Below are 144,179 nucleotides of genomic sequence, written 5' to 3'. Positions count from 1 at the left end.
TCCAGCTCCCAGGCTCTTGCTCTTTCCACTAGGCCACACTGCTTCTCCATCCTGCTCATTTTCCATCCATTTCTCAACGTTATTGCTTATCCTAAATTTGCCATGAAGTAGTTTTTCATGACTCAATAAATATGACAATGAAGGAATGACTGCTCCTTTCTTGGCCTTTTGCTAATGAGTCACCTACAGGTAACCAACTCCTTAATGAGCCCCTAATTTCATGCTGGAAATTGAGGTGGTGTTAGAAGGCAGTGACAGTGGCAGACTCAGTGAGGGATGGAGAGTTGAGCCACAAGTATGCTTTTAGTGGTGATACTCGCTTGCAGTGACTTTAATAATAAAACATATTATTATAAGAGCTTTGATTGGATTTTGCTCTCCACTTAAGGAAATCCACCAGTCCTCTTGTATCTCATCTGAAGCCACTGACATGAAAATAAATCAAATATATTGGTTCAGCAACCCCAAAAAATATGGATAACTAATTCTCCTCAGTGCAGCATGTTATTTGCAACAAAGCGGCATTTTCAATTCAGCTTCCTTTCTGCCCCGATTAGAAAAATTGTTATGAAAACCTTAAATACGTCTCAGGGGTGAATGTCGATTCTGGTCTGAATCTGCTTTCACTTCCACATCCCACCAAGGAACTGCTTGCTGCCACTTTACTGAGCATAATTTATTAAACATATTTGCCCATAGGGATAGATGACAATGAGTGGTGTCAACTTGGAAGGTTCTGGGTTCTAATCCCCGTTCCAACAGACCTGCCTTGTGTAAACTGCTTCCCCACTCAGTTAGTACTAATTAATTTCCAGTTCCTCTCTTTCAAATACAGATTGAATTACTGACCTGTCTCAAAAGATATTGTCAATCTCAAAATGTGTTTATCAGCTTAATTACAATATGTATTAAGGGATAACTGAGTGCTTAGCATCGGGGTAAAATACAAGATAATCAGATGGGACACATTTCCTGACCCACACAGGGTTCAGAATCTAAGAGGAAGAATGAGATTAAGTGTTTCATCACCATTTTACAGACGAGGAAACTGAAGCACAGAGAAATTGTGACTCGGCCAAGATCACAAAGCAGGCTTGGGGCAGATCTGAGACTAGAACCTGGTTAACAGAGTTTATATTTTACATGATTATGAACTAAGCAATTGAGGATAATAAGGGAAATAAAAATTAGAGACAACACCTACTTCAAAAGAATTCACAATCTAGAAAGGTCAACACAGAGGCAATGAGCAGATCAGCATTGTAAATTAGGGAATAACAAAAACAAAACATTGTTTTGGCCTTCTATAGACAGTAAGAATGCATGCTGATTACCTGATGTGGTTTTCCCAAATAAACAAAGAGAATCTCATTTGAAACTGAATAATCAATCTGAATTATTCATTTTACTTTATAATTCTATGAGATAGGCCATAACTCATTCAACTGGAAATCGGTGCTCTGACTTCATACTCTGTAGACAAAATCAATCAATAGTATGTAGTGAGCGCTTACTGCTAGCAAAGCACTGGTACTAAGCACTTGGGAGGATAAAATAGAGTTAATAGATGTGGTACCGCCCTCAAGGACCTTACAGACTAGCGAACAGATGCTGATGTTCATTCAACCTCACTACCCCTCTCTCACATCACACTCCTCCAGCATGAAGGATGACCAAGCCCACTGTTGGGTAGGGACTGTCTCTATACGTTGCCAATTTGTACTTCCCAAGTGCTTAGTACAGTGCTCTGCACATAGTAAGCTCTCAATAAATACGATTGATGATGATGATGATGACCACTCAGGGAAAAAAAAAAAATACAAGAAACACTGGTGGAGGTGTCGGAGCTGACCTGTTCATCTGACCTCTTCACCATTGTCCTACTTAATTATCTTGTATCTACCCCTGTGCTCCGAACAGTTCTTGGCACATAGTAAGCACTTAATGAATACCACAATTTTCTTTTATTTTTATTATTATTACCAATCCAGTCCCCCAAATACACCCAGCAGCAGCAGCCTAGAATTCAGTCTTACTTCACCCAGTGGAGCAGGGACAGAGAGGTAGCTTAGAGAGTCCAGGATCAGAGGTGGCTTTTGGAGGGAACTGAGTTCATGAAGGCGAAGCCTTTTCCATGAATTACAACCACTTAAAATGCCCATACAGCCAGTAAGCAATTCATTCAATCATATTTATTGAGCGCTTACTGTGTGCAGAGAACTGTACTAAGCACTTGGGAAGTACAAATCGGCAATCAATCGTATTTATTGAGCACTTACTGTGTGCAGAGCACTGTACTAAGCGCTTGGGAAGTACAAGTTGGCAACATATAGAGACGGTCCCTACCCAACAACGGGCTCACAATCTAGAAGGGGGAGACAGACAACAAAACAAATGAGCAGAAGGCAGCCCGTGCCTGCCTAGAATTGAGGCATTACAATCAGTGTAGGAAAATATGCACTTTAGAACGTTTTCCTGTGGTTTTGGCATATTCACAAATACACATGTTCGCTTTTCTTCTTTCTTTTTCTCCCTCTCTCTTTCCCCTTTCCTTCCCCCTTCTCTCTCTCTCTCTCCTTCCCTCACAACCACCACCAAATCTCGAGTATATGCACTAAGAGGAAACATCATGCCGAAATGCTGGTGGCGTATTAATTGAGCGCTTACTGGGAATGGAGCACTGTACTAAACGCTTGGGAGAGTAGGCCTCATGACACTACTAAATACCACTAATCCCCTATAGCCTCAACCACAGAAAGGCCTCCTACATTCTTCTAGCAAAGCAGTTGGGAGGAGGAGGGAGGGGCAGCTTGGTCCAGCGAACTTGCAGTAGATCAAGTCCGAGCCAAGTTTTGAACCTTTCGGGGATTTGTGTTCATTTATTCTTCGTCACATGCTACTTTCAAAAAAAAAAAAATTCACACAAAGGTTTCGGTGGCCTAAGATCAAATTGCCGAGGGCTTGGAAAACACTCAGATGAGTTATGAATAAACATATGGACTGAAGCTGCCTTCATAGCACACTCTCTAGGGAGAAAATGTTTGAGAAAGATACATTTTGATTTGTTGCACTTTTTTTCCCCCCCAGACTCCTGGGTATTTTCGAGGTAGTTTGAGGTATCCCTTCAATTTGTTTTTAAAAAATACTACATGCTACACGGAACTTGGTATAAGATGCTCTTAGAAGGCAAGACCACTGGAGAATAAATGCATTTTGTTACAGAATAGGCAGAGCACCAGGCTGAAGTGATGAAACATTCTTGTAGCATTTGATTTCCCTCCTTCTATCAGCTGCTGTGGCATTGTTTTTTTCTCCTCCTCTAGTGCTTATTTGTTGCTATACACTATATTCACCCCACCTTCAGCTCCGTGGCACTTATGTATATAGTAAGTACTTAAATACCACAGTTATTATTATTACTACATAAACTTATACTCTACCATGTCCTTTATCTAATTTATTTTAAGGTTTGCCTCCCCCTGTAATCAATTGATGACATTTATTGTGCACTTACTGCTTAATAGTGCAGAGCACTGCCCTAAGCTCATGGGAAAGTAACGACAGAGTTCTCTCTCCGCAAGGAATTTACAGTCTACAGAAGGAGCGTACAGTCTTTCCACTGTAAACTCTCGTGGCCAGGGATCACATCTACCAACTCTGCTGTATTGTGCTTTCCCAAGCATTTAGTACAGTGCCCTGTGCACAGTAAGTGTTCAGTAAATACCATTGATGGATTGACAGTACACTGCTGTGCACAAGGTAAGTATGTAATACTATTACTAGTACTAATACTACTGTCAGGTCAGGTTCCTAAACTTCTTTCAGATATGTAACAGGGTGGCCGAGACCTCCTTCTCTCTGATCAGTACCAGTGTCTCCCATAAACTAGGGTTAACGTCAGGCCTGAGAAACAGCATGGCACAGGCCTGGGAGTCGAAAGGATGTGGGTTCGAATTCCAGCTCCGCCACTTGTCTGCAGTTTGACCTTGGGCAAATCACTTCACTTCTCTGGGCCTGTTACCTCATCTGTAAAATGGGGGTTAAGATTGTGAGCCCCATGTGGGACAGGGACTGTGTCCGACCTGATTAACTTGCATCTGCCCCAGTGCTTAGAACATAGTAAGCATTTAGCAAGTACCATAATTCGTATTATTTCACAGGTGCTGAGGAGGGGTAGAAATAAACTCCCGATACACTTGCCATTTCCAGCTTCAGCTGGGTTTCCGGTTAGACCCCACACACTCAACTGTGCTTCTTTCTCTTTCAGGCTCCTGGGCAGTTGTGACCTTCCTCATCACAGCTGCCCAACGCAAAGCCTAAACACAGTCCTCCTCACCTCAGGGAGATGGCAGAAACTCATGTCTCAGAAAAATCACATCTTCCTCAAGAGGCCTTCCCTGACTAAGCCAGTTTAGGGGATTTGCTGGGAAAGGCTCCGATTCTTGACTTCTCCAGAAATCTGGATGGAGAAACTAAATTGGAGAAGAGACTAGAAATGGTAACCTTCTTTTCTGTGAGTCTTTAAAAAATAGGATCAATTGTCACTTGTCTGGAATAGTTTAAGAGGTGAGCTGGGGTTGTGGGAAGGCTAGACTATTCCTATGACTTCGATTCCATTGTTCTTAAATTACTTGCCATCATTAGAAACTCTAGGGCAAAAGCCATTGAATTTGTAGCCCTCCTCCTCATGGGTGCTTTCAATCCTAGGATTTTGTGGCAAGAGATTATATATGTCATTTGGGAATCAGTCACCCAGCCCCTGGTGATTAATGGATCTGGAGAAAGGCATCCTTATCCAGAGCATGCATCACAGGGTGGAAGCACCGCTTTTTACAACTCCACTGAGAGACTGGAAATTTGGACTCTGCCTTAGTTTAATCATTTCCCTTCCTGGTCCTCACAAAAGACAAACAGTGAGTAAGGATCAGGTCTTTGGAACTGTTTTGCCAGGCTGCAGGAAGAATGATCTCAAACCATTGCTCTTTTACGTTAGGATGAAGGGAAACAGAAAACATACTGGAATTTTTTAAGACGTCTTTCCTTCTGAAGTTGGAAAATGACTTGGTTCTTGGAAAGTCAGTTAGTGCTATTTTCTTGGAAATTTAGGTGGAGAGACAGAAGAATTATATTCACTCACAGGCTTCAAAGAAGAAAAGTGCATACCAGCAAAACCCAATTTAAACGTCAAGAGTGTCAGCACTGGACTGAAACTCTGACCTGAAGTCTATTTTGGAGGTGCACATAGATTAAAGGTAGGTCTCCTGCTCCTCTGATTTTGAGTCCATGGTGACCATATGCTAGGGTTGAAATTAGGGTTAGGGATGGGGTAGGGCTAGAGCTATAGTTAGGGTTTGGTTAGACTTGGATTTCAGGCTGGGGCTAAAGTTTAGGGTTATGTTAAAGTTAGCAGTGAGTTAGGGCTAGGACTAGGGTTGAGGGTATGGTTTGCATTTTGAAAATCAGTGGCTGATATTTTATATTCATAGACCCAAGAATTTCCATTTTGTTCCATTGAACACTGGAGCCTATTTCTCACCAAACTCCCCACAAACATACAACATAGTACAGTGCTCTGCACACAGTAAGCACTCAATAAATGCGATTGATTGATTGATACGACATGGCCAGTTATTACATGCAGATTTGTGAGCTGCTATTGGCCATAAGATTTTTTTAATGGTATTTAAGCACTTAGAATGTGCCAGGCACTGTTCTAAGCGCTGGGGTAGATACAAGCAAATCAGGTTGGGCACAGTCCCTGTCCCACATGGGGTTCACAGTCTTAATCTCCATGTTACAGACGAGGTAACCGAGGCACAGGGAAGTGAAATGACTGGCCCAAGGTCACATAGCAGATAAGTGGTAGGGCCAGAATTAGAACCCAGGTCCTTCTGACTCCCTTCTGCTAATCCCTCTGCTTGGGTATGAATCAGATGGGTGGATTGGATCCTCACCATTTTACCTTGAGAGTGCATCAAGACCAATGCTGATCCAAAATGGGGTGGCTCTACTAGAGGCAGCACTTCAGGGCTGAACTTTGCCCTATCAAATTTGCTTTCTACCTACCGTCTAGCGTTGTTTCACTTTGCTCTGCTTTGGGCTGTTTTGTTTTTTTATAGAAGTTCCATTTTTCGAAGGTGCCTTCAAAGATACACAACAGCTGCTATGCATTGAAGTGGTTTCTGTGTGGGTGTTGCAAAATTTGTCAGACATTTTATTAATCTCTAATCACATTTGATGAGATTTTGATTCATTCTTTCTTGCTGTTTCCAATTCAAATGAACAATCAGAGTTGCTCTTATTCTATCTTTGATAGAATCTTAAATTTAATTAATCCAGAGAGTGTGGTCTCACAGGGTTCACTTCTTAAATATTGTAACAGTTGCACAAAAAAAATCATCTGTATTTCCCAGAGAATGAAAGTGATTGCATTAGGGTCACAATAAACCGTGATAATCTAAAGACTTCCATGAACTTTCTAACTTTTCACTGAAGAAATGTTTCAACTCAAAGTATTATCTGACTTCAGAATAGTCACTTCTATAATATCAAAACAGCTACTTCTTGAGTTTATTATGAGTCTTTGATCAGCTTCACAACATCATTTCTTTCATGTATTTTGATCAGATTATCAATTGCTGCAAGAAAAATAGGGTTTTTCTTAGAAGTCGCAAACAAAGCCCTTCTAAAATCCCACTTCTCTAACAAAGTTTCCCAGATAAATTTCCCAGCACCGAGCCTTATCCCTTCAGCCAACCTTAGGACATATGAACTTATTTACATTCTCCTTAGCGCTAATGTCTATATGTGTACTCAGCTATTTATTTTGACCACTCTGTTCTCCCTCCTACCTAGACAGTGAGCAACACTTGGGAGACAGACCGTGTCAGACCTCATCATGCTTAGTACAGTGCTTGGCACGTAGTGAGAGCTAAACAACTGCAATTACTATTATTGTTGTTATTACTATCATTATTATTAAGAATACTTGGATGTTTGTTTCCCCCACACCCAGAGTGTAAGCTCCTTGTGGGAAGGGAAAGCGTCCCTTCATTATTCTATACTAATGAAGAGTCTAGTACAGTTTACTACACCAAAGGGGCACTCAATGAAGTTACAACTACCACCACCACTACTACTGCTACCACTGACTAGGCTACCATACTCTGCAGTCGCAAAGGACTTCCCTCCTACTACATTGTACTCTCCCAAGTGCTTAGTACAGTAACCTGCCTGCTGTAAGTGCTCAATAAATACCACTGATGATGATGCTTAGATTGTAAGCCCCTTGTGGGATAGGGACTGTGTCCAACCTGATTATTTTGTATCTACCTCAGCACTTAGTACAGAGCATGGCTCATAGTAAGCGTTTAACAAGTACCATTAAAAAAATAATAATAATAGGATCGTGATGTGTCCAGTTCAGAACTACCCAGTGCTAATCTCCAGAGGGGCATAGGCCTGGATTCCTCAAGAACGGGATTATATTATTCTAGTGAGAAGCAGCATGGCCTAATATAAATAGCAAGGCCTGGGACTCAGAGGACCTGGGTTCTAATCCCTGCTCTGTCGCTTACCTGCTGTGTGACCTTGGGCAAATCATTTCACTTCTCTCTGCCTCAGTTCCCTTATATGCAAAATGGGGATTCATTACTTGTTCTCCCTCCTACTTAGACTGTGAATCCCATGTGAGTCTGATTATCTTGTATCTACACCAATCCTTAGTATGGTATTTGTTAAGCACTTATTGCTAAGGCACTGTATTGAGCGCTGGGGTGGATACAAGCAAATTAGGTTGGACACAGTCCCTGCCCCACATAGGGCTCACAGTCTTAATCCCCATTTTACAGATGAGGTAACCAAGGCACAGAGAAGTGAAGTGACTTGCTCAAGGCCACACAGAGGACAAGTGGCGGAGTCAGGTTTAGAACCCATGACCTTCTGACTCCCAGCCCATGCTCTATCCACTACGCCGTGCTGCTTCCCAATACATAGTAAATACATAGTAGGCACTTAATGTTATTATTAGTATTAGTTATTAATTACACTCGTTCCTAACTGCCTGCTTCTGAAATTGCCTGCCATTCCAGAACCGGAAATCCCATGGGACAGTGAGTCTCTCAGATGGCTTGGAAAAAAGTGTTTGCTTCCAGAAGTTCAAATCCACCAGCCATTTGTTGCCAGTGGCCCAATGTTCTCAAATTTGGGAACCACAGACTAAGAGGCACCTTATTAATTAGCACTAAAGCCTTTCATCATCTTGAATGTTTGCCAAGCCCCTCTCAAACCCATCATTATTCCTGGCTAAATAAGTTCCCTGTTCTATAACATGCTGCTTCTTTGTGCTGTTTTTACAGCCCAGAATGGAGTTGGCTGGTTTCGTTGCGCTTCTAATTTGTGAAAACATCCTTCATTTGCTGACTACTCTCTGTTTCCACCTTTCTCCCACCCCCTGAACATCTGTGCCTGGGTTTCTTCCTTCCCCTGATGAATTTATTCTGCAATTTTCGATGTTGAATTTCCTGGATCTGCTTGTTCTATTTCGCTGCCTTTCCCCATCAATCCAATACTGCACCTCCCTACTTAATAGCACTGGCTTTCCTTCGCAGGCTGCATCTTCTCTGCCGGACCACTATCAATCGATCAGTCGTATTTATTGAACACTATGTGCAGAGCACTGTACTGAGTGCTTGGGAGAGTACGATGCCACAGAATTAATGGACATGTTCCCTGCTAATGAAGTTAAATTTAACAGGCTTCAGAACAACCTCAGCCTCCTGGATGCATCTTTTTTATGGTCTTTGTAAAGTGCTTATTGTGTGTTAAGCACTGTTCTAAGCAGTGGGGAGATACAAGTTAAACATGAGGCTCACAGTCTAAATAGGAGAGAGAACAAATATCAAATCCCCCATTTTAAGTGGTAGCACCAGGACTAGAATCCAGGTCTCCTAGCTTCCCACCCCATGCTCTTAGTATGTACTTAACTTCATAAGTAATTGGCGCTTAGGACAGTACACTGCACACTGTGAGCACTTAATACCATTACTACAGTGCTTTTGCCCAAAGCACTTAATAAATGCTATCACTCCTAACCACAAAACCTTCCAGATTAGAACATAACCTTTAGTTTGCATTCAATCATGCAATAAAATATTCCAATAGCACCAATGCAAGTTGTCCCTCTGTCATAAATGCATTCTGGCTGTCTCAAATCAAAGCTTTCTTTTAAATGTGTTTCCTCACTATGTTCGCAAAAGTCTCTGTTCAGCTCTAACCTGCATATCAAGGGAATTTTTCTAGGGTAGGAGGGAAATTTGCTGTCAAATAGTGTCTGAACTGAGTACTCAAATGTATTCGTCACCTGGCTTTCAAACACACCCACTGATTCTTATAATGCTCTCTTAGTAATTATATTAAATATATAATGTATTATTATTATTAAATGTATTGTTATGTATTAACAAATAATAATATTTGTTAAGCGCTTACTAAGTGCCAGGCCCCATACTAAGTGCTATAGTGGAAACAAGCAAGTCAAGTTGGACCCAGCCCCTGTCCCACATGGGGCTCACAGTCTTAATCCCCTTTTTACAGCTGAGGTAACAGATCCAGAGAAGTTAAGCGACTTGCCAAGGTCACACAGCAGATGAGGGGGCGGAGACAGAATTAGAACCCAGGTCCTTCTGATTTACAGGCCCACGCTCTACCCACTAGGCCAGGCTGCTTTTGACCATTGCTACTTAACTTCATCTTGTGTACTGTGGAGGAACAACAGCATGGTCAAGTGGATAGAGCCCGGACACTGGGAGTTGGAAAACCTGGGTTTTCACCCTGGCTCGGTGTTACTTGCCTGCTGGGTAACTTTGGGCAAGCCACTTAACTTCTCTGGGCCTCAGTTTCCTCATTTGTAAAATGGGGTTTAAATGTCTGGTCTCCCTCCGATTTAGACTGTGTGGGACAGGGACTGCCTTTAGTCTGATTATTTTGTATCTACCCTAGTCTTTAGGGCACACAGTGCTTGACACATAGTAAGCGCTTTAAAAAAAATCATGTAGTATTATCATTAGTAATAATAGCAGGAGGCCTTTTGGTCTCCCTGCCTTCAGTAAAGGCTGGGAACCTACCAGTTTAATCCAGCTGTTTCCCCCTCAGAGCACTTTGTCAGGTTTTCCACCCTTTCCTCAGGAAACTGATTTTCCCCAACAGAAGAACCCTTCCTTGTCATCTTGCAATTCTTGTTTTGCTATTTATTCTATCCTCCCTAATTAACCTCCCAGCTTAATTTGTTTTTTTTCTTTAAGGTTCCCCTAGCTTTCTTCCTCTTCGCCAGATTGTTTATGCGGATCCCCAAGCTGCTTGCTGATTGCTTCCCATTTCTCTCCAAACACCTTACTCAGCTGCTCTTTTTCATTTCAAACATCACCAAGATGGATTTCAACCGTAGTCTTTCTCTCCCCTGCCGTTTCTTAATGGGAACCTGTCAGTTCCAAAACTCAGAAGATCTGAGCTTGTTTTGGTTTTGCAAATTGTCAGTTATCACCGTTAACACTGCTGAATCAAAAACCGGAAAGTGCTGTTAAAATCCTTTTGTTTGCTTCTTCATAGAGAAATGAATCTGCACTTCAGCAAAATATACCTGGCCGTGGATTTTGTAAAGAACAAAAAACAGCAGAGGACTTGGTGGAGCTCAAACATTTATCCAATTAACCTCTCCCCATCTTCAAAGCCCTATTAAAATATCTCCTCCAAGAAGTCTTCCCAGATTTACCTCTCATTTCTCCACCCTATTTGCCTTCCCTTATGCATCACCAAGGCCCTTGAATGCTCACCCCCACAAACTCCCCACAGCAGTTATGTACTTGTTATATCCTGCTTCTTCCTTTCATTCATTCATTCAATTGTATTTATTGAGCGCTTACTGTGTGGTGAGTACTGTACTAAGCGCTTCTATCTGAAATGTCTTTTAAATGTCCATCTCTCCATAACCCCCTACCCATCCCTTCAAGGCCCTGCTGAGAGCTCACCTCCTCCAGGAGGCCTTCCCAGACTGAGCCCCTTCCTTCCTCTCCCCCTCGTCCCCCTCTCCATCCCCCCATCTTACCTCCTTTCCTTCCCCACAGCACCCATATATATGTATATATGTTTGTACATATTTATTACTCTATTTATTTATTTTACTTGTACATATCTATTCTATTTATTTTGTTAGTATGTTTGGTTTTGTTCTCTGTCTCCCCCTTTTAGACTGTGAGCCCACTGTTGGGTAGGGACTGTCTTTATATGTTGCCAATTTGTACTTCCCAAGCACTTAGTACAGTGCTGTACACAAAGTAAGCGCTCAATACGATTGATGATGATGATGAGAGCAGAAATCATGTCTACCAACTATTTTGGATTTCTTCATATTAAGTTCTAAGCTCCTTGTGGGCAGGGAATGTGTCTGTTTATTGTTGTACCATACTCTCCCAAGTGCTTAGTACAGTGTTCTGCACACAGTAAACACTCAATACGATTGAACGAATGAATGAACCCTCTAGACTGTAACCTTGCTGTGGGCTCGGAATATGTCTATCAACTCTATTGTACTGTATATTCCCATGCATTTAGTACAGTGCTCCGAACCCAGTAAAAGCTCAGTTAATACCAGTGATGATGATGATGATATCATCCTCTCGCAAGAGCTTAGTGCACAGATCTTCCCTCTGATGTAGGGCTGCTAATGACTAGGCAAATGTTACCCCAGAGAGGAGATGATTACATAATTGTATTTGTAACTGTTTCTTGGCTCCCTACAAGTGCACCCAGCTGATTCTCTCTTACAAAAGCGAAGTCTGATGACTCCCACAAGCGCAGTCAACTTTCCATGATGCAGTTGGCATGTCTATTCCAAGCTCTCACCAGCTGCAAGTCCGCTCTTACTTTCTCCTTTCCCCATGGATGGGCTTCATCATAGAGACCCTCCTGGATGCAGGGAACTGGGAGAAGCAGTGTGGCCCAGTGGATGAAGCACGGGCCTGGGAATCGGAAGACCTAGGTTCTAACCTTGGCTCCACCACTTACCCACTGTGTGACCCTGGGCAAGTCACTTCACTTCTCTGTGCCCCAGCTCTGCATGACATCATTACATTACCCGGCATGCTTGGCCTAATGCGTGTGGTGTAACCTGATGACATCATGTGGAGCATGAGGGGGGTCAGGAATTTATTTATTGAGCACCTACTGTGTGCAGAGCGCTGTACTGAGCACTTGAGAGAGTACGGTATAACAGAGTTGGAAGATACATTTCCTGCCCACAGAGGTAGCAAAACTAAGACTTCCAATGGCACCATTTCTCTCCACATTTAAAAGAAACACCAGAACATTGGGTTCCACTAAATGTCCTCTTCTCTGGATGCTTCATAGCTCACACTTCTCCCCCCTCCCAGCTGAAGTCCTAGCTCTTTTTCAATCAATCATATTTATTGAGCACTTACTGTGTGCAGAGCACTGTACTAAGCACTTTTTCTGCCTTTCCTGCTTCTGACTCACTGCACACACCCATCCCTCTGTTTAGCACTCCCTGAGGACAGGGATAATGTTCACCAACTCCACTGTACACTCCCAGGTGCTTAGCACAGCGTTCTGCATGGAGTAGGATTCAGTAAATACTACCAATTGACTCAGTTTACAAACAAGGCTCCTTCCACTATTTTTTGGTTACCAAATCTGGTTGTCCATCAAGGTGCTTTTGAAGTCCTGCTGAAGATGACGCCACCTTGATTCAAAATTAATTTCCTCCCATTAGAAAATGAGAGTTTCAACTCATTCTTATTACTTAAAGAAACAAAAAGCAAAACACTTCCTTACTCCTGAGATGTATGTGATTTATGAGGTCAAGGGCTCCGAGGTCTTCAGAGGATCCCTGGCAATTTGACAAGAAAAAAAATCTGTTTCATCCCAGGAAATTTTCACCCATCCATTCCAAGCTATTATCACTTCCAGGTCATTTTTCCACCTCGCCTCTCAAACTATGCCTTATCAGATTCCCCTATTCAAGAGTGATATTTTTATTGAAACATGAAGCTGAAAACACTTTTAAACTATAATTGGAGTCATGACAGGTTTCCTATGTGATATCGAATAACTGAATCCCAGCTAATTAGGCTAGTGGCAACCCACATACCTCCACACAGAGAGGTCCGTGTTGACTCTTGGTGAAATTGAGGATGGCTAATTGTTAGAGAATCTACACTTGATAGCAATAATAAGCCTTAGCGTGCATATCTTCCCATCTCCTTTCCCTCTAGGGAGGGACTCAAGGTTTCTGAAGTGGTATTTTGACTGGCAATGATGCTTTTATAGTTTTCCAAATTAGAAAATGCCACATTGTAGAAATGGAGACAATGATTTTGCTCCAACTTAGCTCAGAAGAAGCATTAACCAACAACCCCCTTCTTCATCTCATTTCTCACAGTTTGCGACACCCCAAGACCTCAAAGCATTAGATGGGTAAAATCTTCAGAAGAACAAAATAACAGTTGCTTATTTTTCAGGAAAACCTGTGGCAATGAGTAATATAGGGCTGAAAGGTGAAGGTTTGTGTATGGTCTAATTAGCACCACTGATTCTGTTGATAAGAGCTGAATTATAAACAAAGAAAAATAAGATGGGAGAGTTCAGAGCTCTTCAGAAACACTTGCCATAGTCCTCTAGTAAACACAGTCTTGGGGTCGAATTAGCTCCACTCTACCATTCTTTTTCCAACCCAGCCTGGACTTCAGTAAAAGCATCTTCCTGTTAAAGCTGCTTTATTACATTTTCTCTTCAGAGCACAGGTTCCTTTCTTTCCTTTTTTAAAAATTTCATTATTCCTGGGGAGGAAAAAGGGTTAACATGGTTTAAACTCCCTTGGTGGCTCAGCCTTCATTTTAGATCAAGGTCTCCCTTCTTTGCATATATGTGTCTATTATGCGTCGGTTCTAGAATCATGAGAAATTCATACTTTCTAAGAAAAATGTATCCATATCCAGGCAGCCTGTTTCAGCACATATAGGCTGGACATCATTCAGACATAAAATATACACATTTTGGCTTCAAGTATTTCGATTTTCTGGACTGAGAACATTTTTTGGCTTTTTCAGCCTGATATATCCACATCATTGAGACCTATGTGTATATTCTGGGGGCCTAAACTACCCGATTCATTTACTCACGCTGACTCAGATGAAATGGCTTGTCATTGCACTAGAATCATCCATCCATATTAAATAATAATAATAATGATTGAGGTATTTGTTAAGCACTTACTATGTGCCAGGCACTGTACTAGGCACTGGGATCAATAAAGGCAAATCATGTTGGATACAGTCTCTGTCCTATATGGGGCTCGCAGTCTTAAAACCCATTTTACAGAGGAAGGAACTGAGGCACAGAGAAGGGAAGTGACTTGCCCAGGGTCACACAGCAGACAAGTGGTGGGGCCGGGGTTAGAACTCAGGTCCTTCAGACTCCCAGGCCGATGCTCTATCCACTAGGCCATGTTGCTTCTCTTCATAATCCTAGGAACAGTTCCTTAGAATCAGGGAGCTGAGACACAGTGAGAGATGGTTTTGAGATTCCAGTGGGGAAAAGACCAGCCTGGCAAGCAGCAAACAAATCATTCGGTCAATGGTATTTATTGAGCAGCAATCGGGAGGAGAGGGGTTGCTCTTCTTGAGCAAAAGCTCTGGGCAGATCAGGATATCAGTAGGAAGCTTCAAAGAGTTCCACAAGTCCAAAAGGCAGCATGCATTAACACAACAAGAAATCCTTAAATGGTTTCCACTTAAAAGAAAATGGAGCCCCATACTGCCGTGGACCAGGAGAAACAGCATGGGCTATTATTATTATTATTATCAGTGGAAATAGCCCGGGCCTGGGAATCATGAGGACCTGGGTTCTAATCCCAGCTCTGCCATTTTTCTGCTGTGTGACCTTGGGCAAGTCACTTGGGCCTGGAATGCCCTCCCTCTGCCCATCCGCCAAGCTAGCTCTCTTCCTCCCTTCAAGGCCCTACTGAGAGCTCACCTCCTCCAGGAGGCCTTCCCAGACTGAGCCCCTTCCTTCCTCTCCCCCTCATTCCCCTCTCCATCCCCCGCATCTTACCTCCTTCCCTACAGCACCTATATATGTATATATGTTTGTACATATTTGTTACTCTATTTATTTATTTAATTTACTTGTACATATCTATTCTATTTATTTTATTTTGTTAGTATGTTTGGTTTTGTTCTCTGTCTCCCCCTTTTAGACTGTGAGCCCACTGTTGGGTAGGGAATGTCTCTATATGTTGCCAACTTGTACTTCCCAAGCGCTTAGTACAGTGCTCTGCACACAGTAAGCGCTCAATAAATACGATTGATGACTGATGATGATTGATGACTTAACTTCTCTTTTTCCTTCATCTTTAAAATGGGGATAAAGACTGTAAGCCCCAGGTGGGACAGGGACTGTGTCCATCTCTATCTTGCCTCTTCCCCAGGACTTAGTGCAGCGCCTGGCACATAGTAAATGCTTAACAATTACCATAATTATTATTACCACTGTGACTTCCAAATGCGAACGGCAACTTCGGGTCCCCAGGAATTATAGTGTGAACCAAATAAGTCTATCTCTGCTAATGATCTCCACTTCAACTAATTCTGAAGCATCATATTGGTACAGAAATACCTGCACAAGGGAATTTCCCTTCCAGAAAAAACTCCAGATGAGCTGTATCATCATCATCAGTCGTATTTATTGAGCGCTTACTATGTGCAGAGCACTGTACTAAGCGCTTGGGAAGTACAAATTGGCAACATATAGAGACAGTCCCTACCCAACAGTGGGCTCACAGTCTAAAAGCTGTATCTACTTAATTCCCCCTAGGCGCCTGACAGCATTTCGTTACTATTAAGAAAGATTATAGAGGCCTTTGCTTTGTCCATTTTGTGCATATTTAAAAGTAGCCAGAGATGACAGCCTGATCTTGGTAGTCCTGGGGAGAAGAGCACCTGACACCGTGTCGAGCGGGTGAACACCTCGGCAAACAGTGGGTGCGTATTAATCCTTTGCTCCCTATCCCGTCAGTTAATTGGGTTTTCCATAACGGGTTTCTCCTGCCTTTCCAAGGGAGTCAGTGAGATTAACTCCCTGTAAAACACAGGATGTAATTTCCATGTAATCCTTTCTCCCTCCTTCAGAACCAAGGTAGGGTAATCCTCTCTTCGTGTCAAATGTCCAACCTCCCCCAAGACTGACAGAGCCAGTGGAAGCAGCTCACCTGACAAGGCGGGGAAAAAAGGCTCTTGTTCTAACAAGCCTTCAGAGGTATTAGGAAAGGTTTCAGAGAGGGAGTGTGGCCTAATGAAAAGAACAGAGGCCTGGAAGGGTTTGAATCCCAGCTATGTCACTTGCCTGCTCTGTGATCTTGGGCAAGTCACTCAATTTCTCTGTGCCTCAGTTTCCTCAGCTGTAAAATGGGGATTAAATACCCATTTACCCCACCTAAAGCCCCCATGTGGGACAGGAACTGTGCCCAACCTGACACATAATAGCCTAACCCAGCACATAATTGCATACTTGGCATTTAGTAAGCATAATAATAATGATAATAATAATAATGGCATTTATTAAGCGCTTACTATGTGCAAAGCACTGTTGTAAGCGCAGGGGAGGCTACAAGGTGATCAGGTTGTCCCTCGGGGGGGCTCACAGTCTTAATCCCCATTTTACAGATGAGGTAACAGGCACAGAGAAGTTAAATGACTCGCCCAAAGTCACATAGCTGACAATTGGCGAAGCCGGGGTTTGAACCCATGACCTCTGACTCCAAAGCCCATGCTCTTTCCACTGAACCATGCTGCTTCTCCTACCACAATTAACACCTACCACAATTATTATTATTATTATTCTTATGTCTCATTGCAAACTGGATCAACATTGGCACATGTGGCTTCAAGCAAGCACACAGGATTGAGTTCATGTCCTCATCCTTTTCCTGCCATTTGCACATCCCTGGAGCACAAACGCCAAATTTATGACTCAAGCAGAGCTCCACAACTGACTCACCCCGTTGGGGGATTTGTGTTCTTTTGCAGGGAAATTGTTGATTTGAATTTCCATTTTTCAAATGCTCTTCCCTCTCCATCACCCTTATTGTTAATCACCACCCCAGCTGACTGACTACCTTCAGGATTGGATCAGAATTGCTCAGAAGCTGTAATTAGTTTGAGCAGCCACCCATACACCCCCTGCATACCTACAAATGGAAAATAAACTTTTAAACAAAACTCAATTGTTTCCCTTCATTTCCCTTAAAGGATTAACTCCTCTTTTTAGCCAATATGTAAATGAAACGCGATCCTATTAGGTGGGTTGGTGTGCCTGAAATAGAACTGATTATCAAGGCTGGCAAGTCATCATGATGATCATTATTATTATTCTTTTGGTACTTGTTCAGCACTTACTATGTGCCAGGCACTGTTCTAAGCGCCGGGGTAAATATGAGTTAATCAGGTTAGACACAGTCCCTGTCCCACATGGGGCTCACAGTCTTATTCCCCATTTTACAGATGAGGTAACAGAGGTCCAGAGAAGGTAAGTGACTTGTCCAAGGTCACCCAGTAGACAGGTGGCAAGGCTGGGATTAGAACCCAGGTCTTTCTTACTCCCAGGCTCTATCCACACCACCATGCTGCTTGGATCCCACCCCACAAGCAAAGTAGATTGTGAAATGCACCCAGTTCTCCTACCACAACTAGGGTGACGTTCCTGCAAAACCTCGCATTAAGGAAAATTCACGCTGTTGTACAAGCTCTTCCAAAATATGTATATGTTTGTACGTATTTATTACTCTATTTAATTTGTACATATTTATTCTATTTATTTTATTGTGTTAATATGTTTTGTTTTGTTCTCTGTCTGTCCCTTCTAGACTGTGAGCCCACTGTTGGGTAGGAACCGTCTCTATATGTTGCCAACTTGTACTTCCCAAATGCTCAGTCCAGTGCTCTGCACACAGTAAGCGCTCAATAAATATGCCAATGAACAAGACACATGTCAGTGGAAGGATATTCCCCCACTCCTCAACCCTGATCTCGGCAAAATCCATAGGTCATGACTGGGCACTCAGTACAAACCACCAATTGGTTGATTGACCAATCGATCAATGGGCCTCTGATATTTGTGGCTCTTCCTACTACTCCTCCTTCACCACCTCCTCTTTTTTTCTTTGGTATTCATTAAGTGCACACTATGTGTCAAACACTATTCTAAGCACTGGTGTTGACCAATCAATGGGCCTCTGATATTTGTGGCTCTTCCTGTTCCTCCTCCTCCACCACCTCCTCTTTTTTCCTTTGGTATTTATTAAGTGCACGCTATGTGTCAAATACTGCACTGGTGTAGGTACAAGTTGGATTGGAGACAGTCCCTGGCACACATTAGGGCTCACAGCCTGTGACAGTCGGAGAGAGAATGGGTATCCCCATTTTACGGTTGAGGAAGCCAAGGCACAGAGAAGTTAAGTGACTTGCCCAAGGTCACACAGCAAGAGTCAAGATTAGAACCAGAGTCCTTCTGACACCCAGGCCTGTGCTCTCTCCACTAGACCACACGGCCTCTCCCCATATTAGAAACTTATCCATTAACATCTGACTACTCAACAAACCAGAACTGAGTGCTATTTTAAAGTGTTTCATGCTAGACAAATGTCCATAATGCTTGAAGTTGCCATGCAAGCATATTTTCTACCTATATTTGAAACAGCCAGTTACACTTCCCTACACATCCAAGTACTAGGAACCTAAATAAGGAAATGATAGCCATTAAGAGATGTCAGAGTATATCACAACAGATTCATCACTTCAATTTCTGGCCCAATGAAATAAGTCTTTTAACAAAGAAATTCCGACCTTACAAAGACCCCATCAGTGTAAGAAGGCTTTATATTTCCTCCACTGGCCCACATGATTATCTGACTCCACAAAGTCAAACAAACAGAGAAGGAGGGGGGAGGGCCAGGGCAAGTTTGGGGGACAGACTGTCTAGCACAGGGGTTAGTGCCAAACAAAATGAAGCCTAGGTGTGCAAGGAGTCAATCATACCTTTTAAACACACTTTAACATAATAATAATAATTACTGTATTTGTTAAGCCCTTACTATATGCCATGCACTGTACTAAGCACTGGAGTGGATGCAAGCAAATCGGGTTGGATACAGTCCCTGTTCCATGTGGAGCTCACAGCCTCACTCCCCATTTTACAGATGGGGTAACTGAGGCCCAGAGAAGTGAAGTTACTTGCCCAAGGTCACACAGCAGACAAGTGGCAGAGCCAGGATTAGAACCTACTGACTCCCATGCTCCTTCTCATTACTTCATTAGCTTTCGTTAGCACGGATGATCGTTACTAGTTTTAGTGCGTATATAGTGCCCTGTTGGCAACTCATAATATGGGTTTTTATTGAGCACTTACTGTGTGCAGAGCACTATACTAAGCGCTTGGGAGAATACAGTACAACAGAATTAGCAGACACATTCCCTGCCCATACTGAGCTTACTGTCTTTTCTAATAAAGAACTGAATGGTACAGTGAAGCGAACAAAGATCTGGGTAGACAGTAGACAAAACTGTATCATCATCAATAGTATTTATTGAGCGCTATGTGCAGAGCACTGTACTAAGCGCTTGGGAAGTACAAATTGGCAACATATAGAGACAGTCCCCACCCAACAGTGGGCTCACAGTCTAAAAGGGGGAGACAGAGAACAAAACCAAACATACTAACAAATAAAATAAATAGTATCAGGCAATGTACAGGACACGGGACCTGACGAAGCCTTCTTTTCCTTTTCTTCAACACCCTTCTGCGTCACCCCTGACTTTCTTCATCCCCTCTCCCAGCCCCACGGCACTTCTGTCCATATCTGTTTTTTATTTATTTATATTCATGTCTGTCTCCCCCTCTAGACTGTCAGCTCGCTGTGGGCAGGGAATGTGTCTGTTATATTGTTGTACTATGCTCTCCCCAGTGCTTAGTACAGTGCTCTGCACTCAGTTAAGTGCTCAAGAAATACAACTGACCGACTGATTGATTACTACCAACTAGCAGGCCAAGATCAACAACAGACTCGTAGGGCGGAGGAGAAGTGTTCGTCTCAGGCCTCATCTGGGCCAAGAACGAGGCCTGACTGTTCTTTAAAAGGGTTCTAAGGAAGACCAGATGCTGGATTGAAATCCTTAGAGAGGCAGTATTGCTCAGTGGAAAGAGCATGGTCCTGGGAGTTTTGATCCCCTGGTTCCAGTCCAAGTTCCGACACTGACCCACTCTTGGACCTTGGACAAATCACCTAGCTGCATTGTGTCTCAGTTTCCTCATCTCTACAATGGAGATAAAATAACAATAATGATAACCATTGTGGTACTATGTGCCAACCACTTTTCTAAGCACTGGGATCCTCAAAAATCTCCAGTGGCTACCAATCAATCTGCGCATCAGGCCGAAACTCCTCACCCTGGGCTTCAAGGCTGTCCATCCCCTCGCCCCCTCCTACCTCACCTCCCTTCTCTCCTTCTCCAGCCCAGCCCGCACCCTCCGCTTCTCCGCCGCTAATCTCCTCACCGTACCTCGTTCTCGCCTGTCCCGCCATCGACCCCTGGCCCACATCATCCCCCGGGCCTGGAATGCCCTCCCTCCGCCCATCCACCAGGCTAACTCTCTTCCTCCCTTCAAGGCCCTGCTGAGAGCTCACCTCCTCCAGGAGGCCTTCCCAGACTGAGCCCCTTCCTTCCTCTCCCCCTCGTCCCCCCTCCATCCCCCCATCTTACCTCCTTCCCTTCCCCACAGCACCTGTATATATGTATATATGTTTGTACATATTTATTACTCTAATTATTTATTTTACTTGTACATATCTACCCTATTTATTTTATTTTGTTAGTATGTTTGGTTTTGTTCTCTGTCTCCCCCTTTTAGACTGAGCGCCCGTTGTTGGGTAGGGACTGTATATGTTGCCAATTTGTACTTCCCAAGTGCTTAGTACAATGCTCTGCACATAGCAAGCGCTCAATAAATACAATTGATGATGATGATAGGTAGAAGATAATTGGGTTGGACACAATTCTTGTCCCACATGGGGCTCGGAGGCTTAATCCCCATTTTCCAGATAAGAGAAGTGAAGCACAGAGAAGTGAAGTGCTCAAGGTCCCGTGCCAGACACATAGCATGGCTCAGAGAAGCAGCATGGCTCGATGGAAAGAGCCCGGGCTTTGGAGTCAGAGGTCATGGGTTCAAATCCCAGCTCGGCCAACTGTCAGCTGTGTGACTCTGGGCAAGTCACTTCACTTCTCTGGGCCTCAGTGACCTCATCTGTAAAATGGGGATGAAGACTGTGAGCCCCCCGTGGGACAACCTGATCACCTTGTAACCTCCCCAGTGCTTAGAACAGTGCTTTGCACATAGTAAGCACTTAATTAATGCCATTATTATTATTATTATTATAGCAGAGGGGGATTAGAACTCACGTCCTCTGACTCCCAAGGCCATACTCTTTCCACTAGGCCACGTACCAGTTCTCCCTTCCTCAGCTCAGTATGTGAGGCCCGTATGGAACAAAGAACAAAGAATGGAACAAAGAATTATTACCTTATTCTATTTATTCTATTTATTTATTTTGTTAGCATGTTTGGTTTTGTTCTCCGTCTCCCCCTTTTAGACTGTGAGCCCACTGTTGGGTAGGGACTGTCTCTATATGTTGCCAACTTGTACTTCCCAAGCACTTAGTACAGTGCTCTGCACACAGTAAGTGCTCAATAAATACGATTGATTGATTAATTATTAAACACCTGTGTGCAGAGCACTGTACTAAGCCCTTGGGAAAGTACAATGCAACAGTAAAGAGTGACAATCCCTGCCCACAGCGAGCTCACAGTCTTCTCTGTGCCTGTTACCTTATCTGTATAATGAGGATGAAGACTGTGAGTCCCCCGTGAGACAACCTGTTCACCTTGTAACCTCCCCAGCGCTTAGAACAGTGCTTGGCACATAGTAAGTGCTTAATAAATGCCATCATTATTATTATTATTGTTATTATTATTATTACTGTATATATCGAGCTCGCTATTTTGTAAACCTTCTTGCAGGCCCCTCTGGGGGTCCCTGGGGGACTCATGCGTTAGTCGCTAGTAGCACAGTGCACCTTGGTGAAGAAAATAGGATTTAACCCCAGGAACTATGCAAATGCCTCCCGCAACATCCAAATGGAATTTCTCCAAATGTAGGCTCACAGCAAGTAGACAACAACAACAAAAAACCCAGCTTACACTGTCAGTATAAGAAGGTATTAAGCGCAGCGGAAACTTTGTAACTGCAGAACAAATTATTCAATAAACTTTTTCTGATCTTCAATTTACCGAAGGTTTGAGTCTCATAGTACTTTCGGCGGCTGCCTTTGTTTTGTACATTTCTCAACTCCAACTTTCTTTTAAGCTTCATTATTTTTAATGTCCTGTGCTCCAAAGCATGCAACTTCAATTTGCACAAAAATATAAATTTTTTTTTTTTTTAAAACCAAGGTTGGTTTGTGAATCTATTAACGCTCACTCATTCAGGGCTTATTTCTAACTTTCTCTTGTCTTCTATAAATGGAAAAGGCGCTTAAGCATGCCCAAGATCAATTTTCCATATTTGCATAATTTTAAAAGTTACCCGTGTAAACGAGAACAAGAGAGTCAACTTTAGCAGTTTGAATCATCCACTTGGTAGGCAAAAAAACTCTGGAAGAAGTCTGGCCCAAAGTGGATAAAGAAAAGGAAATAATACTTCATGAGCTAATTGGTGTGCGTGGACCAAGCAGTGAGTGCGTTGGCAAGTGGATCGGTCAATCAATTGATGGTGTTTATTGAGCGTTTACTATGTACAGAGCATTAGACTAAGCACCCCCTAGATAAGAAAGTCCATTGTGGGCAGGGAAAGTGTCTACTATACTGTTACATTGTAGTCTCATTCATTCATTGATTCAATCGCATTTATTGAGTGCCTACTGTGTGCAGATCACTGTATTAAACACTTGGGAGAGGACAATACAATAATAATAATAATGGCATTTGTTAAGCGCTTGCTAATAAACAGACACATCCCCTGCCCGCAACTAGTTTACAGTCTAGAGGAGCAGCGTGGCTTAGTGGAAAGAGCACGGGCTTGGAAGTCAAAGGACGTAGGTTCTAATCCCAGCTCTGCCACTTGTCTGCTGTGTGACCTTGGGCAAGCCACTTAACTTCTCTGTGCCTCAGTTACCTCATCTGTAAAATGGGGATTAAGACTGTGAGCCCCACATGGGACAACCTGATTACCCTGTCCTTACTCCATTGCTTAGAACAGTGCTCGGCATATAGTAAGTGCTTAACGAATACCCTAATTATTATTATTAGAGGGGAAGACTGACATTAATATAAATATATAAATGAATTACAGATATGTACAGATAATCATGAGGGCCAGTGTTCTCCCAAGTGCTTATTACAGTACTCTGCACACAGTCAGCGCTTAATAAATCTGACTAATGACTGAGCAGGGAGAGCACAGTATATTAGAGTTGGTAGACATGATCCCTGCCTTTGAGGAGCATATAGTCAGCACTTAAATATCATCTTTGATCATCACAGACTTTAATATAGATACATAAATAAATTACAGATATATATTAAATTACAGACGTAGAGATTCACAGCTAAAGTGGGAATTTAACAGGTTTTGGAAAAGGGTCCTGAATCCATTTTGCCCTCTTTCAATCAAGTATGCATTTCCTCATTTTACTGCAGATTGTATGTGATTAAAAACCCGGTCCCAGATGTCGCTGTGCGAGCTGTAATATTTCTACATTGTAACTTGAGGTATATTAAGAAATTCTGTCACATTCATACAGATTACTAAAAGTATTCCTGGAGCTGGAAAAAAAAGCAACAAAACACAAGCAGTAACTAGATTGGGAATTGTATCGAAAGACTCGAGTGACTAAAAAGTTCGTTGATTTTAGGCTGAGCCAAGCAGCCTCCAGCAAAAGAAGAGGAAGAAAATTGAAAATGTTAAATGGCTCCTTCTGATGTTTGTTTTTTGGGGTTTTTTTTTTTTAAGAAAAATTAATTGAAGTCTCAGTTTTTGTTTGAGATTTGGAGGAGGTAGGGCTGTACCTTATACTAAGGTAATTATTTGTCTCAGATACTTGTCACTTTTGAATATTCATCCTTTCTTGAATAACAGCCTGATTACGATAGCAAAATCCTGCAAAATTTTTTCAACGCTTCGACTTAATAATTACATTCAATGTGCACGTGGGAGCGACCTCTCAGCTGCTACCATTTAATTCTGTCTCTTTTGCTGTTTGCTGGAGCCACAGGTCACTAGGCATGATTAATGCTCTTTTCCCTGTAATTTTCCCTCCTGCTCAGTCAGAGCTGAAACTCTCAGCTTGACCTGTGAGACCGCGACACACAGTTCTTCCAAAACAGCCAATTCAACCCTGCTAAATTCTCTCTCTCTCACACACTGAGCAATGCTTTGAAGAAAAGTTTTCCAGAAGACGGTACTTCCAAACCAAAGAAATAGCAGTATCATTCTCCAGGTGACCAGGTTCTTAGTTTGCAACTAATTTTTGTCTATCTCCTTTTTATATCACAAGCTCCGTGAAGGCAGGAAACACAAGTTTTGCTTGTGTTGGTACTCTTGCCAGCGCTTACTTCATTCATTCAGTTGAACTTATTGAGCTCTTACTGTGTGCAAAGCACTGTACTAAGAAGTTGGGAGACTGTTTTAAACTGTTTTAGACTGTGAGCCCACTGTTGGGTAGGGACTGTCTCTATATGTTGCCAATTTGTACTTCCCAAGCACTTAGTACAGTGCTCTGCACATAGTAAGCGCTCAATAAATACGATTGATGATGATGATGAGAGTACAATAGCAATATTCGAAGTCTCACCCTCAGTGAGCACTCACTAAATACCGCTGACCAACTGAAGATTATTGTTAAATTTAAAAGCAGAAAACCAAATCAAGAAGGCCACTCCATTCTTTGAGAGAATGTCAAAGAGAGTGTGGCGATAGCGTGGATTTAGACCAAATTAAATATCTACAGAGGTGTAGTGCTGTCCAACTTTCTATAGAGCTGTGATATCTGGGCTCAAACAGACATCACATCTGGCTCCTTGAGCATTTATTCATTCAATCGTATTTACTGAGCGCTGCTGTGTGCAGAGCACTGTACCAAGCTCTTGGGAGAGTAGACTAGAACAATAAGCAGACACATTCCCTGCCCATGGGAGAGCTCCATTTACGGCCACACAACAGCAAATGGCAAGGCCAGATTCCAAACACTGAAGTTCTGGAACATAATCAGGCTCGTGGCATCGAAGCTACGTTCATTTTAACCCCGCTTCACTGGGAGGGATGTGGAAGGAGAATGAGCAACAGCAGGATACCCAAACAGCTACTGAATGAGCGTTAAAATTGGGAAAATGAAAGCCAAGAGGGAATGTTTTAAGGACAAGGTAAAACAATGTTGCGTCCCAGCTGACCCCTCGGAGTCCACTGCTGAGGACACCCTGTTTTCAAAGAAGTGGCTTTCTTTGAGCCAAGTTGCACAAGTCGCGAGACACGAGGAGGAAAAGCAGCCTGGCTTAGGGGAAAGAGCCCGGGCTTGGGAGTCGGAGGTCGTGGGTTCTAATTCTGGCTCTGCCCCTTGTCGGCTGTGTGAATTTGGGCAAGTCACAACTTCTTTGTGCCTCAGTTACCTCATCTGTAAAATGGGGATTAAGACTGTGAGCCCCACGTGGGATAACCTGATTACCTGGTATCTACCCCAGCATTAGAACAGTGCTTGCCACATAGTAAGGGCTTAACAAATACCATCTTTTTCAGCACTTAGAACAGTGCTTGGCACAGAGTAAGCACTTAATAAATGCCATCATTATTATTATTATTACAATTAAAAAGAGAACACAGCATCAGTAGCTGCAACTATAAAACACGCGACCACAAGGGACAGCTCTTTGTATGCAAAAATCCTGGGACTGTGGATCCTGCATTGTTTTTTTCTCACACACACACACACACACACACACACACACTCATAAGTGAACTTTTTTTTAAAGTGTAATGTGATCAATCAATCATATTTATTGAGTGCTTACTGTGTGCAGAGCACTGTACTAAGCGCTTGGGAAGTACAAGTTGGCAACATATAGAGACAGTCCCTACCCAACAGTGGGCTCGCACTTACTATATGCCAGGCACTGTACTAAGTGCTGGGGGAAATAAGAGACAGTTAGGTTGGACACAGTCCCTGTCCCACAGTGGGACTCAGAGTCTTAATCCCCACTTTACAAATGAGGTAACAGACATAGAAAAGTAAAGTGACTTGCCCAAGGTCACACAGCAGACAACTGGCAGAACCAGAATTAGAATCCAGATCCTTCTAACTTCCGGGTCCATGCTCTATCCGCTACACCACACTGCTTCACTGTCAGTGGTATCTAATACAAAGGACAACAATATATAACAGCATATTTAAAGTACCAGTTAAGAATCATCTTATTTTATTTTTTACATCTTCATTTTGCACTTCAGGAAAATGACCTGAAAACCACCTATAATGACTCAGGGATGCTTTGAGGGAAAATAAAGATCACAGACCAATCTTCGTTAAGGGGAAAGTTTACATTCGATGACTGAAAACCCCTATAATAATAATAATGGCATTTATTAAGCACTTACTATGTGCAAAGCACTGTTCTAAGCGCTGGGGAGGTCACAAGGTGATCAGGTTGTCCCACAGGGGGCTCACAGTCTTAATCCCCATTTTACAGATGAGGTACTGAGGCCCAGAGAAGTTAAGTGACTTGCCCAAAGTCACACAGCTGACAATTGGCGGAGCCGGGGTTTGAACCCATGACCTCTGACTCCAAAGCCCAGGCTCTATCCACTGAGCCACACTGCTTCCCATGATTGGGATGCTCCAAAGCAGCCCTCAAGGCGACCTCACTCAGGCTTTGCAAGAGAAGATGAGAGACAGGTAGGTAAATTCATTGCAATTCAGAGTTCTTAAATCTTAAATCTTAAATATATATGTATATATGTTTGTACATATTTATTACTCTATTTATTTGTTTTACTTGTACATATCTATTCTATTTATTTTATTTTGTTAGTATGTTTGGTTTTGTCTCCCCCATTTAGACTGTGAGCCCACTGTTGGGTAGGGACTGTATATGTTGCCAATTTGTACTTCCCAAGCGCTTAGTACAGTGCTCTGCACATGGTAAGCGCTCAATAAATACAATTGATTGATTGATTAAATCCAACACACTCTCACTGTTTAAAGTTGGAGGTTTTACTCCAGTTTGTCAGCCCACACAACCTATTCATGTTCTAGCTCAAAGGTTCCTGCAGTTTGAAATGGCTTAGCTGGCCACCAACCTTCCTCCCCAGAGTTATGGGCTCATACCACCAGTGCTGTCTAGTGGAAAGAGCACAGCCCTGGGAGTCGGAGAACCTGAGTTCTAATCCCGGTTCCACCACTTGCCTGCTGGGTGACTTTGGTCAAGTCATTTTACTTCCCCGTGCCTGTTTCCTCATCTGTAAAATGAGGATTCAATACCTGTTCTTTCTTCTACATGGAACAGAGACTGTGTCTGACCTCATCTAGTACAGTGCTTTGTACCCAGGAAACACTTAAATAATTAATAGTTATTAAGGCTGAATGGCCTCTCCCACTTAACAACCTGATCACCTTGTAACCTCCCCAGTGCTTAGAATGGTGCTTGGCACATAGTAAGCACTTAACAAATGCCATTAGTATTATTATTATTATTCTCTGTGTCTCAGTTACCTCATCTATAAAATGGGGATTAAGACGGTGAGCCCCCCCGTGCGACAACCTGATTCCCTTGTAACCTCCCCAGCGCTTAGAACAGTACTTGGCACATAGTAAGCACTTAAACACCATTATTATTATTATTCTCTGTGTCTCAGTTACCTCATCTATAAAATGGGGATTAAGACGGTGAGCCCCCCGTGCGACAACCTGATCACCTTGTAACCTCCCCAGCGCTTAGAACAGTGCTTGGCACATAGTAAGCGCTTAATAAATGCCATCATTATTATTTAAGACTTCCCGATCAATCAGTCTAGTGAAAAGAGCTCTGCCACTGCCCTGCTCAGTTACCTTGGGCAAGCCACTAACCTCTCCGTGCCTCAGCTTCCTCATCTGTATAATGGGACTGTCAGCTGAAAAACTAAGGTAATGAGGAAAAATAAAAAGTGCTGCACAAAAACAAGGTATTATTCTTCCTGTGTCTGCCTTCTATTGAGAGTTTCCATTTTCCCCCTTAGGGAATTCCTCTCCCCAATTTAATAAGCCTATTTCATGCTAAAGGTAAGATTCAGTTCTAACTTCCAAGAAAAATCTCTCTGCCCTTAGGGACGCATAGGCATCTTGTTCCGAGATGATTCCCTTGTTGTTTAACTTCGTGAGGGAGGGGACATCCATAGACCTCTCCAGAGACAGGAGTGGAAGGTAAAGGATAATAAGGGCCACCTCAAAAATATCTCGCTGAGACCATCATCAGCAAACCTCTGGCTACAGTTCATCCCTCAAAGGGAACCTCATTCTTCAGTTTTTAATAAATACCATTCCAAGGGCAGAGTTTCATAATTAAATACAATTACCAGCTTAGAAGAGTACGCATCAGAGTAACCAGAAAAAAAAAAAACACCAAAAGTTACCGTTCAGTTTGGCAAGACTATATTTTTTTTTCTATCCTGATTTCCTTTTATTGCTGTTTTGCTTGTAGTCTATTTAGCATACCTCCGGGGAATATTTCAAGGATGCCATGTTAATGAGAAAATGTTTCTGAGATTGCTTCTTTTTTTCCAGGGCACAGGAGAGTAAAAAAAATGAACTCATACACTGTTAGGCACCAAAGATAAAATTAGGCAGGAAATGCAAAAATTCCAAGCCCCATCATTTGCAGAGAGAAATAACCATGGAATGGTAGTAAAGAAAGATCTGACTGTGGAGGGTACTTGCCTCGGGAACTTAATCTGGCACAGTGATACAACTGGTATATAAATTCAACAACAATGGGTCATCGTGAAAAGCAGCACGGCCTGGTGGAAAGAGCACAGGCCTCGGAGTCAGAAGACATGGGTTCTGATCCAGCTCTGCCAATTGCTTGCCGGTTGACCTTGGGCAAATCACTTCCCTATTCTGTGACTCAGTTTCCTCAGCTATAAAATGGGGATTCAATATCTGTTCTCCCTCATACTTAGACTGTGATCCCCACGTGGGACAGGGACTGGGTCCAACCTGATTGACTTGTATCTACCCCAGCATTTAGAACACTGCTTGACACATAGTAAGCACATAAATATCATGATAATAATAATAAGAATAATGTTCCTTTCTTTCAAAGAGAGTTTAGAGACCCAGACTTCCGGGGAAGGGAGAACCCTAAGCACAAACATAAAAGAAGGAAACATATTTTCAGCCAGTGGCAGGCGAGCCTGTGGAATTTCTTCCCCCAGGAAGTTGTGCAGTGTGAAAGCATCAACAGGCGTGCAAGATACAAGGATAAATTTAGGGGTGAGCAGACTGCAGTGGGTTACTGGGGAAAAGGTTAGTGGTGTTAGACACACTTCACTAAATATTAAGACCAATATCAAGATGGCCAACCATCGGAATATTGGGATGAACGAATCATTAGCATTTCGCATGGCTTGTCTTTTTTTCTAAATGATGTTAAGCACATACTGTGTGCCAGGCACTGTATTAATTTTCTCATTTTCCACTAGAACATGCTGCTTCTCTGTGTCTTCGAGACCATCAGTGAACTGTCGAATGACAAGATATTTCAGCTAAAAAAAGCCAATTCCCAATCTGTACAAAGAGTGAAGATTTGTAAGGGTGGAAATTATTTTTAAGACCTGACAGTACCTCAGCAGATATCAGACAATATTCAGCTTTATTTTTCTCCTGGTTTCTCCCACACCTCCAGTCTCTGGGAGTTCAGAATGAAATGAACCGAGAAGCGGCAACTTAGTACGGTGCCTGGCATATAGTAAGCACTTACATGCCATTTTTTTTTAAATCCATAAAACTCATTGTGGCTGTGTACTAAGCACCTGGATGAGTTTGATAGAGGTTGAAGATATGATTCCTGCCCACAAAGAGCTTCCAGTCTATTGGTCTTAAGCCTCACAAAACAAAGTGGGTGGGACTCAAAGCTACAGACACAGCTCTCATGGTTTTCAGGGGCCAATGGCGTTTTCTTCCAGACCATTGAGGGGTCCAGAGAAGTGAATCCAAGAGCGTCTTTTTTATTGGTGTCTCCTCCTGCCCAGCTGAGCACACACTGAACGTGATTTCTATTGCGATTTGGGGTTACACTGCAAGGTGTCTTGGGGAGTACCTCTGCCCAATTGCACCAACCCATTAAATGGGCTTGATGGGAATGTGCCCTCCAAATGGCTTTAAGGAGGAATTCCCCAGAAACTAAAAGGGGTGACAGTTGAGCACCAGGCTCTGTAGTAGTAGGAGGAGGAGGATTGATAAAAGTATGTAAGAGCAGTGGTATTTATCTAGCAGCAGTGTTGGTCAGTAGTGACCGTGGGCTTGGGAGGCAGAGCACCTGGGGGGGTTCTAACCGTGGGTCTTCCAGTTGCCAGTTGTATGACTTTGGGCAAGTCACTTTACTTCTTTGTGCCTCCATTTCCTCATCTGGAAAATGGGGATTCAATACCTGTTCTCCTTCCTACTTAGATTGGGAGCCCTAGGTGGAACAAGGACAGTGCCAGATCTGTCTATCATTTATCTACCCCGGTGCTTAGTACAATGTTTGGCTCACGGTAAGTGCTCAAATACTTATTATCATCATCATTATCATTTTTAGCCCACTGGGGGCCCTGGACTGTATTAAATGCTAGGGAAACTAAAACAGAAGCAGAAGACTCATTGCCTTCCCACAAAGAGCCTTCATTCTAGTGGGGAAGACATATAGTACTGTGCTCTGCACACAGTAAGCACTCAATAAATACAATTGATGATGATAAAATAGTAAAAATACAGTATCAAAATATAAATGTCACAATATATACTTGAATGTACAAGGGCTGAGGATGAATGTGATTCAAGGTGTTGGGATTCTGCCCAGCTCTGAGAATGCAAGGCTTTTACCCTTGCTCCTGCCCTTAGCTTCTCTGTAATAACTAGCCTGGAAAGGATGTGACTTTTTCTTGCAGTAAACCTACAAGTTGGAAACAATCGCTCTGCCTTCTCTGCAAGCTGCTGAGGAGTCTTTGGCCCTAAATTCCCACCAGTCCTGAAACACACATTGTTCAGCCTGACAAAAGCAACATTGAACTGGACAGTTAAAAGCATTACCCGCAGTTTCCTCTCACCGCTTACAGCCTGTACAGTTTCACTGTTGCTCAAGCTGTTCACCTGACAGATGATTAAATTCATCTGGATATTCCCTGGTTATTCCCTGAACACCTCTAAGTTCAACTTTTCAGGTTCCTAGAGCCAGCCTGTCACAGAGAAAAAATTTCAGAGACCCAGCTTTGAGTGATAAAGATAATTCTGGTGTTCATTAACCACTTACTATGAGCCAACTGCTGCATTAGAAGACTAGGTCATCAGATGAAACAGTCTCCCTGGTAGGATAATGATGGTATTTATTAAGCACTTACTATGTGCAAAGCACTGTTCTAAGCACTGGGGTGGTTACAAGGTGATCAAGTTGTCCCACAGGGGGCTCACAGTCTTCATCCCCATTTTACAGATGAGGTAACTGAGGCACAGAGAAGTTAAGTGACTTGCCCAAAGTCACACAGCTGACAATTGGCGGAGCCGGAATTTGAACCCATGACCTCTGACTCCAAAGCCCGTGGTCTTTCCACTGAGCCATGCTGAGGCAGGAATCTCATTCCCATTTTATAGGTGAGGGAACGGAGTCACAGAGAGGGTAAGTGACCTTCCAAGATCACACAGGATGTCCTTGAGAGAGATGGGATTAGAACCCAGGTCTCCTCATGTCCAGTTACACACACTGCTTCCCATCCCAACTGCTGTTAAGTCTGTGGGATTTAATCAACCTGGATAATGAATCAACAGTATTTACTGAGTGGATATTTAAGTGTACCAATCGCTTGGGTGAGTACAATAGTGTTAGTAGACATAATCTAAGGAACTTGCCATCTAGTTCAACTATTTCACCTGTGAAATGTAGGGATCTGTCTTGGGTTCTCTAAAGGAACAGTGTAAACACCAAATGGTGAAGGCTGGATATAATCAATGGTATTTATGAAGCTCTTACTATATGCAGAGCACTGTACTAAGCACTTAGGAGAGTACAACAGAGTTAGCAGGCACATTTCCTGCCCCCATCAAGCTTACAGCTAGAGCGGGGGCATACCTTAGTATATCATTTATAATTTAAAGATATTTACATAAGTGCTGTGGGGTGGAGAGTGGGGCGAATATCAAATGCTCAGAGGTCACAGATCCGAGAGCACAGATGACACAGAAGAGAGAGAGAATGGGGGAAAAGAGGGTTTAAATCAGGGAAGGCCTTTTGGAGGAGGTGTGACATTCATGATGCTTTGGAGGTGGGGAGAGTGGAGGTCTAGCATATATGGAGGGGGAGGGAGTTCCAGGTTAGGGGGAGGACTTGGGAAAGGGATCAGAGGTGAGATAGACAAGAATGGGGTGTCGTGAGCGAGTTAGATGAACTTCATTACTGGTCCAGAGGGTGAGGACGAGCTAAGGAGGGAGGTGGCCTTGCTTTCATTAAATGCAGAGTAATTGTTTCAATTCCTCGCACCTGTATAAATCACACTACCTTGTGAGATAACATCCTTTAGAGCAAATGGTTGGATATTATTTCCCTGGCAGCGGCAATCAGGCATTTTGATGAAACGGCTTCCTTGAAAGAAAACAGCAAAATAATGACGGGAAAGAACCTGGCTCTAAAGACAATGAAGCTTAAGAAGACAAAGTCGAGATTAAAACCACGCTCGTGCTGCAGAAACAGGCCCAGTTCATTGGAACGATGGATGGCTGTTGCCCCCGGAGCCAGGAGCAGCTGCTTTGCCTCTAATGGGCCACGTTCGGACCTCTGGAGTGGGGAACCTAGCGGGAAGCGTCTCTGAGAACCAGCCTTTGAGGTTGGGGAGATGAATGGGAAGCAGCAGTCAGACTTCTTCCAAGAACTAAGGGTTCCACTCGGCAGAGGAGATTTGGCTTCCAATTCCCGCCCATCTGTCTGTTTCTCCTCGCCTCTGTGTAGCCGGGAAACCCCACCTGTGGAATTTGATTCCGACTGCTGTGCCCCACAGCTCTCCCTGTCAAAATCATTCATTCGACTGTATTTATTGAACGCTTACTGTGTGCAGAGCACTGTACTAAGCACTTGGGAGAGTACCACAGAACGATAAATAGACACATTCCCGGCCCACAACCAGCTTACAGCCTAAAGTCTTCCTGAAAATCCTCTAGTTAGTCTCCCGAGAATTCCAGACAACCTAATTCATTCATTCATTCATTCAATGGTATTTATTGAGTGCTTACTGTGTGCAGAGCACTGTACTAAGCACTTGGGAAGTACAAGTTGGCAACATATAGAGACGGGTCCCTACCCAACAGCGGGCTCACAGTCTAGGAGGGGGAGACAGACAAGAAAACAAAACATATTAACAAAATAAAATAAATAGAATAGTAAATATTCATTCATTCAATCGTATTTATTGAGCGCTTACTGTGTGCAGAGCACTGTACTAAGCCCTTGGGAAGTACAAGTTGGCAACATATAGAGATGGTCCCTACCCAACAGCGGGCTCAGTCTAGAAGGGGGAGACAGTCAAGAAAACAAAATATATTAACAAAATAAAATAAATAGAATAGTAAATATTCATTCATTCATTCAACTGTATTTCTTGAGCGCTAAGCGCTTAGTAATCGCACTACCCCAACTGTCAGCCTTTCATTTCTGTTCTCAGCCCTTCCGAACATAGGTCTATTTATTATGTCCAATTATTTATTCGATTATTTCATTATGACATTTGTGCTACTGTTATTTCCTTGTTCTTTCTCCTGCTTCCCCCTACACCAATCAAGTGCATATAGCTGAGAACCTTGACTATATCCCAGTACTTTTAGCATTTAGAAGGCCCTTAATAGATGCTCTAATTATCGCTGATTGCCTACTTTGTACAGAGCAGTGTACTAGGCACTTGGGAGTGAAGAGTGGCGGGCAAAGACACAATATCTGCCCACCCAGAAGTTATAAACTACCGAGTTGACACTCTAGTTGCTGAGAGACCTCCACAAGGGCCTGTGGTAATCAATCAAAGGTATTTATTGAGGGCTTACAGTATGCAGAGCACTGTACTAAGCACTTGGGAGAGTACATTACAATAGATTTGAGAGACACCGATCCCTTCCTAGAAGGAGCTAACCATTTCAGGGGTCTCTGCTGGGGAGCTGGAATGTCAAGTGGTTGTTCCACCCAGCCCAAACCCAGGGTCAGATTCCTCCCTACTTGTCCTATCTCCGAGTTCTGCTCACACTCACTGAAAGCACAAGGGTTATAAACTGCAGCTGCAGTTAAATTTCAGACAATCAAATTTCTGCATAATTGACTACATAATAGGAAAATTCCTAGTTGTATTTGTTTTCTTCAAAAAGCAGTTGAACTAAGTGAATTGCAAGTAGCAGCTTCGCCTGTGGCTTCATGATATGGGCAAATATGGAACAAATTTGAGGAGAATTCGATCCTCATCAGTGGGGAATGTGCTGCACTCATATTTTATTTTTTCATCCTCAGTGAGCTGACAGACATGATGAGAGTAGTGATGGATCTTGTTAATTGTGATTCTCAGAAAATTAAAATATTTCAAGCCTGATTTTTCTCTCTCTCATCCTTTACATCCAAGCCATCCTACTAAGCTTCAGCAGAACCAATGGAAAGTCTAGAAACTCATCTGAATCTAATCAGAAACCTCAGAGAAAAAACACTGGACCATTTGCGTAGCTGGATCCGGAGGCCTTGAGACAGTTCTATTTTACAGGTTTAATCAATATATCTAGCGAAAAGACTTAAGAGTTATTATTCTTGTTGGACTGGATGCTTAGTACAGTTCTCTGCACTCGGCAAATGCTCAATAAGTAGCAACTGACTGACAGCTGCTGCCCAGGAGTGCTTATTCTTTCCAGGGCTGGCTTCAGTCTGGAAGTATGTGAGGCAATTGCCTCAAGGCTATTTTAATGACTATATTTCACCCTAACGATAGCATCATTTGAGTGTCATCCAACACCTAATTCAGTGGCATAGTAACTCAGAATGTTAACTTTGGCCACGAAGACCTAGGGTGGATTCCTCACCCTGGGCTTCAAGGCTGTCCATCACCTTGCCCCCTCCTACCCCACCTCCCTTCTCTCCTTCTACAGCCCAGCCCGCACCCTCCGCTCCTCCGCCGCTAATCTCCTCACCGTACCTCGTTCTCGCCTGTCCCACCATCGACCCCCGGCCCATGTCATCCCCCTGGCCTGGAATGCCCTCCCTCTGCCCATCCGCCAAGCTAGCTCTCTTCCTCCCTTCAAGGCCCTACTGAGAGCTCACCTCCTCCAGGAGGCCTTCCCACACTGAGCCCCTTCCTTCCTCTCCCCCTCGTCCCCCTCTCCATCCCCCCATCTTACCTCCTTCCCTTCCCCACAGCACCTGTATATATGTATATATCTTTGTACATATTTATTACTCTATTTATTTATTTATTTATTTTACTTGTACATGTCTATTCTATTTATTTTATTTTGTTAGTATGTTTGGTTTTGTTCTCTGTCTCCCCCTTTTAGAATGTGAGCCCACTGTTGGGTAAGGACTGTCTCTATATGTTGCCAATTTGTACTTCCCAAGCGCTTAGTACAGTGCTCTGCACACAGTAAGTGCTCAATAAATACAATTGATGATGATGATGATGACTCTGATGGCACTCAAAAAGGCCAGACATGAAGGCCCACGGAGCAACATGTGTCTACCACCTGACCCGTTGCGTAATGCCAAGGTATGTGTCACTTGGCACTTGAACATGAAGTTCTGTTGAATTTCACATGCTTCTCCTCCATGGAGAGCCCCCTGGCCTCCCCCTCATTCCAGAACTGTTATGTCCTCCTCCTTCTAGGTCCCTTAGAACACAGGTGCTGCTTCAGAGCAGATGACTGACACAAGACACCAGACACAAAAACACCCAGTACCTTGTCTGAGCCAGTCACGGGACAAAGCGGCTGAAAAGTGGACTGTCCAATATAAAACCGGACAACTGGCCACCCTACTAATACCACGAGTACAGTACGGGGTCCTGAGTCATCCACACCAGCTTCTTGGAATGCGTGTTTTGCAACTCTTGCTGAATATAACAGGTAGTTCTTCCCACAACTCCCGTTTCCCCCAAGTAAGACGTATCCACAGGACCATCCCATTTCCCCTTCCTCAGAGGAGTTTCCGACTTCCCCCTTTCTCATTCTGTGAAACCATCTTTCCACCAATCGGGGAACACCCATGCCCTAAATCATGACTTTCAATCATGTTTTCAATCTAATCCTTCAGAAGCCTCTGTGCTGCCCCTACTCCCATCAGCCTCCAAATAGCCCATCCAGGGCAGGAAATCAACAATATGGAGGGCCACCATAGAACTTGAAAGCTTCTGACCATCATGCACTTTCTGGGAACAAAATATGATAGTTTTTGCCCTAGTGAAAAGCCAAAAGGATGCTAGAAGACACGAACAATTTACCTTTTACTGACTAAGGAATCTCTCTTAAATAGTCACCTACTGATAATTAAGGTCTCCATTTCAGAGCAGTGAATTAACCAATCTTTGACACCAGACTTTGTTAAATAAATAAATAAATCTCAGTACGAAAACCTCATTATGAATTCTAGTCTTCATCCAAGGGACAAGATTAGATTTGCATCAGTTCTTCTTCAAAGAACCCTGAAGTTCAGGAGAGCTTTTGAGGAGTGTCACTGAGGCAATGGGGGGGGTGTTTCGCAGTTCATTAGGCCTAAAGGATCAGTAAAAGATAAGGATTTCTTCATTGGAATATCAAAATGCAACACACCGTTTTGTGAGTGATTCTGTTGCCTCTACCCTAATGCACTCAAACTCTGCAGCTGCTGCTCTGTTTCATTTCCTAAGACTGAAGTTTTACCGGCTGTTTTCCAGCAGCAAATTTAATCACAGGGAAATTATGAATTGGCAATCTGAAGAGTGGCTACTTGAAGCCCTGTAAAATTAGACCCTGCTGATACCCCAGCAATGACAGGCAATTCACTATCTTGTATCTACCCCAATGCTTAGAACAGTGCCTGGCATATAGTAAGCACACAAAAAATACCACAGTTATCATTATTATTATTATCGTCATTATTACAGGCTGCTGTTTGTGATTGCCTTTCCCCAGTGCTCACAATTTTGGACACATTATTGGTGATCCCTGAAGAACTATCATTCTACCTCAGTTTCTGAGGGACCATGAAGTCCGGGGCTCAAAGTGGGATGACGGCGGAGGGTTCATGAAGATGGAGCTTCCAAAGGAGTGTCAAGTGGTCCGAAGGTGGGGAAGGAGGAGGGGAGAGAAGGCAAGACAGAAGGTCAGAAAGTCAGGGAGAGAGAAAGTCACACTATGAGATGGAGAAATGGAAGAAGAGAGAGCAAGATGAGCAGAGGCAAAGCAATCTTGAGGGAGACAAGGGCGATGACACGAAAAGGCAGAAAGACATGGAGGATGACGTGACAGACACACACATATTCCAATCCCAACCCACTGCTGACCTGCTGGGTGACTGTGGGCAAGTCATTTAACCTCTCTGTACCTCAGTTTCCTCCTCTTTAATGGGGAGAGGATGTTTGCTCTCCCCACCTCATAATAATAGTAATAATTTGGCATTTGTTAAATATTTACTATGTGCCAAGCATTGTAATAATAATAATAATGATGATGATGGTATTTGTTAAGCACTTACTATGTTCCAAGCACTGTCTGCACTAAAGTCTTCCTTTGGAGTGGGATTGTACCCAATTTGATTATTACAAACAGAGATAGTCAACTAGATGTTATTGGCGGCATGGGAAGTCATTGGCAGCCACAGCAGCTGCCTGGGCTCTACATTTACTTGCTTCCAAATACTCTACACCTGGCCCCCCTAATAATAACAATAATAATAATAATACTTGTTAAGCACTTACTATGTGCCAAGCACTGTTCTAAGCACTGGGGTAGATACAAGTTTGGACATCATCCCTGTCCCACATGAGGGTCACAGTCTAAGAAGCAGGATGTAGGATTGACTCATTTTACAGATGAGGTAAATGAGGCACAGAGAAGTTAAGTGACTTGCCCAAGCTCACACAGCAGACGAATGGCAGAGCCAGGATTAGAACCCACATCCTCTGACTCTCGAGCTCGTATCTTGCCACTAGGCCATGCTCTCATGAAAACTAAGTTGCTCCTGGCCTTTCAAACATGTACCAAAGCATAAAGAGGATGGAAGTTCACTGGAGTTCTATAGAAAATATTATTTTTAATAACTGGAGTAACTGGGGTGAGGGCAGGAGAGAGAGATTCCATTCAGAATGAAGGATGGTTAATGTTACAGTTGATAAACTTGGCTCTTGGTCATCACTTTCACCTGAAGGTAATCAATTGGTCAAGGCCTCAACGTCTTAAAAAGTGCTCTCTTTGGGAAAATACCAACCATCTTCATTTAACAAAAAAGAAAATTGGGACACCTGTTAAATTCCCCTAAACAGGGTGAAGTAGAGATATGCCTACCCTTTGAGTTGACCCACTTAGACAACTCAAAATCAATATGCCACCGGATTACCCTCCTGGACTGTCATTATCAGCAATCCATTTAACACTCCTTCACATCCACCACTACCATTTTTGAGATGATGATGATAGGCATTTACTATGGGTCAAGCACTTTTCTAAGCACTGGGGGAAGATACAAGCTAATCAGGTTGGGCACAGTCCATGTCCCACATGTGACTCACAGCATTAATCCCCATTTTACAGATGAGGTAACTGAGGCCCAGAGAAGTGAAGCGTCTTGCCCAAGGTCACACACGTGACAAGTGGTGGAGCCAGGATTAAAAACCAGGTCCTTCTGACTCCTGGGCCCCTGCTCTATCCACTAGGCCAAACAAAAGACTCCAGGGGTAGAGGAGTGATATTGTGGATCAGAAAACAAAAGAGTCTGCCCAGCGAACTGAGAATCTTTTTATGTAGATTAGTTAATCACCACTTTTCAAGAAACCGGCCACCCACTTGAGGAAGATTAATGATGTGGGAGCCTCAAAAGATGAACTGTAGCAGAGATCTGGTTCTTTTTTCATTACCACCTCTCCTGCTTCCACCATTTGCTCCACTTGAAAGAGACATCAACGTTGGATTATTTACTCATCAGCCCATGATCAACCCTAATTGGCCTGCTCTTGCATTTTGCTCCTCTTATATTTAAGCAGGATTGAGACCCACAGTCCTTAGCCCCGTAAGCAAAATTTGTAGCTGAAGTTTCTCAGACGAATCAGCCAGTAGTAATTACTGAGCGTGAACAACGTACAGAATGCTTGTACTAAGCACTTGGGAGAGTGCAGAAGATGACACAATCCCAGCGATAAAAGCAATGGGAAATATTGATTTTATGATCGAAGAACTTATTCAGCTTCTTTCCCTTCCATTTCCCATTGGTACCCAGACCAACAGTACAGATGACAAACTAAACAGACAGAGACCATGTAAAGCAGCATGGCCAACTAGATGAAGTCAGAAGGACCTGGGTTCTGATCCTGGCTCGTCCACTTGTCTGCTGTGTGACCCTGGACAAGTCTCTTCTCTGTGCCTCCGTTATCTCATCTGTAAAATGGGGATTAAGAACATGAGCCCCATGTAGTACAGGGACTGGGTCCAACCTGACTAGCTTGTATCTACCGCAGTGCTTAGAATAGTGCCAGGCACCCAGTAAGCACTTAGCAAGTACCATTAAAAAAAAGAATAAAATAAAATAAACAGACTCATCAATTGCTCAAGATCATCAAATGCTCATTTGTGCTCCCAGCTATTAAAGTCAAACAAGTGGGATTTTCAGACACTGAAAGGGCTCTTCTTCTTTGTATCATATTTACTGAGTGCTCTGTACTAAGCGCTACGGAGGGTACAATGCAATGACAGACACATTTTCTGCCTACAATAAGCTCTCAGTTGGGAAATTTTCTTGTTGAAACAATCTGATTTTAATTAAGCTTTTTAAGTCAGACCACCGCCTCTCAAGGTGGGCAAATGCTTGGTAACTGGGCAGAGATTCTAAGAGGACGGTATCTAGGGGCTCCATCTTCCCTCTGAAAAAGGCCCCCCAAAGAAGTTAACTTCCTCTACAGACTACTGAGCCTTTGGAGGGCTTAAGTAAAACATATAACTTTACAAACCTAAAAAAATTGATATTATACTTTTTAAAATAACGAAATCAACTTGGGAAATGAGCCAGTTAGGCACAAAAATAACATGTTCTCTATAAAAAAACGAGCAAACCAGAAAAAGTGGATGTAAAAGGGGATTTGTTGCACAAAAATCATAGATCTGAAACTTCATCTTCCTCCATGCCAAGCTCTTTGGATAGTTTTCCTTCCTTATGTTTCCTTATATCACTAGGAAGACTGTTCTCTGGGATAGTCCAACCCTGCCCTTGGCCTTAGGCTCAGACAAAATCCTAGAGGCTTAAGGGAAGTAGCCTCCAGGATGACTCCATGCTTGAGTTTTTTCTACTTTGCTTTACAAGCTGCTATTAAGGCATTTCTTCTCCATTTTAAGTCTCTCTATTAGAAGTTCATAACCATTAACTACCCCTAGTGAACCACCTTCCAATCCCCATTCTCAATGATCCTCTGTCACCCACTAAGGCTCTTAGACTTGTTCTATAAATTAACTTGGAGCCGAATGTAGACACCCAAATTATCACATAGCTCTTGGGCAGTCTTATAAAACTAAGTACCAGGCTGTAAGTGGAAATAATAACGATAATAAGTCAATATTTAGTAGTATTGCATTATCTCTCATCCTTTACAGACATCTCTTTTGTGAATCCATGCATTACCTTTCCTTCTTCAAGAAGGCAATTTGCCCATAAAATCTGACTTTCTCAGTACTAATAAACTGCTCCTCCCAAAAGGATACTCCAGTGGGTCATTCAACCAGTAAATACTGAGCTAGTTAAAATAAATAACAGCTACTGGACAATTTTACAAATTTGCTAACCCAGTTTCATGTCTCACTATTATTTTGATTGGGGAACCAGTGGTGAATCTGGATTTATAAACAAATAGATTTAAATTACCTGGCTATCTCTAGAATCCTTCTACCATGTATCTTTCACCTCTATTGTAAATGCTGTTTTTCTGGTATTTATTGAGAGATGAACACCTTACAAATACTGTTCTAAAGACTGGCCCCTAATCCCATCCCTTCTATCAGCTGAAAAGCTCTTGCTAGTCAACATTTTACCAGGTCCTCAGTGTCTGAGTGGATTTTTTTTCTATCTTTCTGCCATTGCTTTGGGACAGTATATATTTTGTCCCAAAGTTATATCAGCCCAAGGATTGTCTCAGATTGGGTATCCACTCAGCCTCTATTGAAAACCTCAACTTTCTTCTATATGCTACTCTTTTTGGGAAATGTGGTTTGTTTTTGAACATTTTAATTTCATTTTTTAATGTGCTTGTGCCTTGGGGGGCTTAAGTAAAGGGTGTAATTTTACAAACCTAAAAAAAAGCAATATTATACATTTTAACATAACAAAATCAACTTGGGAAATAAGCCAGTTAGGCACAAAATGATGTGTTCACTAGAAAAACAAGAAAACTGGAAAAGATGGCCGTTAAAAGGGAGGTGTTGCACAAGATCATGGATTCGAAATTTTGTCTTACATGCCAAGCTCTTTGGATAGTTTTCCTTCCTTATGTTTCTCTACAGCCCCAGGAAGATGCCAGTTTTGTTAGAAAGTCAATATTTGAGCCAGATCTCAGACTTTGTTCAAGTCATTTAACTTCTCTGTGCCACGATTTCCTCATCTGTATAATGGAAACACAATAAAATACCTGTTCCTCCTCTTTCTAGATTGTGAGTCTTGTGTAAGACAGGGACTGTATCCAATCTGATTATCTTTTAACTTTCCCAGCACTTAGCACAGGGCTTAATGTGAGGTAACCACTTAATAATTTGTTCTATTATTATTATTATAGTTATTATGGATAAGTCACAGCTCCAAAATGTTTAATGGAGGGTTTTCTTTAATTGCACTTTTTTTTACTTAAAGATCAAAATAGATCCACTATATGGGTTGATTATAATACAGGTCACGCTATAATATTAAATAGGCACCTTTGAAGTTTTATTCACATCCCAAAACACATCCACGTTAAATTCAAGAGTGAAAGGGTAAGGGAACAAATCGAGATAAGCACTCACTATATCAGATACTCCATGGAAAAATTTATGTTTTTAAGTCTAGGAAGCAAAAATGAATTTAAATAAAAACAAGGAATTCTGTTACAAAATTGGAAAGGTTTGTTACTCATTGCCTCCCACCCAGAACAAAAAAAATTTTGTGTTAAAGTAATTCATGCTTAAACGGTTGTCAGATTTTTAAACTACTCTAAGAGAGCAATTGAAATCCAGGTGGAAAATTAATTTGAGCCCTGTATGAAATAAAATGTCATCTCTCTCAAAATACCAGATTTATGATGGAAATGGAAAGTTACAATTAACTACTGTGCCGCTATTGGGAAGACTAACATGAGTCATATTAATCCTGTTCAGTGATACGGACTATTTTCAAATTTGTCTCTTGGACACATTCCCATGGCTATAGTTTCTGTCTAATACATATTCTGCCTGTGATACCACGAATAAGAAAATTAGTAAATTTAAATATGAGAAGGGATTCTACTTCTCTGCCTGAGCAGTATCCAGGTTTTTTGTTATGTTTTATTTTGCTTTTAAATGGTATTTGTTAAACGCTTACTATGTGTCTGTTCTAAGCACTAGGGTAGATACAAGTTAATCATATTGGACACAATCCCTGTGCAACATAGGGCTCACTGCCTTAATCCCCATTTTACAGAGGAGGTAACTGATGCCCAGAAAAGTTAGGTGACTTGCCCAAGCTCACACAGCAAACAAGTGATAGCGTCAGGATTAGAACACAGCTCCTTCTGACTGGTAGGCCTTTATGCTCTATCCACTAAGTCACACTGCTTGGTTTCCAGGATTGTTGCCGATGCCCGGCAATAAGACTGTACTGTCCCCTAGCCTGTAAGACCCTTGAGAGCAGGACTTATAACTACTAACTAAACTCAGTGCTTAGAACAGTGCTTGACACATAGTTAAGCACTTACTAGGTGTCACGCATTGTACTCAGCAGTGGGGTAGATACAAGGTGTACTCAGCACTGGGTTGGACAAGGTTGGACACAGTCCATGACCCACGTGGCATCCACAGCCTTGATCCCCATTTTACAGATGAGGGAACTGAGACAGAGAAGTGAAGTGACTTCACCAAGTTCATACAGCAGACAAGGGATGAAGCCGGGATTAGAACCCAGGTCCTCTGTCTCCCAGTCCTGAGCTCTTTCCACTAGGCCAAACTGCTTTCCACTATACTGCTTCTTGCCCAATTCTCTTCAGTGTGAAAAATTTCAGTATGAAAGTCTCCCCCTCCTACCTTACCTCCCTGAGGTAAGGTACCTTCAAGGCCCTACTGAGAGCTCACCTCCTCCAGGAGGCCTTCCCAGACTGAGCCCCTTCCTTCTTCTCCCCCTCGTCCCCCTCTCCATCCCCCCATCTTACCTCCTTCCCTTCCCCACAGCACCTGTATATATGTATATATGTTTGTACATATTTATTACTCTATTTATTTATTTATTTTACTTGTACATAGATATTCTATTTATTTTATTTTGTTAGTATGTTTGGTTTTGTTCTCTGTCTCCCCCTTTTAGACTGTGAGCCCACTGTTGGGTAGAGACTGTCTCTGTATGTTGCCAATTTGTACTTCCCAAGCGCTTAGTACAGTGCTCTGCACATAGTAAGCACTCAATAAATACAATCGATGATGATGATGATTTCCTACTACAATCCAGCCTGCACACTTGCCTTCTGTCCTTTCACTCAATGTGCTCCGATTGCCCATTTCCTCCCTCTGGACTGGAACTCCCACCCCCTGTATATCCACACACCATCCCTCTCCCCACTTTCAAAGCCTTATTTAAAAAGCACATCACCTCCAAAGGCCTTCCAATTATTTAATTTGTATTTATTGAGCACTTTCTATGTGCAAAGCACTCTACTAAGCGCTTGGGTGAATACAACAACTGACATTCCCTGCCCAACTCCATCCTGATTTCCCCCATTCTCTCTCTTTTCTGGGTCCAATAAGCACTTGGAACTATATCCTTCAAGAACTTGATATTCACTCCACCTCATTCCCAAAGCATTTAGATACATATTTGTAATTTATTTTAATGTCTGTCTCCCTGAAGACTGTGAGCTGCTTTGCAGTGAGGGAATGAATATATCAACTCTGTTATATTGTGTTCTCCCAAACACTACAGTGCTCTGCATATAGTAAGCACTCAATAAATGACAGATGAACTGATTGACTCTAGCACATGACAGAGAATTTTTATAGTGAGGACCTAGTGACCAATGTGAATTTACGCATAATCCTCCACTATGAAACTAATCATTCATATTTAAGAAAGTTTTCTGCCTCAGAAGTAAATTAAACACCCGTCAGCTCAAGAGCCATCTAGAATAACTATGGGGCAATTCTAAATGAGGATGTTTCGAAAGACTCTAAGATGGACCCATTACAAGTTTTTTTTCTGTTTAAATCAATCGTTATCACTGAAAATACGACTGCCTTCTCTACTTGATTACAAATGTAAAGGCGAGGAGAATATTATGGATTTCACATTGCAAATCTGATATCCATCTGAACGGAAATGAATTACAGTGAAAGGGAATTAATGCTCAGAGCTGCTGAAGTCCTCTCACAAACCCCATGGAGGAGAATTGGATCTGAAGGCCAGAGAGCACTGAAGTAGCCAGTCTCTCCCTATTCATTCCTGCAGTCGCTCAGTACCTGCCTTGGATCCTCATTTCCTCTATTACTAAGAAAAACTGCTCTGAGCCTTCACTTTAAAGGAAAGGGGAAACTCTGGGAGCAGTTTGTGTCCTTCCATCCCAATACAATTCAAGAAATAAAAATGACCGACTCACTGAATTAACATGATGCCCAGCTCTGTGGCTACTTTCTCTGGCGTTCACTTTTCTTCTCCATACCTTGGGACTCCTCACTCTTCCTCACCGAGCGAATGAGAAATAAACACACCGGCAGAAAGCTAAGATTGTTCTCGAAGAATCAAAAGCCCCACAATGCACGTGGTGGAAGTTCAGGAAAAGGTCAGATTCTGAATTAACATGAGATTAAGGAAAACTGATCCAGGTGATTCAAATGGCCCTCAGGGACTCCGGATTTAAAGGAACCCTAAAGCCCACCAGAAGAATGCCTCAGGTTTACAAAATGTCTCTGACTTCTCCACCACCTTAATCTCCGGATTTTTTTGACCCAGACTCAGCTCTAACCTGAGCACACTAAATATGACCACTGTATATAACGAATATCACAAGAATGCCTAAAAATCTCACCATTGGTAGTACCAGCTTAGAAACCAGAGGGTAGTTAAGCGGTATATATTACATAAAATAGGACTGTATATTATATATTATATATACTGATTTAAGGAAGCTGATCTAACTGTTCTAAACACTAGGGTAGATACAAGTTAATCATATTGGACACAATCCCTGTCCAACATAGGGCTCACTGTCTTAATCCCCATTTTACAGAAGAGGTAACTGATGCCCAGAAAAGTTAGGTGACTTGCCCAAGCTCACACAGCAAACAAGTGATAGCGTCAGGATTAGAACCCAGCTCCTTCTGACTGGTAGGCCTTATGCCTATACAATATAAGTTGCATATTGCTTAACATTGGCAGTAGATAACACCCCAAGACCCAGACATAAATCAGATGAATCATTAGAGCACACTATATCTCGTTTGCAACCCCAGTGCTTAAAAACAGTGCCTGGCACATAGTAGGTGCTTAACAAATTTTATCATTATTATTAGAGTCACCTGGATCTCTCTGCTTTACCTCAGCTGTTTTTTTAATCAATCAATCATGTTTATTCAGCACTTACTATGTGCAGAGAGTACTGTACTAAGCCCTTGGGAGAGGACTATAGAATTAGCAGATACATTCCCTGCCCATAATGAGCTTTTTAATGGTATATGTTAAGTACTTACTATGTGCCATGCACTGTACTAAGCACTGGGGTAAAATCAAGCTAATCAGCTCAGACACAGTCCATGTCCCATATGGGACTCACAGTATTTATCCCCATTTTATGGAAGAAGTAACTGAGGCCCAGAAAAGTTAAGTGATTTGTCCAAGGTCATACAGCAGACAAGTGGCAGAGGCCAAATTGGAACCCAGGTCCTCTGATTTTCTCAGGCCCATACTTTAACCACTAGGCCACATTGCTGCTGAGACTGTGGGTCATCATCATCATCATCATCAATCGTATTTATTGAGCGCTTACTATGTGTAGAGCACTGTACTAAGCGCTTGGGAAGTACAAATTGGCAACATATAGAGACAGTCCCTACCCAACAGTGGGCTCACAGTCTAAAAGGGGGAGACAGAGAACAAAACCAAACATACTAACAAAATAAAATGAATAGAATAGATATGTACAAGTAAAATAAATAAATAGAGTAATAAATCTGTACAAACATATATACATATATACAGGTGCTGTGGGGAAGGGAAGGAGGTAAGATGGGGGGGATGGAGAGGGGGACGAGGGGGAGAGGAAGGAAAGGGCTCAGATCGAGACGGCCCCTACCCAACAACGGGCTCACAGTTCATGTGGGTCATGGACTGTTGAACCCAATTAGCTTATATCTAGCCCAGCGCTTAGTACATTGCCTAGCACATAGTAAGTGCTTAATAAATACTGTATTAAAAAAACTAAATACTTTTACTAAAATTATTTAACGGATTAACTTCACCCTAGAAGGGTTTACTGGCTGAAATGAAACCATTTTACAGATAGATTGGGTGCAAGGAACCCAAAATTCAGAAATCCTACCAAAACACAAAGCAAATGATTTCTGCATTTCTGTTTTTAAACATTACTTCTCCTTAAGGTGCATGTTGTCTGTCTAAATGGGCAGATGTGACCTTTGCAAGTGCATGACTTAAGTTCATGACTCAAAAATGTCATCCCTGTTTCTCATTTGCTTGTTTTTATTAATCGCCTTCTCTCATGCGCTCCTTAACCGATGGAGACGTATCCGAAGTCCTTCTAACTGATCTCTATTATTCCTCATCATACCCCATGCTCTGATTCTCAGGTTCCCCTCTGGCATTAAATATTTAGGTGTCACATTTAAGCCACCCCCTCACTGACACTGCAGGAGCAACTATCCTTTACTTGTGTAATCAATTATCCTGGAATAAGACCAGTGCTTCAGATGCCTCCTTGGAGAAACCTTAATTATGATTAATATCTTTTCATGACTCTGCAGCCATAGAGCCATGATTCCCTACTCAACCATGCTTGTGAAATTCATAAATCAATCTATTTTTTTCCCTTGAGGTGTTGGGAGACCTTTCCTAGGGTGACTTGATTTCTTTAGCGTAACAAGACAACGGACATTTCACGATCAAGTTTCTACATGATCAGCAAACTAGACAGCTAAGGCTTTCAAAGAAGCAGTGTGGCCCAGTGGAAAGAGCCCAGGCTTGGGAGTCAGAGGTCCTGGGTTCTAATCCTGGCTCCACCACTTGTCAGCTGTGTGACTTTGGGCAAGTCATTTAACTTCTGTGGGCCTCAGTGATCTCATCTGTAAAATGGGGATTTAAGACCGTGAGCCCCACGTGGGACAACCTGATAATCTTGTACCTACCCCAGTACTTAGAACAATGCTTGCCACATAGTAAGCGCTTAACAAATACCATCATTATTATTACTATCTCAAAGCCCTGGAATCTTGGGTCTTTTTTTAAGCAATCATAAGCAGCATGACATTTTTTAATTACTCTGAACATTTTTTTTTAATTGTCCCCGGAAAATACTGCAGGGTTGTAGTGATTTCTTGGACTTGAAAATGATGCCATTGTTGGGGATTGTTTTGGCCAGTTGCGTTCATCTATGTGAGCTTGGGTCTGCCATTTGTCTGCTATGTGACCTTGGGCAAGTCACTTCACTTCTCTGGGCTTCAGTTCCCTCATCTGTAAAATGGAGATTAAGACTGTGAATCCCATATGGGACAGGGACTGTGTCCAACCAGATTAGTTTTTTTTATATAACATTTATTAAGCGCTTACTATGTACAAAGCACTGTTCTATTAGTTGCATCTACCCCAGCACTTAGAACAGCTCCTGGCACTTAGTAAGCATGTAACAAATATTATTATTATTATTATTAGGAGCTCAGTTATGGGTCCCTCCCACTGGCACACTCAGCAATCAACTAATAGTCATAGTTATGGTATTTGTTAAGAGTTTACAACGTGCTAAACCTCTAGACTGTAAGCTTGTTATGGGCAGGGAACGTGTCTGCTAACTCTGGTGTATTGTACCCTCCCAAGCACTTAGTACAGTGCTCTGCACCTAGTAAGCACTCAATCAATACCACTGATTGATATAGAAGCAGCATGGCTCAGTGGAAAGAGCACGGGCTTTGGAGTCAGAGGTCATGGGTTTGAATCCCAGCTCCACCACATGTCTGCTGGGCAAGTCACTTAACTTCTCTGAGCCTCAGTTACCTCATCTGTAAAATGGGGATTAAGACTGTGAGCCCCACATGGGACAACCTGATCACTTTGTATCCCCCCCAGCGCTTAGAACAGCGCTTTGCACATAGTAAGCGCTTAACAAATGCCAACATTATTATTATTATTATTACAAGATGATCAGGTTGAGCACAGACCCTGTTCTGCGTGGAGCTCACAGTCTAATTGGAAGGGAGAACAGGTATTTAATCCCATTTTACAGATGAGGAACCTGAGGCATAGAGAAGTTAAGTGACTTTCATTCATCCATTCAATTGCATTTATTAAGTGCTTACTGTGTGTAGAGCCCTATACTAAGCGCTTGGGAGAATACAATATAACGGCAAACAGCCACATTCCCTCCCCACAACGAGTTTACAGTCTAGAGGGGGAGATAGACATTAATGACTTGACCAAGGTCACACAACAGACAGCCGGCGGAGCCCGGATGAGGACTCAGGTCCTCTGACTCCCAAGCCTGTGCTCTTTCCACTAGGCCACCCTGCTTCTCTTCCTCTTTTTTCTTCACTCTGTCTCTCTTCCCTTGCCTTTTGAACTTGTTCCTCTGAAGGTCCCAAGCCTGTCCCAATTTGAGCCCCTACATCAGGTGACTGAAGTGGGAAGGAAGTATAATATCGGCCTCCTTGGGCACCCTCACCCCTTCCCTTTAGAATTAACTGCCTCTCCCAAGTCTAATCCACCTCCCTGCCTGTTCAAGGCTCCAGCCAAAACCATAATCCCTGGGTCCCTATCACAGGTCCCGGGATGGTGGAAAGAGCTGGTGAAAAGCCAGCAGCCTGGTGTTTCTTGAACTACCCACAAGGCCGATTTATGATCAACTAACACCCTGTGACCATTTCAGGGTCCCTGTTGGTTTCCAGAGGGTTTTAGTCCCAGCACCTGGGTTAGGATTTAAAGATGAGGAAGGCACAGAAAGTTTATTAGAGTTGTCTGTGGGTCTGTGTCGATTAGAGTCGACTGTGGGTCTGAGAAGGCCCGGGGTCCTTAATTCTATAGACGGGACTAATCTCTGTGTGCTCACAGTCCCGTCACCCGAGTCACTCTGTACATTCTCGGTCTCCCCCGAAGGGACTCTTCTGCGTCGGACAGTCGCTTTGGGGGAAGAGAGGAGGGAGATTGCTTGAGAGGAGGGAGATTGACTGAGCCCCTTCCTTCCTCTCCCCCTCGTCCCCCTCTCCATCCCCCCATCTTACCTCCGTCCCTTCCCCACAGCACTTGTATATATGTATATATGGTTGTACATATTTATTACTCTATTTATTTATTTATCTTACTTGTACATTTCTATCCTATTTATTTTATTTTGTTGGTATGTTTGGTTCTGTTCTCTGTCTCCCCCTTTTAGACTGTGAGCCCACTGTTGGGTAGGGACTGTCTCTATGTGTTGCCAATTTGTACTTCCCAAGCGCTTAGTACAGTGCTCTGCACATAGTAAGCGCTCAATAAATACGATTGATTGATTGATTGATTGTCCCAGGCGGCTCAGTATATTAGTGGCCGAATCACGAGCAAGGACTCAATGTTCTTTTGGAGACCGTGATCCCCATAATAACCGTGGTATTTCCTAAGCGCTTACTATGTGCCAAGCACTGTTCTAAGCACTGGGGAAGATTCAAGTTAAGCAAGTTGTTTATATTTTGCTGGGTGGGTTAGCATGAGCTAAGGGATCAAAATGAATGTGGAGAGTCAAAATAAGGGACAGTAGCATCACTGTTAGAACATGAGATCAGTTTCCTTGAATCAGTATATATAATATACAGTCCTATTTTATGTAATATATACCGCTTAGCTGCCCTCTGGTTTCTAAGCTGGTACTACCAATGGTGAGATTTTTAGGCATTCTTGTGATATTCGTTAAGTACTCTGTGCCCAGCACTGTAATAAGTGCTGGTTGGCCTAGTGGAAAGAGCATGTGCCTGGGAATCAGAAGATCTACTCTATTTATTTATTTATTTATTTTACTTGTACATATCTATTCTATTTATTTTGTTTTGTTAGTATGTCTGGTTTTGTTCTCTGTCTCCCCCTTTCAGACTGTGAGCCCACTGTTGGGTAGGGACTGTCTCTCTATGTTGCCAACTTGTACTTCCCAAGCGCTTAGTACAGTGCTCTGCACACAGTAAGCGCTCAATAAATACGATTGATGATGATGATGATGATCTGCATTCTAATCCTGCTTCTGCCACGTATGTACTGTGTGACTTTGGGAAAATCATTTAATTTCTCTGTGCCTCAGTTCCCTCACCTGCAGAATGGGGATTTAATACCTGTTCTCCCTCCTACTTAGACTGTAAGCCCCATGTGGTATCTGATTATCTTGTATCTACCCCAGCGCTTAGTACTGTGCTTGGTGCATAATAAGCATTTAACTAATACCACAATATTATTATTATTATTATTATTATTATTATTATTATTATTATTATTAAGAAAATCAGGTCAGACACAGTCCCTGTCCCACATGGGGCTCCCAGTCTTCATTCTCATTCTACAGATGAGGGAACTGAGGCCAGGGAAGTTAAGTGACTTGCTCAAGGTCATACAGCAGACAAGTGACAGAGCCAGGATTAGAACCCAGGTCCTTCTGACTCTCAGGCCTGGGTTCTAGCTATAAGGAAATGCTGCTTCTCTGTTCTCCAGTCATCTAATCAATCAGTGGTGTTTATTGAACACTAACCAGGCACAGAGCTCTGTATTAAGTGCTAAATATTCTGCTAAATTTGATCATCCAGAAGTTTGATGATGGCTCGCATGTCACTTGGAGATCCATCAATTGTATTTCCAGCAAAAGTGGGAATTGTGATTACCCATCTAGCAACTCTAAACATAATCTACCCGCAATCATGATGTTTCATCTTTTCTGAAACTCTGAGCAGGGCACATTTTTCAAACCTAATTCCGTAACTGAGTTTCATTTCTCAAAATCAAACAACATTAATAAAGCAGGATATCACAGTCAGTTAAGCTTGATGGTCAGATGGTTCTTTTAGTTCACGATCCTCATAGAATTTTAATAGACTTTACATACTCTACTATTTCTTCCTCCTATCTTGAAATTATTTGATGTCCATCTCCTTCATTAGATTGCAAACTCTTTATAGGCAGGAATAGTGTCTCCTACATTTGTTGTATTCTCCCAAGCAATCAGTACAATGCTCTTCACCCAGTGAGCATTCAGTGAGTAAATACTATTGATTGATTGATTGACTAAAAGCCCAAATGCCAACCTCCCACCCACGTCTGACGTCTGGCCTGGGATGCCCTCCCTCCTCGTATCCGACAGAAAATCTCTCTCTCCCCGCCTTCAAAGCCTTACTGAAGGCACATCTCCTCCAAGAGGCCTTCCTTGACTGAGCCCTCCTTTCCTCTTCTTCCTCTCCCTTCCACGTTGCCCTGACTTGCTCCCTTCATTCATCACTCCCTCCCAGCCCCACAGCACATATGTACATACCTGTAATTGATTTATATTAATTTGTCTTTCTCTATTATAATAATGGTATTTGTTAAGCACTTACTATGTGCCAAGCACTGTTCTAAGCCCCAGGGGGGGATACAAGGTAATCAGGTTGCCCCATGTGGGGCTCACAGTCTTAATCCCCATTTTACAGATGAGGTAGCCGAGGCACAGAGAAGTTAACTGACTTGCCCAAAGTCACACAGCTGACAAGTGGTGGAGCGGGGATTAGAACCCATGACCTCTGACTACCAAGCCCGTGCTCTTTCCACTGAGCCACACTACTATATTAATCAATCAATCAATCGTATTTATTGAGCACTTACTGTGTGCAGAGCACTGTACTAAGCGCTTGGGAAGTACAAGTTGGCGACATATAGAGACGGTCCCTACCCAACAGTGGGCTCATGTACAAATATAGCTCAGTAAAACTTTTCATGGGTAGGGAATGTGTCTATTATTGTATTGTACTCTCCCAAGCACTTAGTACAGTGCTCTGCACACAGTAAGCGCTCAATAAATACGACTGAATGAACGAATGAATGAACAGAAGCTCTGTAGCATCTTAATAGAAATCATCGTGCAAGCCAGTGGCTGGTCCTGGATTAGAAAGAATTGATTTTGGAGACCCAATCTCGTATTCTGCCTACTAGATAGCACCACATATCTTCTGTATAGCTGCTGCCTAAAGCAAGAGATACGTCATTTTTCGGAGATCAAAGAGACAGGAAGAGCCAGATGGAAGGTGGAGATAACATTAACATAACTTTAAAGGTCAACTGTTCTTTATTTATTGATGTTCCCACTGTATTTCCCGGTTAAGAAGAAGAAAATGAGAGGAAAAGCTCTCTTCCTCCCTTCAAAGCCCTATTGAGAGCTCACCTCCTCCAGGGAGCCTTCTCAGACTGAGCCCCCCTTTTCCTCTCCTCCTCCTCCCCATCGCCCCCCCACCCTCTTCCCCTCCCGACAGCACTTGTGTTTATTTGTACATATTTATTACTTTATTTTATTAATGATGTGCGTATAGCTATAATTCTATTTATTCTGACGGTATTGACACCTGTCAACTTGTTTTATTGTCTGTCTCCCCTTTCTAGACTGTGAGCCCATTGTTGGGTAGGGACCGTCTCTATATGTTGCCAATTTGTACTTCCCAAGTGCTTAGTACAGTGCTCTGCACACAGTAAGCACTCAATAAATACGACTGAACAAATGAATGAATGAATTAAGGCCCCAGCAGAAACAAAAGATAAGGGCTTTCCCTGACAAACCTGAAACAACCACCTTGTTTCTCTGTCCTGCTCTCTCCAACTGCTAAGTTGCCAAACTCCTTTTTCTGAGAAGGAAATTGAGAAAGTGGAACCTGGACCAGGTCAGCAACTCTGAGAGCTTGTTTCCTCGGAAGCTTTCTCCTGATTATTAAAGTGACGGATCACATTCAAAGCCCCAAAGTGCTTATCCATCAGATATTTTCTCACCGTTCAATTTTATCCATGGAGAATTCCCTAACCCATCGCTGTAGAACCACCTGCAGATTTTGGAACAAAGACAGCTCAAACAGACTCACCCCTTTAAAACCCAAGATTGAGAGTTTTCCCCCTTTTAAAAGTAAAAGCAAACTCTACCTGTCAATAGAGGGGAAAAAGATGATTCCCCTGCATGCTTTTACTTTGATGAAATATTTATTTTAAACAGCATTACATTATTGCAGTTTGACAAGCCTTTTTTTTTTTTGCCAAACCTGGCAGATTGGAGAAATAATGAAATCTTGTGCACTTTAAAGACAACAATTTGAGAATGAGATGTTTGCTATGACCATATTCCTTCTGGATTTCTCACAGAAATTTTCCCCAAAATGGAAGGTACAGATTCAATACCTCAAAGAATAGAAAGTGCCATTCCATAGTCAAAAAATGTCCTTCTGGGATCAGAGTTTTTATTACCGTCACCATCATCATCATCATCATCATCAGTGGTATTTATTGAGCACTTACTGCATACAGAGCACTGTACTAAGCACTTGGGAGAGTACAATAATAATAATAATTATGGTATTTGTTAAATGCTTACTGTGTGTCAGGCACTGTTCTAAGCGCTAGGGTAGATACAAGGTAATCAGGTTGGATACAGTCCCTGTCCCACATGAGGCTCACACTCTTAATCCTCTGCTACAACAGAGTTGGTAGATACATTTCCTGCCCACAGAGAGCTTACAGTCATGTGAAATGAGTCATTCTTGTCTGGGATTTAAATGTCGAAAAGAAAAAAAACTAAATTATTATCCCTATTAACAAATAAACTACTTCTTGTTCCCTAAGGTCATGCCTTCAAGCAGTATGGCCTAGTGGCAAGAGAACAGGCTTGTAAATCAGAGGACCTGGGTTGTTCTAATCCCGGCTCCACCACTTGTCTGCTGTGTGACCTTGGGCAAGTCACTTAACTTCTCTGTGCCTCAGTTACCTCATCTGTAAAATGGGGATTAAGACTGTGAGCCCCACGTGGGACAAAATGATTACCTTGTATCTACGTCAACGCTTAGAACAGTGCTTGGCACATAGTAAGCGCTTAAATACCATAATTAACAAACACTTTAAAAATGGAATTAACTGTGAAATACAGACGTGGGTGGCAGACTTTATGCTCCAAAATATTTCCTCATAATCTCTGTTTTAAATGCACCTGAAGTGGAAGAGAACTTCTTCATACAAAATCCATGTTCATACCCTTCCTCCTCCCTATATTTCCCACCCCCTTGAAATCCATCCAATGACCACTCTCCCCGTCTTCAAAGTCTTCCTAAAAACCCATTTCAATCAATCAGTAATAATATTAATAATTGTAATTCTTAAGTGGTTACTATGTGCCAAGCGCTGTTCTAAGCACTGGGATAGGTGCAAGTTAATCAGGTTGGAGAAGTCCCTGTCTCACATGGGGCTCACCCTCTTAATCCCCATTTTACAGATGAGGTAACTGAGGCCCAGAAAAGTTAAGGGACTTGCCTAAGGTCATACAGCAGACATGCGGAGACAGACATTAAAATAAATTACAGCTCGGGGACACTTCCCAAATTAATTCCCACTCGATCACCATCTTTAGTACTCGTGTTTACACAGTAATTCCTAGCAAAATCCATACTCCTTTTTGTACCCGATTTATTTTCTCATTTATTTATTCATCTACTCATCTGTTTATGCTCCTGCATCTACCAGTTGTGAAATAATACTAAACCTTGAACTGTAATATCTGGTTATGTAAAGCTAGAGTGCATTTTTACCAGTTATACTACCCAGATCACTACAGTTAGTAGTAGAGCAAGGTGAAGGCTTAAATTGTTATTTCCTCATCCTACAACTATGCCCATCTGCTTTATGCATCCCTAGAAGAGAGACCCCATTAATTCCCCTAACAAGAGAAATCAAGCTTACATTGCAAAGAAGAAACCGAAGTTAGACTTAAAAGAATTTCAAGATGGCAAGCTTTATTAAGGCCAGGAAGTTTCCCTGGGGCCACTGGGGAAAATGCATTTCCCTAAAGATCTCGATCATCATCAATCGAATTTATTGAGCGCTTACTGTGTGCAGAGCACTGTACTAAGCGCTTGGGAAGTACAAGTTGGGAACAGATAGAGACGGTCCCTACCCAACAGTGGGCTCACAGTCTAAAAGGGGGAGACAGAGAACAAAACCAAACATACTAACAAAATAAAATAAATAGAATAGATATGTACAAGTAAAATAAATAAATAAATAAATAGAGTAACAAATATGTACAAGCATATATACATATGTATATATGATCTCGATGAAAAAGGACATAACCTGACCAAAGGAGGAGAGAGATGGCTACTTCATGCCCTCCTGAAGTTCTATCCCTCCAATGACCAGCTTAATGTGAGAAGTGGCTAGTCTCACATCAATCAATCAATCAATCAATCAATCGTATTTATTGAGCGCTTACTATGTGCAGAGTACTGTACTAAGCGCTTGGGAAGTACAAATTGGCAACACATAGAGACAGTCCCTACCCAACAGTGGGCTCACAGTCTAAAAGGGGGAGACAGAGAACAGAACCAAACATACCAACAAAATAAAATAAATAGGATAGAAATGTACAAGTAAAATAAATAAATAAATGAATAGAGTAATAAATATGTACAACATCGGGCCTACCATTTTCTAGAATGCAAAATTAAAGCATTAAGATCACGCCAAGGTCAGCTCTGACGACAATCAACTGTAAAAATGAATTTCACACTCCTTTGGCTACATCCTGCCCCCAAATCACATATGTTGATCTTCGTCCATTATATTTTCTCATCAATTTAGCAGCCTCTGTGTGCTTGGCATGACAGCACTGGATTAAGCATTCCATTTTCTTAAAATCCACTGTTCATCCTAATGAGGTATGGGCTTTTGTAGGATTCACTTGCAAAAGATGAAATCTCTGGGTAAGGTGGCTGATTGCCTGATCAAACCTTGAAACCTAAAATCTAGGTGGAGAGATGTTCCCTTGGAAGAAATATATATAAATTAAGGAATCCCAAATCCCCTGGGTCCCTGAGGCAGAGACTAAGCGTTTGTTTCTCAAGAGCAGCTGTGAGGTCTGCTGTTCTTCAATCAAGGAGAGAACATCTCAAGTGACTTGGGGATCTACTGGAAAACACAGGGGACTGGGAGGCAGCAAATTTAAGTTGCAATCCCAGTTCTGCCACTGGTCTGCTGTGCAACCTCGGGCAAGTCACCTAACCTCTCTGGGTCTCGGTTTCCTCATCAGTACAGTGGGTATGAGACGTCTGCTCTCCTTTCCTCTTAGATGTATACCACAGCAGAGGTGCCCAATTTAGTCCTGGTGAACACTCTGGAATAAAGAATAATTTAGAGAAGGTTGTTTATTTATTTATTTCTAGGGCATCCTAATGCCTGCTCCCCCCAAGTTTGTTTAAAGTTTGGGGGGGGCTGAGGAGGCTGCCCTCAAACAAATGGTTTTGAAGTTAAATAAATGCTACTACAAAGCTGAGGGGTTTAAAGACCTCAGATCCATTTATTACCAGGCTAAGCTGCCCTGGAGTCAGGGACATTGCGGCTGCTATACGACGTGATAAAAAAGATACAGGGTAAAGTTTAAATATTTTATCTGAAATAAATAATTAGAGTATTTAACCATCTTCTAAGGCAGAAACATCTCAGCTAATGTGTAGAAATCATTGCAGATGTTCCCAAACTACAGAAATATCAATTTACTTTAAGTTCTTTTTAAGCTGTTTTTTTTACTCTCAAGAAGTAAACATTTATAACTGTGAATAAATCGTTTGGAGCTTGGGCAAACGTTTAGGAATATTCAATAAAGCATCTGTATAAATATTCAGCTATGGCAATAATTTGATTTAAATAGATGGTACTTCCAATAAATAAACACTGTTCGATCTGAATAAACATTTCCCACAGTCAGCAAGCATCAAAGCCCAGCTGATGCTTCATGCAAATCTTCCAAAAACATTTTATTTAGTAGTGGTTCTTCCGACAGAGTGCTCAGTTGTCAGTCTTTCGCTTTTCTCTTTGCTTTAGGAGCAAAACTGAAAAAGCTACATTTAAAATTCTGCCTTCTACTACCTCAGTTTTAGTTGTAGCAGAATAATAGTAGTATAGCAAAAGTAATAGCAGTAGTACTAATAGCAGTAATAATCAATCGACCAATCAATCAATGGTATTTATTGAGTGCTTACTGTGTGCAGAACATTGAACTAAGCACTTGGGAGAGTACAATAGTAAACAGACACATTCCCCACCCACAATGAGCTTAAAACAGAGAGAAAGGGGATTTGGACAGGGAAGATACACGCACACACAACTCACTGAGATACACCCAATTAATCGTATTTATTAATTGCTTACTTTGTGCAGAGCACTATACTAAGCGCTTGGGAGAGCACAATATAACAATAAACAGAAATATTCCCTGTCCACAATGACCTAACTTTCTAGAGGGAGAGACAGATAATATAAATAAATCATGAAGATGTACTTAAGTGTTGTGTGGATTCAGCGTGGCTCAGTGGAAAGAGCCCGGGCTTTGGAGGTCGTGGGTTCAAATCCCACAGTCTTTTAGACTGTGAGCCCACTGTTGGGTAGGGACTGTCTCTTTGTGTTGCCAATTTGTACTTCCCAAGCGCTTAGTACAGTGCTCTGCACATAGTAAGCGCTCAATAAATACGATTGATTGATTGATTGAAATCCCGGCTCCGCCACTTGTCAGCTGTGTGACTCTGGGCAAGTCACTTAACTTCTCCGTGCCTCAGTTCCCTCATCTGGAAAATGGGGATGAAGACTGTGAGCCCCCCGTGGGACAACCTGATCACCTTGTAACCTTCCCAGCGCTTAGAACAGTGCTTTGCACATAGTAAGCGCTTAATAAATGCCATCATTATTTATTATTATTTATTTATTCACCTGTACCCAAACATCATCATCATCAATCGTATTTATTGAGCGCTTACTACGTGCAGAGCACTGTACTAAGCGCTTGGGAAGTACAAATTGGCAACATATAGAGACAGTCCCTACCCAACAGCGGGCTCACAGTCTAAAAGGGGGAGACAGAGAACAAAACCAAACATACTAACAAAATAAAATAAATAGAATAGATATGTACAAATAAAATAAATAAATAAATAAATAGAGTGATAAATATGTACAAACATATATACATATATACACCCACACAGGTATACCTCCACCCCTCTATCCTTCCATAGTCACAGGCCATTCACCGGCTCCCAGTTCTCAAAACCAGGAGGCCCTACCTGAACTGCCCGATCTTTTATTTTACTGTATTTGTTAAGCACTCACTGTCTGCAAGGCACTGTACTAAGCACTGGAGTAGATACAACATAATCAGATTGGATGCAGTCCCTGTCCCACATGGGGCTCACAGTCTTAATCCCCATTTTACAGATGAGGAAACTGAGGCACAGAGAAGTAAAGTGACTTGCCCAAGGTCACCCAGCAGACAAGTGGTAGAGCCGGGATTAGAATCCAAGTCCTTCTGACCTCCTCAGAAGGAGAATGCAGAAGCGGGCACCTCGGGATCTGTTGCCACCGACACACTGCAATGCCCGTTTCCAGTGGAATGAAAAATTAGAGCACAAGTAATGGCAGGGATGGGAGAACAAGGAAGATACCGCAGGATGGGGATAATGGGTGGGAAATTACGCACCTCTCTGTCTCACTCCTTCTCTCAGGCTCCCAGCTAATCAACCGATCACTCAATTTATTGAGCACTTACTGTGTGCAGAACACTGTATTGTGCTTGGGAGAGTACAATTCAACAATATAACGGACATATTCCCTGCCCTCAGTTAAGCAGGGCCCTAAGTAAGACAGCAGCCAATACCCCACAGAACTGAGAGCTTGCCTCCTCCAGGAGGCCTTCCCAGACTGAGCCCCCCTTTTCCTCTCCTCCTTCCCGTCCCCACAGCACTTGTATATATTTGTACAGATTTATTACTCTATTTTACTTGTACATATTTACTATTCTATTTTGTTAATAATGTGCATATTGCTTTAATTCTATTTGTTCTGACGATTTTGACACCTGTCTACATGTTTTGTTTTGTTGTCTGTCTCCCCCTTCTAGACTGTGAGCCCGTTGTTGGGGAGGGACCGTCTCTATCTGTTGCCGACTTGTACTTCCCAAGCGCTTAGCACAGTGCTCTGCGCACAGTAAGCGCTCAATAAATACGATTGTATGAATGAACAGGGTCCAAGTTATGTTACATTGATCATTTGCATGGTTTTGGTGAGCTATTAACTGTGGTATTTATTTAAGCAATTACAATGGGTGGAACCTTGTCTAAGCACTATGGTAAATATAAGGTCAGCTGACAGGGTGTAGCCCCTCTCCCCCCCAGAGCTCACTATCTAAGAAGGAGGATCAATTGCTTAATCAATTGTATTTATTGTGTGCTTCCTATGTACAGAGCACTGTACGAAGTGTTTGAGAGAATACTATAACAGAGTCGGTAGCCACATTCCCTGGCTGAAAGGCGCTCACAGTCTAGCAACGAAGAGCAGGTTCGGTCTATAGTCTAGACTGTAAGCTCACTGTGGGCAGGGAACGTGTCTTTTTATTATACCCTCCCAAGAACTTAGTATAGTGCTTTGCACACAGTAAGCGCTCAATAAATGTGACTGACTGACAATGGAAGGGTCTGGCAGAAACCCAACTCACCAGACAAGCTGCTCCAGCCTCCACTTCGGAAACTAAAGCTACCGCATTGCTGATGAGTCTAAGCTAAAAAAAAAAAAAAAGTAATTTATGAATCTCGGAAATATGAAGATTTTACTGTTAGAAAAGCATCTTTCAGAGATGTGGATTTTATTATTCTTTTTTAACACTCAGTTGCAAAGTTGTTCCCCTCAGACAATTTCATCTTGCCATCCACAGCAAAGCGACAATTTTCCAGCGCCTTTCCTTTCTAGTGTACAAAAAGAGTAATTCCACAAAGAAATGATTACCCAGTTCAGCCTCCTTCTGAGGGCTGCATAGTTGAGGCATTTTAACTGTGGGAGTGCCCTGCCATCTAGCTTCCTAAACACACACAGCCATTTCCAGCCTTAGTCTGGTCAGGAATAGCTAATTTTCCGGTCATCATCGTGGATTCTAAATGACAGAGTCTCCCGTAGTTGAGCCTCCATTCTGGGTCTTCAAGTCTGAGATCCTTGCAGGGAGGAAGTGATGATGGGGATGATGACTTCCTCAGTGCCACGTGTACTCCCTCCCCTGTCAAACACATCCCTTCACCCTCACCCCACCAGGGCATGGAGCACAAGGATGAACAGGCAGAAATAAAGGACGCTGAAAAATGGGTGCAGGGGTTTTTACATAGATTGTCAAATAACGGCCAAAGGGACCAGGGCGGCGAGCCAATTTCACGCCAAAACCATAACCCAGCAGACAGGTAGCCGCTGCTGTCTGTTGGCGGACTGTTTTTCAGGATTTGTTCCTGAACCTAGTCATTCATTCAATCGTATTTACTGAGCACTTACTGGGTGTGGAACACTGTACTAAGCACTTGGGAGAGTACAATTCCCTGCCCACAATGAGCTTACAGTCTAGAGGGGGGAGGACAGATAGTAATAAAAATAAATTACAAATATGTCCATAAATGCTGTGGGGCTGGGAGTTGGGGATGAAGGGAGCAAGTCAAGACAAATCAGAAGGGAGAGGGAGAAGAGGAAAGGAGGTCTTAGTCAGGGAAGGCCTCTTGGAGGAGATGGGCCTCCAATAAGGTTTTGAAGTGGGAGAAATGGCATTTTTTTTAATGATGGCATTTTTATCAAGCGCTTACTATGTGCAAAGCGCTGTTCTAAGCACTGGGGAGGTTACACGGTGATCAGGTTGTCCCACGGGGGGCTCACAGGCTTAATCCCCATTTTACAGATGAGGGAACTGAGGCCCAGAGAAGTTAAGTGACTTGCCCCAAGTCACACGGATGACAAGTGGCAGAGCCGGGATTTGAACCCCTGACCTCTGACTCCAAAGGCCGGGCTCTTTCCACTGAGCCACGCTGCTTCCCTAAAGAGTAATTGCTTCCCTAGAGAGTAATTGTCTGTCAGATGTGAGGAGGAAAGATGTTCCTGGCCAGAGATAGGATGAGGGCAAGAGGTCGGCAATGAGATAGACGTGAGCCTATCCACCTCATCATATGCCCTGGGTAGTTCTTTTGTACTGTACTTTCCCAAGAGCTTAGTACAGTGTTTTATACATAATAAGCACTCAATAAATACCAATTAATTGATTGATTGTTTGAATGACTCTTTGGTCAGCTTTCACCACTGATTGGAGAGTGCCAGTGTGCATTCTGCTACTCACAGTCCTCCCTAGACTGTATACTCCTTGTGGGCAGGGAACCCATCAGCCAACTCTGTGTACTGTACTCTGCCAAGAGCTCAGTACAGTGAAGTGGCACGGCCTAATGGATAAAACACCATCAAGGGAATCAGGACCTGGGTTCTAATCCCAGCTCTGCCACTTGTCCGCTGTGTGACCTTGTGCAAGTACCTTAATTGCAGTGTATCTCAGTCCCTTCATCTGCAAAATGGGGATTAAGACTGTGAACCCTATGTGAGACGGGGACTGTATCCAACCCAAATTATCTTGTATCTATCCCTGAGCTCAAAACAGTCCCTGTCAAATTCTAAAGGCTTAACAAATTCCATTATTATTACAGTGCTCTGCACACAATAAATGCTCAATAAATACCACTGATTGACTGACTAGAACCGGGACTAGAACCCAAGTGTCCTGATTCTCAGAGCCAGGCTCCTTCCACTAGGCCAACAGCCAGATTCTTAAGTAAAAGTGTTTGGGAAAACTCACAGCATTGTAAGAAGATTAAAAAAATCTAGCCCATGAAGTATAGATGCCTCTTCAACAGAAAATGTCCTTCCTTCAAAGGTCAGCTTACAAGCAGGGTAAGAGTCCCCAGAGAGAACTGAGATTTCTGCTGACTGAAAGGTCAGAGGGATGTACCGTTTAGTATCAACAGTCTGAAATGAGCATTTTGATGTTGGAAATAAGTGAGGCTAATATGCTGGGCAAAAGATCCAGGATTTCAGTCAATCCATTGGTGCACAAGGTCAGTTTACAAGCTGCCAGTTGCTTGCTGCGTGACTGTGGGCAAGTCACTTAACTTCTTTGTGCCCCCGTTTCCTCAACTGTAAAATGGGGATTCAATACCTGTTCTCCCTCCTACTGTGAGTCCCATGTGGGGCAGGGATTGTGTCCCACCTAATTAACTCATACCTACCCCAGTGCTTTGAACAAGTGTTTTGATACATAGTAAGCCTTTAATACTTTTTGTTAAAAAAAAAAGTAATCAACAGAGCGGCTCCTTGCAGGTCATTCCTTTTATTCTACTTGGTCTGGTCCCGCCGGCCTTTCCTTCGCAGGAGCATCTTTGATTTCGCTGCACTGTGGTTGAGATTATGGTAATTGTTAAAGTGCTTACTATGTGAAAAACACTGAACTAAGCACAGGGCTAGACAGCTGCAATTCTGTTCAAGAAGCAATACCCTTTTTTGTCTGTCAACTCTGAACAATTCACAATAGACAAGAATTATGAGATGAAGACTAAGTGTGGTACTCATGTTGGCACACATGTCATTTTCTTTCATGGTCAGAGATGATGTTATTGATGGCGATTGTTATCCAGGTGTCTGTGAGTGACTGGAAAACCCGTGACTGATAGGTAGGGAGCTGCAAGTTAACGGGGAAGATATAAAGTTCAGATGGCACAGAATCCAGCCAATCACTTGGAAAAGTTGAAGACGTCTGCAGAATCTGAAACCACTCCCTGGCAGATGCATTTCAAACTTTCCGACTCTGGCAGAGATGAAAATGTGGAGGTGGTCTCCAGTAAAACAGTGGATGGGGAGGAGAGCTGATGTCAGACTCCCTAAATAATTAGTATTAAACAATAATAATAATGGTATTTGTTAAGCGCTTAATATGTGCCAAGCACTGAGGTAGATACAAGGTAATCATTTTGTCCCACATGGGGCTCACAGTCAATCCCCATTTTACAGATGAGGTAACTGAGGCAGAGAGAAGTTGTGACTTGCCCAAGGCAACACAGCAGACAAGTGGCAGAGGCAGGATTAGAACCCACATCCTCTGACTCCCAAGCCTGTGCTCTTTCCACTAAGCCACGCTGAATACATCATCAGCCAGGTAGGAAGGGCTAGGCCAATAAATGAGCCGGGGGTGGGGGAGGTAAGGTGGACAGACATTTTGGTTTATACTGATCTGGTTTTTACCTGGGAATTAAAGTTATGGTCCAGATGAGGCCCCAGATACCTTAAATTCGAGTATTTTTATTGTGATTTCCCAGCCCCGTGCCACTGAGTTCCATAGCCCAGAATGTCAGGAGGGTCCAAAAGGTAGAAACTCTCCAAGTCTGGGTGGCCTTGGGGGTATTTCCACAATATGATGTCTATGATATGGTTGCCTTATGCTGTGCCCAAAGCAATAAATATAACTCACGTGTTTCCTTGGCTAGTATTCACACGACCCATCAGTAGCCACTATTTTGCGGGCCCATGGCATTGAGGGAATGGCTAAGAGGAAGCTTTGTTCCTGATTGTCAGGAGAAGCAGTGTGGCTCAGTGGAAAGAGCACGGGCTTTGGAGGCAGAGGTCATGGGTTCAAATCCTGACTCTGCCAGTTGTCAGCTGTGTGAATTTGGGCAAGTCACTTCACTTTTCTCTGCCTCAGTGGCCTCATCTGTGAAATGGGGATTAAGACTGTGAGCCCCCCCTCCATGAGGCAACCTGATCACCTTGTAACCTCCCCAGCGCTTAGAACAGTGCTTTGCACATAGTAAGCACTTAATAAATGCCATTATTATTATTAAACCAAATTGTGCAGTAACACTAGGTGTAGGCACCCAAGAGCTATTGCTCCATGGTAGCCTTCCTTTTTATTCATTCAATCGCATTTATTGAGTGCTTAGAGCACTGTAATAAGTGCTTGGAAAGTACAGTTCAGCAAAAAGAGAAACAATCCCTGCCCACACTAGGCTTCCTTTTCTAGTTGACCCAAATAACCCCATAAAAATGTTCAGATTTAGTAAAGAGATTACCAGTCTTTGGGGCAATGAGGTTTTCCATTGGGTTTATAACCTAATGGTTTGTTCAAAGGCTCTAAATCACATTCAAGTCTATTCTGATTATGAGTTATTGTTCGGTACGTTCTATTTTTCAAGTTATTTTCATCAATCTTTTCTGTGTGACTGAAATTTTACAAATGTATGTGTCACTGGTGATATTAAAGTAAAATTCCTTGAGGAATATTCAGACTTCACCTGTCCTGAAGAGGCAAATAGTTGTTCAACTATAATTCATTTTTCTCCCAAATAGCGTCCGTGCCTACCGCTGTGTAGAATGGCAGTTGGTTTCCATCAGCTTTGGGAAGGAACAAAATGCAAATTGCTACATGAGCTGAGGAAATTCATGGCTCTGGTGTCATTTTATTTCCCCCGGAAAGGCTGGTTTTGATTCCCTTTCTGTGCTTTACATAACGTGGGGAATCAATCATATTGCTACTTCATTTTCATGGCCCTGTTCTTGGATAAGATTATCAGACTGGACACAAAAGGCTCACAATCTAGGCTGTAAGTTCATATTGAGCAGAGAATGTCTACCAACTGTTGTACTCTCCCAAGCACCTAGTACAGTGCTCTGTACACAGTAAGGACCCAACCATATTTACCCCCATTCTACATCGAGAAAAACAAGGCTCAAGGAACTTGCCTGTGGTCAAAGAGGCCAGAAGAGCGGGGGTTTGAACCTGGGACCTGAGGCCCAGTACCAAGAGCTTTCTTCCAAGCCAAGTCGGAATGATGCAGAAATGGCAAGTGCAAGAGCATCAGGAATCCAGCTAGTCCACTGGTACCTCCCATTCATTCATTCAATCCTATTTATTGAGCGCTGTGTGCATAGCACTGTACTAAGCACTCCCAGAGAACTGGCCCTGGGACAACTTTGAGCGGAGAGGGCAGTTAACTGGAGGCTTACCTTTAGAATGGGATCTGCAGGCACATGGAAATGCTAGCCCAATGTAAGCCACATAGGGCCGATGAAACTTGTGACGAAACCCTATTCTCCAAAGGAAATTAAGCACAGATAATTTTAAAAACTACTCTGGTAGCTATCACGAAGAATTTTCTTGGAGGATCCATAGCTTCAGCTGAGGTTAACAACTAGCATTTGAGCTAACCCGAAATGTCCCTCAGGTTTCCCCAGAAAAACTGAGATTAGAAGTGACAGGACTAATCTGGATCAGCTAATTATCATTTGAAGTCTAATTTAAAGTCATTTGGTCAATTAGAAACAATTTCAACTTGCCAAAACAAGATCTCACTACTTACAATCCACTATATGCGGACATATAAACACATCTATAGGAAATCCTAAATTTCACCATCTCTGAATGTTCTGATGGGCTAGAAGGCAGATCCAGTAAGTTATAGGAGAGGATGGTAAATATCGAACCACTGCAACCCCAAAACATACCTGCACATTACCGCCCCAGGCAATATTCCAGCAATCAGTGCTATTTATTGAGCACTGTACTAACACTTGAGAGCACAACACAATAGAATTAGTTGGTGGACTCATTTGCTGCCCACAGGCTTAGAGTCTAAGCACCTGGCCATCAAGTTCAGTAGGATACTGATAGGTTCAATAGGTTTCTCTACTGTAAGCTCATTATGGACAAGGAATGTGTCCACTAATTCTCTTGTATTGTATTCTTCCAAATGCTTAGGGCAGTGCTCTGCATGTAGTAAGTGCTCAATAAATACAATTGATGTCTAGTAGTGAAGCATTCCTATCCATATTTAACTTTCTGCTTGGGTTTTCCCCAAGGCAACATGGGGGAGGTACTAAAGACTTTCAAGTCTCAGGACAAAGTGAGCATTGTACGAATGCATGGTCTACAGTCTATTTGCTAGCCTGTTAATAGTGTAAATTCCCTGCTGCTCACCAAATTCAAACATACTGCAGGACATCCAGTAAGTGCTCAAATGCTATTACCATCCTTTTGTTCTTCATGAATAGCAATTTTTGTTTATCACCCATACTCCCACATTAAAGCCAGCCAAAGCTAAGACAATCATTTTTTATTTTATGTACAAAGGGATATGATGTTCAATGCCATGTTCATAAGATCTTCAGTCTGGTGAATCACTCAGCAAAATGATGTCCAACGGCAATGGTTGCCACAGAGGTATCTAGTCCAACTGAAAAAGAATCAGACAGCACTGGATGAGTATTTTAAAAGGCACAGGCAACTGCAGTTGCATACATTTTAATAGCTATAAAGAAAACAGCAGGGAGGAACTAAGACCATTAAGTTGGATGTTCCCCCTTCAGCTAAATTTTATATCTTCGAGCACTACTGACACACTGCCTCCCTAGGTGGGGAAGTTAAATTCCAGCTTCTGGGCTGTCCACAAGGCAATGAGATGGTTCACGAATAGGTTCACAGCATAACAGATATGCTTCTACACAGACTGAATGTGTAGAAGGCTGTAGTAACTCATAATTATAACAAATACACTTGAATGTGATTGGAAGCCTGAAAAAACCATCAGGCCGTAAACACAGTGAAAAATCTCTCACTGCCACAAAATGAATTTTTCAAAGTTTTAAGGGAAATATAAGCCTTTTGCCCACCGAGACTGAGAATATCCACTATTCGGGGAAGTGGAGTGCAAACGTTATTTCCGGAGGCCCAGAGCATTAACAGAAAGCCACCAAAATGCCAATTTTTATCAGAACGCTCATTCCAAATCAGTGTGTCCTGGGGGAGAGGGGCAAATGGTGAAACTAACTCAAATCATTGCTTCAACCTGCTCGTCAACAGCCTTGACTAAGCCTTGTGCTGCACATTGAGCTAGGCCCTTGGGTGCACAGTATCAAGGGCAATCGACCGTGGCATCGGGGGGTTTCTGCTGTATTGTACTCTCTCAGATGCTTAGTATAGTGCTCTACACATAGTTAAGTGCTCAGTAAAATATAACTGAGATGTCTAGCAGTTAAACATTCCCATCTGTATTTAATCTTCTACTTGGGCTTTCCAAGGCAACATAGTCTGAGGACAAAGTGAGGCGGGCGACGAGCCAGGTGGACAGAGCACTGGCCTGGGTGTCCCGTTCTGGTCTCGGCTCTGCCACTTGCCTGCCGTGTGACCTTGGGCAAGCCACTCAACTTCTCTGTGCCTCAGTTCCCTCATCTGTAAAATGGGGATTGACCGAGCCCCACGTAGGACAAACTTGATTACCCTGTATTACCCCAGTGTTTAGAACAGTACTAACCAATACCACCAACATCTTCATTACTATTATTACCCTCATCTGTAAAATCAGGATTAAGACTGTGAGTCAGGTTCGACAGGGACTGTGTCCAACCTGATTACTGTATCTCCCCCAAGGTTTAGTTTAAGGCCTGGCACACAGTGAGCACTTAACATACAGCACGATTATTAGTACTCGCTGCTATTAACCCCATGCCCTGGCAGTGGTCCCCAGGAACGCCATGGATGCGGGCCACCGGCTGAGGCGACCAAAAGCGGGTCCCCAAGCAGGGCTGAGGGCACCCCTTCCCCACAGGGTGTGAGGGGGGTGCCAGGCTCCCCTACCTTGATGAAGCCGATGTCCTTGGCGTACTGGCGGAAGCACTGGCGGCACATGTTGAGGCCGTACTTGCGGATCAGGCCGTGCCGGTTGGAGCAGACGCGGCTGAGGGGGTATAGGGAGTCAGAGAACCGGACAAGGGTGGGACAAGGACTAGACCTCTGCTCTACCCCCCTCCCCGCCCCACTTGTGCGTGTCTCCACGTACCTTGGTATAATTCGATTTATTTTTATTCATTCAATCAATGTGTATATCTCTCTAATTCTACACATTTCTGATGCCTCCTTGTTTTGATGGTCATTACGACTGAGGCCCACGTGGGACAACCTGATTCACTTATTCGTTCAATCGTATTTATTGAGCGCTTCCTGTGTGCAGAGCACTGGACTAAGCGCTTGGGAAGTACAAGTCGGCAACATATAGAGGCGGTCCCTATCCAACAACGGGCTCACAGTCTAGAAGGGGGGAAATATCTAAAAGGGGGAGATAGACAACAAAATATGTTTGCCCCATATCTACCTGTGAGCCTGCTGCTCTACCTGTTGCCGATTTCTACTGCCCAAGCGCTTAGTCCAGTGCTCTGCACACAGTAAGCGCTCAATAAATACGATTAAATGAATGAAATCTACCCCAGCGCTTAGAACAGTACTACATAGTAAGTGCTTAACCAATTCCACCATCATCACCATCATCACCATGACCCTCGTCTGTAAAATTGGGGTGATGTCTGGCAGGGATTGTCTCTGATGCTGAATGGTATCTTCCAAGTAGTTACAGTGCTGTGCACACGGTCAGCGCTCAATAAGCACGGCTGAATGAATGAATGAATAACTGAATGAATTTCCTCTCCTCCCCACCCCCCCGCCCTACCTCCTTCCTCTCCCCACAGTACTTGTATATATATTTGTCCAGATTTATTACTCTATTTATCTTACTTGTACATATTTACTATTCTATTTGTTAATGATGTGCATATTGTTCTAATTCTGTTTGTTCTGACCATTTCGACACCTGTCTCCATGTTTTGTTTTGTTATCTGTGTCCCCCTTCTAGACTGGGAGCCCGCTGTTGGGGAGGGACCGTCTCTATCTGTTGCCGACTTGGACTCCCCCGAGCTCGTGGCTCAGTGGAAAAAGCCCGGGCTTTGGAGTCAGAGGTCATGGGTTCAAATCCCGGCTCTGCCAACTGTCAGCTGTGTGACTTTGGGCAAGTCACTTCACTTCTCTGGGCCTCAGTCCCCTCATCTGTAAAATGGGGATTAAGACTGAGCGCCACGGGCGACAACCTGATCACCTTGTATTCCTCCAGCGCTTAGAGCACTGTTTTGCACATAGTAAGCACTTAACAAATACCATCATTATTACTATTATTATTAAGCGCCTAGTCCAGTGCTCTGCACACCGTAGGGGTGCAGTGCTAAGTGCTTAATACAGTGCTCTGCACAGAGTAAGCGCTCAATAAATACGATTGAATGAATTGAATGAAGCAGAGTAGCTCAGTGGAAAGAGCCTGGGCTTTGGAGTCAGAGGTCATGGGTTCAAATGCCGGCTCCGGCCAACTGTCAGCTGTGTGACTTCGGGCAGGTCACTTCACTTCTCTGGGCCTCAGTTCACTCATCTGTAAAATGGGGATAAAGACTGTAGCCCCACGTGGGACAACCTGATCACCTTGTAACCTCCCCAGTGCTTAGCACATAGTAAGCGCTTAATAAACGCTATCATTATTATATTAGCTGGCAACAACTATAGTACAGTGCTCTGCACACAGTAAGCGCTCACTAAATACGATTGATGGATGGATTACCTTCTCTGGGCCTCAGTGACCTCGTCTGTAAAATGGGGATGAAGATTGTGAGCCCCACGTGGGACAACCTGATTGCCTTGTAACCACCCCAGTGCTTAGAACAGTGCACATAGTAAGCGCTTAATAAATGCTATCATTAGTTGGCAACAACTATAGTACAGTGTTCTGCACACAGTAAGCGCTCACTAAATACAATTGATGGATTAACTCCTCTGGGCCTCAGTGACCTAATCTGTAAAACGGGGATGAAGACTGTGAGCCCCACGTGGGACAACCTGATCACCTTGTGCTTAGAACAGTGCTTTGCACATAGTAAGCGCTTCATAAACACTATCATTATTATATTAGTCGGCAACAACAATAGTACAGTGCCCTGCTCATAGTAAGCGCTCACTAAATACGATTGATGGAGGGATTACCTTCTCTGGGCCTCAGTGACCTCGTCTGTAAAATGGGGATGAAGATTGTGAGCCCCCCGTGGGACAACTTGCTCACCTTGTAACCTCCCCAGTGCTTTGCACATAGTAAGCGCTTAATAAATGCTATCATCATCAATCGTATTTATTGAGCGCTTACTATGTGCAGAGCACTGGACTAAGCGCTTGGGAAGTACAAATTGGCAACATCTAGAGACAGTCCCTACCCAACAGCGGGCTCACAGTCTAAAAGTGGGAGACGGAGAACAAAACCAAACACACTAACAAAATAAAATAAATAGGATATGTACAAGTAAAATAAATAATTATATTAGTTGGCAACAACTATACTACAGTGCTCGGCACACAGTAAGCGCTCAATAAATACGACTGATTGATGGATTAACTTCTCCGGGCCTCAGTGACCTCATCTGTAAAATGGGGATCATCATCATCAATCGTATTTATTGAGCGCTTACTGTGTGCAGAGCACTGTACTAAGCGCTTGGGAAGTGCAAATTGGCAACATATAGAGACAGTCCCTACCCAACAGCGGGCTCACTGGCTAAAAGGGGGAGGCAGAGAACAAAACCAAACATACTAACAAAATAAAATAAATAGAATAGATATGTACAAGTAACATAAATAGAGTAATAAATATGTACAAACATATATACATATATACAGGTGCTGGGGGGAAGGGAAGGAGGCAAGATGGGGGGGATGGAGAGGGGGACGAGGGGGAGAGGAAGGAAGGGGCTCAGTCTGGGATGAAGATTGTGAGCACCATGTGGGACAACCTGATCACCTTGTGACCACCCCAGCGCCTAGGGGAGTGCTTTGCACATAGTAGGCGCTTAATAAATGCCATTTTAAAAAATACGATTGATTGGTTGAATGAATGAATGAATGAGGAGGGGGCGGCCGCCATTAGCGTGAGCACGCGGCGGGCCGGGCTCCGTGTCCTGTCATCATCATCATCATCAATCGTATTTATTGAGCACTTACTATGTGCAGAGCACTGTACTAAGCGCTTGGGAAGTCCAAGTTGGCAACATATAGAGACGGTCCCTAACCAACAGTGGGCTCACAGTCTAAAAGGGGGAGACAGAGAACAAAACCAAACATACTAACAAAGTAAAATAAATAGAATAGAGATGCACAAATAAAATAAATAAATAGAGTAATAAATATGTACAAACATATACCCATATATACAGGTGCTGTGGGGAAGGGAGGTAAGATGGGGGGATGGAGAGGGGGACGAGGGGGAGAGGAAGGAAGGGGCTCAGTCTGGGATGAAGATTGTGAGCCCCATGTGGGACAACCTGATCACCTTAGTACAATCAATCAATCAATCGTATCTATTGAGCGCTTACTAGGTGCAGAGCACTGTACTAGGCGCTTGGGAAGTACAAACTGGCAACATCTAGAGACAGTCCCTACCCAACAGCGGGCTCACCGTCTAAAAGGGGGAGACAGAGAACAAAACCGAACATACTAACAAAATAAAATAAATAGAATAGAGATGTACAAATAAAATAAAGAGTAATAAATCTGTACAAACATATATCCATATATACAGGTGCTGTGGGGAAGGGAAGGAGGTAAGATGGGGGGATGGAGAGGGGGACGACGGGGAGAGGAAGGAAGGGGCTCAGTCTGGGATGAAGATTGTGAGCCCCATGTGGGACAACCTGATCACCTTAGTACAATCAATCAATCAATCGTATCTATTGAGCGCTTACTAGGTGCACAGCACTGTACTAAGCGCTTGGGAAGTACAAACTGGCAACGTCTAGAGACAGTCCCTACCCACCAGCGGGCTCACAGTCTAAAAGGGGGAGACAGAGAACAAAACCAAACGTACTAACAAAATAAAATAAATAGAATAGATATGTACAAGTAAAATAAATAAAAATAGAGTAATGAATATGTACAAACATATATCCATATATACAGGTGCTGTGGGGAAGGGAAGGAGGTAGGGGGACGAGGGGGAGAGGAAGGAAGGGGCTCAGTCTGGGATGAAGATTGTGAGCCCCATGTGGGACAACCTGATCACCTTAGTACAATCAATCAATCAATCGTATCTATTGAGCGCTTACTAGGTGCAGAGCACTGTACTAAGCGCTTGGGAAGTACAAACTGGCAACATCTAGAGACAGTCCCTACCCACCAGCGGGCTCACAGTCTAAAAGGGGGAGACAGAGAACAGAACCGAACATACTAACAAAATAAAATAAATAGAATAGAGATGTACAAATAAAATAGAGTAATAAAGCTGTACAAACATATATCCATATATACAGGTGCTGTGGGGAAGGGAAGGAGGTAAGACGGGGGGGGGATGGAGAGGGGGACGAGGGGGAGGAAGGAAGGGGCTCAGTCTGGGATGAAGATTGTGAGCCCCATGTGGGACAACCTGATCACCTTAGTACAATCAATCAATCAATCGTATCTATTGAGCGCTTACTAGGTGCAGAGCACTGTACTAAGCGCTTGGGAAGTACAAACTGGCAACATCTAGAGACAGTCCCTACCCACCAGCGGGCTCACAGTCTAAAAGGGGGAGACAGAGAACAAAACCAAACATACTAACAAAATAAAATGAATAGGATAGACATGTACAAGTAGTCCAGTGCTCTGCACATAGTAAGCGCTCAATAAATACGATTGACTGATTGTGACCACCCCGGCGCCTAGGGCGGTGCTTTGCACACAGTAGGCGCTTAATAAATGCCATTTAAAAAAACACGATTGATGAATGAATGAATGAATGAATGAATGAGGAGGGGGCGGCCGCCATTAGGGTGAGCACGCGGCGGGCGCGTAGGCAGTCATGGCGGGCCGGGCTTCAATCAATCAATCAATCGTATTTATTGAGCGCTTACTATGTGCAGAGCACTGTACTAAGCGCTTGGGAAGTACAAATTGGCATCACATAGAGACAGTCCCTACCCAACAGTGGTCTCACAGTCTAAAAGGGGGGAGACAGAGAACAGAACCAAACATACCAACAAAATAAAATAAGTAGGATAGAAATGTACAAGTAAAATAAGTAAATAAATAAACAGAGTAATAAATATGTACAACCATATATACATATATACAGGTGCTGTGGGGAAGGGAAGGAGGTAAGACGGGGGGATGGAGAGGGGGACGAGGGGGAGAGGAAAGAAGGGGCTCAGTGTGGGAAGGCCTCCTGGAGGAGGTGAGCTCTCAGCAGGGCCTTGAAGGGAGGAAGAGAAAGAGCTTGGCGGAGGGGCAGAGGGATTGGGGGCATTCCAGGCCCGGGGGAGGACGGGGGCCGGGGGTCGATGGCGGGACAGGCGAGAGCGAGGTACAGTGAGGAGATTAGTGGTGGAGGAGCGGAGGGTGCGGGCCCGGCTGGAGAAGGAGAGAAGGGAGGTGAGGTAGGAGGGGGCGAGGGGATGGACACCCTTGAAGCCCAGGGTGAGGAGTTTCTGCCTGATGCGCAGATTGATCGGTAGCCATTGGAGGTTTTTGAGGAGGGGAGTAATATGTCCAGAGCGTTTCTGGACAAAGATAATCCGGGCAGCAGCATGAAGTATGGGGCTTCGTGTCCTGTGAGGGAGCGCGCGCCATAGCCCCCGCCCGGCCGGCCCGTCCCTCCTTCCCTCCGTCCCCCCGTCCGTCCGTCATCCCTCCGTCCATCTTTCCGTCCGTCTTCCTCACCAGGAGCGGGATCCCTGGCCGAACTTGCGCGGGTGGCTCCAGTACAGCTGCTGGTGCCCCATCTTTCCACCACCACAGAAAGGAGGCAAAAGGAAGGGGCGGGCGCGCCGCAGGGCCAGTCATCGGCGGCCCGCCCCCACCCAGCATGCACCGCGGGCTCCCTACGTGACGTCACCCGAAGCGGGCGGGGGCTCCCAACGGCCGCCAAGGCCCCACGCTGCGTCGTGTCGTCACCCGAAGTGGGCGGGGCTCCCAACGGCCGCCGAGACGCCGCGCTGCGTCGTGTCGTCATCCGAAGTGGGCGGGGCTCCCAACGGCCGCCAAGGCGCCACGCTGCGTCGTGTCGTCATCTGAAGTGGGCGGGGCTCCCAACGGCCGCCGAGACGCCACGCTGCGTCGTGTCGTCATCCGAAGTGGGCGGGGCTCCCGACGGCCGCCAAGGCCCCGCGCTGCGTCGTGTCGTCATCCGAAGTGGGCGGGGCTCCCAACGGCCGCCGAGACGCCGCGCTGCGGCGTGACGTCATCCAAAGGGGGCGGGGCCTCGCGAGCAATCAGTCAATCAACCGATCGTAGCTATTGAGCGCTTACTGGGTGCAGAGCGCTGTGCTAAGCGCTTGGGAAGTGCGAGCTGGCAGCATAGAGAGACAGTCAATCAATCAATCAAGCGTATTGATTGAACGCTGACGGTGTGCAGAGCGCTGTACTAAGCGCTCGGGAAGTACAAGCCGGCAACATAGACAGTCGATCAATCAGTCATCATCAATCGTATTAATTGAGCGCTTACTGTGTGCAGAGCACTGGACTAAGCGCTTGGGAAGTCCAAATTGGCAACAGAGAGAGACAGTCCCTACCCAGCAGTGGGCTCACAGTCTAAAAGGGGGAGACGGAGAACAAAACCAAACGTACTAACAAAATAAAATAAATAGAATAGATATGTACAAATAAAATAAATAAATAGAGTGTAAAAAATATGTACAATATGTACAATATTTATTGAGCGCTTACTGGGTGCAGAGCGCTGGACTAAGCGCTTGGGAAGTACGAGCTGGCAACATAGAGAGACAATCACTCAATCGTATTTACTCTATTTTACTTGTACATATCTATTCTATTTATTTTATTTTGTTAATATGTTAATATTTAACATGTTAAATGTTAATACGTTAATATATGTTAATATATTTGTTAATATGTTTGGTTTTGTTCTCTGTCTCCCCCTTCTAGACTGTGAGCCCACTGTTGGGTAGGGACTGTCTCTCGATGTTGCCAGCTTGTACTTCCCAAGCGCTTAGTACAGCGCTCTGCACCCAGTAAGCGCTCAATAAATACGATTGATTGATTGATTTACTGAGCGCTTACGGTGTGCAGAGCGCTGTACTAAGCGCTCGGGAAGTACGAGCTGGCAACATAGAGAGACAGTCAATCAATCAATCGTATTTATTGAGCGCTTACTGTGTGCAGAACACTGCACTAAGCGCTCGGGAAATACAAGCTGGCAACATATAGAGACAGTCGATCAATCAGTCGTATTTATTGAGCGCTTACTGGGTGCAGAGCGTTGGACTAAGCGCTTGGGAAGTACAAGCTCGCAACATATAGAGACAGTCAATCGTAGTTATTGAGCGCTTACTGGGTGCAGAGCGCTGGACTAAGCGCTTGGGAAGTACAAGCTGGTAACATAGAGAGACAGTCAATCAATCAATCAATCAATCGTATTTATTGATTGTTTACTATGTGCAGAGCACTGTACTTAGCGCTCGGGAAGTACAAGCTGGCAACATAGAGAGACAGTCAATCAATCATATTTATTGAGCGCTTACTGGGTGCAGAGCACTGTACTAAGCGCTCGGGAAGTACAAGCTGGCAACATATAGAGACAGTCAATCAATCAATCAATCGTATTTATTGAGTGCTTACTGTGTGCAGAGCGCTGTACTAAGCGCTTGGGAAGTACAAGCTGGCAACATATCTATTCTATTTATTTTATTTTGTTAGTATGTTACATATCTATTCCATCTATTTATTTTATTTTGTTAGTATGTTTGGTTTTGTCTCCCCCTTTTAGACTGTGAGCCCACTGTTGGGTAGGGACTGTCTCTATATGTTGCCAATTTGTACTTCCCAAGCGCTTAGTACAATCAATCAATCAATCGTATTTATTGAGTGCTTACTGTGTGCAGAGCACTGGACTAAGCGCTCGGGAAGTACAAGCTGGCAACATATAGAGACAGTCAATCAATCAATCGTATTTATTGAGCGCTTACTGGGTGCAGAGCACTGGACTAAGCGCTCGGGAAGTACAAGCTGGCAACATATAGAGACAGTCGATCAATCAGTCGTATTTATTGAGCGCTTACTGGATGCAGAGCACTGTACTAAGCGCTTGGGAAGTACAAGCTGGCAACATAGAGAGACAGTCAATCAATCAATCAATCGTATTTATTGAGCGCTTACTGTGTGCAGAGCGCTGGACTAAGCTCTCGGGAAGTACAAGCTGGCAACATATAGAGACAGTCGATCAGTCGTATTTATTGAGCGCTTACTGGGTGCAGAGCGCTGGACTAAGCGCTCGGGAAGTACAAGCTGGCAACATATAGAGACAGTCAATCAATCAATCAATCAATCGTATTTATTGAGCGCTTACTGGGTGCAGAGCACTGTACTAAGCGCTCGGGAAGTACAAGCTGGCAACATATAGAGACAGTCGATCAATCAGTCGTATTTATTGAGCGCTTACTGGATGCAGAGCACTGTACTAAGCGCTTGGGAAGTACAAGCTGGCAACATAGAGAGACAGTCAATCAATCAATCAATCGTATTTATTGAGCGCTTACTGTGTGCAGAGCGCTGGACTAAGCGCTCGGGAAGTACAAGCTGGCAACATATAGAGACAGTCGATCAGTCGTATTTATTGAGCGCTTACTGGGTGCAGAGCGCTGGACTAAGCGCTTGGGAAGTACAAGCTAGCAACATATAGAGACAGTCAATCAATCAATCAATCAATCGTATTTATTGAGCGTTTACTATGTGCAGAGCACTGTACTAAACGCTCGGGAAGTACAAGCTGGCAACATAGAGAGACAATCAATCAATGGTATTTATTGAGCGCTTACTGTGTGCAGAGCACTGTACTAAGCGCTTGGGAAGTACAAGCTGGCAACATAGAGAGACAATCAATCAATCAATCAATGGTATTTATTGAGCGCTTACTGTGTGCAGAGCACTGTACTAAGCGCTTGGGAAGTACAAGCTGGCAACATAGAGAGACAGTTCCTACCAAGAGGGTGGGGCCGTTGGAAAGGCGGCCACGCCCCCTCCGATGACGCAACAAGAGGGCGGCTAGAAAGGGAAGGCCACGCCCCTCCCATGACGTCACCCTCACACCACCGTAGTGGGCGTGGCCGGGGTCCCCGGCGATGGCGCACGCTCGTGGAAGGCAGGGCACGCCCCCAGATGACGTAATCACGCCGGCCGCCAGAGTGGGCGGGGCCTCCTCCGATGACGCATGTAAGAGGGCAGCTAGAAAGGGAAGGCCACGCCCCTCCGATGACGCACGCACGGGGAAGACAGGACACGCCCCCTGTGACGTAATCACGCATGCCTGGGGGAGTGGGCGGGGCCTTGCGTTGGCAGTCCCGCCCCCTCCGATGACGCACCTGGCTCGCGGAGCCTCTAGAGCTCGCCGAACGAGCCTTGCAATCGCCGGGCGCGGTGGCGCGCGCCTGTAGTCCCAGCTACCCGGGAGGCTGAGGCTGGAGGATCGCTTGAGCCCAGGAGTTCTGGGCTGCAGTCCGCTATGCCGATCGGGTGTCCGCACTAAGTTCGGTATCAATATGGTGAGCCCCCGGGAGCGGAGGCTTACCAGGTTGCCTAAGGAGGGGTGAACCGGCCCAGGTCGGAAACGGAGCAGGTCAAAACTCCCGTGCCGATCAGTAGTGGGATCGCGCCTGTGAATAGTTGCTGCAGTCTAGCCTGGGCAAGATAGTGAGACACAGTCTCTTTTTGGCTTCCTTCATCGGATAGATTTCACCATTACATATCTAATACCTTATCAAATTCTGATGGAAAACTTTTCTTTTGGACCCATCACCCTCTCCACCGCTTTCTTGTCCACCAAGAGGCCGCCTGAGGGTAAAAAAAAAACCTGAATAGAAGGTGTACTTGAATGCTTTTAGGGCCCTTATAAATACTCCCGCCTTTCATAGTTTCTTTGCCTTCTTTCCATAGACTGAAATTGATCCGTTTAACGGTCAATTCCATAGGAATTGTCTCTTTTTCCCCGTCTCAGCACTGCCTCCTGCTGGTCAGAGGGCGGAAAAACAAGCGAAGAGCCGGTGTGATAACATGAGCTGACAGTAGGAGTCGCTGGTTTGCTTAAAAAAAAAAAAAACCACGTTTGGTCCCGTTGCTCTCGTAGCTCCAAACTGCCCATCCTGAACAATCAATCAATCAATCATATTTATTGAAAGCTTACTATGTGCAGAGCACTGTACTAAGCGCTTGGGAAGTACAAATTGGCAACATATAGAGACAGTCCCTACCCAACATTGGGCTCACAGTCTAAAAGGGGGAGACAGAGCCCCCCAACAGAACAAGCAACAGAGCCTGCAGCGCCCATCTTTCTTCCACACAAAAGAACTTCCCTAACTTTTATCCTTAACCAAACTTCACCTACACTTTCTCCCACTAACTGAAGATGCTTTTACACACCTCCTAATTACATTTTAAATTATCAGCCTCCTTCCCACCTTCTTCCACTAACTGAAGATGCTTTTACACACCTCCGAATTACATTTTAAATTATCAGCCTCCTTCCCACCTTCTTCCGCGAACTGAAGATGCTTTTACACACCTCCGAATTACATTTTAAATTATCAGCCTCCTTCCCGCCTCACCTGATCTAACCTGCTGCTGCATGGCTTCCTTGGGCTCCCCCAAAAAAATATCCTGCGAATACCAGTTCTCTCCCTGCACTAGAGAATTTTAAGTGACATTGCTAACCTCACAAGTTCAGTACAAAACATCCAATATCTACTACTGTACTACTAGCAGACTAAGATAGAAGATAGAACATTTCATAGTCCATTTCATAGTGTCAAGATAGAACATTTCATAGTCCTATATGAACCCCTTACAAAATAATAAACTGATATTCAGTCCAAAGTAAGGATTTTTTTGATCAATTAATTAGACAAACTGAGGGCATCATAGAGACGTTAGCTGGAGGAATACAGCTTTGAACTATTGTACATGCAATAAGGTCACAATGCAAAAACTGCCTTCATTTCTATTATTAATAAGGGTTACTGAGGATTAATAAGAACATAATTGCAATTTAGCAATAAAAACATTGTTACTGTTGACTAGTATTCATTTTCATATTCCTGATTTCCTGTTTCATCTTCTAGACTGTGAGCCTGCTGTTGGGTAGCGACCGTCTCTATATGTTGCTAACATACTTCCCAAGCGCTTAGTACAGTGCTCTGCACACAGTAAGCGCCCAATAAATACGATTGAATGAATGAATGAATAAATATCAATCCCGATTATGATCTACTATAATCCCTTAAGCTTCACTCAATAAATACGATTGAATGAATGAATGAATGAATATCAATCCCGATTATGATCTACTATACTCCTTTAAGCTTCACTTTAATGGATTTAGAACCACCTAGAAAATTACAACAGTACTGAGTATGTCATTTCTAGTGGGATATGACATTTGACTTCATTACTTTGGACTTTGCTGTTTACTCCATTTAAACTTCTAGGATAAAAGAAAATATGTCATCACCAATCTCTTCTCTAAGAGAACAATGATCTTCTGATCGATGTCTTTATATGCAGTTTCATTAGTTAAAATAATTCTAATATGATCAGTAAGCAGGAGGAGGATTTTCCTTCTTGCTACCATCTTTTGCCCCTTATTTGCCCGATGCAGTCATCAATCGTATTTATTGAGCGCTTACTATGTGCAGAGCACTGTACTAAGCGCTTGAGTCATTGTAACAGAAGCAGGATCAGCGCCGTGACTCGTCCAGCCCATTATTCTGTCTGATGATTTGTGAGAGAACACTCAACAGTTATTCTAATACCTCTTTCTTGAATTTGGTGTGTACTTGTACTTTGTTGTTTGGATAGAGTATTTGACATGCTGTTTTGGAAACCAGTTTTTCATGACCCAGAGAGTGTTTTGGCTGAGTGGCATTCAAATTCAACGCAAAAATTCTAATTAATGAAGTGTAATAAAACGATGAATAGTTCCACACTGATTTTTTTCCCCCCAAATAGTCATGGAAGTTGTTATAAATATTAATGACTTCATGTCACATCTGAGATGGAAATTAAGCATTTGTAAATGAGTCGCATCTATTAGAGAAGTCAAATCGCATGAAATTCTTTACAAACTGGAGGCGTGACTCCCAAGCAATTGGTTACATTTGTGCAGCGCTTAGTACAGTGCTCTGCACACAGTAATAATAATAATAAATGCCATTATTATTATTATTAAAACCAAACATACGACTGATTGATTGATTCTTCTGGTGTCCTCTCCCAAGCGCTGAGGGCAGCGCTCGACAACCACGATGAAGTGACTGAGTGACGAGGGCCCAACCGGCCTCCCTTCGGATGGACAACCACCGCCGCGCCGCCATGGCGGGGGACAACGACAGCCTCCCTCGCCTCAGCCGGGGCCGGCGAAGCCTTAGCCGCCCTGCTCGGAGCCTGTCTCCCCAGCTTTGAAGCCATCATCATCATCATCAATCGTATTTATTGAGCGCTTACTATGTGCAGAGCACCGTACTATGCGCTTGGGAAGTACAAATTGGCAATACATAGAGACAGTCCCTACCCAACAGTGGGCTCACAGTCTAAAAGGACTGTCATCATTCTCATCATCAATCATCAATCGTATTTATTGAGCGCTTACTATGTGCAGAGCACTATACTAAGCGCTTGGGAAGTACAAATTGGCAATATATAGAGACAGTCCCTACCCAACAGTGGGCTCACAGTCTAAAAGGACTGTCATCATCCTCATCATCAATCATCAATCGTATTTATTGAGCGCTCACTATGTGCAGAGCACTGTACTAAGCGCTTGGGAAGTCCAGATTGGCAACATCTAGAGACAGTCCCTACCCAACAGTGGGCTCACAGTCTAAAAGGGGGAGACAGAGAACAAAACCAAACATACTAACAAAATAAAATAAATAGAATACATATGTACAAGTAAAATAATAGAGTAACAAATATGTACAAACATATGCATATATACAGGTGCTGTGGGGAAGCGAAGGAGGTAAGACGGTGGGGATGGAGAGGGGGACGAGGGGGAGAGGAAGGAAGGGGCTTAGTCTGGGAAGGCCTCCTGGAGGAGGTGAGCTCTCAGTAGGGCCTTGAAGGGAGGAAGAGAGTGAGCTTGATGGGTGGGCAGAGGGAGCCCCTTCCTTTCTCTCCCCCTCGTGCCCCTCTCCATCCCCCCCATCTTACCTCCTTCCCTTCCCCACAGCACCTGTATATATGGATATATGTTTGTACATATTTATTACTCTATTTATTTATTTATTTATTTTACTTGTACATATCTATCCTATTTATTTTATTTTGTTAGTATGTTTGGTTTTGTGCCCTGTCTCCCCCTTTTAGACTGTGAGCCCACTGTTGGGTAGGGACCGTCTCTAGATGTTGCCAACTTGTACTTCCCAAGCGCTTAGTACAGTGCTCCGCACACGGTAAGCGCTCAATAAATACGATTGATGATGATGATGATTGCTCTATTTATTTGTTTATTTTATTCGTACATATCTATTCTATTTTATTTTGTTAGTATGTTTGGTTTTGTGCCCCGTCTCCCCCTTTTAGACTGTGAGCCCACTGTTGGGCAGGGACTGTCTCTCTATGTCGCCAGCTTGTACTTCCCAAGCGCTTCGTCCAGTGCTCCGCACACAGTAAGCGCTCAATAAATACGATTGATGATGACGCGGGCCGGGGGGTCGACGGCGGGACACAGTACAGTGCTCTGCACATAGTAAGCGCTCAATAAATACGATTGATTGATTGATTGATTGATTGACATTGAATCACATTGATTGATTGACATAGTAAGCGCTCAATAAATACGATTGATTGATTGATTGATTGATTGACATTGAATCACATTGATTGATTGACATAGTAAGCGCTCAATAAATACGATTGACTGATTGATTGATTGATTGATTGATTGATTGATTGACAGGCGAGATAAAAGATTTACCGAGTGGCGCTGACGGGAACTTTCTAGAGGAGCTGAAGTTTGGACCGTGAGCCCACCGTCGGGTAGGGACCGTCTCTCGATGTTGCCAACTTGGACTTCCCAAGCGCTTAGTGCATAGTAAGCGATCAATAAATACGACTGATTGATTGATTGAGGGGGATTAAAACGAAACGACTCGTGAGGGGAGGCGCGTCGGGCCGCCTCGCCGCGCGCGCCCGCTGAGGCGCGGCCCACCGCCCCGCTGAGGCGCGCGCGCGCGAAGAAGAAGGCGGGAAGGAGGCCGGCCGGGGCGGTGCGGTCCGGTCCGGTCCGGTCCGGTCCGGTCCGGTCCGGTCTGGTCTCGGGCCCCGCCGCCGCCGCCCGCTGAGGCGCGGCCCACCGCCCCGCTGAGGCGCGCGCGCGAAGAAGAAGAAGGCGGGAAGGAGGCCGGCCGGCCGGGGCGGTCCGGTCCGGTCCGGTCCGGTCCGGTCCGGTCCGGTCCGGTCTCGGGCCCCGCCGCCGCCATGAGGCTGCAGTGCGATGTGGAAGATTTACCGAGTGGCGCTGACGGGAACTTTCTAGAGGAGCTGAAGTTTGGACCGTGAGCCCACCGTCGGGTAGGGACCGTCTCTCGATGTTGCCAACTTGGACTTCCCAAGCGCTTAGTGCATAGTAAGAGCTCAATAAATACGACTGATTGATTGACTGAGGGGGATTAAAACGAAACGACTCGTGAGGGGAGGCGCGTCGGGCCGCCTCGCCGCGCGCGCGCGCGCGCCCGCTGAGGCGCGGCCCACCGCCCCGCTGAGGCGCGCGCGCGCGAAGAAGAAGGCGGGAAGGAGGCCGGCCGGCCGGGGCGGTGCGGTCCGGTCCGGTCCGGTCCGGTCCGGTCCGGTCTGGTCTGGTCTCGGGCCCCGCCGCCGCCGCCCGCTGAGGCGCGGCCCACCGCCCCGCTGAGGCGCGCGCGCGAAGAAGAAGAAGAAGAAGGCGGGAAGGAGGCCGGCCGGCCGGGGCGGTCCGGTCCGGTCCGGTCCGGTCTGGTCTGGTCTCGGGCCCCGCCGCCGCCGCCCGCTGAGGCGCGGCCCACCGCCCCGCTGAGGCGCGCGCGCGAAGAAGAAGAAGAAGAAGGCGGGAAGGAGGCCGGCCGGGGCGGGGCGGTCCGGTCCGGTCCGGTCCGGTCCGGTCCGGTCCGGTCTGGTCTCGGGCCTCGCCGCCGCCGCCGCCATGAGGCTGCAGTGCGATGTGGAGGTGGTGAGCCGGCAGCTGCCCAGCTTGGGGCTGAGGCCCCGGGCCCGGCCCGCCCGCGCCCTGCTCGCCCTGGGCCGACAGGCGGACAAGGCGGCGGCGGCGGCGAAGGCGCCTCGGCCCAGCGGCGGCGGCGGGAGGGCCGGGCCCGGAGGCCTCCCTGGCGGCGGCGTCTACCTGGTGATCAGCACCCTGAAGGACAAGGTTGGGGCCCGCTACAAGGTGAGCCGGGAAAGACGAGGGCGGGCGCGGGATGATGCTCACGGCGACCCTTCCCTCTCCCCTGCCGGAACGCTGTGTATTTAGATGCAGGCATAGATATTACATTATATTATTACATATCACATTATACGCGTTATACTATATATTACAAACTATGTTATATATTATATGCTATGTTGTGTATTATGTTATATATTATATGCTACGTTCTATATTATATATATATATTACCTACTATGTGATGTATTTTATCATATATATTGTGTGCTGTGTTGTGTATTATGTATCATATACTATGTTGTGTGTTATAGCATATGTATTATATGCTCTGTTATATATTATATACTGTGTTATATATCATGTATATTATATACTATGTTATATATTATGTGCTATGCAGCATATTATATATTGTATACTGTGTTATGTATTATATCATATATTATATACTATGTTATATATTATATCATATATTATATACTATGTTATATGTCATGTCATATATATTATATGCTATGTTGTATATTACATATATGTCATATACTATGCTATATATTATATCATATATATTATACACTATGTTCTATATTATATAGTATATGCTATGTTATATATTAGATCATATATATTACATGCTATGTTATATATTATATCATATGCTATGTTGTATATTATATATTAGATACCGTGTTATATATTGTTATGTATATTATATGCTGTGTTATATATTATATTTTACATATTATATACTATGTTATATATTATATATTATATACTATGTTAGATATTATATTATATTCAGTCATATATATGCCACAGTGATGGCGTTAAGCACTTACTATGTGCCAAGCACTGTTTTAAGCGCTGGAGAGGCTACAGGGTGATCAGGTTGGCCCATGAGGGGCTCCCAGTCTTCACCCCCATTTTCCAGATGAGGTAACAATCAATCAATCGTATTTATTGAGAGCTTACTGTGTGCAGAGCACTGTACAAAGTGCTTGGGAAGTACAAGTCGGCAACATATAGAGACAGTCCCTACCCAACAGTGGGCTCACAGTCTCACAGAGAAGTGAAATGACGCGAGTCACTTAAAAAAAATAATGGCATTTATTAAGCGCTTACTATGTGCAAAGCACTGTTCTGAGCGCTGAGGAGGTTACAAGGCGATCAAGTTGTCCCACCTGGGTTCACAGTCTTCATCCCCATTGTCCAGATGAGGGAACTGAGGCCCAGAGAAGTTAAGTGACTTGCCCAAAGTCACACAGCTGACAGTTGGTGGAGTCGGGATTCGAACCTATGACCTCTGACTCCAAAGCCCGGGCTCTTTCCACTGAGCCACGCTGCTTCTCGACTTAACTTCTCTGTGCTTCAGTTACCTCATCTGTAAAATGGGGATGAAGACCGTGAGCCCCAGGTGGGACAACCTGATCACCTTGTATCCTCCCCAGCGCTTAGAACAGTGCTTTGCACATAGTAAGCGCTTAAGAAATGCCATCATTATCATTATTAAGTGGCAGAGCCGGAATTTGAACCCATGACCTCCGACTCCAAAGCCCGGGCTCTTTCCACTGAGCCACACTGCTTCTCTTCTAGAGAAGACACACTCTTCTAGACTGTGAGCCCGCTGTTGGGTAGGGACCGTCTCCATATGTTGCCAACTTGTACTTCCCAAACGCTTAGTACAGTTCTGTGCACACAGTAAGCGCTCAATCAGTATGATTGAATGAATGAATGAATGAATGCCGGGCCCCATATGTACACATATATACGGATGTGTGTATATGTATCATTTTGTAATTCTGTTTTAATGGTATACATTAATTCAGTCATATTGATTGAGCGCTTACTGTGTGCACAACACTGTACTAAACGCTTGGGAAGTACAATTCGGCAACAGAGTCAGTCCTACGCAACAACAGGCTCACAGTCTAGAAGGGGAAGACAGACAACAAAACAGTAACAGCAAAATAGATAAATAGAGTTATAGATATATGCACATCATTAATAAAATAGAATAATAAATATGTACAAATATACACAAGTGCTGTGGGATGGACCATTCTACTTGTTTTGTTGTGTGTCTCCCCCTTCTAGACTGTGAGCCCGTAGTTGGGTAGGGACCGTCTCTATCTGTTGCCGAATTGTACTTCCCAAGCGCTTAGTACAGTGCTCTGCACACAGGAACTGCTCAATAAATACGATTGACTGAATAAATGACCCACTTGGCTCCTCGGCCCCGGTCCTCGCCTCTCGCGGCGACCCCAGAAGGGTTGGGTAAGGACCATCTCTATATGTTGCCGACCTGTACTTCCCAAGCGCGTAGTACAGTGCCCTGCACACATTAAGCGCTCAATAAATGCGACTGAATGAATGATGGTTTTCTCTCCTTCAGCCTCCCTCACCTCCCCCTTCCCTCTTCTTTCCCGTGAGAAGCAGCGTGACCTAGTGACCAGAGCCCGGACATGGGTTCTAATTCCGCCTTCTCCACTTGCCCGTTAATGTGACCTTGGGTGAGTCGTTTCACCTCCTCTGGGCCTCAGTTCCCTCATCAGCAAAATAGGGATTCAGTACCTGTCCTCCTTCCTACTTAAACCGGAGCCCCGTTGTGGGACCTGATCATCTTTTTCTTATCCCAGTGCTTAGTGCAGTGCTTGACACACAGCGAGCGCTTAACAAATGCTGTTATTGTTTTATCGTCGTCGTTTTTCCCTTCCCTCATTTCCTGCCCTGCGCAATGATGATGATGGTATTTAAGCACTTACTATGTGCCAAGCACTGTTCTGAGCCCAACCCTGGCCCCCTCAGTGTTTCTGTTTGACATGGGGCATTTTGATTAAACTTCTGAACGTTCACCTTGCACGAACCCAAACTGCAGCATTGTACTTGGTATTTTAGTATTGGTGTAAGCTCCTTATGGGCAGGGAACATATCTAGCAAGTTTGTTATAGTGTATCATCATCATCAGTGTTATTTACTGGGCGCGTACTGTGTGCAGAACACTGTACTAAACGCATGGGAGAATACAAACCAACAGAGTTGGTAGACGTGTTTTTTGCTCACAACGAGTTTAAAGTCCAGAAGGGGAGACTGTACTCCCCCAAGCACTTAGTACAGTGCTCCGCACAGAGTAGGCACCCAATAAATGTGACTGGTGCAGCAACATGTTGGGGCAAAAAAGCAACTTCAAATTAAAGAAATATCCCGTTTAAATTTCGCCAACTAATTCCATACCAATGTTGCATGATGATGCGTCTGGTGGCAGGGAGTTTAATGAAGTTGTGTTTTTTTCAGACTTTATTGAAACTCTGCCCTGTTCACAGCCGGGCCCAAGGTCTGCCCTAGTTCCTTGGCCTCTGGACCGGTGCCACTTTGCCTCACCAGAATGTGATATTTTCAAGAAAAAGATTTAGGCAAATAGATGTTATAAACTTGTTGCACATTTTACAGATGAGATACAATCTGTATGATTGTTGTAAGCAGGGATGTTGTTTTAAAAAGCTGATCCCAGACAACTGGTGTAAAACCAGGTGGGCCACAGGTTCGGCAGGTGGGAGTTACAGGCTGGGGAAATGGAAACTTGATTTTCTCAAAGTTGTAAAATAATAGCGAAACTTGAAAATGTTAGCAAACTAGCAGTAACAAGTTTGCTGAATTAACATTTCTAAAGAGATTCTTAATGCCCGTTTTTTAAGAAGTCAGGGAAACAGAATACAAACCCTTTACTCATAAATCTGTTCAGAATTAGCTGGGTGAGCTCTGCTGACGTAATTGATGTTGCACAAACCAGGAAAGTAACCACCATTGCACATTTTGGCTTCGGTCCCACTCCGAACATAGGCTTTGGTGGGGAAAGAAAAAGGAGAGGAGATCCTGAAGAAGGGGTTGAGCTAAATGACCGTTTAAATGCTTCGAGGAGCTTGGTGACAGTTGTTTTTGTGACAAGTGAACAGTATGTTCATTTGCCACAAAGTGATGTGCTGAATTTCCATAGTGTCCTGTAACCCTACACTCTACAAACCACTTTTATTTCGTGGATAATAAAGTGGACTGATGTTTAATTCAACAGATTAACTGTGCCAATCCATCAGAAAATCCTCTCGTTCAAACAATCAAAATAACAATGTGTGTGTGTAACCTCTTTGGCACGGTTCTGCAACAGCTGCAAGTCCACGGCAGTAGTTTCTGTTGAGCTGAATAATCTTTTGTGCTCGATTAATGCATCTGGGTCTGGATTTACCTTTCAAACATAAAAGCTTAGTGTACCATTTGAAGCAGGGAGGGAAGAACTAATCCTTTAGATCATTGCAAGCTTTCAGAAGGCATGTCCACCCAACTTTAGAAATCTTAACCATTGTGAGTTTTTTTCATAATGAGGACAAAACTGTCCCAATTCTTGTTAAAAAAAAAATTCTGTGTGATTATGTTCCTTGTGTTTGTGTCAAAACAGTTGAGAGAAAACATTGAGCAGTTCTTTACCAAATATGTGGAGGAAGGAAAAGCCACAGTCCGATTGAAGGAGCCTGCTGTTGATGTCTGTCTCAGTAAGGTAGGGGCTTGAATGGAATTTCCCTTTAAAAGTTTTGTCTCCCCGAGTTTAAGAAGAGAAAACCTGGGATCTTTCTTCCATGTTTTCAAGACCTGTGACGTCCCTCAAACTCTACATGTTTAGTAATCATAAGCAGCACTTTCTGTCTGTTTCTTTTCACAGTTTTATATGTGGTATTCTTGCATCATTTTAAATTTCCCTAAGCCCAGGATATAAAGACTTCATTCACATCCCAAATTTGATTCCTCAAGTGATACCTTGTTAAACTTCCCTGGGGCAGCCCCAGCTTTTCCCAGCTCTATGGCTCTGTTGCCCAGTTTGAAAATTATTAATTTCTAAGAAAACATCCATCAGCTTCGAAAGGTGGTATTCGGTCCTCAAAGAAATCCTATTTTCAATTATCCATGCTCCTAAGGGAGAATCATCTTAAACCTGCAAGCATTGGGGTAAGCCAGATTTAACCACCAATTAAGTATCTCTTTTCTAAACCATTTATGGGGTCTGTTGACAAGGAGCAATATGGATGACTGAGTCAGTTATTTCTCTCACTCTTTAAAGATAAAGCAGTACGGCCTTTCGTAGGGGCTTTCTGACTGGCCTAAGTGCACGCATGACTGACTGTTATTATTATTATTATTATTATTATTATTATTATTATTATTGTTATTTTTCCCCTTCTAATTCTCGATTTCCCAATCCTCCCCATACCTCACACTATCTCACTTGGGCCCCACGGCCACAATAACTGGCAGTGGAGTTGGGGGCCTGGGTCAGAGTGGTGGAAAAACCTGAATTACTGGAAACTTAGTAACTTGTACTGACTCTGAAGTCAGGTTGGAAATGGGACTAGTGATCCATCTCTTCGCTTATGTTTTCTTTGTCTCCTTGGCTCAGTCATCCTGAATATCAGTTAGGTTAATTAGTCTTTGACTTCCCAAGGGATATTTGGGGCCAAGAACTATTGTCTGCTGAAAATTTATGGTAAAAAAATGAAGCTCACCATTGAGGTATCTTCTTCATCCTTTTGCTTCTGAGGCGATATAGGTTGACTTATCCATTCACTTCTAGCTGCCTGTATCCGAAAGGATGTTAATGCAGAGTTAGACTAGAGTTTGATGCTCCCCTTTTCCTTAAACTCTCCTGGAGTAGATTGTACTGTAATGCAGAAAATTCTAAATCAGTCCAGAAAAATCTCTATGGCTTGAGAATTATCGTGGTCTTCATAGTCTTTGTTAGAATCACAATTGAAATTTGCTGATACCTCAGGAAAGTCACTAACATGTAACACTTTCGTATACAGACCAACCGAGCTTTATGTTTTGAGGAGCATCAGTAGGCATAAAAATATATTGGCACTCAGAGTGCTACAAAAACAACTTTCCAAGACATTTTGCAGCAAAAGAAAAAATTTGGAGGCAGGAGAAATAAAATATTGGATTTTTTTAAATGTGTGTTTCATGATATGATTTCAGAAGTTGATCTTTCTTTTCTTTTTTTACAAAAATTGGCCATCTCTGTGTTTCAGCCTAGGAAATGAGCAAGTGATTCACTCAAGATGTAAGATAGGTAAAATGGTCTTTAGGAATGTAGCAAATGTTCAGGTACAAATTTTAAAATGTGGAACTCATTGCTGTTTTCTAGCTTCACTCTTCACTCTTAAATCTATTCATTTCTATTTGAACTATGTAACACACCCTTTAGTTCATTGTGATGAACGGGGTCTTGTTCTTTTTTGTCTATTTTACTGAAATGAAAATGAGTAGCTATTAAAAAGTCTCAAGTTAATTTTCAAAATAGTTCTCGCTATTGTTTATTTTTCCAGGAAGAGTAGCTGTATGTGCCTAAAGTTTTAAATTGAAACTTACAATTGTGTAATTAGGTTGATGACGGTGATGAAGATGATTATTGTTTCTCTTAGGCCAATTCCAGCAATTTAAAGAATTTCCTTTCAGCTGTGAGACTGGCACACCGAGGCTGTGATGTTGAAGCCATACCGCCACTGAGCCTGGTACCAGTGAAGACTTCAGAAGTTGAGAAGCTTAAAACTAAAATGATCATTACCTCCAAAAAGGACTATCCTCTAACCAGAAACTTCCCTTATTCTCTGGAACATCTTCAGACTTCCTATTGCAAGCTTGCCAGGGTGGATATGCGCATGCTTTGTCTGAAAAAGCTTAGGAAACTAGACCTGAGCCACAACCATATAAAAAAGCTGCCAGCAACAATCGGGGACCTAGTCAACCTTCAAGAACTTAATCTGAGTGACAATCACTTGGAGACATTCAGCGTAGCTTTGTGTAGTTCCACCCTCCAGAAATCTCTACAGAGTTTGGACCTCAGCCAGAACAAAATCAAAGCGCTCCCTGTGCAGTTTTGCCAGTTGCGGGAACTTATATATTTAAAACTTGATGATAACGAATTGATTCGTTTTCCATTCAAGATCGGGCAGTTGAGTAATTTACGTTTCCTGTCGGCGTCTTGCAACAAACTCCCATTTTTGCCCAGTGACTTTAAAAAGTTATCCCTTGAGAACTTGGATCTTTTTGGAAACCCCTTTGAACAGCCTAATCTGCTAGTTCCTACTATTCAGCTGAAAATACCATTAACTTTATTGGAGTCTTCTGCACGAGCAACAAAAGATTACAGGTGAGGGATGAGGGCCTTTGGGGTGTTTTGAAATTTCTTCTAGCTTTACTATTCCTGAAGAGTAGTAGAGATTTGGCATCTGTTCACTTTCACGGTGTCTTTGCTTGAAAAGACAACATGGTTTGAAGGGGGTCTTTATGTGAGTAACGTGAGCGGGACCTGAATATTTTAACTTGTAAAGAAGGCCAGAGTGAAAGGTAGTTACAGCCCACTATTGTGATTTACTCTGACACTTAGGCTTGTACTAGCGGTACTTTTAGAGCATGAGTTCCCCAAGGGACAGGGACCGTGTCCTTCCCATCTATTCTTTTACCCACTCTATAAGGCAAACGCTTAATAAAAATTATTAAGGAAGCAGCGAGGCCTAGTAGAAAAACATGGGCCTGGAAATCAGAAGACCTGGGTTTTAATCCTGCTTGTGTGACCACGGGTAGGTCACTTCTCTGTGCCTCAGTTCCCTCGTTTGCAAAATGGAAATTAAGCACCGGTTCTCTCTCCTTCTTAGACCGTGAACCCCTATAGGGGACTTGATTATCTCGAATCTATCCCAGTGCTTAGTACAGTGCTTGGCACAGTGCACTTAATCAATAAATCAATCAATCGTATTTATTGAGCGCTTACTGTGTGCAGAGCACTGTACTAAGCGCTTGGGAAGTACAAGCTGGCAACATAGACGGTCCCTACCCAACAGTGAGCTCACAGTCTAGAACTTAACAAATGCTATTATTATTCACTAAATAAATGCTGCTATGTAATGAATTATTTACTCTTGCAGTTAGTCTTGAACCAGCAATACTTTATTCTTTTGCCATTGACCTGGATGATGGATTGGAGAACAGGTCACATGTTGAAATTCTTAAGGAACCTTTCCATACTTTGTGTGAGGTTGAGAACACACATGTAGACCGTGGATGAGGGAGTAGAAGTGTTACACGTGGTAATATGCAATAGAAGTTATGTACCTAGTGATTTTTTAACTACAAGATACTTTGTTTTTAAATTCCTTTTCCGACAGGATTCCATATGGTCCTCATATTGTTCCTTCTCATCTCTGTCAAGATTTGGATACATCAAAAACTTGTGAATGTGGGAGATCATGTGTAAGCTGTTTCATCCAAGCGACTGTCACCATGAATCTTCACCACGTGTCCCACACCGTAGTCCTGGTAGACAATATGGGAGGAACAGAAGCACCTATTATCTGCTACTTTTGTTCCCTACACTGTTATTCCCAATTTTTGGATCGCTCATTGCAGAGTAATAGGTGACGGCACAGAACTGAAGGAAATGCTACCAAGCGATACATTTAGAGTCTAGAAGTCTAAAGGATAAGCTCATCACCTTATCTCAAATTATGGAAGTTGGACAGCGTCAACTTGTGGGGGAAACAAACTTTGTCAACTGGTTTGGCAGGAAGGGTGCTTTTATATAATAGTTCTCATAATGCATGAAGGAAACACATATGTGACACTACGTGCGCACAAAACCATTCCTTCTGACACTGATCCAGACAGACGTACGTTGTCGGAAGAAAGTTCCTTCATTCTTCTGTCACCTTCCACCCGAAATGTGAACTGAACACATGCATTATGAAAAAACTGTACTTTTTTGTAAATTTAGTCTTTTTGGCATTTTCTGAAGTACTAATTGATTTTCATTATCAGGCTTTGGTTAAGAGCTTCATGGACTAAATTCCCGTAAGTTGTTTTAGTATTCATTATTTTATGAAATCTTGCTGTTTCTAGTTGTGAGTGAGTTTGAAGAATGTGCTTCATCCCTTTTTGAAAAACAATTACCACACTCGTCAAGACCTTTTAATGCCAACTGAGGCCTGGGCCTCTCAGTTCCTTGTTCCCTAGAACTTCCTTTTACGATAGCACCATCCTCCATAACCCTTGCGAGCCACTCACTCCTGCAGGTTAAACCACAAGAATTCTTACGTATAACCGGTATATTGTGGAACATTGTACTAGTTTTTGCTTCTTTTTCACCAATATGCCAGGGAATTAATAATTACCTCAAACCGTGAAGTGGAAAACAGTGTTGCTTTGTATGTGAATTTTTTTATTTTATGATTCCTTCGGGCAGTTTCACATTCACTGCTCATTGTTTATCATTTCTAAGCCTTTTTGTAACCTTTAAAAGGTAAATGGGGAGTGTTTTTTGTATATTAAATTATTAAATACTGAAACGTCTTTATCGGTATTTTACAGATAAAATGTATAACGGTAGGATAATAGAATCTTTAACAATCTTCTTGGCTAAAAAAGTAGATGTGCTGGAAGATTTTATTTTTTTTAAATGTCACATCTCCCTAGTTCATGTTCAGTCAAGTAATAGGCTTAAGGGCAAACTTTTTTTATTAGCTCAGGGTATTAGGGTATTAGCTCACTACTGGATCCTCAAACTACTTTGGTTCTGATGACAATACACTGTAATCAATCAATCAATCAATCGTATTTATTGAGCGCTTACTATGTGCAGAGCACTGTACTAAGCGCTTGCGAAGTACAAATTGTCATCACATAGAGACAGTCCCTACCCAACAGTGGGCTCACAGTCTAAAAGGGGCTCACAGTCTAAATTGTAATTATCTATTAGCAAGTGTAACATCACCAGATTGTCACTCACATTTATATCACCTGTAAAATGAATTCTGTCAGAAGATGTGAGAGGTGTTAAACCACCTTGGGTGGTTTAACACCTCTCACATCTTCTGACAGAATTCAAACCACCTTGGGTGGTTTAGAGTAAAAAAAAAAAAAAATACTAGCTTTATTTTTCTAGTATAGACATGGCCAAGGTTAAATCAGACTCTTGCTCTCATTTGCATTTTTTACTCTTTGCATCCTGTTTAGCAAAATGCTTCTATATTTGAGGCCTAGTCTACATAATACTACTTAAAAATTTATTAGCAAAATTCATATTACAAAGGTAAGACAAAAAGTTAAATTTCACACATAATAAAAATACAATCGCCTTTATGGAAGCAAATCAAATCAATCTTTCTTGGGTGCTTACTGGGTCAGCACTGTACTAGGCTTTTGGGAAAGTACAATAGAGTTAAGTCGATGTGATCCTTGCCCTCAAGGATTTTACAGTCTGGTGGGGTAGACAGACATGAAAATACATTATAACTAGGGAAGCATTTGAATGTAAATATACAAATATTAATGCTGTAGAGGGCTTTATACGGTAGAACTCTGGAGGAGAATTAAGTAGAGGAGGTCCTTGCCCTCAGGGATTTTACAGTCTGGTTGGGGGGAGAGACAGTGCTCTGCACACAGTAAGTGCTCAATAAGTATGATTGAATGAATGTGAATTAAAGGTAGGGAAGCATTTGAATATAAAGATAGGAATATTAATGCTGTGGAGGTATTTGCAGGGTATTACACCGTAGTAGAGCATGTGTAAAGATGATGGAAAGATAAAAGATTAGTCAGGAAAGGCAAATGAATTAGTCAAATCGGCTTGATCTAAGACATGCCGTTTTACCCCCATTCCCTGAATTTTTCAGCGTGGCTCAATGGAAAGAGCACGGGCTTTGGAATCAGAGATTGTGGGTTCAAATCCCGGCTCTGCCAATTGTCAGCTGTGTGACTCTGGGCAAGTCACTTAACTTCTCTGTGCCCCAGTTATCTCATCTGTAAAATGGGGATTAAGACTGTGAGCCCCCCATGGGACAACCTGATCACCTTGTAACCTTCCCAGCGCTTAGAACAGTGCTTTGCACATAGCACTTAATAAATGCCAAAATTATTATTATTACATAAACTGGGAAAAAGTTTCACCCAATCTGGACCTCTTCCAGCCCCTATTTACAGGTGACCCAATACCCCGGTTAGGTGGGGCCGGGAGTGAAAGGTTGGGGAAAGCCATTTCTTTTAATAATGATGGCATGTATTAAGCGCTTACTATGTGCAAAGCACCGTTCTGCGCGCTGGGGAGGTTACAGAGTGATCCGGTTGTCCCGCGGGGGGCTCACAGTCTTAATCCCCATTTTACAGATGAGGGCACTGAGACCCAGAGAAGTGACTTGCCCAAAGTCACACGGCTGACAATTGGCGGAGTCGGGATTTGAACCCATGGCTTCTGACTCCAGTCAATCAATCAGTTGTATTTATTGAGCGCTTACTGTGTGCACAGCACTGTACTAAGCGCTTGGGAAGTACAAGTTGGCAACACAGAGGCAATCGTATTTATTGAGCGCTTACCATGTGCAGAGCACTGTACTAAGCGCTTGGGAAGTACAAGTTGGCAACATAGAGAGACAGTCCCTACCCAACAGTGGGCTCACAGTCTAAAAGGGGGAGACGGAGAACAGAACCAAACATACCAACAAAATAAAATAAATAGGATAGAAATGCACAAGTAAAATAGAGTAATGAATCTGTACAACCATATATCCATATATACAGGTGCTGTGGGGAAGGGAAGGAGGTAAGATGGGGGGATGGAGAGGGGGAGAGGAAGGAAGGGGCTCAGTCTGGGCCCCTCAGAACAACTTGATCACCTTGTATCCACCCCCAGCGCTTAGTACAGTGCTCTGCACCTAGTGAGCGCTTCACAAATGCCATCATCATAATAATAATAATAACGAAGGAGTAAAGCTCGTCGGGCCTGACGTGTCCCTCCCGCCCCGCCCGGCCGCTCGCGCTCCCGCGCCCGACCGGAAGGGGCGGGGCTCTTGAGCGACGGCCGCGCGGGCCAATGGGCGGGGGGCGGCGTCGGCGCGCGGCGCGGACGTGTCCGGGGAGGGCCAATCAGGAGGCGGCAGGGGCGGGGCGAGGGGGGCCGGCCGGCGGCGGCCGCCCGCGGGGCCGTCAGAGCCCGTCAGGCCCGCTGAGGGGAAGGTCGGGCCGGGGATGAGAGCGGAGGCCGCCTCCCTGTTTTTCCCTTCCGGGCCCCGCCGCCGGATGGGCCGGGATGAGGTAGCGACCCCCGCCCCCGGAGACCATGAGGCTCCGCATCTACAAGAGGAAGGTGCTGATCCTGACGCTGGTGGCGGCCGCCTGCGGCTTGGTCTTCTGGACCAGTAACGGGCGGCCGAGGAAGAATGAGGCCTTCGCCCCGCCGGTGGTGCAGGACGGGGAGACCCCCAACGGCGGCCCCGTCGGCGGCGGCGGCGGCGGCGGCGGCCTGCGCCGGCTGGCCAACGACTCAGCGGCGGCGAACAACCTGACGCTCGTCTACCGCTCCCTGGTCTACCAGCTGAACTTCGACCAGCCCCTGCGGAACGTGGGGCCCGTCGTCGGGCCCGGTCCCCCGGGCGACCTGGTCGTGGTGGTCCAGGTGCACAACCGTCCCGAGCACCTCCGCCTCCTCCTCGACTCCCTCCGCCGGGCCCGGGGCATCGGCCACGTCCTGCTCATCTTCAGCCACGACTTCTGGTCCCGGGAGATCAACCAGCTGGTGGCCGGCGTGGACTTCTGCCCCGTCCTGCAGGTGTTCTTCCCCTTCAGCGTGCAGCTGTACCCCGACGAGTTCCCGGGGCACGACCCCAAGGACTGCCCCCGGGACCTGGAGAAGGCGGCGGCCCTGAAGCGGGGCTGCCTCAACGCCGAGTACCCGGACTCCTTCGGCCACTACCGGGAGGCCCGGTTCTCCCAGACCAAGCACCACTGGTGGTGGAAGTTGCACTTCGTCTGGGAGAGGGTCAGGGTGCTGCGGGACTACGAAGGCCTCGTCCTCTTCGTGGAGGAGGACCACTACCTGGCCCCCGACTTCTACCCCGTCCTCAAGATGATGTGGGAGAAGAAGCGTCGAGAGTGTCCGGACTGCGACGTCCTGTCCCTGGGGGCCTACGCCTCGCCCCGCGGCTTCGCCGGCCACGGCGACAAGCTGGAGGTGAAAACCTGGAAGTCCACGGAGCACAACATGGGCCTGGCCCTCACCCGCCAGGCCTACGGCGACCTGATCCGCTGCACGGACGCCTTCTGCACCTACGACGACTACAACTGGGACTGGACGCTGCAGTACTTGACCAGCGCGTGTCTTCCGAAGTTCTGGAAGGTGCTGGTCCCCGAAGTCCCCCCGGATTTACCACGCCGGAGACTGCGGCATGCACCACAAGAAACCCTGCAGGCCGGCCACCCAGAGTGCCAAAATCGAATCGCTCTTGAACGGTAACCGACGGTACCTCTTTCCCGAAACTCTCAGCATCAGTAAGAGGTACTCCGTGGCCGCCATCTCCCCGCACGTGAAGAACGGAGGCTGGGGAGATATCAGGGACCACGAGCTCTGTAAGAGTTACCGCCGACTGCAGTGAAAAAAAAAACCACACCGCGAACGTCAGACGACGGGCCTCTTGGTTTGGAGCGTCTTGGCCTCGAGGGCGGACGACTGTAACGCAGGGTTTAGGGACTGGTTTCTGCTTTAATACGAATAAACGTTCTTCTAAAAGGCGTCCAAAAATAGTCATCTTTTCCAATCAGCTCTAGCTCTGGGAATTAAAAAAAAATTCCGACGGGACGGGTCGTGGGGTTTCCGGAGCGGCATTTAAAGGCTCGACACCCTCTTCCCCTCTCCACCCCCAGTTTGCCGGAAAGTAACCACGGTTCTGTTCACTGAAAACAAAGCAAATGATCTTATTAAAAATGCGTCTCTTGAAACGTTTTTATCTGGAACTTTATATGCTGTTTTCCACCTTCGGAATCTTTGAAAATCTATGAAAGATCATTTTTCAGAATGCTCCAGTAGGGGACAGCTAGGGTGTTCCTTCGCGGTTGTTAGATTATTAACAGAGCAAGCCCGGTTTCACTCTTGACACAGTTCTTTAGATGGGCATTGCCTCACTGGCTTCCTAACTTTTGAACATTTCTCCGTGTTTGTTAAACAGTGCCAGAACAGCAGAGATATTTTGCACTATTACGGGACTCTGTACTATCGTGTTGAGCTTCGGAACATTCACAAGAAGCTTTCTGGGAATGTAATTCGTTACGTTATGAAAAGCTTAAACATTGTTTTCCCTTTAATGTAGAAATATTCAATGCCTTTTTTTTTCGGTGCTGCCAAAATAAATCCACATTTTTGTATACAAAGATCCAGAATCGGTGGTTTCATCCTCTTTTTATGCCAAATTCAGCTTTCTAAAAGGCTGTTAGCATTCACCGAAAATTGAGGATGGCAGTCACTTTCAAGTTGGAAATTTCACTGTATTTAAAATTTAATAACTCCAGGACCTCAGTTTCAAATAAAGAAAAACTAACTCTTGCATGTCCTTTAGCAAGAAAACATTTGGCTTTCAAGTAAGCCAGCCATATAAAACGAACAATAAATGCCTGCTGGGTAATGGAAATGTACTCTAATTTGAATCCGAAAGCTAGAAATGATATAAAGCGTTACCATTTGTTAAAGTGAAACATTTACTAGTGTCATCAGCCTGATTTAACGGGTGATTTTTTTTTTTAAGACGGGTGCCAGCAAAAGATAAGGATTTAAGATGACTTCATATTTTAGTTGGGAGAAAAAAACTCCATTAACGGGATTACGGTGGGCAAAAAAATATGTTACAGATGATGATTCTTTGCAAGTACAGTCTATGCCGGCAAAAAAAAATAACTTCAGTCTTAACTGAAATTGGCCAGCGGTTCGGCAGAAATGATCATTCCAAAAACTCCATGCAGGCCGGTGAAGTAGACATGCGTCAAAATGAATGAATTCTGCGTGTTTAAAATACATCCACCGTATTAAGGCAGAAAAAAACTCAGAAAAATAACTTAGTGAAGCGTCATATCCCATTCTGTTCTTGAATCACCTTTCCTGGATGAGTACAATCTCCAAAAGCAAAGCAGGTTTGGGTCTGGCTTGTAGTAGGATGGCTATCTGGAGATGTCAGAGCCTGCCCAAAAGCAGTTTATTTCCAGCCTGGTCTCAGGAGTTTGGGGCTACTCTAGTTCTGAGCAGTCCAGACCAGTTGGTTGACCAGTCCTGTGGGTCTCCGAGACTGTGGAAACTGAGGCTTAGGGCTGAAATCTTCCCTTAGGATGTTCATGGTTAAGGGCTACCTTAAAATAGTCCTGAAGCCTCCAAACTGATCTAGTTTCACTGGGTCCTCAGCAAGTCAGTTCACATTCCTGGGGTACAGACCTCTCTCTTTCTTGGGCAGGAAATGCTTGTGGGTGTGTTAGGGTGAATAGCTGGATTTTTTTTTTTGTGTGTGTGTGTTTTGTTTTTGTTCTTTAACGGTATTTAAGCATTTCTGTGCCAGGCATTGTATCAAGCGGTGGGGTACATACAAGCTAAACAGGTTGGACATAGTGGCGCTCACAGCCATAATCACCATTTTACAGATGAGGTCACTGAGGCACAGAGAAGTGAAATGACTTAACCAAGGTCATAGAGCAGATAAGTGGCGAAGCGGGGATTAGAACCCAGAACCTCTGACTCCCAGGACCATGCTCTTTCCACTAGGCCATTCTTCACCTGAAGTAACTATTGCTCAGCAAAACTGGAACCTTTTAATTTTTTTATGATGGGGAGACACACTAGCGGTGTTTGATTTTTTTTTTTTAAACATTACTTATGTTTCATGGGTTATGAATACTGGAAAGGAAATTCAATTAATACCGAATAATCATTACCACAATCAGTAGGATTATATTCATTGTACAGAATAGAATGATGCCAAAATAATTGTTCCTCGTGGGGCCAACCTATCGGATTTTTAAACTGTCATAAGGAATAAAATGTGTAAATACGTTCAGTACTTGCAACCAAAGAGGCATTTTTAACACTGCAGAAATGCTAAGAAATGCACATCGGATGAATCCTGAAATTAATTAGAAAAGGAAGTATAACATCTGTTTAGAATCTTCTTAACATGGTGAGACTAAGATTCTTTTTAGAGCGGAAGCAGAAGGAATTCTTTTTCAGTTTCGCTCCCCAAAATTGAGTCTCTAAGCTTGACTGGAATTCAATGGAGTAAATGTGTTATAAGTAAACTCAAATACAGTGATAATTAGCATGACAGCACTCTTGTCCCATCCCCAGGAAGCTGAGTGAAAAATCACATCAAAATGGAGGAGGTTTATATGGGCCACGTTTGTTTAAAACTCCATATTCACCAAAATGTTCCCAGCCTTTGAGCATACATGTCTGGGGTTAGCCTGAATATCGAGGATCATTAAACAAACACTAGCTGACTCAGTAGTTGGACATGTTTACCCAAGTTTCAAGATACTCACTGCCCAAAGCTGCCAGTCCTTGAGACGTCATATAATGGACTTCAAATTTTTCAACTTCAAGGCTTTATTCATATGACAAATACAAACTCTTAAGCCAACTTATTTTTAAAGCACCCAAAGCATTTCTATGACAGAAGTTAGATTTGACAACTCCAAATTTAGAGGAATTACACGCATACCTTTTGGCAATTGGAAAACTAATTCCTATAATAAGAGGCTTTTAAATACAATGTTTACTATTTCCAATCATTATTTACGAGGTTACCTGCTTAAAGTTATAAGACTGTATTTGAAAATAAAGTTGCATTATTTGCCTATCGAGTTCTGAATTTTGTGTAGTTAATGTTTACTGGAGACAAGGGAATGTGGTCCACATCGGTTAATCTTTAATCGGCTAAAATAATACCCCACACTGGCCCTCAATTAATCCAAGTCGTACAATAAAGAGTTCTGAAAAGTGACCGCACATCGAGTCACGTGATCGTTAATAATCTGCACACTTCCATCTTGCATATTGGTTTCTTTTATACTTGAAAGCTCGGGTCCCTGCCCAACTGCCGATATATCTGCTGGCTCTGAAGGTGTACTGTCTTCATCCAGCTCTCTCTCTTCCATCAGTGAACCTTCTTTCAAAGTTTCCTGTTCATTGTTTGAGACAACGGGCTGGTTTTCTTTTGTGACTCCAAGTTCTAAATTGGGTTCAAGTAGCTGAGGGTTTCCAGCAATCGGTAAAGAAGCACCAGCGGATTTGCACTGCACGCAATAAGGTGTTTGACTGCCGTCTTCTTCCTCTTCTTTAGCTGCCCCAAGCAGCTCGGAGGGTTTGTTGCTTTCCCTCGGATGTTCTTCCTCAACCGGGTCCGTGACAGCTCTACAATTTTCTGTATTTGTTTGGAGCTTAATATCATCCTTAGTTTCAGGCACATCTCTTCCTGTATTGTTAGCTCTTTGTCCTTTTTCATCAAGTTGACAAGAGCCATCCACTTCTCCTGACTGTCAAGAGAAATAACAAATTAACTGCTCTTCGGAACAATACGAATTAAACAATATGATCCATTGTTGTGACTGAATATTCAAATCTATCATCCAGACGTTCCCGTGTCCTGAATGTCTTAAAGCACGCTTTAATTACTATGCATTCATTTGTCTTGAGGTTTTATTTGTACGTGACAATCTGCAATCACAATTCATTTACATTTACAGAGAGTGAAAGCGTATCTGCAATGTGGGCTGTGAAACGCGTTCACACGTCTTGGTGAAGTATGCAGGCGGTGGAGAAAGGAATGAGATTACTTCCAAAATTATTATGGAAAAAGTTGGACGACTTTCAAATTGTGGTAGTAGTGAATGTCCAATATTGATGAGGGGAAGAAACACCATACTCGTATAAAAACCGGGTTACTTGACAGAGGCCTCTTGTAAGTCTGTTTATCTAGCCTGTTAAGCAGAATACTCTTCCTGCCATGTCTGTACTCCAGGCTTCGGGTGGAACAAGAATGCAGATCACGGGACGTTCATTTCCTTGTGTTGAATAAGTAAAACCAATAACTCCACCTGGCAGAATGCCAATGACTGTAGGAAGAGTCCCCAGGTACCCGGACCATGGGAACATTCCTTATGCACCCTTCCTCCTTTCACAGGCGAGAGGAGTTCCCCAGAAATACATAGCAAGGGGCCTAATACAGCATACAGTACACTGAATCTAAGTTCTGAGACTCTCTAATTTCTAGAGCACGTTACTAATGTGTGCCAGAAAAAGGCTAACAGAGCAGCGGTAGGGGCAATAGTAGTAGTAATAGCATTTATTAAGCACTTCCTCTATGCAGAGGACTCTCCTAAGCACTGGGGAAAAAAATACCAGAGTTCGACAGGGTCCCTGGCTCTCAAAAGGGCTCAAAATCCAAGAATTTATGTAAAACTAATAGGATTATACAGTTGGTTCTTATTTAGTGTGTGTTTCACCATGCATGTTTGATAGAAACCTTGAGGAATCAGGGAGCGTTCTTCTTTCAATGTGTGTCTCCCTGAATTTGGCACAGTGAGTAGGTAGGACAAAGTGTAATAATAATGATGGCATTTGTTAAGCACTTACTATGTGCAAAGCACTTTCTAAGCACCGGGGAGGATATAAGGTGATCAGGTTGTCCCATGTGGGACTCACAGTCTTCATCCCCATTTTACAGATGAGAACTGAAGCACAGAGAAGCTAAGTGACTTGCCCAAGGTCACACAGCTGACAACTGGCAGGGCCAGAGTTTGAACCCATGACCTCCGATTCCCAAGCCCGTGCTCTTCCCATTGAGCCACACTGTTTCCCTGTATTGCACCTGCCCACGGCCTTGATCATCATCATCATCATCATCAATCGTATTTATTGAGCGCTTACTGTGTGCAGAGCAAGATCAAGGCAAGAATACTACAGCATGGGGTTTCTTAAGAACACAACCCCTGCATTACAGAAAAACTGACTTCCTCTGCAAAATCTCATCGAACTGAATATTTAGAAATTTGCCTTGACACCCTGTTGGGGTCTCTTTGGCTCCTCTCTCAGGGAGGAGCACACCCCCCATCCCCATCTGCCATTAACACCTACTGATTCTTCCTCAGCCATAGCACCCAAACCCACTTTTTCCTCTGTGTTCTTAAAGCCTTGTTCCTATTCTTGGAACAGGGTCCTTACCAGTCTCCTCGCTGGACTTCTTGAACAGCTTCTACTCTGAGCCTCTCCCCATTTCGGTCTACCCTCCCACGTAGCAGACAGAAGAATCACCTTTTCCTAAGAGTCGATCTGATCGCCTCATTCCTTTTTTGAACTCATCTCCAACAAAAGCTTTAGACCATGCGCTTCAAAGCTTTCCACTTAACTGCCCTCTTCTCCCATTATATCCCACTCCTGCTCCCAGCTCCATCCATGCAAACTTCCTTCACATCCTCTGCCTTCAACTCTCTCTGTTTGAAAAACTCATTGGTGGAAAACCATACCACATTACCCCAGTCCTCTCACTGCTCTCAACAAATTACCCCGACTCTGGCTATCTCCACCTGATACATACTCCTGTACATATGTTATAGATAGTTCATCATTTTCCTGGGCATATGTTTCCTCCATTAAATTGTAACCTCCTGAAGGGTAAGGACCATGTCTAATTCTTATTGCATAATTCCCTCCAGCACTTAGAACAGTGCTTTGCACCAAGTCAGCACTCAGTAAATTCTGTTGATGGTATTTGTGATTAAAAGGAAAGAGAGAACCAATTCGGTCATTCATTTTGGCTCAGGTGTAGTATAAGAAAGATGTAGTCTGGTTAAGGCCAACATTGCTATAATTCGGTCAACTAGGGTGGTGGATATTTTTTCTTTAGTTTGCATATACTCATTTTCATCTGTTCAGTTCCCATTTTAAACAGCTAACAGACACATGGGCAAACCAAGAATGAAGTGATTTGTTGGGCTTTAAATGTGCCATAAATCACTCTCTCACATAACTGACTTAAATTCTTACCTTTAGATGAATTCGACTCTTGTTATCAGTCACTTCGAGAACTTCAATTAATGGCTGGGTTTCTGGGCCTGACTGTTCAAAGATTTGTGAGCCCAAGGAATCGTCCAGAAATCCATCAACATTTTCTTCACTAATAAAAAGTCTTTCCTAAATGAAAGGCAAAGTTTGAGGTTTAAATGCTCATTCAGGGGTACACCTGATGAATCTGTACATAGCAATGCATTAAAAAGCACGTAAAGGTCCACAGTTGAAGGTAACACTTTGAAATGCCCATTTGAGTTAATAATTAAGAACAGTCTGAATGGTTCAGAAGCTCAACCTGTAGTGACATCTGGGCTTAGAATGAGATTATGGACAATTTGAGCAGCAAAAGGGAGGATGGATTTAGAATTAAAAGTACATAGTAGCTGTAATGGTATTTACTGATCACCTATTATCATCAATGGCATTCATTCATTCATTCATTCAATCGTATTTATTGAGCGCTTACTGTGTACAGAGCACTGTACTAAGCGCTTGGGAAGTACAAGTTGGCAACATATAGAGACGGTCCCTACCCAACAGTGGGCTCAAAGTCTAGAAGGGGGAGACAGAGAACAAAACATATTAGCAAAATAAAATAAATAGAATATGTACACATAAAATAGAGTAATAAATACGTACAAACATATAGGTGCTGTGCGGGGAGGGGAAGGAGGTAAGGCGATGGGGAGGGGGAGGAGGGGTAGAGGAAGGAGGGTTGAGTGGTTACTGTGTGCAGAATACTGTACTAAGCGCTTGGAAGAGTACAATACCACAGAACTGGTTGGCACGTTCCTTACCTACAACAAGCTTACAGTCTAGAGGGGGTGACAGACACTGATACAAATTAATAGTTTATAATATGTAACATAAATCTATACATAGGTGTAAGAGAAACTATGTCTTAGCAATATAGCAAATCATTTAAATTCAAATTCACTATAGCCAGGGGCTCTATAGTGAGAGGAAGAAGTCTCATCAATTATACTTACCCATCCACATCTGACTGCCTTGAATTCATTCACTCATTCAATCATATTTATTGAGCGCTTGCTGTGTGCAAAGCACTGTATGAAGCGCTCTGAACATAATGAGCACTTGTTTATCGAAATGAATTTTCAGAATTTCCTCACTTTTTGCAGTGATACTGTTTCATCGATTCCGACTCTCCCTCTCCCAACTATAGGCTTTGGCCGTGACTGTAGGGGTAAAACGCCCATTTGCCCTTTCCCCGCATAATCCCAAAGTAGTTCTAACAGTGGTGGTACTTACTGAGAGCTTACTAAATGCAAGCCACGGTACTGAGTACTTGGAAAATACGGAAAATTTCCCCGCCGACGAGGCGCTGACGACCTTAACTGAAAGCGCCAAAGGCAGTCTGGAAACTGAAGTGTTATCAGCCTCATTTTCAATGCAACACATGGAGAATTTACCGAGTCTATTTCTGAGCTGTTAGTTGACTTGGATCAACTGAAACCCCCGGGGCTTTTTTGGGTTGGGAAGTTGAGGGTCTTAATTGGTCTGGGAGTTTGCCCAGTTGTCATCAAGCTGTTGCCTGGAAGTATTAATACCTCTGCCCTGGTTCCTCCCCCTTGCCCAGCCCCAGCCAACAGGCTACCTGGCTTAGTTTGCTTGGTCTGTGGCCTGCTCCTGGGGCAGCAGGGCAGGATAAAGGGCTGAAGGCCAGACAAGCTTCAATGTTGCCAATTTGTACTTCCCAAGCGCTTAGTACAGTGCTCTGCACATAGTAAGCACTCAATAAATACGATTGATGAAGTATCATCTGTCAATCAGACGGGTGTGCTGGCATTATGGTAGCCAAACTGAGCTACAAGGCTCCAAACCCTTTTCCTTCGCATTTCCCTCAAGGCACAGTTCCCCTCCTTTCTACTTGGTTTGAGAAATGGGTTTTGCTGTTGATTTGGGTCCAGAATGGACTGATTGCCTGACAAACAAAAATACTGTGCAGATTCTGTCAGTGTGCTGTATTTACAAAGGTAGATCTTTTCCCCTCTCCTCTCATCTTCAATATTTCATAAACTGTAATGTCTTAATAGTTTAAAATTATTTTCCTTGTAGTAACAACTAATGCCCTGCTTTAGAGTGTAATTCAATCTTAACACCCCGAAGGCCCGCTTTCTGTTGCGGAGGCTATGAAATATAGATGACAAAAGCCATTTTGGTTTTGTGTACATGCCTGCCTTTGAGCTCCCCACCCAGGTAAGAATATGAGTCTCCATTTAATTGAATGGAAGTGTACTGTAGCTTTAAGCAGTAAGACCCCTCTGGGGTGTTTTTAAAGCATCATTAATAAGCCTCTCAAAAGCAGTCTGAGATCCAGCTAAGATGCTTTGCACCTTTCATCAATTTTTTTTTAAGTCACACTAAAAAATATATATCCTGAGATTTTAGCCACTTAAAAATGATTTTTTAATTTAGATATTTTTAGCCAACTTCCATTATGGGAAATATCTAACACGTTTTCATTATTTTAGATTATTCTCATTATTATTCTTTTTCCTTTGCTATCTCCTTCCCTTCCTTCCCTTTTGGCCCGTCAGCAAAACCAAAAGACCCACGTGAAAGACGACCAGCCTCTGATACAACAGTCAAATTTAGCAGTGTCCGAGTTATTAAGAGGCAATTTTGAGTCAAATATCTCCTAGTAGCTGCGGGCTCCCGTACCTTTTATTCCCATTTTTAAAAGCCTGGTGTTAATAGCCCATCCCTGGGTTATTAGTGCACTTTGATCTATAATATTCACACAACAAGAATATGGCGCAGGAGTTTATGACCAATCTGCAGCCATCCTGCCACTTCCTGACAGGGGTTGGAGGAGGGAAATGGCTTAAATGTCAATTGTTCCTTGGCTTGTCTTTTCCGCTGGTTTCTGAGTTTCCCAAGATAAGGGAGTGTCTTTAGTTCAACACTCCAGGGCCTTAGTTGAGGCCCCAAGCTTTGAGCTTGGAGTGGTGTATGACTCTTCTGTGAGTCTTACCCAGAGGAAAGGCTATGGCCAGATCAATCAATCAATCGTATTTATTGAGCGCCTACTATGTGCAGAGCACAGAGCACAGATGCCACTAGCAAATATCTTCCTGGCAGCAGAGTGACCCTGCCACATTCTTTCAGTGGCGGGATGACAGAGAGAAAGAGGAAGCCCTTGCAGGGGTGTATGGATTGGAAAAACAGGCCAATTCTGTTCTACTCTGCAGGCAAACATAATATATGGGCCCAAGGGAAGACCAAAACATATCAATGGACAGTCAACAAAAGGCTTAGCCGATAAGCCTAACATCACTGTTCACCATTACGGATAGACTGAACTCTGTCAAAATCGACAGACTGAAATAGGACAATTCACGCTCTTCCTCCCGACATGCCTTGAAACATTTTAGGTTAGGGCATGAGAATACAACAGAGCAACAGTGAATTTGTCTGCAATTATGTAGGTAGCTCATGTTTAGTAGTAATCATTTTACTGTGCCTCCTGACTAAACTCCCTATGGGGAAGGATTGTGTCTACCAACTCTGTTGTACGTTCCCAATCGATGGTATTTACTTAGTCCTAAATGGGTGTACAGCACTGTACTAAGCGCTTGGGAGAATACAAGCGAGTTGGTAGATACATTCCTTGCCCACAAGGAGCTTACAGTCTAGAGAGGAGCTACAGTACTCTGCATATAGTAGGTTTTCAATAAGTATCATTGATTGAATACACTAAGCACTTGGGAAAGTACAAGAAAAGGACAAGATTCATCCCCTGCCTGCAAAGAGTTTGTACTTCAACTAATTGTATTTACTGAGTGCTTACTCTTGCAGGGCACTGTATTAAGTGCTTGGGAGAGTACAGTACAAAGGAGTTGGTAAATATGTTCCCTGCCCACAAAGAGCTCACCCTCTAATGTTCAGGAGGGCACCTATAGCACTTTTAACACTCAATAAGTGGAATGTGCATTTTAGGGTATCTGGCCGAAAGGTATATTTCCAGCTAAATCTACTACAGTCCATTAGAGAACAGTGCTTTGCACATAGTAAGCGCTTAATAAATGTCATAATTATTATTATTATTAGAGTGTAAGCTTCTTGGTGACAGGAAAAAGTGTCTTGTGCTTGTACTTTCCCAAGTGCTCAGTACAGTGCATTGCAACTGGTAGGCACTCAGTAAATCCCTTTTACTGAAGTAAAAGCAGGTTTCTTTTTAATTTTGAGGAGGGTGTATCTGACTGATCAAATTCTGTTAGATGCCTTGCAAAATTTCTACACTGTCTAGGTAAAGTTCCACTTTACTGTAGCTAAACTTCTGGGGGGAAGAGGGAGTATCCAAAACATTTCTTCCTGTGGATTTTTGTTGAAACAATCAGCAACTGTCAGACTTTTGGCTCTGTTTTGCCCATCCTGCAGATGAAAGGGTGAGACAGGACTGTAGAGGAAGCCTCCCAGGCCTGCCTGGCAACCGACATTTCCCTCCGGCCAGCTGGGGGACCAAGGTCAGGGCACGGTTATCGTCGTCGCATTTGGAGCAGAGAGGCTGTGGCCCCGCTTGGTGGTCTCCTGGGTATGGATATGGGGCTTCAGGGGAAGCTGCCGCAAGCAGACAGCACTTCTTCCTCACATGAGAGTTTTAAAAGCCCCAGTTGACCACCTGGGGCTACATTTTAGATTCCATTAATGTCATGGTGAACTGTGAAGCCCAAGAGATTATTGGTTATTCTGAGGTTTGTCATGCTGTAATGAAACTGGACCTAAAGTATATTTAAGTGCAGTTGGCAAGGGCCTTTTTTTAAAAAAAAATCACACTGAAATCATATTTCGTTTTACGGATTTCACTTGTAGTGGTTTTTTGCCTTGCCATCTGGACCTTTTTTTGTTACTACTTTGCTGTTGTTCCTTGTTACAGGGCACTGCCATTTTATAGATGAAGAAAATGAGACATCAAGAGGAACCTTGGCATGGCCCAATAAACAGCTAAAAAGGTTTTTTTCCCCTAGGAAACTTTAGGACTAGCTAGAAAAGAACAAGGTTGATGCCATTATTCTGACTGAAGAAGCTCCAGTCTGCCCCTCAAATCTTAATGCCACCCAAAGAGAACAGTTTTTAAAAAGTGAAGATAAGAATTGTACTAAAAAAAAAATCTGGATTTTTGGTCAAAAATATGTGGATGACTTGGGCCTTGGGAATATTTTTAGGCCTCTGTTATCCAAATAATTTGTCCTCAAAAACCCATGCTAGAAACTTCAACTACTGGTGTGAAATACAAGGAACTACTGGAACAGTTGATTAGATTTAAAAAAATGGTACAATGGTACAGTGTTTCTTCATTAAGTGGTTGGGGTATTCACATGCCAAGACTTACGGCGTGCTATGAACAGACAGCAAAGTGTATTGAAAATATTTAAATTGAGTCACCACTTACAAACCTTCCACGGAGACTGGAAATTCAAATCCCATTTAAAATATTTACTTAATAGGAAACATCGGCATAAGTTTGACTACATGAGCAGAATGCTGAAACAACCTCTTTTCTACTTTTCTAATAAAATGTATTACAACATTTACTGGAATCTTTTTTTCCCCTCGATCTAGTTTTTAAAATTCCTCTTTAGACTATAAACCAGTTTCAAGCCTCTTTTCTTACGCATGTATATGTAGTTTGTGCAACAAACTGTCTCCTCTAAAAATGCTTAGCTTTGGTGCCTTAAAGAACTTCTACCAACAACTGTCAATTAATATTTAGGTTCTGGTGATTACTTGGTACAGTCCTTGCCATCCTGTTACTGTCAAGGTCGATAAACCTAAACCTAAAAGCCAAAACTGGCGGCTTTGGATGGAGTTGTAGGCATGAGCGCTTTTTTTATTAAAAGAATATACACACAGAACCATGAGGACAGCATTCCACGCCAGCTTGGCTCTGGGATTTTGTTTGGAACAGAACTGTGTAAGAACGCTGAATTAGCGTGGTGAAATCATTCTTTTGGGTAACACGGTTGAGGTGAAGTTCAATTCAAATTACAGCTCTCAGTATAGGGGTCCCAATAATTTAAATGATCTGGGAAACACTTTCAAAATAAAACTGACCCGCACAGACACGGTATCAGACGACATCTTCAGCTGGGGCATAGTTCCCGGTAGGACTGTACACTCATTGTGGGCGGGAAGTGTGACTACCAACCCTGATGCAGTGTCCTCACCCAAGCGTTTAGTACAGTGTGCAGAGTGCTCAAAAAATACCACTGATTGATGGTTATTTGCGGCCTCGGGGCATAACTTTAAAGTTCCAAACTATGCATCTGGAATTAGGGTTTGAATGTGCATTTAGGAGTTCAATCGTATTTCCTACAATGACAATTCAAATTCTATATTGACCTGTTGGATCAAGATGCAAACAAATATGCAGAACTTTGGAACAGACACAGCAAAGGCCAACACATCTTAATGGAAATAAATCATCCCTGAGACCAAATAGTTTTAGCAGTCCACTTGACACAGATGCTTCAGTTTTATTATTATTTTCGGGGAGGGGGGCACCTGAGCTATTACTGATGAAATAACTATGAATCCTTTGGATCCCCAAATACGAATAATTCCCAAATCTACATCTCCACCCGATTTCTCTCCCTCTCTACAATCTCGCATTTACACCTGCCTTCAAGACATCTTTACTTGGATGTCCGGCCGACAATTCAGTTAACATACCTAAAACAGAACTGCTTATCTTCCCACCCTAATCCTGTCCTCCCCCGATTGTCTCATCACTGTAGACAGCAGCACCATTCTTCCTGCCTCATAAACCCATAACCTTGGAATTATCCTCAACTCGTTTATCCCACTTAACCCACATATTCAATCTATTGCCAAATCCCATCGGGTCTTCCTTCACATCACTAAAATCAGCCTTTCCTCTCCACCAAAACCGCTATCACGTTAATCCAAGCATGGGATTACGGTATCAGCCTCCTTGCTGAACTCCCTGCCTCTTGTCTCTTCCCACATCCGTCCATTCTTCACAATCCTGCCCGGATCATTTTTCTACGAAAACATTCAGTTCATGTTTCCCCACTCCTCGAGAACCTTCAGTGGTTTCCCAGCTACCTCCGCATCAAACAGAAACTTCTTCCATCGGTTCTAAAGCACTCAAATCACCTTGCCCCCTCCTACTTCATCTCGCTGCTCTCCTAATAATAATAACGATGGCATTTGTTAAGCGCTTACTATGTGCAAAGCACTGTTCTAAGTGCTGGGGAGGATACAAGATCATCAGGTTGTCCCACGTGGGGCTCACAGTCTTAATCCCCATTTTACAGGTGAGGTAACTGAGGCACAGAGAAATTAAGTGACTTACCCAAATTCACACAGCTGACAATTGGTGGAGCCGGGATTTGAACCCATGACCTCTGACTCCCAAGCCTGTGCTCTTTCCACTGAGCCACGCTGCTTCTCTCCTACTACAACCCAGCCCGCACGCTTCACTCTTCTAATGCCAACCTACTCACTGTACCTGGATCTTGCCTATCTCGCTGCCAACCTCTCATCCAAGTCCTGCCTCTGGTCCGAAACCCCCTCCCTCTTCAGCAATATACAATGACTCTCCCCACCTTCAAAGCCTTATTGAAGGCACATCTCCTCCCAGAGGCCTTCCATGACTAAGCCCTAATCCCCTCTTCTCTCCCACTACTTTCTGCATCACCCCTGAACTTGGCTTTGCTCCCTTTATTCACCTCTCCCTCGGCCCCACAGGACTTGTGTACAGATCCATGATTTATTTATTTATATTAATTTCTGTCTCCCCCTCTAGACTCATCGTGGGCAGGGAAAGTGTCTACCAACTCTGTTATACTGTACTCTCCCAAACACTTAGTACAGTGCTCTGCAGACAGAAAGTGCTCAATAAGTATGATTGCTTGATTCTTGGAACATAACATGCGCTTAATAAATGCAACAATAATGGTTATTAAAATAGACTTTCAGAATGTGCAAAACCCTTAGTCACAGAAAGGATCCAAATCCCAAAATTTCACATTAACACCAACTTCATTTTCTTTGGTAATGGTAAGTAAAATTGACAGATAATCCAAAAACATTTTAGCCAATAGTTTCAACATGTTTAACTACCAAACCTTTGAATAAGGTGCTAATAACAACAAATCAGGTAAATGCATGTTTCCTCCCTTCTTCTCTGCTTGCCTACCTTCTTGTCTCATCAAATATTTGGAAATTAACTCCTCCACTAGACTGTAGTAAGCTCTTTTTGGGCTGGGAAAATGTCTACCAACTCTGTTAAATTGTATTCTCCCAAATGCTTAGTAGAATGCTCTGCACATTGTAAGTGCTCAATAAATATGACCGACTGATTGATAAGGGTGACGGCAGGAGAGGAGAAGCCAAGATCCTAGAGGCAGAATCCTAAGCTGCATGAATTAGACCAAGACCAAGCCAGTGTTTAGTACAGTGCCTGGCCTGTAGTAAGTGCTTAACAAATACCATCAAAATTAAAAAAGGCAAAGTCAAAAGGTTTACTTTCCACCTCTCTTCCTTCTCCCAACCCCAATCTTCTTCCTCCCTTCCTAGGAGGGAGTTATGGTGCTTTCCCACAATTTATGTATTTTTTTTATAAATTACTCTAAGTTATTTTATTGCCTATCTCCTCTTCTAGATGGTAAGTTACTTGTGGGCAGGAATCATGTCTACCAGCTCTATTGTATTGTACTTTCCCAAGCCTTTAGTACAGTGCTCTGCTCATGGTAAATGCTCGATAAATACTACTGACTGACTGACTTCACCTATTATTCCTTCAGCCACTGAGATAACAATTCCCAATAACTACGGGGCAACGGCACACATGTTGTAGCAAGAAGAGAGGCCAGTAAAGGACTACTGGGCATTGGCCAGGCCTGGGCTTGTCCTGATAGAGCATGACCCAGATAGTCAGCCAGTGAAGACTTGATCTGAATTTTCCCAAAACTGGAAAATCAGTTCCTGGATGTCTCGCTTGCACTGAGATTCACATTGTTCTGGGTGCTCTCTTAATTTGATAATATCAGAAGGAGGTTGATAATAACTTTAAACGGCCTCAAAGAGATGACCAGTTATTTTGCTGTCCTCCTCATTCTGAAGACCCCAGGCTGGAAGCAAACGCTAAATCCAATATGCTTCTCATAGCCCGAATGGGAGAGGCCATATGGCTGCTTACACGTAAGCAAGTGTTGCAACGAGAACCGAGAGGGAGGAAATACCTGATCCTCTTTCGGTTTCGTTCTGCCAGCTGAACCACAAACCGCTTTCCAAAGTGCCCAGGCGGCCTGCTGAAGTGGTCAGGATGCTAAAAAAACCCCCAAAAACCTCGCTCTGTCACCCTCCCTCTCCTTAGGACCATTTATAGAATGAATGAATCAAGTACAGACCATCTTGCCACCTTCCTTAACAGGGATGTGAAGATTCATGAACAATTATAAAATTTTGGGTGCTCCCATGGCTGTATAAGTGATCTACAACTAGTTTCCATCTTAGAGCAATGCTCTGATTTAGGACAGTATATAAAATAGCACCATTCTCTAGTATTCTCTTAGCAGCAGGCAGAAAAGTAAGGAGGCTTTTTTCCCCTTTCACAGATTGTGAAAAACTTGCATAACTGCTAGGGAAAAAGGGTCCTTTGCCACAAAACCCTGGACTTAGGGATGTGAAATTATTTCTGGTACTCACATACCACCTACCAGGGGCAGTTAATTTTGCTCAACATTTCCAATCCAAAAAAAGAGTCATTTCTATCAAAGGACACAAACAAAACCTGCCTTATTCAAAGTATCTAGGTCGCGCAGAATGAAACATGGTTTCAGAAGAAATCAGGGAGAACTGTGAATTTCTAGTAGGTGGGAAGCCAGTTTCAGATTCTTATTTCATATCTTAACATTAAATGTGTTCCATCTAAGAAAATACCGTTGGAGTTACATTTGCATGTCTTATAAGTGCAAATAACTGTACTAATCCACCGATTTTTCACTGTTTGGTACCATCCTATCAATCTGATGGTAGTAGGCAGTGGGAACCTTAAATTCAGAATTGGTGCTAGGGGACTCATTTTAATTTCTATTCTTTAAACTATTGCAAGTTTCATCCTAGGGCTAATGCTAACTTACACAGATGGTTTAAAATCTTCTATCAACCATCCAACAGTATTTAGTGAGCATTTGTGCCCAGAGCACAGTGGTACTAAGTTCTTGGCAGAATTTAATAGTAGATCTGATCTATTAAATCTACCTTCAACGAACTTACAGTTTAGTGGAGACAGACACTAAAATAATTTACAGATAGGAAGAAGAAAAAAAGATCTATAATAGGGTATATTATGTTGCCTAGTTTTTCCCCCTGTAGACTGTAAGCTCCAGAGGGGCAGATACTGCGTCTACCAACTCTGTTGTACTGAACGCTCCCAAAAGCTTAGTACAGTAGACGTTTAATAAATAACACTGACTGATTGTACGTACCCTACTACTTATTATTCTGATGTGAGTTTTTTGGGTTGCTTTGCCTATTACTAGTGACCTTCATTTTGCTTTGCCTGGAAAAATTAGGATAAAAGAAAACATTACGAGGATGCAACAGCATAGGAATGACTGAGGGAAACATACTGGGGAAAGATGAGAACATGAAAACCCCAAGAATTTTCAGAAGATCCAGTATTCACATTTACAGTGCTTAAAAAGTTGAATTTCGGTACCACTGCCCCCCCGCATTTGGGATAACTCCACCAAGCTTACAAGACCAAGCTTCCAGAATGCATTGTAAAATACTTCATCACCTTTACTTCTCCCTAAGCAAAAATATCACTTAGTATTTCTGCTGAAGTATAAGTTATGGCTTCAGGATTTAATTTTTACAAAACACATTAATGCAGCACTGTGATCTTTGAATTACATATTACGCTGCTCCAAAAGACCACCAAGCGCTTTGATCATTTCAAAGGAGAGATAGTTTTACTCTGAATCTGATTTTGGGTAGGTGTATTTTTTCTTCGTTTTCAATGAGGTGGTGAGGAACTTCCCTGTGGTGAAAGGGTCTTGCGGACTTAACTGAAGGACCCCCTTTGAGCTCCTCTCATGACATGGAATGCTTTAAGGATACTGTGACTATAAGTTCATCGTCAATGGTATTTCCTGAGCACTCACTATGTTTTGGGGCTTTAACTTGAGAACTCCGCCTGTACTTTTCCCTTGACTAAAACAAACTCAGAGAAGTAACATTCTGGGCAACGCCTGATTTCCACTACGATTTAAATGTTAGTCAGGTTTCTTGATAACAGCACTATTACCTTCAAGGCCCTACTGAGAGCTCACCTCCTCCAGGAGGCCTTCCCAGACTGAGCCCCTTCCTTCCTCTCCCCTTCGTCCCCCTCTCCATCCCCCCATCTTACCTCCTTCCTTTCCCCACAGCACCTGTATATATGTATACATGTTTGTACATATTTATTACTCTATCTTACTTGTACATATCTATTCTATTTATTTTATTTTGTTAGTATGTTTGGTTTTGTTCTCTGTCTCCCCCTTCTAGACTGTGAGCCCACTGTTGGGTAGGGACCGTCTCTATATGTTGCCAACTTGCACTTCCCAACCGCTTAGTCCAGTGCTCTGCACACAGCAAGCGCTCAATACGATTGATTGATTGATTTTGTTCTCTGTCTCCCCCTTTTAGACTATGAGCCCACTGTTGGGTAGGAACTATATATGTTGCCAACTTGTACTTCCCAAGCGCTTAGTACAGTGCTCTGCACACAGTAAGCACTCAATAAATACGATTGATTGATTGACTGATTGATTGATTTTGTTCTCTGTCTCCCCCTTTTAGACTATGAACCCACTGCTGGGTAGGGACTATATATGTTCCCAACTTGTACTTCCCAAGCGCTTAGTACAGTGCTCTGCACACAGTAAGCGCTCAATAAATACGATTGATTGATTGATTGATTTTGTTCTCTGTCTCCCCCTTTTAGACTGTGAGCCCACTGTTGGGTAGGGACTGTCTCTAGATGTTGCCGACTTGGGTTCCCAAGCGCTTAGTACAGTGCTCTGCACACAGTAAGCGCTCAATAAATACGATTGATTGATTGATTTTGTTCTCTGTCTCCCCCTTTTAGACTGTGAGCCCACCGTTGGGTAGGGACCGTCTCTAGATGTTGCCAACTTGTGCTTCCCAAGCGCTTAGCACAGTGCTCTGCACGCAGTAAGCGCTCAATAAATACGACTGACTGATTGATATTATGGGGAGCAGCGTGGCTCAATGGAAAGAGCCCGGGCTTTGGAGCCAGAGGTCATGGGTTCAAATCCCGGCTCCGCCAACTGTCAGCTGGGTGACTTTGGGCAAGTAACCTCACTTCTCTGGGCCTCAGTTCCCTCATCTGCAAAATGAGGATTAAGCCTGTGAGTCCCCCGTGGGACAACCTTGTAAACTTCCCAGCGCTTAGAACAGTGCTTCGCACATAGTAAGCGCTTAACAAATGCCACTGTTATTATTCTTATTACCTGCAAAGTGCGGGTGTTGAGGCCGAAGTACCACTTTGCCCAGTGCCCCCGGCTCTCTGGCGCTTTGGCCAGTTCGATCACCGCATTGCTCGGAGAGACGCTAACGGCGGGCTCTTGCAAGCTCAGCCGGTTTTCGGGAGGGAACCGCAGGATGCAGGAGTAATGGGTGCAATCTCGGGTGAAGAAGCTGAGCTGGTAGTGCCGGGGGGTGAGGGCTCCCCGGAGGCTTTGGGGTTGGATGCGGGCCACCGGGACGATTAGGGTGCACCGGTCCTCGTCCTGGTGGGCCCCAACAGGGGGGCAGGTGGGCTCCCTGCTCCCCCCGGGGCCGGGCCCCTCCCCGGCGCCCCGTGCCCGGCCCGCCGCTAACCCCGCTCCCCCGGAGGCCCCCCGCCGCGGCCCGCCCCCGCCCCCGCCCCCGCCGCCCGTTTTCCCCTCAGGGCCGCGGCCGCCGCCATGGGCCGTGTCGGGCTCCGTTGGCTGACGGGCTGGCGCCGCCGGCGGGGACCCGACCGGAAACCAGGCTCCGGCAGCACCGCCTTCCCGCCACTGCGCAGGCGCGGCCTGCGATTGGCCCTCCGACCCGCCCGGTCCCACCGGCTCCGCCCCTCGGGGGGAAACACGGGCGGGAGAGCGAATGGTTCCGGCCAGCTCGACACACCCCTCACTCCCTGCCGGTGGCGAGACCGGGATAGCGTCGTCGCTTTCCTCCTCCTCCTCCTTTTTCTCCTCCTCCACCCTTTTCTCTTCCTCCTCCTCCTCCTTTCTCTCCTCCTCCACCCTTTTCTCTTCCTTCTCCTCCTCCTTTTTCTCCTCCTCCTCCTCCTCTTCCTCCACCCTTTTCTCTTCCTCCTCCTCCTTCTTTTTCTCTTCCTCCACTCTTTTCTCTTCCTCCTCCTTCTTTTTCTCCTTCTCCTTTTTCTCTTCCACCTCCTCCTTCTTTAACTCCTCCTCCACCCTTTTCCCTTCCTCCTCCTCCTCTTTCTCCTCCTCCACCCTTTTCTCTTCCTCCTCCTCCTCTTTCTCCTCCTCTACCCTTTCCTCTTCCTCCTCCTTTTTCTCCTCCTCCACCCTTTTCTCTTCCTTCTCCTCCTCCTTTTTCTCCTCCTCCTTTTTCTCTTCCTCCACCCTTTTCTCTTTCTCCTCCTCTTTCTCTTCCTCCACCCTTTTCCCTTCCTCCTCCTCCTCCTTTTTCTCCTCCTCCTCCTCTTTCTCTTCCTCCACCCTTTTCTCTTCCTCCACCTTCTTTTTCTCCTCCTCCACCTCCTCTAATTCCTCCTCCACCCTTTTCTCTTCCTCCTCCTTTTTCTCCTCCTCTTTCTCTTCCTCCACCCTTTTCTCTTCCTCCTCCTCCTTCTTTTTCTCTTCCTCCACCCTTTTCTCTTCCTCCTCCTTTTTCTCCTCCTCCTTTTTCTCTTCCTCCACCTCCTCCTTCTTTAACTCCTCCTCCACCCTTTTCTCTTCCTCCTCCTCCTCCTTTTTCTCCTCCTCCTCCTTTTTCTCTTCCTCCACCCTTTTCTCTTCCTCCACCCTTTTCTCTTCCTCCTCCTTCTTTTTCTCTTCCTCCACCTCCTCCTTCTTTAATTCCTCCTCCACCCTTTTCTCTTCCTCCTCCTCCTCCTTTTTCTCCTCCTCTTTCTCTTCCTCCACCCTTTTCTCTTCCTCCTCCTCCTCCTCCTTTTTCTCTTCCTCCACCCTTTTCTCTTCCTCCACCCTTTTCTCTTCCTCCTCCTCCTTTTTCTCCTCCTCCTTTTTCTCTTCCTCCACCTCCTCCTTCTTTAACTCCTCCTCCACCCTTTTCTCTTCCTCCTCCTCCTCCCTTTTCCCTTCCTCCTCCTCCTGTTTCTCCGCCTCCTCCTCCTCCTCCTTTATCCCCTCCGGCAGAGGCGGCGGGCGGCGTGGCGGGACCACGGGCAGGGTGACCACCAGCTGCCCCTTGGCCTTGTCGAACCGCGCCGCGCCCCGGCTGTCGTCCACCGGGTAGGGGAGCGCCAGGCGGAGCCGGTAGGCGGGCTGCTGGGACTCCAGCCGCAGCTCCTTCTCGCTCACGTCCAGGGCGGCCTGGGCGGCCGAGCGGAGCAGGGGCAGCTCGATGGTGACCACCAGCTCCCGCGGGACCGGGCCCGGCGCCGAGTCCCGGGAGCAGCGGTAGTCCTGGAGGTCCACGTGGTGGCGGTGGGAGATGCCGTAGCGCGGCCGGGTCGGGGCGGGGGCGGCGGGAGGCGGGGCCGGCGGCTGCGGGGCGGGGGCCCGGGGCGCCGCCGGGTAGGGGGTGGGGTAGGGGAAGGCGGGCAGGCGACAGCCCGGCTCCTCCCCTTCCTCCTCCCCCTCCTCCTCCTCCTCCTCCCTGGGCCGGGCCGGGGGTCCGCCGGGCAGCGGCGAGCGGATCACGGCGGGCTCCGGCGTGCCCTTGTAGCCGCAGCCCCGGAGGGTCTGGGCGTTCCTCCGGTCGAGCTCCACCCCGAACTGCTTCTCGACCGCGTCCAGGGCCGTGGCGTCCAGCATGCGGCGGAAAGGCCGGTGGCGGCGGGCCAGCCGCAGCGCGTCCGGGTGGAAGACCACATCGTAGACGGTGTAGCGGCCGCCCCGGCCGGCGTACTCCCGGCCCGGGGCCAGGCTGTAGGGCAGGGACCAGTGGTGGCCGCGGCCGGGCCCGGGCGCGGGCCGGCAGCGGGGCGGCCCGATCAGCGCGTTGCCGCACACGTTGACGAAGCCGCGGCGGGCCCCGTCGAGGCTGGTGCGCAGCACGTGGCCCGGCTCCGGGTGCACGAAGCGGGCGTCCACGCCCCGCTCCCGCTCCAGCGCCGTCACCTCGGCCTCGTACTGGCGCCGGTTGCTCGGGTCCGCCAGCTCGGCCGCGTACTCGCCCAGGAGCCGCCGGAACTCCGGCTCCCGGAAGGCGCGGCTCAGCCGCTCCGCCTCCTCCGAGCTCAGCTCCAGCCCGTCCAGCGGGGACGAGCGGCTCGCCGAGGCCATGGTGGGACGAGGGGAACCGGGCGGACGGGGGCCCGTTGCGGCGGCCTCGCCCGATCGCCCCTCGAAAAAGAGCTGCGAGGGAGGTGGGCGCGGGAGGGCGAACGGATGCCCGTTGCTTAGCAACGGCCGGCGGCGTCGGGGCTCGTGTACCCGTTGCCAGGGAGACGGAGGGGGGACCCCGGGTTGGACACGCCCCTTTTAAAAGCAGCCAATCGGATTGAGCGCTTATCCGGCCGTACGCGGGCACGCCCCCTTTTAAAAGCAGCCAATCAGATTGAGCAATTATTCTGCCGTACGCAGTGCCACGCCCCCTCTTTTAAAGGCAACCAATCAGATTGAGCGCTGTGTGCGGTGCACTGTACTACCGTTTTTTCCTTAAAAACTTCACTTTTGAAGTTCCCACTAGAATTTAATTTGTATACATTTTACAAAATGACAATAAAAATACAGTAGAACGGCGCGTTCTCTAGTGAATGGAGGCCGGACCTGGGAGTCATAAGGACCTGGGTTATTCATTCATTCAATCGTATTTATTGAGCGTTTACTGTGTGCAGAGCACTGTGCTAAGCGCTTGGGTAGTTCAAGTCGGCAACATATAGAGACAGTCCTTACCCAACAACGGGCTCTCAGTCTAGAAGGGGAAGACAGACAATAATAATGATAATGGTATTAAGTGCTTACTATGTGTAAAGCACTGTTCTAAGCGCTTGGGGGATACAAGGTAATCAGGTTGTCCCACGTGGGGTTCACAGTCTTAATCCCCATTTAATCAATCAATCGTATTTATTGAGCGCTTACTGTGTGGCAGAGCACTGTACTAAGCGCTTGGGAAGTACAAGTTGGCAGTTTTATAGATGAGGGAACTGAGGCCCAGAGAAGTTAAGTGGCTTGCCCAAGGTCACACAGCTGACAAAGTGGTGGAGTCAGGATTTGAACCCATGACCTCTGACACCGAAGCCTGTGCTCTTTCCACTGAGCCACACTTCTGTTCTACTTCCACCCCTCCACTTACCTGCTGTGTGACCTTGGACAGCTCACTTTACTTCTCTATGCCTCATTTACCTCATCTGTTAATTCTCTTTATTTATATTAACGTCTGTATCCCCTAGACTGTGAGCTCATTGTGGGCAGGAATGTGTCTGTTATACTGTACTTTCCCAAGCGCTTGGTATAGTGCTTTACACATAGTAAGCACTCATTAAATATGATTAAATTAATGAATAAATGAATCTGTATAGTGGGGGGCGGTATTAAGACTAAGTCCAATGTGGGACAGGGACTGTGTCCAATCCAATTACCTTGCATCTGCCCCAGCGCTTAGTACAGTGAATGACACAAAGTAAGCATTTAATACTATTATTACTATTAATAAATTCACTGCCCACTTACAATCTAGAGGTATTAATGGTATCTGTGATTTTGATGGACAAAATGGTTAATAAAACTAAGTATTACATTGATGATGATTTCAGACCTTACAATACAGTATTGAGTTGGGATAGTTTCCTTACCAGAATAAGCTAAAACCATTTTTTCCTTAAAAACTTTATTTTTGAAGTTCCCAGAATGTACTAACTATAATTTAATATGTATAAATTTTACAAAATGACAGTAAAAGCACTCTGGAATTAAGTTGGGACAACTGATGATGGTGGGTTCTTTCAATCTCTGACCAACTCAAAAACCTTGAAGTTTGCTGAAAATAGGAAAAAAAAGTATTAGGTTTGTAACATGCAGTCTGTAAAGTGGACTATTTGAATAACTAATATTTTTCATTAAACATCTACTAAATATAGGGTGACCATTGGCAGCAGTTGCAAATAGCCAACGTACCTTTGCCCAACCAGAGGGCACTAAAATGTGCAGAGTAATTATTGATTATTAATGTCGGTCTCCCCGTCAAGACTGTAAACTCATTGTCAGCTGGGAACATGTCTACCAGCTCTGCTGTACTGTACTCTCCCAAGCACTTAGTACAGTGCTCTGCACACAGGAAGTGCTCAGTAAATACCAGTGTTGATGATGATAAATATCGAGGGTCACCATTCAGCACCTCACTCCCAAAGGGACAAGAGGAGTGAGTTCTGTCCTCATCACCCTTTTGAGCAGTAAACACTGCACCACTGCTTGCCCCTGAGACAAGGTCAAGAGGGAGGAAGAGATGATGGAGGTGAAAGAAACTACTGTTCTGTTTTGCTCAGCCTGGCTCACCAGACCACCTCAACCCTTCATTATCATCATCATCATCAATCGTATTTATTGAGCGCTTACTGTGTGCAGAGCACTGTACTAAGCGCTAGGGTAGTACAAGTTGGCAACCCTTCCTGATAATCAATCAACAATATTTATCGAGTGCCAACAGTGTGTAGCACTCTGTAATAAGTGCTTGGGAGGGGACAACAGAGTAGAAGCTAAGCTCTGGCATTGTTTCCACAACTTTGATGCCTCAATTTTTGAACATTTTCCTCAGGAAGGCATTATTACTCATTGCAAAAGGGTACTTTTACCCAAGCTTCTTAAATCCCAGGTAGGGGAATATGTAAAGAAGGTGAAATACATTCTGGCTCCCCTTACATTGATAACTATGATTAGACTAGATCTTCTATATTTCAACTAAGTTTTTAACCACCACTTTTCAACTGTCAAAGAGGTAGCTTCAGGTTGAAGCTGAATCTTCACTTGCCATGAAATGGGATCATCAAATTGGTTTGGATCGACACCAGAAGTCAGATCCAACCTATAAACATGTGTCTCATTGACTGCAGGAGGAGCTGCGTATGGCGATGAGAGAAAGCAGACAACCGTCTACAAGCAAGTGAAACTGGAAATATGTTCTCTGTTGCACCCTGCAATTGATACCCATGAGGTGAGAGAATCGATTGTAAGAAATAAAACCCCACATGCACTTACCTATCCTCTACTGTCTTGTTAGAAGGATAGAAAACCTTGAATGAAAATCCACTCCTTGGAAAAGATCCCTTTAGGGGAGAGGAACAATCCCAAATCAAATCATCATAAATACGATTGATGATGATAAGTGAGTAATCTACTCAGTGCTTAGTACAGTGCCTGGCACATAGTAAGCACTTAGCAAATACCATAATTATTATTATGCATTTAATAACCACTCTTCTAAAATGAGACTTCTGAAGTATACACTTGGCAACTAAGTATTAAGTTTTTAAAATATTCTCTTTTGGTACAATACATAGTAAAACATGAAGTAAGTTCTTACAGGGTTTACGCAAAGGCACTCTGTATTAGTCACGGTAAAAGGATCGTATTTGTCTGCAATGACAAGTAGGTCAGGTACAGGATACACTCTCATAGTATAGTCATATGCCCAGTATACTGGACTGACATAAAGTGGCAGAGGAGTCAGATGTCCTTGCGATAGTATGGTCTTTACAAACTACAAAAGAAAGAAAGGAGAAAATGTTTACTTATAGACTGGTAATTTAGCACCTAATTTTAGTTTTCAAAGAGTCACGATTGTGTTTGTGAAAATTAAACTTTTTCCTCCTGTGCTTCAAGGTGAATTTCTGCATATTTCCCCTCACAAAACACATTTTTCCCTCATCAAAATGGTTACGTATCCTGGAACAACTCTTAGCCCCACATTAAGCATGTGCAACCGCAAAATAGTGTAAACAAGGTATTTCATAATGGATGAGAAACCATCACCATAATAAACCTAGCTTTAAATCATATTGTTTAATACAGCAAATTACTATCTACTTCAAACCAGTGAAAGTATAGGTAGTAAGATTAAGCTGGGTATTAATTATTTTAGCAGTCCCTATTATCTGAGCAATACGGAATTATCAGTTTCTTTCATCTTATTTACCGCTTAATGAAATTGGCAATAGCTGTAGTTTAAAAAAGATAAAACTGGGGGAACGCCTGTACTCTGATGGTTCTATTTCCAGTAGCGAGAATATTCCTAGTCCAAAATTGGGATTTAAAACATTGTCTTGAACTTGAGGTTAAAATTCAAGTCTCCCTCGTGGGGTCCACAGGCTATGGTGTCTTTGAGGGCTGGAAGGCACCAGGTTCATAACATAGATGATTGGAGGTACTGCATTTCCTGAGGAGTTATAATTTGTGGGCACATTGTCTCTTTCTAGCATTTACACCCAAACTCTTTGAAGGCAAGGATCATGTCTACTAATTCTATGTTCTTATTTTATAGTAGACATGACATTAGTGATGATGGTGATGATGTCTTCTATTAAGCAACTTACTAAGGGCCAAGTGCTGTGCTGTGATAGATTAGATCAGACAGTTGCTGTCCCATACAGGGCTCAAAGTTCAATGGGGAGAGAGAACATTTTGTATATAAGGGAACTGAAGCACAGAGAAGATAAACAACCTGCTCAAGTTTACACAATAAGCAAGTGATGAAGCCCAGACTATGAACTGGATCTCCTGACTTCCAGTCCAGTGGTCTTTCCACTAGGCCAAGCTGCCTCCCATTTATACTCTCAAGTGTTTAATACAGTTCACTGCAAAGTAGGTGCTCCATAAATACTACCAATTCAGTCAATCAATGAATGATTTACTTTGCCCCAGAGAAAAATAAAGACTGTTTCCAGAATTCGATTTATCTTGTCTAGTACAGGGTAACTACTAAGTGGAATTGTTGGGTTTTGGCACACCATACCAAAAGAACATAGTAAAAAAGGGAAGGAATTTAACTTACATGGTTGGGAATATCCAAATTGCTACTAGGAAAACGGACACAATTTCTGCACATCTTATTCACCAAATCTTCACGAAAAACAATGATTTCTTGTGTGCAATATTGAATTCTGGAATAAAAATACTGGTTGAAATTCAGTTTCTGAGTTAAGAGGTGGTCTTAAGACAGAGAAAATGGATTACTGTGTCAGTAACCACCCACTGTAGCAGGAGAAATTAAATCAACTTGCACTTATACCAGCAAATAATTTGTAATTATGTACATTCTTGTTAATCTCTATAAATGATACGAGCATGAGAATTTCTTAGACAATAAATGGAAATTTTATCCTGTTAGTTTTTGCAAATTAGTCACCAAGGTTATAATTTAAATCAACATTATAATTGCTTTTATATTTGACACTCAAAAAATCACCGAGTACACACATTTTTTCCTGTCTCTCGCAGAAATGATGAAAATTCCACAGTACATAGAATTAATTTACACTTACCTGCAAGGATTAGTAGTGAAAACTGAAAAAGGCACCCGCTGTTTGAATTCATTAATGATATTTTCAGCAAGTGGTGGCCTGTACGAACAGTAGTATACTGTAAGCACCATGAATTCTTAAGGAAATTGTATGTAAACTTGCCAAAAATGTGAATCAAACTTACCTTGGTAAAATGAAACCAGGCCCAGGATCTTCTGGACCAGGTACAAAGACAAAACGACTACTGCAAATACAATTTGAATACAGTTGAATACAATGTTTAATAAAAAAACTACAGAGGCAGAATATTGATCTGAACATGAAACTACTGACTTGCTGAGAATCCATTTAAAATTTTAAACATTTCTCAGAATAGTATTAAAGCTGAATTATACATAAATAAATGGTAAAAGCAAAGCGAGTGAAAACATCTTGGCCTACCCACTGTTCAAAAGGCAAAACTGTATAAATTCAAAGATAATAGCATTGTGGTTCTTTGTTATTTTTTAAAATCCTCACAGTAGTAAATATATCAAGATTGGAATGTGAGAGAGAGACAAGTAATACTGGTAAATTATAGTTACAAACAGGAAACATGCTTTCAGGAAGGTTACTCCTTTTAATTATTGGCCTAATAAAATTCTAATGGACAATGTTACAATTCAAATACAAGAAGAGTTCCGTATTTTTTTGTTAATGATGTGCATATAGCTTTAATTCTACTTGTTCTGACGATTTTGACACCTGTCTACATGTTTTGTTTTGTTGTCTGTTTCCCCCTTTTAGACTGTGAGCCCACTGTTGGGTAGGGACCGTCTCTATATGTTGCCGACTTGTACTTCCCAAGCGCTTAGTACAGTGCTCTGCACACAGTAAGCGCTCAATAAATACGATTGAATGAAAGAGACCAATCTGCCATTTCTTGTGCTTTCTTGTGCTTTCAAAGTCTTTCATTACAATAAAAAGTAAAAAATGTTCATATAAGAAAAGTTCAAGAGATAGATAACTAATCAGTTTTATAGCAAGAAATAGTATTTGCCATTATCAGTGTACCGGGAAAGTAGAAGCTTTCCAGATATATTTCTGGCTTGGGAGATTAGCTAAATTCTATTAGTTCACGGGCAATTTGGGAATCTCCTTGCTTAGGAAAGGTTTTTATAACATGGCTCATTAATTTCTTTCTTAAAGCATGCAAACATCACTCTCTATACTTTTTAACAAAAGTTTACTACGTTTTTTAGATAACTGAAGTGTAGATCATTACCTTTTGTGAATACTTGGGTATTCACATATTATGTCCGCAAGAGCCTTCAGGGAATCTGAAACAACAAAGGAATGTTAAATTCAGTTGGGTGTTCTGTGTTCAATACAACCAAATTACAGTACATTTGATTACATATGATGACACCCTAAAACTTTTACCTTAATGAATCCAAGTACTATATTTAATATCAATTATTAGCTACAGAAGAAATACAGTATTAACTGTTCAGTACCTTTTAGTGCTTGAACTTGATTTTTTCCATATGGCGCAGAAGAGAAATTTCCACAAAAGATAAAGCAGGTTGGAGGTATGGAAGAATAACCTGAGGAGTATGAGAATTAATAACTTTTCTATTCTAGAAAGCTGACTACAAGCAAATCAACTAATGCAAATAGACTGTATATTTCTTTAAAGCTTTTTTCCAAATTAAGGAAATATATTTCACAAAGCCCTTAATAAAAAATGTTAATAACTGTGGTATGTGTTAAATATGTACCAAGCGCTGTGCTAAGCGCTGTGGTAGATAGAAGATAAGGTGATCAGCTCCCATACAGGACTAACAGTTTGTCAGAGAATAGGTTTGAATCGTCATTTTCCACATGAGGGAACTCAGGCACAGAGAAATTAAGTGATTTGCCCAAGGTCATACAGCAGGTAAATTGTGGAGCTGGAATTAGATCCCTGGTCCTCTGACCCCATAGTCTTTTTCCACTAGGCCATGCTGCTTCACTAATGATATAACAATGATCTGAAACTTGCTTTGAACTCATTTCCTGGGAAATATTTAACTGATGTTTGAGTGTGTATTATCCTCTAAAACAATTTAATTTTAATACTGCATATGCTTAGGCAAATAACTACACATAATAATAATGCTTAACCCTATGTGCCATACACTGCACTAAGTGCTGGAGTAGATAATCAGGTTGGACACAGTCCCAATCCCACACTGGGCTCAGTCTAGGGTGGAGGGAAAACATATTGGGAACCTTGGGCACAGGCATGTTAAATGACTTGCCCAAGGTCACACAGCAGATACCTGGCAGAGCTAGGATTAGAACACACGTCTCCTGACTACCAAGGCAGTGTTCTTTCCACTAGACCATGCTGCTCCAAAGTACATGTTACCTAAAGCGGACTGAGATCTGAAATCTTGGGACAAGGATCCAAAAAGGTACAAATCCAAATTGCACTTACCAGAAAACATAGTATGAAGCTTTTCCAAAACTTCTACCTGGTCTAACCAGACATCAGACAAAAATACAAACATGGCATCTTCATTCTCATCTTCCAACTGTTTCAATTTGGCAGAAGTTTTCACAGACGTTGAAGACGGGCCTCCAAAGAAGTTTGTATTTCCATAGTATGCCCTATGTTATTCACATCAAAGTTAGTCATTTTTTCTTCCCCATTACATTTCAGTACTTTCCCCCTTCATGTGTTCTATTTTGGCTCTTCTATTTCCAATTCACAATACATTTTTCACCAATATTCTTTTCTCATGAAAAAAAATGTATCGGGCTGATGGAAAGTTTATCAAAACAGTGTTAACTTCGCAGAGTGCTGTACTAAGCACTTGGGAGAGCAGAAATCAAAAGTGTAGGAATAGATGATCACCACGATGCTTCTACCATACTGTCACTAGGTATACTTGGCTAGAATCAACAGTTGGGCAGGGCAGAAGAGGTTCTGCCCGCTTTATTTTCCAAAAAGAAACAATCATAGATGAAAGCATAATGTTGATCAATCAATCAGTGGTATTTATTGAGTGCTCACTGTATGCAGAGTACTGTACAAAGCATTTGGGAGAGAATCATACAAGAGAGTTGGTAGACACAATCCTTGCCCTCAAGGAGCTTAGTCCAGTGGGGGAGACACATTAAAATGAATCACAGATAGGGGGAATGAAAGATGCATATATAAGTACTGTGGAGCAGAGTGGGGTGAATATCAAGTGCTTAAGGGGTAAACTGTAAGCTTCTTGTGGACAGGGATTATGTCTACCAACTCTATCGTACTGCACTTTCCCAAGTACTTAGTACAGTGCTCTCCACACTGTAAGCACTCAAATACCATTGATTAAGTAATACAGATCCAAGTACCTAAGCAATGCAGAATTGAGGAGGCAGGTAGAGGAAATAAGGGTTTAATCAGGGAAGGCCTCTTGGAGGAGACATGATATTAGGAGGGTTTTGAAGGTGGGGAGGGTGGTAGTCTGTCAGATATGAAGTGGGAGGGAGTTCCAGATCCAAGGATGAACATACACAAGGCGTCAATGTTAGGATCAAAGATACAGTGAGTAGTTTGACGTTGGAGGATCCAGGTGTCTGGTTTGGGTTATAGTAGGAGGTCAGCGAGGTAGGTAGTAGGGAAAGGGCTGACTGCCTTAAAGCCGATGGTAAGGAGTTTGTGTTTCATGCGGAAATGGATGAACAACCATCCACCTTTGCGTTTTTATACTTTAACAAAAATATATGACCTCTTCATTAAAGAACAGAGAAAAAATATCCAGAAGAGGAGAAATTATCAGACTGACTCTCTGGGAGGCAGACTCTTAAAAGGAGCAGCCTACCATCTGTGGCCTTATGGCCTTGGGTTATATGGTCCAGAATGAAGGTGAGGCCCCCTTGCCTAGTTACCTAGTCTATCATTCACTTATTCAATTGTATTTACTGAGTGCTTACTGTATGCAAAGCACTGTAAGACTTGCCATTAACACATATCACTCAGGCATATGGCCCTGAAATGAATGGAAAGATTAGAGACAATAAGGCTTGGGAACAGACCCAGGGAAATCCATCTCCCCAACAAGCAATATAAAAAGAGTAAATGGGCAATGTGAATTTCTATTCCTGAGACACTGTGCCTTCATCAACTTTTGGCAAAAACAGCAAGTGTCAGACAGTCAATCACACAGTCCTTTTTTGGCTTTTACCTAGTAGTACTGGAAGGTTCGGTAGGTGGAAATCCAAAGGCATTTACATGAAACACTTGATCTTCAAACCAACCTGAAAAAAAGCCACAGTGTAAATCACATTACCCCAACTGTAATATCTAAATTGCTGATTGGACGAAACAGTTACAGTAACATTTACAAACATTAGCCCTAAGCAAGCTAGAGCTGGCAAAGGTACCCAGGACAACCAAGCCAATTGTTCGGGTGGCACAATTACCACAAGACTGAAAACAGCAGGCCTCTCTGGCCCGACAAAGGCTGAGAGGAAACTAAAGTTCAGAAAATTGCCACCGGTTTGGGCCAGGAACACATGAATTGCTGTTCAATGAAGCCTGAAGATGGTAAATTTAAAACAAACAAAAGGAAAAACATTTTCTCACAGGGAAGAAGCACAAGAGATTCATTACCACAAGAAGTTGGGCAGGCGGAAAATTCCGTAGGTTCAAGAAGAGGTTGGATTAACTCACGGATGAGAGACTCACAGTGGGTATCAGAGGGAAAACTCTGGGATGTTACTGTGCAGTTGGATGTCAATGGCCAAGGGTGGATATCATATTGTCGTTCCATGCACATTCTTTATTGGCACAATCAATGCAACAGAATGCTGGACTGGCTTGGCCATTTATCCGGACCAGTATACCACTTCTGTTTGGCTTAAAATAAGAATGTAGCCTATGGGAAAATCTGAAGATGGGCAATTTAAAAATTGATAGGGCTCCAATGCTACGTAATTTTACGTTAAGATTCAGAAGTAGCATTAGTGAAGTCCAAAATTAATTTTTCATACTGAACTTAACAGGATGCTATGTTAGTGCCTGTTCATAAAATTTAAAGGATGCATCCTCTTGCCTTCTTCCATTTTTTAATTATGCAGTCTTAAAATTAGAATTTATTCAATCATATCTATTGAGCACTGTGTGCAGAGCACTGTACTAAGCACTTGGGAGAGTACGATGTAACGATAAACAGGCACATTCCCTGCCCAAAGGTGACATTATTGTATTATAAAACGATATGCAGCCTCACTAGCCAATACTTCCTATCTGAATGCTTACATTTTATACAATTGAAAATTGGATTTGTTTAATATAAGGTAGCAGAAATAAGTAGAAAATTCCATCACTGGGTCTGACAGTAGTTCAGTTCAACCCAGAATTTGGTCTGACGGTGGCACAAAATGGAGAAACTGTGTGAATTATCAGACTTTGGGAAATTTGGAGTAGGAATTTTTCCAGAAAAAAGTGCATTTTACAGTTTTCATTCAATGCATGTCCCACTTTCAGATGGAGCAGCCAACTCACTTAGGCAGACACTAAGGCTCCAAGCAAGATGCCTCAACTTGATCTTATCCCTAACAGCCCATGCCCTCATACCCCCTAATTTGTAACTCAGTCTACTAAATTTGGTCATGCAACAACAAAGATTCTTCTCATCAACAAGTTCAGGCCAAATATTCTCATGTTAAATAAGGCATCACAAATATAAATAAAAGGTAATGGGTGACACATATAACGCCTAAGGTCCTACCAGGATGAATCATGTAAAGTTGACAGGCCTCCTTTTCTGGCATTATTTTTTTTTCCACTCCACAAATATCTCGGTTGGGTCACAGATTTTCTCATTAACCAAATTCTGTGTGCTTTTTTGGCTCACCCTAGGTGTGATTTTACTTTTAGGAACCACAAGTGAAAAAATGCTGTTTTTCCATAACACCTGAGCTTTTTCTAGCTGTAGTTTCACTACAAGAAGTTTAAAAGAAATCATGTAAATTTATGAAATGTATAGTTATATCGACTTACCTTCTGCTAAGACATAACACGAATCTGTATATAGACCACTATGGAACTGGTGCACAACCGTTTAGGAAAAGAAATACACGTATTCATGAGGCAATATTGAATCAAATGTAATTTTTTAACCATCATGGATTTAGAGGCCAAGGAGTTTCAGTGTTGCATCTTTACCACATGCTTTGTTCTAGGGAGTAAATCTAGCTACACTTGTGATGAGGCTCGTCCTTAGGACAATCCCTCCAGACCCAGTGAGTGAGGGGGCAGCTGGGAGCCCCTCAGCCCTCTTCAGCTCTCCTTCCCCCTGCCAGGGACTAGCATAGCCCACTGGAAAGAGCACATGCCTGGGAGTCAGAGGACCTAGGTTCTAATCCTGGCTCCACCAACTGTCTATTGGGTGACCTTGTGCAAGTCACTTAACTTCTCTGTGCCTCAGTTCCCACATCTGCAAAATGGGCTACCTCGTACTTAGACTCTGAGCCCCATGTGGGACCTGGTTATCTTGTATCTTGTATCTACCTCAGCGTTTAGTACAGTGCCTGGCACATAGTAAGCACTTAACAAATACCACAATTATTACTGTATATGGGGAAGCCCTCCAGAATACCACTCATCAGTTGCAGTGGGGAGCCAGCAACAGAACATTGGGGGACAAAGGGAGGAAAGTTAAAGAGCCCAAAATCCACTTTTTAAGCTTTTCCTTGCTGTCCCACACCCTGACAGTCTACCATCCCTCTCCCTTCTGTGTCATCCTTGCACTTGGATTTGTACCCTTCAAGCACTTGATAGTAACTCCATCCTCAGCCCCAAAGCACCCTTGTACATATCCATAATTTATTTTCCTGTCTCCCCATCTAGACTGTAAGCTCCTTGTGGACAGGGAACATGTCTACCAACTCTGTCTTCTCCCAAGCACTTAGTACAGCATTCCGCACATAGTTAGTGCTCCATAAATACCAATGATTGACTGATTGACCGAGTCATCCCACTTGCCAGGACCTTGGACTTTTCCTAGCAAGAGTAGGAAGCATAGAGATGTAATAGGGTTTGGGACCATAACCGTTCACAACCATCTCCTAGGCTCCCAAGTGGGAGCTGCTTCCTGGAACCTGGTTTACCAGGATGAGAGAGTCCTCTAAAGAGAGAAAGCAGTATAGCCAAATGAAAGGAGCCAGGCCTGGGAGTCCGAGGATCTGGGTTCTAATCCCAGCTCTGCCACTTGTCTGCTGTGTGACCTGGCCAGACACTTAACTTCTCTGTGCCTCAGTTACCTCATCTGTGAAGTAGGCTTTGAATCCTCCTCCTTCGGACAGACTGTGAGCCCCATATGGAATTATCTTTTATCTACCCCAGTGCTTAGTACAGTGCTTGGAACATAGTAAGTGTTTAACAAATACCTTTTAACAACAACAACAACAAAAAAATAAAACAAAACCAGGGGGATCCAGAATTATTCAAAGTCCCATCAGGAGGGTCAGAAAGGTGCAAATGGCTTCCACAACTTTGGGCTGAGCAGATGAGGTGGGAGAGGGAAATTAAAGATCAATAAAACCCTGAGATGGCTCTGCATGAAGTTAAGTGCCTTAAGCCCCAATCTCTTTTTCGGGGATGGCCCTGCTAACAGTCCACTAGAACCTCTTCTTTCCTTATGGAGGTTTAGAGGGAAATGATTATATATTTAGAGCACAAATACATAAGAGATTATTTTTCTTGTAATCTAGATGAATCTAACCAGAACTTCCCAATACATTTATTGTAAATTTAAACCATTTTAGAATACATTTTTTCTGGAAAACTCTCATTCTTTGTATCATGTAAAGGATATAGCTTTACTAAGATCCAGCTGTACAGCTCCTGTAGGATCTTCCAAGAAAAATTTTCCCTAAAAAGTTTTTTGAAAAAAAATTGAAGTACTGTACAAACATACATTCTTCAAGAAGCAGGGTACCACAGCCATTACTGCCCTCCCCCCCTTCCCCCCACAGAAGTTTGAATGAACATTTTATACTCTCTTCTTTAACATTCAGGAGTTACATATGCAGGTGCATATAATGAAAACCCTCTAGATATTCATTTTTCCAATATTGGCTGTGTTTCCAACCAAAATGGATTTAGTCCCTTAGAAGACAGTTTGGAAAAAGAACATCTCAATCCCAATCTCCTTGGTACACTAGACCAGAGAAACATCTAATTTTAAGATTTATTTGAACACTCAAATATCCCAATGCTGCAGATTTTTAAAAGCTGAGTTGGAAGAAACAAGATTTGCAAACCTGAAGTTTTTTTTTTAATGTTCTCTTTCTTCAGGGCAACAATAATCCCTGCCTATCAGGCAAAGGACTTAAAAGAAAAAGCTCCAGTTACTCACATGCAATAGTACTAGCAAAATCCTGATTATGTCTGTAAGGGATGTGCCTTCTGTTCTATATAATTCAATCATGCTCTTCTAATAATTGTGGCACAAAGTTACCTGTGGAAAGCTAGCTCTTTATAATGTTGCAAATAAGCATAGATTTTTATTTTTTCTATGTAAAACTCTACATTAGAAACTGTTCTGAAAGCTGCCATTTGGAAGAATGCAGAAGGTAAAGTAGAACAATATTCTTCTTGTAAGGTCCCCCTACCTCTTTCAGCTGGGTTATCATCCCAAGAACAATCAGTTCGCCAATTTTTGCAGTGCTTCCCAGAAGAGTTTCTATTGTTTTAAGCTGAAGTAAAATAAAGGAAATTCTTTGGATACTGAGAAATTCAAACAGAGTCCCCAATTCTTACTTTTAGAGCCAACCATTTTGTTCAATAAGTAGCTAAATAACTTAAATAGCTTACTAAATAAATTAATATAGCTAGAATTTAACTTGTTAGGAATTGTGTGTGTTGCAGAGCACTGGCTACAGTACAATTTCAATATATTTAAATAATACGGGACTGCTAATGATGACTGTTGCAGTGAATGAAAAGAAGCAAAATTGGGAAGTTGAATTTTATCCTGTATGGCCCTAAACAACGTTACACAACACATCATCAAGGAGTACCAAAGAAATTCTCCGAATGATCCTACCCACAGCGCTCAGCTCTGCAAACTGCCAGGGCAAGTAAAAACGTTTATATTAATTAGAAGACCATTTAGTGTACCGAGCGACTAGTAAAAAGAAAACTATGAACTAAACTGCTTTTGGTCTTTTGATAAGGATGTATAGCTATTAGACTTAGCGGGTAATATGTCTGAAGGAGCTCAGTGCAACACAAACTGGGACTCTAGAAATCTGATATGAAAATAACAGTTCCGGGAAAGAGAGCTGCATCTCTCTGAGAAACTATCTTGGCAGCCAATTAGAGTTTCCTACCGACAGCACCCTTTTTTTCCTTGGAAATCTCCTGCCACTTCACCCCCTCATCCCACAGACCCCACAGCCAGGGATACCGTGTTAGGAAAAGGGTGTGCTGTATCCAGGGAGAAAGAGCTAGACCCGAATGGTGAATAAAGGGGCAGTCAAGGACTCATTCCAAACCAGTTATTCAAACTGGATCCTATGGCACAAAATTCGCTGTGGGCGGGGAATGTGTCTGTTTATTGTTCTACTGTTCTCTCCCAAGCGCTTAGTACAGTGCTTTGCACACAGTAAGCACTCAATCAATACGATTGAATGAATGAAGTAGAGCATTCAAACCTGAAACTTGCTTCTGCTTTCATCAGGGTGAGCACCGATCACCGGAGGTGTAAACAGCTCATGTCTGTGGGTTCTCTATGAAAAGTAGGACTCGTTTGGGTTAACCGAGAGACATTTTAAGTTCTCTGAAGTATTTCAAAGCTTAGAACAGTGCTTTGCACATAGTAAGCGCTTAATACCATTATTATTATATGAACATGCAAGTAACTACTGGAGTACAAATCCCAGCAATGTGCTTATTTGTAAATATTCTTAAAATTAGTTGCCATTCTTCTTTAAGGCTTTACTTAAGCCTATTAAGCCAATATGCAAATGGCATTTTGCTCACCTGCTGTAAAATCGTATAACGTTCACGAAAGACTTCTGCTTTGTCTCTCGCAGTTCCAAATAGATTTGGTGAAGGATGATTAGTCATTGACAGACTAGAAAAAACAAATACAATATATTTTTGTCTTCTGAAATGGCATAATCAATCATCCCCAACATGGGTTACAAGGAAAGAGTAAGAACATTTATTCTTTGAAAAAACAAAGGATAGCAGACGGGATTAAAACATGGCAAGACTTACGGTAGAAATTTTTTCCTTTCTGAACTGTATACAAAGCGTGGAATATCATAAGCTCCAATTATATTGAAAATATGTTCTCTGAAAAAGAAACATGAAACCTTATTTACTGTAAAAGAAATATTTCAAGTCTTGTATGATAAAAAAAAAAGTGTCATTTGCAGTGAAGGAAATGTGACCAACATTTTAAATTAACTTTCATTTTTGCCTCTTCTTCCATTATTGCATCCCCCGATTTAATGTGCTCTGTCTAGTGTTACTTCAGTATAGGACTCATTAAGCATTGATGCCATAGTTGGTTTTTACATTTGTTCAGCTCAACTTAACCCTCACGCCACCAACCCTGGCAGAACTTTAGTTTGATGACACAGACCTGACTGGGAAAGCATAAACTGCCTGGAACTTATGTTTCCAGGGAAGAAAAGTTGGTTTCCAGGAAGTCTTAGATGCCATGGAAACTTATAATGTAAGGAAACCATTTTCCCAGGCTGTCAGGGTTACATATGGAGAGAATGAAAGAATTTGGTAAGTCCTAAGACATCAGACAAGCCATGGCAATGTATTTTAACCCTGGTATGGAACCCAAAACCCATTTCTGAATGCAAACAATAATTTGCAAGTACATTTTTAATAGGACAGATGGGCTGTGCAAAGGTTCACCCATCCTAACAAAAGTAGGCAACTATTTCAAGTAATTACGATGAACACAAATAATGGAAAAATACGGATAAACATCTGAGTGCCTAAATCCAAGCCACAAAAAATAAACTTTTCTGCAACTCACTTCATAGAAAAAAAATCTACATTCAAATATTTAATGTTTTCAGAAATGTAAAATTCCCTAAACATGAAGAACTGAGAAAACATTTAAAGATATTTACAAATTTACAGTTCAGTGCATTAATAGGGAAGTTGGAAACATTTAGAAACATTTCCCATTTAGAAATCTTTGTAGAAACACTGAACATTTATTTTCTCTAAGGATATTATTGAAAGTGGGCTATGAATAAGGCAGCAAAGGAAAGGAATTCATGTCAACATACATAGCTTCATCTACTGATTGACTGCATTCTTGGACTGCTATTTCCACAACGGACCGTTCAATCATATTAGATGACACTGAAAAAATAATTTTGAAGGTAAACGTAAATATTAGGTCTCAATAAATGTTCTTAAAATAGCTCAACAACTCATAAAAAATAAAAATATCCCTTAATATAAGCAGTATTCTTATTTATGCAGCCTCAAAGAAACAGGTTATTTCAGTTTTTATAGTTCCCCAAATTTAAATTATTACATGTGCATGGGAAATAAGCTTGTAGTTAATAAACCCTTTTGTAAAGTTTTATTTAGTTTTTCACAACAGCTAACCCCATTTCAAGATTTAAAAATATTCAGACCTCAGGGTTGAAACTGATTTATTTCAAAAGAACTATAGAACAATAGGTTTTAAAGTCCCTAGTACAACTGGTTGATTACCCTAAAAATGTCACATCCTTGGGCAACAAAGTAATGTTTCTGCATCTCATAAGAGTCACCAAATCCCACTGCCCATTTTTAAATGAAATAACTAGGGTCATTTTAAAGTTAAAATTACCTACAGTTCTTTCAGTTGCAAAGGAAACAGTGTCCCAGCACTCAGAAAAGTGCCTGGCACGTAGTTAACGCTTCAGGAATACCATTAAAAAAAGTGCAATGCTCAAGTATCCATTAGAACTAAAAATATCAAAGGTGCAAGGAGCTATATCTAAATTGGTAGAAAGAATCAAACTGGTGAAGTAAGAGTGGAGAATAGTAGGGTTTTTTCTCTTTTTTTTTCCTGGTGAAAGCTGAAAGAATGGTTTACCCAGACCATAATCCATAATGCTACTCTGCTGCACAGATTCCACCGGTGCCACTAACTGCTAGAAAGTGGGGAAGGTGTCTGTGCCCGGGGACAGTAAATTCAAGAAAGGTTTAGAAAAAAAACCCAACCTAGCCCTAAAATCCTTACTGGGTTATTAGCGGGATGAGTTAGAGATAATATAATGGATATCTTTCAACTGTCTTGTGGTATTTCTGTCAGAGAGAGCCCACTGGAATGGATGGATCCCTTTTTGATCCAATCTGGTATCTGTGGGGTATCTTCTAGTCCCTTCTCTTCACTCACCCTTCAGCAGCACTGGATCCCAGGAGACCCTGGTAGGACCCCAGAGGCTGCTGTTCCAATTTCTATCGGAAGCAAGTTACTGGTACTGGTGGTGGAGCTGGGGGATCATACACCTTCCTGTCTCCTTTTCACTCTCCCAGTAAGGCTCAAGAAAGGGAAGGCTACTTTGATACCAAACAAATTAACATCAGATATGCTAACATCTTAATATCACTCCACTGCCTAAAAGCAGAATGCCCAATAGTCAATTCTCAAGGCTCAGCTGAGTCCTATTCACTATCATTCTTCCATCCCACTACCTTGCCCCAGCTAGTTTTGACCAAATCCAAGGTCAGGGGAAGGTAAGGAATGGTGTCAGGGAGCTCTCTGGAGTCCACAAGAAGCTGGCAGTGCTTCGTGTTTACTCTGAGTTAAGGAGATAATATGAACAAGTTATAAACACTATGAATAGGTTAAGCGTTGTATTTGTTCTATCTGGGAATTCAATATGAATTCTCTAAGTAGCACATTTAAAAACTGCATGCATTCATCAAAATTCAAGATTAAGTATATTCATAATTTTATTGAACAATTAAATGTTACTCACAAGGCTGTTTTTCAACAGCATCAATGACACTTTCCAATGCATCTTCAAGCTCCAGTTCATTGATGGACTGAAGTGCACCAGTAAGGTAAGTAGTAGCCTCACTGAAAAATAAATTGTGCATGACAATTAACAATCAAGACTTTCTTCTTCCTGTCTATTATGCTACTGGTATTCACACAGTCTATTATGGGGATAAGCCTTTTTGGTAAAGTTTGTTTATTGGGCTCTATTTGTTAACTATTCTGAGCACTTTTACGGAGGCCTTCAGGGCTTTAATTTTCTACATCCATATATGTATAATTCAAATTCTAGGGTGACTATACTAGAACCACCACTGTACAGTAAGACACATTATCAATCAATGATACTTATTGAGCATTTACTGTGTGCAGAGCATTGTACTAAGCGCTTGGGAGCATACATCGGAGTTGGTAGACACATTCCCAGCCCACAAGGAGCTTACAGACACTCAGACAAATTGCAGATACATACATAATTGCTGTGGAACTGAGGCTAGGGTGAATATCAAGTTCTTACAGTGTACCCTCCATACTTCCATCTCATCTATCCCACACTCAACCCCATGACTGCATTTTCCGTCATGACAGGAACAGCTTTCCCCTTCATATCACAGTCCACTACTCTCCCCTCCTAAAATCACATCTCCTCCAAGAGGCCTTCCCAGACTAAGTCCTTTATTTCCTCAATCTGCCCTCCCCTCTGCATCCACTATGAACTTGGCTGTGTACTTATTAAAAGGATATATAATAATAACAATAATGGTATTTAAGTGTTATGTGCCAAACATTGTACCAAGTACTGAAGTAGACACAAGATAGTCAAGGCAGGTACAGTCCTTGCACCGGGTTCACATTTTAAGTAGGAGGGAGAACAGGTACTAAATCCCCATTTTACAGATGAGGAAACAGGGGCACAGATTCGAAACACCCAAGAACACATTTATTGGCCCAATACGAATCCACGGTCTTGTTCATCATGACTCAGTCAAAGTATTTATGAAGTGCTTATTGTGTGCAGAGCACTACACTACGCTTGGGAGAGTACAATACAACAATGTACAGGCTCATTCCCTGCTCACAAGGACTTTACATCTTGGGAGGGTGACATATGGGAATTAAGACTGTGAGCCCCCCGTGGGACAACCTGATCACCCTGTAATCTCCCCAGCGCTTAGAATAGTGCTTTGCACATACTAGGCACCTAATAAATGCCATTATTACTATTATAAACCAGGTCACGCCCCCTCTGTATGCCTCAGTTTCTCCTATGTAAAAGAGAATGGCCCAACTCTCTCCTAGGGATGCTACTAGTCCATTTGGGGGAAAAATGGTGGGGCCCAAGATAACACCTTCACTGCTGTCAGGGGTTCTGATTAACTAACTCTGCAACCAGCCAAAGAAGTCTGCGAGCTCCTGAAAGAGGCACAGCGAAGGTGCTTGGAGATTAGGGATGTGGGCGTTGCTGCTTCTCTCTTGCAGAGAGTATCGGGGAGACGGGGGTGCCTGAGCCCCCAAAGTGGGAGCCGGAGGCTGGCGACCTGGGCTTGACAGGTCCCCACTTCAATCCATACTTCATGCTGCTGCCCGGATTGTCTTTGTCCAGTAACGCTCTGGGCATGTTACTCCCCTCCTCAATAATCTCCAGTGGCTACCAACCAATCTGCGCATCAGGCAGAAACTCCTCACCCTGGGCTTCAAGGCTGTCCATCCCCTCGCCCCCTCCTCCCTCACCTCCCTTCTCTCCTTCTCCAGCCCAGCCCGCACCCTCCGCTCCTCCGCCGCTAATCTCCTCACCGTACCTCGTTCTCGCCTGTCCCACCATCGACCCCCGGCCCCCGTCCTCCCCCTGGCCTGGAATGCCCCCAGTCCCTCTGCCCATCCGCCAAGCTAGCTCTCTTCCTCCCTTCAAGGCCCTGCTGAGAGCTCACCTCCTCCAGGAGGCCTTCCCAGACTGAGCCCCTTCCTTCCTCTCCCCCTCGTCCCCCTCTCCATCCCCCCGTCTTACCTCCTTCCCTTCCCCACAGCACCTGCATATATGTTTGTACATATTATTCTATTCATTTATTTATTTTACTTGTACCTATCTATTCTATTTATTTTATTTTGTTAGTATGTTTGGTTTTGTTCTCTGTCTCCCCCTTTTAGACTGTGGGCCCACTGTTGGGTAGGGACTGTCTCTAGATGTTGCCAACTTGGACTTCCCAAGCGCTTAGTACAGTGCTCTGCACACAAATACGATTGATGATGATGACAGCGCTGGCCCTCACCAGGCCGGGCCAGAGGACCCCTTAAGGGCCCGGGACATCCCCCCCCCAACTTTCCCAATGCCCCCACGAGTCCCTCCCCTGCACTAAACTCACCCCCGGAGCAGGAGACCCCGCAGTTTAAAAGCGGAGATAACTTTACTCCGCAGCCGCTCAGGCGCCATCTTCACGTTTTGGCGCCACAGAGGCCCAGGCTCCTCCTCTGAGATCCTCCCTCACGCTCCTCCCTCAGCTCCTCCCCCTGGATCCTCCCTCAGTCATCATCAATCGTATTTATTGAGAGCTTACTGTGTGCAGAGCACTGTACTAAGCACTCCTCTTCCTGGATCCTCCCTCAGCTCCTCCCCAGGATCTCCCCTCAATCCTCTCCCAGAGTCTTCCCTCAGGCCCCTCCTCCAGGGTCCTCCCCCAGAATCCTCTTTCAAATAATATTTTTTTAAAAAATAATAATAATGACGATAACTATTATTATATTTGATAGGCCCTTGCCACGTGTCAAGCACTGTTCTAAGCACTGAGGTAGCTACAACTTAATTAGGTTGTACACAGTCCCTGTCCCACTTGGAACTCAAGGTCTAAGAGGGAGAACAGGTATTTTATCCTCATTTAACAGGTGAGGAAACTGGCACCGAGAAGTTAAGTGAACTGCCCAAAGTCATACAGCAAGCAATTGGCATAACTGGGATTAAAATACAGGGAGTCTGTACACAGTCCCTGTCCCACTTGGGACTCAAGGTCTAAGAGGGAGAACAGGTATTTTATCCTCATTTAACAGGTAACTCTCCCCCTTTTAGACTGTGAGCCCACTGTTGGGTAGGGACTGTCTCTATATGTTGCCAACTTGTACTTCCCAAGCGCTTAGTACAGTGCTCTGCACACAGTAAGTGCTCAATAAATACGATTGATTGATTGATAGGTGAGGAAACTGTCACAGAGAAGTTAAGTGAACTGCCCAAAGTCATACAGCAAGCAATTGGCAGAACTGGGATTAAAATACAGGGACTCCGTCTCCCAGGCCTGTGGTTTTTCCAGTAGAGAGCCACACTGTCATGGAGAGATAGGAGCCCGAGGACCCAGGTTCAAGTTCGAGCTGTGCTGCTAATCTGCTGTGTGACCGTGGGCAAGTGACTTAACTGCTCTGTACCTGTTTTCTCATATGCAAAATGGGGATAATACCTGTCTTATCGACCTACCTCAGAGGGTTGTTGTGAGGGCTGAAATGAGAATACTTTGGAATAAAAGCCTTATAGAACACCTGCCCCCATCCCCACGTGTCTACCAACTCTGTTATATTGTACTCTCCCAACCACTTCGTATGATCTGCACACAGCAAGCACCCAATAAATACGATTAATTGACTGTTTTAGCTCAAAAAGATGTAACCCAATCTCCTTTAGGGATTACATGCTAGTTACTCTTAAAACAGGACTCTTAGAGATGGGGGGTGGAGACCGTTCTTAGGAAAAGACACCTTCACCTAGCACAAGGTGTGAAAGGAAAAAATTCTCCCAAGTGTTAAGTTCAGTGCTCTACACACTGTAGAAACTCAATACTACTGATTAATATAATGGGAAAAGGTGGGCAACGTAGTTGATCACAAGCCGTATGTGTCACGGACATCATGTCACTGCTTATATATAAAACTAGAACCTATAAACATTACCTTGGATCTGCAACCTTTAAGCACTTGACATTCACCCCACCCTCAGCCCCATGTACTGTAATTTATTTTAATGTCAGTCTCCCCCTCTAGGCTGTAAACTTCTTGTGGGCAGGGAACATGCCCACCACCTCTGTTGTATGCTCCCAAGTCTTTAGCACAGCGCTCTGCACACAGTAAGCATTCAATCAATATTATTGATTGACTGATTAAACAAGAATGATATGCAGGGGCCAGGAAATCCTGCAGCTCTCTGCATTAGTCTGCCCCTTTTTAAAGTATTGTGTTAAATTTTGTTCACTGAAATTTTTAAAAGGATATAGAGTAACGGAAGAGGGTTCAGATAAAAGGAACAAAAATGATTAAAGAATGGGAAAATTAATCAAGAATATTTATTGAGTACCTACTGTGTGCAAAGCCCTGTAGTAAGAGTTTGCAAGAGTTCAAAGCTGGATGAGCAGAGCTGAAGAACACATTATCATATTTCTAGTTAGTAGGGTTTATCTCTGCCCTCAAGGATTTTACAATCTAGGGGGAAGACAATCATAATTTCCTGGTAGGAGAGCTTTGTAGAATGGAGTGGATAAGTAGAAGGGAGAGAAAGATAGTTAAAAGTGCCTTAAAGCCAATGGACAGAAGTTTCTGTGTGTGGCCGAAAGGAATGGGTAAAACTTGAAGAGATAGATGTATGCAAAATGATGTTTTAGGACAAAAATGATCTGGACAGCATAGTAAAATGAGGTCTAGTGAGGGAAGAGATTGGAAATGGGAGGACCAGTGAGGAGGTTGATGCAATAGTAAAACTAAGAAATGACAAAATCCTCTAGCCATCATGTTGGCAATTTAGGTGGGGCAAAATGTGGGGAGTAGTCTAGAAATGTGGAGGAAAATCCAACAGAATTTAGTGGTAGGCTGAATATGCAGATTGGAAGAGAGGTAGGACGCTTAGTACAGTGCTCTGCACATAGTAAGCGCTCAATAAATACGATTGATGATGATGACTCAAAGATAATACTAAAGTTGTGAGTTTCAGAAAGGGAGGGTGGTGATGTTTTCAATTGTGATGAGAAAGTTAAGTGGAAGAGGTGATTCGGGATGGGAAATGAGGAAACTCAGTTTGAGATGTGGAGCTTGAGGTGCCGGTGGGACATCTTTGTAGAGACTATGAAAACTGTGAGGAAAAGTTAAAGGAATTGGGGTTATCTAACTCGGAAACGTGTTAACTCTTCTAGGTTGTTAAGATTTTTATGGGTTTGAGCTCATCAGTCGTTCTTCATGTCTACAGAAAAAATGGGCTTACATTGGAGAGATTTCACTCAGACCTGAAGACAAATTATTTGACTCACAGGGCAACTAAACGCGTTAGAGCGTTTATGGAATCCCCAACCCTGGAAATATTTAAGACAAGAATAGGCAACCACAAGCCCTTTATCATTTGGTCAGTCACCTTCCTGGAGCGGGCAGAGGGCTGGACCACATTCAATCGTATTTACTGAGCGCTTACTGTGTGCAGAGCACTGGACTAAGCGCTTGGGAGGTACAAATCGGCAACAGATAGGGACGGTCCCTACCCAACAACGGGCTCACAGACAACAAAACAAGTAGACAGGAGAAACAGTTGAGGTCTTGAGATTCCGTATGGGATTCGTTCATTTAATCGTATTTATTGAGCACTTAACTGTGTGCAGAGCACTGTACTACACGCTTGGGAAATACAAGTTGGCAACATATAGAGACGTTCCCTACCCAACAACGGGCTCACAGTCTAGAAGGGGGAGACAGACAACAAAACAAAACACGTTGGCAGGTTTCAAAGTCGTCAGAACAAATAGAATTAAAGCTATATGCATATCTTAAACAAAATAAATAGAATAGTAACTATGTACAAGTAAAATAGAGTAATAAATCTGTACAAATATATATGTAAGTGCTGTGAGGAGGGGAAGGAGGTAGGGCGGCGGGGATGGGGAGGAGGAGAGGAAAAAGGGGGCTCAGTGTGGGAAGGCCTCATGGAGGAGGTGAGCTCTCAGTAGGGCTTTGAAGGGAGGAAGAGAGCTAGCTTGGCGGATGTGTGGAGGGAGGGCATTCAATCAATCAATCAATCAATCGTATTTATTGAGCGCTTACTCTGTGCAGAGTACCGTACTAAGCGCTTGGGAAGTACAAGTTGGCAACATACAGAGACAGTCCCTACCCAACAGTGGGCTCACAGTCTAATCAATTAATCAAATTGTATTTATTGAGTGCTTACTGTGTGCAGAGCACTGTACTAAGCGCTTGGGAAGTACAAGTTTGCAACATATAGAGACAGTCCCTACCCAACAGTGGGCTCACAGTCCAATCAATCAGTCAGTCAATCGTATTTATTGAGCGCTTACTGTGTGCAGAGCA

At 43.5% G+C, this 144,179-nt stretch overlaps 5 protein-coding genes across 6 annotated transcripts; 2 read left to right on the top strand and 3 right to left on the bottom strand.

Annotated features, from left to right (window-relative positions):
- Positions 1 to 67,147: 67,147 nt before the first annotated feature.
- Positions 67,148 to 74,761, bottom strand: RPS29 (ribosomal protein S29). Its single transcript, XM_038756498.1, has 3 exons — positions 74,596 to 74,761; positions 68,683 to 68,782; positions 67,148 to 67,282 (listed from the first exon to the last, which is right to left on the bottom strand). The coding sequence occupies exons 1-3, from the start codon at positions 74,655 to 74,657 to the stop codon at positions 67,274 to 67,276; spliced, it is 171 nt and encodes a 56-aa protein (XP_038612426.1). The 5' UTR covers positions 74,658 to 74,761; the 3' UTR covers positions 67,148 to 67,273.
- Positions 74,762 to 83,700: 8,939 nt separating this feature from the next.
- Positions 83,701 to 93,681, top strand: LRR1 (leucine rich repeat protein 1). Of its 2 annotated transcripts, XM_038756803.1 has the most exons (5): positions 83,701 to 83,740; positions 84,029 to 84,304; positions 88,752 to 88,850; positions 90,769 to 91,496; positions 92,512 to 93,681. In XM_038756803.1, the coding sequence occupies exons 2-5, from the start codon at positions 84,062 to 84,064 to the stop codon at positions 92,762 to 92,764; spliced, it is 1,323 nt and encodes a 440-aa protein (XP_038612731.1). In that variant the 5' UTR covers positions 83,701 to 83,740; positions 84,029 to 84,061; the 3' UTR covers positions 92,765 to 93,681. The 2 variants fall into 2 exon arrangements, with proteins under 2 accessions (XP_038612731.1, XP_038612732.1); XM_038756804.1 differs by lacking the exon at positions 83,701 to 83,740 and having other exon boundaries at positions 83,999 to 84,304.
- Positions 93,682 to 96,334: 2,653 nt separating this feature from the next.
- MGAT2 (alpha-1,6-mannosyl-glycoprotein 2-beta-N-acetylglucosaminyltransferase) lies at positions 96,335 to 98,536 on the top strand. The gene is given in 2 exon segments (XM_038756631.1): positions 96,335 to 97,526; positions 97,528 to 98,536. Coding segments are annotated over 2 exon segments (1,311 nt in total). The 5' UTR covers positions 96,335 to 96,452; the 3' UTR covers positions 97,765 to 98,536.
- Positions 98,537 to 100,727: 2,191 nt separating this feature from the next.
- On the bottom strand, positions 100,728 to 119,754 carry DNAAF2 (dynein axonemal assembly factor 2). The gene is made up of 4 exons (XM_038756258.1): positions 118,608 to 119,754; positions 116,720 to 117,422; positions 104,184 to 104,330; positions 100,728 to 101,674 (listed from the first exon to the last, which is right to left on the bottom strand). The coding sequence occupies exons 1-4, from the start codon at positions 119,693 to 119,695 to the stop codon at positions 101,105 to 101,107; spliced, it is 2,508 nt and encodes an 835-aa protein (XP_038612186.1). The 5' UTR covers positions 119,696 to 119,754; the 3' UTR covers positions 100,728 to 101,104.
- Positions 119,755 to 121,285: 1,531 nt separating this feature from the next.
- Positions 121,286 to 140,300, bottom strand: POLE2 (DNA polymerase epsilon 2, accessory subunit). The gene is made up of 19 exons (XM_038756853.1): positions 140,225 to 140,300; positions 137,845 to 137,945; positions 136,153 to 136,228; positions 135,113 to 135,190; positions 134,873 to 134,966; positions 134,545 to 134,619; positions 133,501 to 133,584; positions 132,702 to 132,758; positions 130,886 to 130,934; positions 129,066 to 129,138; positions 127,328 to 127,500; positions 126,363 to 126,452; positions 126,131 to 126,185; positions 125,051 to 125,110; positions 124,888 to 124,965; positions 124,398 to 124,506; positions 122,931 to 123,107; positions 122,606 to 122,673; positions 121,286 to 121,391 (listed from the first exon to the last, which is right to left on the bottom strand). Exons 1-19 carry the CDS (start codon positions 140,290 to 140,292, stop codon positions 121,373 to 121,375), a joined length of 1,584 nt encoding a protein of 527 aa, XP_038612781.1. The 5' UTR covers positions 140,293 to 140,300; the 3' UTR covers positions 121,286 to 121,372.
- Between the last annotated feature and the right edge of the window lie 3,879 nt (positions 140,301 to 144,179).

This window comes from Tachyglossus aculeatus, chromosome 14 (genome assembly GCF_015852505.1).
Source record: "Tachyglossus aculeatus isolate mTacAcu1 chromosome 14, mTacAcu1.pri, whole genome shotgun sequence".
NCBI lineage: Eukaryota > Metazoa > Chordata > Mammalia > Monotremata > Tachyglossidae > Tachyglossus > Tachyglossus aculeatus.
Note: the sequence above shows the minus strand (reverse complement) of the source record. Positions and strands in the feature narration are given on the sequence as shown.

Excerpts from the sequence above, each read along its gene's own strand:
- RPS29 (XM_038756498.1), bottom strand. The coding sequence starts at position 74,657 with ATGGGGCACCAGCAGCTGTACTGGAGCCACCCGCGCAAGTTCGGCCAG. Across the intron at positions 68,783-74,595 it reads GGCCAGGGATCCCGCTCCTG|CCGCGTCTGCTCCAACCGGC; the intron begins GTGAGGAAGACG and ends ATACCCCCTCAG.
- LRR1 (XM_038756803.1), top strand. The coding sequence starts at position 84,062 with ATGAGGCTGCAGTGCGATGTGGAGGTGGTGAGCCGGCAGCTGCCCAGC. Across the intron at positions 88,851-90,768 it reads TTGATGTCTGTCTCAGTAAG|GCCAATTCCAGCAATTTAAA; the intron begins GTAGGGGCTTGA and ends TGTTTCTCTTAG. Across the intron at positions 91,497-92,511 it reads CGAGCAACAAAAGATTACAG|GATTCCATATGGTCCTCATA; the intron begins GTGAGGGATGAG and ends CTTTTCCGACAG.
- DNAAF2 (XM_038756258.1), bottom strand. The coding sequence starts at position 119,695 with ATGGCCTCGGCGAGCCGCTCGTCCCCGCTGGACGGGCTGGAGCTGAGC. Across the intron at positions 117,423-118,607 it reads GTCCCGCCACGCCGCCCGCC|CGACGACGCTATCCCGGTCT; the intron begins GCCTCTGCCGGA and ends GGAGGAGGAAAG. Across the intron at positions 104,331-116,719 it reads TCAACACCCGCACTTTGCAG|GAAAGACTTTTTATTAGTGA; the intron begins GTAATAAGAATA and ends CCTTTCATTTAG.
- POLE2 (XM_038756853.1), bottom strand. The coding sequence starts at position 140,292 with ATGGCGCCTGAGCGGCTGCGGAGTAAAGTTATCTCCGCTTTTAAACTG. Across the intron at positions 137,946-140,224 it reads CGGGGTCTCCTGCTCCGGGG|TGAGGCTACTACTTACCTTA; the intron begins GTGAGTTTAGTG and ends TTTATTTTTCAG. Across the intron at positions 134,620-134,872 it reads GTTATACGATTTTACAGCAG|AGAACCCACAGACATGAGCT; the intron begins GTGAGCAAAATG and ends TACTTTTCATAG.